The following is a 121,896-nucleotide window of genomic DNA, read 5'->3' as shown; positions in this document are numbered from 1 at the left end:
TCAGAAAGAAGGAAATAGCTGCGACAATGAAAGCATTTTCTTCGATCAGGGAAGGCTTCTCGTGTTGCCAAGGGGTGTACAACATATAGACTACAGAGTTCACTAGATTCATATATCCATACATGCACTAGCGTTCAAAATATACATTTGCATATGCGCATACGCATTTTTTAAATCCGGACCCTACTCATCACTTTCATTTCCCGCCACCCCTGCTACTATTACGACTCGGCAATATTATCCCGACCCTTTGTAATTCTGTATTACTCTAACTCTTGACACTCGTGCATTTTTAATGTTTTTGATATCGCGGTTAAGCCGCAACGCGGTTGATCCGATTACGGTAAATCGAGAGTTGAGTGTATCCTTACTATATCTCAGCTCATTCGGTCCAGTAGTTTTCGAGCCTATCAGAAACAAACGAACTCCATCTCTTTTATTAATAAGAGGGATGAATTTTACAAAGTTTGGGGAAAATATGTTAGGAAATACATAATTCTTCTTCTTCTTCTTCTTCTTCTTCTTCGCACTTATCCCTCTTTGCTGCATGGTTCGATGTTTCATGACAGTATCCTCTTCTGTGGACGAAGAGCTTCATGATGTGTCGCATGTCTTCTTTCAGCTGATCAAGCCACCGCCTTTTTAGGTCGGTCGCAGGGCAGTCTTGGCGACTGACTGCTTATCACTACGCATGACATGACCGTACCAACATAAACGAGCCTTCCGCATTTTCTCGGTTATGGGTGCAACTCCCATCATCGCTCGGACATTACTGATCTTTATACTGTCACTTCACGCCAGACCGAGCGCCGAGCGAAGCACAGAACTCTCTCTATTCTTTACAAAACCTTATTAGCAAAAGACAAGGAAACTAAATCACATCAAAATCAGGCCAATAAAATATAAAAAATATAGAAATTTAAAATTTCAAAAATTAAACAAACTATTAAAAATAAAAAATAAAAAAATAAAAATGTAAAAAAGTAAATTAAAATGATAAAAAATAAATATATAAATATTACTGTATTATTATTAATATTGGTTTACGTCCCACCAACTACTTTACGGTCTTCAGACACGCCGAAATGCCGGAATTTTGCCCCAAAGGAGGTCTTACGTTCTGACATATTTGAGCACCTTCAAATACCACCGGACTGAACCAGGATCAAACCCGCCAACTTGAGTTCAGAAGGCCAGCGCTCTACCACCTGAGCCACTCAGCCCGGCACGTCCAGAAAATCGCAAATAATTTTGTGTATGATGTTGATCTTGGTCTGAAGTTGAAAATATACCGTACTGTTTTTTATTTTATAATCGGCTCTACGACGCACCGACACAGATAGGTATTATGGCGACGATGATATATAAAAGGGGTAGGAGTGGGGAGGAAGCGGCCGTAAGCCCTAGCATTTGCTTGGTGTGAAAATGGGAAACCACGGAAAACCATCTTCAGAGCTGCCTTTAAGTGCGGCTCGAACCCACCGTCTCCCAAATGCAAGCTCACAGCTGCCCGACCGTAACCGCACACCATTTCGCTCGGTACCATTCTGTTTTTCTTCCAGTCGCTATCTATTGAGCCGAGTCGTGCTGGTCAGTTACGAGGCAAGAAGAGCACCAACTTCACGTAATAGAGATGAGTATGTTGCATTAGTTGATGAGAATCTCTCGCCCTGACCACATTACAATTCCGCGAAAGATTGGCATGGCCCCAATGAATGAGAAAATGCGTGAGACACTTCTCCAATGGTATGGCCAGGTTAGATACCTCACACCGTCGCCAATACTACCTTCCACCTTAAAGTCTGCGGAACTCGACTAATTGGAAGACCAGAACATGAGAGCTTTCCGTTTATAGTACTATTATATTTTCGATCGTAATAAATAGCGTTCCTTCATCCGTCACGCGGACGCTACACCAGTAGGATAACCGCATGGCAACATTGCTTTCAAGAGGGACGAAAATATAGATCTTGGAAAAAGGTACACTTTCCCTAGAGTCCACTATAAGACAGACAATATTATCTACAACCTTCCTTTCATAATGTTTGGGCCAGATAAACGGCGTGGTACAAAACCACAAAATATGAGTTTCTCTGGACTAAAACAGTTGTTTGTGGCAAATTGGTAGCAAACGATACTATCGGGATTTTTCGCCTCACTGATTTTGGAAACAAATCGCCAACAACTGAAGTACTAGAAACAGTTAAGCATACTGTGATTGAAAACCTGTTAGAAAATTCGATGTATATGTATTTTGTGTCTAGTTCAGGGCCTATCAAACGCCCAAAATCTCACGCGTGCAGATAGAGGCGCAAGAGCTCCGTGCACTGTGCATCGCTGTCGCTCGGCATGGCTCGGATCAACGCTTCGTCTCTGGGCTACTCGGCTAAGCTCGGCTCAACCCGCCTATACTCGGCTCAAGTCAGCCCGGATTTGGAGCGCTACGGCGCAAGTGGGGCAGAGGGAGACAGGCGGAGCGAGCGAGACAGGCGTGAGGAAAGAGAGAGTAAGCGCTATTGCTCCAAATCGAGGAGTGGGGGGTCTGCACTCTGGTCAACCAAGCCAAGTCGTCTTTTGCACCGTGCACAGTGCATGCACCACGCGCATGCACCCTGAGAGGACCTGGTCTAGTTGAACGGTAACACATTTACGAACGAAGACATGCCCTCCCTTCGTTCTGCCATGGCCAGCACAACACAGTGGTCTGTGTGCGCCTAACTTGATGTGTTTAGACCAACGAGATCGAGGGGCCGTATGCCTGACATCTGCGTCCTTGCGGAGGCAAGTTCGTAAAGATGATGATGATTATTATGCTTGTTGTTTAAAGGGGTCTAACATCGAGGTCATCGGCCCCTAATGGTACGTAATAATGAGACGAAATGGAATGACAAGTTAAAAGTCCAAAATTCTCCACTGACCAGAATTCAAAACGTTGAGGACAAAGAATGAATGGATGGAGATGAATTTAAAACAATCAGTGAATGCGACCCGCCATGCCTTACATTCACAGAAACTGACGTAAAACAATAGGATTACTGACCAAGGGACTGCTGCTATAGCATAACACTGAATTGATGATGCTTGCAGTTTAAAGGGGGTCCAAAATCCAAGTTATCGGCCCCTCATAACGGTACGCATCGCTAGGAAAGTAGAACCATGGTATTTGTCATGTTGCGGTACTAATCAAAAGTAGCAGAGACTCGCGGTATTCCACACATTATGGTACTACTCAAAGGTTATAAAAATCGACATATAATACAGACCTATGTTTTTTTTTCTCGCATTGCGGCGCCATTTAGAGGCAACGCAACCCTATGGCGTTCATCACACTAGAGTACTAACCACAGGGACCTGCACTATCCCGTGGTGTTCCTCATATAGTGGGTACTAATCATAGGCAAGGCAAACCATGGTAGCTATCATCCCATGGTCCTGCTCATATGGTGGTACTAATCACAGGTACATAATATATTGGTACTACGCGCAAGTAAAAGCGACCCATGATGTTCTTCGTATGGTGGTACTAATCACAAGTAGTTTCATGATTGCAAGACAATCATCCCTTGGTCGCCCCTCTTAGTCGCCTCTTACGACAGGCAGGGGATACCGTGGGTGTATTCTTCGTCTTCGTTCCCCACCCACAGGCATGTTTTGAGTTGTCAAAACAAAGCGAGTTGGCGTGAGGGCATATCATCAGGTGACTGGGATATTGTGAGTGGTGATTGAACATCGTAGATTTTAAGAAGTGAAAAGTTAGATTTTCGCCTTCAAGAATGCCACACTAATCGGAGGATAAGATTTTGCGTATGTATGGTGATTAATAATCCTTCCTTTTTCCGACTTACGATTATTGATTATTTCTTTGTGCCTGTTTATCTTTTGCCCTCGAGAGTTAATTTTTATAGCTGACTATTATGATGGTATGATTCATTTAAGTTTGATATTCAGGTTATTTTTTTCCTGTCCATAATAGTCCCGAAGGATATGTTTTGCCCTTTGTGTCTTGTGCTTGGGTATTGGTTTGATGTAGGACTATTTCAATGAAACGTACAGTAGTTTACCGTTTTCGAAAAAAATTGTGAAATGTTTATTGTAGATGTCAGTCGCATTAATATGTAAAATTAGGCTACACTTCGTAATGGACAACTGTAAAGATTACCTTTCTAGCTGACAATCCCAGTATGGTACTGTAATGGAAAAAGGTGGTAAATTACGTTCCCTACATCATAATAAATAAATACGTTAAAAATTATAGTGGTATTCATAGGGAAGCAATACGTTTAAAAATATGACCAGAATGAGTAAGTCCCTTTCGTTTTAACTCTGCTTGGCTGGTGCGATTAACCGTAAATTAGTTTTTATGACGGAAATGCTTAATTTTGCATCAGTGATTCTATAATGCGTATTTTCAACATTTTTCGTTATTCAAGAGCCATCCTCCCTAGCTTATGTGACCACTGAAATGAAAATGAAATGTCATATGGCTTTTAGTGCCGGGATATCCCAGGACGGGTTCTGACTCCCGTAGGCGACCTGCGCGTGATGAGGATGAAATGATGAAGACAACACATACACCCATCCCCCGTGCCATTGTAATTAACCAATTAAGGTTAAAATCCCCGACCCGACCGGGAATCGAACCCGGGACCCTGTGAACCGAAGGCCAGTACGCTGACCGTTCAGCCAACGAGTCGGACTAGGTGACCACTGAAAACAAGGCAGACATTAGATCAATTTGCTTCAGCCAGGCAGAGCTTTCGCCTCTGTTATTCTAGCTCGTTGGTTTAGAATATTTTACTTGCTCCAACTCGTCACCCCTCTGACCAGATGTCAGACTTCAGTTTACCATTACAGGTGCATTTAATAACTTTGGTTTTCTTATTATTTATATTACAGATTTGATTCATCTCCCGATTCGTGAGATCTAATACCTCTTGCAGGCCACGTTCCTGTTCTGGAATAAGAGCAATGTCATCAGCAAAGAGTATGTGGTAAACTACACTCCGATCACCTTCACACCATACCGGTTAGCTTTACCAAATTCATTATAGCTGTACCTTAGAAATAATTGGGTGTAAATACAAAACCAAACTATTAGGAACCAAAAGAAGGGGCTCAGAAAAAAGGGAAAATACACAATATTTATTATAAATATATTAAATTTAACAACAATGTCATAGCTATTGCTCTATCGTCAGAGTCTCGTCGCTGGTGAATTTCGAGCTGAACTCTATTTCATTCTCAAGCTTCATGTCGAAGTCGCCACTGAGCTCCCGGTAGAAACTGTACACCACAAGCACGAAGTACAAGGCTACACCTGCAAGTAAAACAAGAGAATATATTACAAAATAGCGATATCTAATTTACCTTCGGGAGCGTGAAATCCGAATGAATGGTTTATCACACGCGACTCTCAATCTCCGTCAGTATGTCTGGGAGTTTAATGAAAACCTAGACAGAGCTGGTAACACTGTATGGTTTGATGTTTGTAGCCTTTGTAGTAATACAACGGCGGGAAAAAATATCCAAACAACATGAAAATAATAAGGAATGTGGAATACTGTAATGTTGGCAATATACATTCATGTTCATAAAAACCAGAACACCTTGAAAGACTAGAGATAAGAAGTTCATATTCATAGAACATGTGCATTGGTGCGTTATAAAGAAATGATTAGCTTTTGAACCATGTCGGCTCTCAGGTTCAAGGTCTACATTCGTATTTAGGCGCACCACCAGCGACTGGTGGCTGCGGCTCACGTTGTCGCTAGAAAACCGAAAGTAATGGATCAGTGTGACTTGAGCAGATGTGCAGAATGCCTCGCAGACGTATACGAGAACCGTACCGTCAAATGAGTTTGAAAGAGGGCGCATTATTGGCATGAGATGCATCCATCCGCGAGACTGCTGCTCGTCTGGGACGATAGTGTGTCGGTAGTGCAACGGGTGTGTAGAAATGGTTCACAGAAGGCCGAAGAACATTAGGATATGGGTCTGGTCGCACCACCCAGACCACCCCCGCGAGAAGATAGACACCTCCTCCGAATGGCATTGCAGGACAGATCTGCGTCCTCGTCTGCTCCGGCGCAACAGTAGAACAGTGTAACACATCGTACACTATCAGGAGTGACAGCCCGTCGCCGTTCATTACGGTCTGGGTTACCGGCACGTCGTCCACTTCTCCGCCTACCTTTGACTAATCAGCATAAACATGCTAGACTGCAATGGTGTATGGAACGACGTCACTGGGGACAGGAATGGCAGCAGATAGTGTTTTCGGACGAATCCAGGTTCTTTTTGTTTGAAAACGATGGTATTATTTTGGTTCGCAGCAGACAAGGGGAGAGGCATCACATTGACTGCATTCGCACAAGACATACCTCGCCAACTCAAGGCCTTATGGTGTGAGGTGCTATTGGGTACAACCACAAATCACAGTCGGTGCATGCCCAGGGCACCGTGACCGGTTTGACCTACGTGAATGATATCCTGCGACGCGTAGCCATATCTTTGTGCACGACACTCCAGACACCATATTTCATCAGGACAATGCGCGACCACATGTTGCTGCACGATCCCTTGCCTTCTTGTTGTCACAGGATGTCAGACTGTCATCCTGGCCCACCCGATCACTGGACTTGTCGCCAATCAAGAATGTGTGGGATAAGGTGAAACGACTGGTGCGGCGCTGTGACCCAATGCCAACCACCAAAGATGAACTGTGGAACCAGGTGAATGCAGCATGGATCGCTATACCCCAGGACGCCATTCGCGCTTTATACGCGTCGATACCACGTATGGAACAAGTTATCATTGCTCATGTAGGACCCAGTGCCTACTAGACAACAGGACACGTGCTGAACCTAGGTGACAGAAATGCTAATCGCTTCTACAGAACATACTAATGAACTTGCCCTGTGAATATGTACTTCCTACCTCTAGTCTTTCAAGGTGTTCTGTTTTTTATGAACATGAGTGTATTTGTCGAGGTAACATTTCATTGATTTAAGGTACAAGACTACAGGTTAATATCCGCGCGATAAAAGCCATCGCAAATATGCCATGCTGGTCCATTAATAACCAATAATCCAAGGCTCTGGATAAACCAGCAAGAACAGCACGTTGTGATATGTGGCGAGCGAAAATGGAGCATCTTTCTGATTGGATGGTGCCTTCTGAATCTCCACCCCCTGGTCATCATTTGGAATGGACAACCTGGAAGGCACTTAATCGTTTGAGGAGTGGAGTAGGTAAATCCAAGGATAACCTTAAAAAATGGGGTTATCTGAAAGATCAGTCAGACTTCTGCGATTGTGGGGAGCAACAAACTACCCAACACCTGTATGACTGTCAGTCCTGCCCTGTTCGTTGTACACTTCAAGACTTGATTCAAGCCACTGAAGAGGGAATTTCTGTTGCCCATTTCTGGGCAGACATTGTGTGAAACATGTTTTGTGACATAAAATGTATTGTGTTTTATTTGTATATAATACCTTATTTATATTTTTAAGTTTCTCAACACTCTGACACGAAATAATAAACCTGGCAGTTGAATGTAGGGATGCAAACGTGCATGTATTCTGTCGTACAGGTGCCGGATGTCAGCTTGTGAGATGGAGTTGCATGTCTGTTTCACTTGGTCGGGGCCGATGACCTTATATGTTAGGCCCCTTTAAACAACAAGCATCACTTAGTCGGTCAATAGAGGGACAGTTAATGACGGTTGTGTAGGACGCTGGAGTTGTCGTCCAATGATGTCCCATACGTCCTCGACTGGGGACAGATCGTGGATCGATCAGGTCAAGGCAACATGTCGACACTGTTGGGTTACAACAGTGGCATGGGGACGTGCATTATCCTGTTGGAAAACACCCCTGGGAATGCTGTTCGTGAACGGCAGCACAACAGGTCGAATCATCAAACGGACGTAACAGATCTGCGGTCATAATGCGTGGGTTAACCACGAGAGTGCTCCTGCTGCAATAGGAAATTGCTCCCCGCACTATAAATCCGGGTGTAGGTCCAGTGTGTCGACGCCGCAGACAGATGGAATGCAGGCGCTCACCTGGCCACCTCCTAACAAACACACGACCATCATTGGCACCAAGGCAGAATCGGCTTTCATCGGAAAACACAACGGACCTCCACTCCATCCTCCAATGAGCTCTCGCTTGACACCACTGAAGTCGCAGTGGGCGGTGGTTTGGGGTAAGTGGAATGCACGCCGCTGGACGCCTGGCTCGGAACTGCAGACGCAGTCCGCTGCCCCACAGCTATGCGCCGAATACGGCGGTGCTCCCTCTCGGTGATGCCACTGGGACGTCCAGAGCCCGGTCTTCCTGCGAGAGTACCTTCTCGTGACCACTGCTGCCAGTACGCATGCACAGTGGTGACATTCCTGCCAAGTCGTTCTGCAATAGTGTGTAAAGAGAATCCACCTTCAGGTAGCCCTATTATACGGCCTCGTTCAAACGTAGTGAGATGTTTATACTGGCCTTTTCGTCGTCGTACAGGCATTCTTGACCCATTCATGTCACTCCGTCCAATCTCACAGGTAACTAACGCTCTCGCACAGTACAGCCCGTATTTAAAGCAGACCTGATGTGCAACGCCATGGAGTTGATACTAGCACCACGCGAATGCGATTCAATTCTTGTACAAATAAGGTTTTTTTTATTATCGAACTAATGACGTTCGACGTCGGAATACCATGCATTCAGTATTTACACAATGAGAAAATTGTGACTTGTGCTGCGAGAGTATATATATTTGGCCTAATACAAGTAAATTCTCGATCATTTAAAAAAAATGTATTAAATATAATCTTCTGAAATTGTGGGACACCCTGTACCGGGCGTGTCGATTTTTCTGGGACTTTCACAAGATACAAAATTCGAGAATTTTGCAAGGAAAAGACAACAAGCGTCAAATTTTAAAAAATACATTCGATTGGTTTAAATAAACCGAAAGGTAAGTCCTATGCGGTCATTGATAATTAATTTTGCCGTGCTGTTGCACGCGTCGTAGGGCAGATTCATTCTGTCTTCTGGATCATGTAGAGAGGACGCGTTGTCTGGGAGCCCTGTGCTCCACGGAAAACTCTGGCTTGTCTCGGGGTAAGCAAATAATTTCCTAATGTAATTTAACTTCATTCTATACTTTAATTTGTCACAGAAGTTTATCCGTCGATCTTTCTATCAGGAAACAATTATAATTTATGATGGTATAAAGAGGTTTTACATCCATTCTCAAGTTTACACGAGGCAAGCTTTTCTAACAGTTTTGTACCTTAAAAATTAAATTTCTCACTAAGCTTGACCTCAGTAAATTGTTTTGTTTTAAATTGTTTTCCTATGACCTGTATTTTATTTTTTGTATGAAGTGAACCTATATTATCTTTGAATATGCGCCCATTCTGCTTAGTGGTCCTATTTTTTATTTTATTTTTGCTAGGGGCTTTACGTCGCACCGACACAGATAGGTCTTATGGCGACGATGGGATAGGAAAGGCCTAGGAGTTGGAAGGAAGAGTCCGTGGCCTTAAGGTACAGCCCCAGCATTTTCCTGGTGTGAAAAATGGGAAAACACGGAAAACCATCTTCAGGGCTGCCGATAGTGGGATTCGAACCTACTATCTCCCGGATGCAAGCTCACAGCCGCGCGCCTCTACGCGCATGGCCAACTCGCCCGGTAGTGGTCCTATTTGCCTTCATATCTAATATTAATTCAAAATAATGAACCGCTATGCCCCTCTTTCCCATAAAATAACTTAATAACACTGGTATAAACTGAACAAGGGACTAAAGCAAAATCCTAATTGGATGACGCTTGTTGTCTAAAGGAGTCCACAATTCAGGTCACCGGGCCTTCACAATGGTACTAATAACTGGTAAAATAGAACCATCTTGTTCCTCATGTAGCAGTACTAATTTCAAGTAACAGACTCACGGTGTTCCTCACATAGTGGTACAGTACTAATCACAGCGGATGTACTACCCAAGACCTATGGTGTTCCTCACGTAGTGGTACAGTACCAATCACAGGGGATGAACTACCCAAAGGTATCTCTGACCTATGGTGTTCCTCACATAGTGGTATTGATCCCAGGCAACATAAACCCATGGTTTTCCGCGTATAGTGGTTAATTAATTTCGTGTGGCTATTTCTAGCCGAGTGCAGCCCTTGTAAGGCAGACCCTCCGATGAGGGTGGGCGGCATCTGCCATGTGTAGGTAACTGCGTGTAATTGTGGTGGAGGATAGTGTTATGTGTGGTGTGTGAGTTGCAGGGATGTTGGGGACAGCACAAACACCCAGCCCCCGGGCCATTGGAATTAACCAATGAAGGTTAAAATCCCCGACCCGGCCGGGAATCGAACCCGGGACCCTCTGAACCGAAGGCCAGTACGCTGACCATTCAGCCAACGAGTCGGACGCGTATAGTGGTACTAAGCACGGATACTGTAAACCAACAGTGATCCACCCTCAATGATACTAATCACAGACACTCACACAGTGGTATTAATCGCAAGTGAAGTCAACCCAAGGTGGTCCTCGCGTGATGGTACTAATCATAGGTAATCTCATGATTCAAGATCGATCATCCGTTGGACGCCCATTTTAGTCGCCTTTATGAGAGGCAGGAGATACCGTGGGCGTATTCATCTGCGTCCCCACCCACAGGGGATGCTGCAGAAAGCCTTGAAGATTTATCGTTCAGTAAACTCTTAATCGGTTTCTGATGCTGTAGAAGCGTCCTTCAATCAGTAACCAGAGACCTTCATTGTGGAGAGGTTCGGGGTGTACAGTTGTAAGCTTTCATTCGGGAAGATAGTGGATTCGAACACAACTGTCTGCAGCCTGGGTAATGCTTTTCCCGTGTTTTCCCCATTTTCACGCCAGGTTATACCTTAATTAAGGCGGCGGTCAATTCCTTCCCAATCCTACCCCTGCCCTATCTAATCGTCGCCATAACACCTGTCTGAGAACGCTAGCTTTTTGAGTCCAAGTTGGCAGCTTCGGTCCCGGCTCGACTCGGTAGATTTACTGGCACATAAACGAATTCCCACCGGACAAAATTCTGGTACCTCGGAGTCTCCGAAAACCGTAAAAATAGTAAGTCGGACGCAAAAACCAATAACATTATTATTCAATTAGTTATATTTTGTAGGAAAACAATTTCAGACACAGTGAGTTGGCTGCGTGGTAAGGATAATAGACCTTTCATCGCAACATTTTCGCAACACTACTCCTTCGTCGGATGTCACCCAGAAAAATTGGTGCTGCTTTCCTTTGGATCTTTTCCAGTTTTCTTATCAAGTAGTCCTGGAGTACCCTGGAGCCATACTCTAATCGGAGTCTTGCCAGAGACTTGCACGCCCCCTCCTTTACATCCTTACTACGATCCCTAAATATTCTTGTAACCATTTGCTGAGATCTGTAACCCTTCTTAAGAAGCTCGTTAACATTATTATCACAATGAAGATCATTCCTTATATTACCACGTAGGTACTTACCATGTTCTCCATGAGGTACCATCATCCCATCAACACAGTAATTAAAACAGAGGACTTTTACACTTGGCGAAACTTACAAGTTGACTTTTCATTCCATTTACCATAATACCATTGTCCGTTGTCCATCACCGTCTAGGTCCTCCTGCAGTCGCTCACAATTCTGTAAGATATACTACTCCATACAGTATAACATCATATGGCGTCAGCCATTCTAAAAAAGGAGCTTCAGCTATATTGAAATTCAGTCAAGCATGCAGGAAGCAGTCTATTTCGGTTGCATCTTCCGTCATGACAAGTACACCATGCTACAACTAATCATGGAAGATCAGACGGAACGGAAGATTCACCTATACGTAGACATTTTGACAGTCCTTCGACAACCATGATACGGCAATTCTTCTTCTTCTTCTTCTTCTTCGTTTTTCAGCAGATTCAGGGAACATCCATCGTGCCTAGAACGTGGAAAGATTCATTTGAAACGCTGGCAACATGGTATATGTGCGGCATTTCTATAAAGGTGTCAGAATGTGAAGAGCGAGCGATCTCTCAGTGTTTGGTAGAGTTTAAATTGTGGTTTTCATACACGTTGGTATCGGCCTCTCGGAAACGGTGCAGAATGTCGGCTGCTCTCCTGCCGCGGTTGTGAGCACATATCGAAAGTGGTGCAGCGATGGGCAGATAATGAAACTTCGTCCAGCCATGTGTGGACAGCGGCTCATTGATGTAAGAGGCCAGCGCAGACTATCTCTCATTGTTATAAACGACAGCAGTGCCACAGTTCGAGAAATCGCCCTAAGTTAGGCTGCAAAAGTGGTGGCCAGGACCATGTTTCACAGCACGTCTATCAACGAACTCTGTAGTGCCATCTGTCTGCGGAGTCGAAGACCCAATCATACCCTAGTGATGACTGAACTCTATCTACAGCGGGGTATGAGCTGAGCAGAAAATCAACACTAGAGCGTGGATGAGCGGAGGAAGTTCACTTGGTCCGACGAACTCTGATTTGTGGTTCAGCACATGGACGGCCGAGCGCGTGTATGCCGATTGCCATTGCAGGCAATGACACTTAGTTGCACTGTTGGACCCACATACAAGTTGGACAGAGGTGATGGTGATGGTTTGGGCGATGTGCCTGGGACGCGCTGGACTTCATTATTCTGGTACACCAATTTCTGGCAGCTGTGCAGTATCTGGAATGTACTGGGAAACCAAGTTTATACGTTAATATCAATAGAGTTCAACCACTTCCAGCAGAACAGTGTTGTGCCACACTGTCAACATTGTGAATGCCTGGTTCGAGGATTTTTTTTTTACAATTTGCTTTACGTTGCACCAAAAAAAGATAGGTCTTATGGCGGCGATGGGATAGGACAAGTCTAGGAGGGGCTACGCCCTTAAGGCACAGCCCCAGCATTTGGTGTGAACATCGGAAACTATGAAAAACCATTTTCAGGGGTGCCGGCAGTGGAGTTCGAACCCACTGTCTCCCAAATGCACGCTCACAGCTGTGCGATTCTAACCGCACGGCCAAATCGCTCGATGGTTCGAGGAACATGACAGTAAATTTGTTTTAATTCTGTGGCCCCCCACACAGTCTGGATATGAACCCAATTGAACATTTGTAGTTCAACTTGGAGAAGCTGGTTTGTACACCACCGCTACACCAACTGAAAGACCAGTTGTCGCCAGGACAACTTCTGCCACCTTGTTGAATCGAAGCATCATCGAGTGGCCACGATTCTGAGGGCTGAAGTTTGTTCTAGACCGTATTATGTAGGTGGTCACAAATGTAATGGCTTTGTGTATATTCTTGTCTATAATTTAGCCTACACGTTTTCCTGATGTGATTTCTCTGGACGATTTTATCCGAGGAGAACTGACATTCTTATTTTGAACAATATTCCACTCAAATTTTATTACGGCTGAGGGAAGTGTTCGCAACCACATCCATCAGATATCACGATCCATCCTAAATAGACACTGAGTAATATTAAAATTCGGTCAAGCATGCAGGAAAATGGCCTATTTCGGTTACTTTTTCTGTCACAACTATAGCATGATACGACTAATCATAGAAGATCAGGTAGAAGGGAGGAAGGGAGGATTAACCTAGACGTAGACATTTTGACAATGGTTTTAGATCCTTGACAAAGCTGCTTCTTCTTCTTCTTCTTCTTCTTCTTCTTCTTCTTCTTCTTCTTCTTCTTCTTCTTCTTCTTCTTCTTGCGGGAGCGGGGTCCACTCTTCGGATCGACGAACGTCATTTTAAACAATCAGACGCAACGTTCGGTGTTAGCTGAGCAACCTTCATGTCTGCAGCTAGAATGTCTTGTCATTGTTATCTTGGCCTTCCACGTGATGCAACAAGTCTCATATGGAAAATACAAAATAGGAAAAAAATACTCCATAATAATCGAAAACCTTCTGATAGGAGACTGCACAAGAAATAGAAGTAATAAACATGGTGTCAAATTTCCCTTTGGGAAAGTCAAATTATCATAAATAAATATGTCTTTGAATAAATTTCACTCTATTTAATGATTAATTTATGAGCATCTAACGAATAATTTTCGAGAGAAATCTTTATGGAATATGGATTCGACAAGTCCATCGAAAGTGGGAAATTGACAGGGACTATGAAACTACCATGAATAAAATAATGTTCTCCGGACTAACATGAAGGATGAGATAAAAACTCTTTGAAAAAAGAGCCTCCTGCATGTCTCTCAGTCATGGCCATCCATCAAAACATTACATCACAGCCTGCACGGTTGCTAGGTAATATTGCGTCACACATTATGTATCGCTAATTTCATGATGCAAATTTTCATGTGATTCCCAACCACAAGACATTTAAATCAAAGAATGGTGGCAGATTTACCTTTGGCAAAATCATATCTTGAAAATATATTTTAATAAATGAAACTATAAACTGGTAACGATTAATTTATTTGCATCTAACGAATAGTTTTTGAGAGACATGTATATAGAGTAGGGAGTGGACAAGTGGAGGATTCATTACATCAAATAGGGAAAACTGACTCCGGGCCTATGAAACTACTACGAATGAGAGTATGATGAGATGAGGCCTCTTTGATAAAATAGCCTTCTATATTATCTAGCGACCCTATGTGTCATATTATACGCCATGTGTTTTATCTTTTCTCTGGCTCATACAATTAGTGCATCTTATGGTGACCTTTTGTATGATACATGATACATTCTGCGTTTTAAGGTTGCCATTGTAGTGTCTTCTATTGTAAGGTTTAGGTGGCTGCATACAGTAGCGGCGATTAGGGGAGGGGGCGAGGGGGGGGGGCACTCTGTGGAGAAAACATGACATTTTAATTCCATTTTAGCCTGTCGAAACTAGAAATTATTCTAACAAGCAATTTGTGCAAGCTCTGTTGTCTTATCAGCTAATGCTTTCTTTTATTTTCTTTTATTATTAACAAAATAATTAGCAGAAATACGAAAAATTGTCGATCGTCGCGGCTAACCGATTTTTTTACATGTGCAACATTTGTTTACCAAGGTCATGGACACTGCAGTGTGATTCCGCCGCTTGCCGTCCGCATTCGTTAGTCTGGCAGTCTCTTTAGTGTCTGCTAGTTTCTTCGTGTGTAGTCGAATATTAAATGATTTTTAATTGTATAATCTCGCCGTACTTTTATTTAATTGTAATAGATGTGTAATATTGTTCCTTTGGTGAAAGTTTTATTGTATAGTACTAAATCGAAATCTCCGAAAACTATTATTAGGTACCGCACTTAAGTTGGTAAACTGTTCATCTTTACCTCTCTGTCGAAATTCTCTCAAAAAGCAAGGAAAACTTACCACTTTGTAGCTCTGTTTAGTTTAGCTGTATATACGATCCCCTCCCCGCTATATCCCACAAACCCGGCTACTTTTGTTGTGTACACATTTTTTTGGCTCCTACCCCCCCCCCCACCTCCTCCACTATTAATTCCCAATCGCCGCTACTGGGTGCACAGTGTAAAGGTCAAAACTTGGTATAGTCCCGGACGCATCATATATGATAGAACCAAACAAAAATAACCCTAGAAACCCTCTCCAAAATATTCCAAAAATACTGTTTTTACAGGTACATCGTAATTTACTTCTCTAGATCAAACTGAACAGAAACGAAATTAAGTCAATGAAAAAATCTACCCCCACAGATATCCCAAAGGCCCTCATGGCCAAACGTTTGCCCCCCATTTAATTTTTTTAACAGATTTGTCATATTTTGTAATCTAAGAGCCCATTAAACAAATTTTTAATGTACACTTACATTCCTCGATAACGGGTTCATGGAAAGAAAATTTTTAGGATTCTTTCAGTGTTTGGGTAGAACGCAAAATATATGCTAAATATGTGACGTCACACGCATAGTCTGTCGTCGTGAATACATCGTGGTCAGTTGTGCAGAGTAACGAATTTAATAATGGAAAAACATGATTAGGATTTCGCAACGTGCAAAAGAAAGAGTTGAAAAGAGAAAGGAGAATGGCGAAGAAATAAAAAGAATGAAACGAAAAGAGCGTAATAGGAGTTTTTATGAGGAATTGAAACAGTGAAAACAATTTATTTCTAATAAGTAAGTGTACAAAATCCTCAATATCGTGCGGCCATTGCAAAATCCACAGTTGCTCCTACACAGAAGCAACTGAATGTTGAAAACATCCTAGGGATACGAGCTACAAATTTTAGGTAAATAAAGTATGAGAATATATTCTTTATTTATTCCTAAACATCACAATCCTTTTCTTAAATCATTGTTAACCGGTCGATTAGACTATAGCTCATTCCACGTTAAGAAAACAATATTGCTCTTATGGATCTACAAGGAGTGAACACACCCCCTCAGACAACCATAATTCCTCGTGATTACGGGATATTGTACTGTACTTTGTTATGTGCTATGAAAGGCAGATTAAAAGGATCAGGTATTTTTTGCCCGTGAGTTATTAAAATAACTGCATAACATTCTCTTTGTCATAAATAAAATACATTTGTAGGGAGGAAGCACAATGGTGAGAACAGCCATCGCTTCGTTGTCTTCCTTCATTTTCATTCTTCTGTGTTGCTCTGGTACAAGCACCGTGTAATCCCTCACTCTGTGAACCGGCGGCAGCTCACTTCTGTAGTGAAGCCATCTACAGCATTTATTTGTTGCGTGTGCGTTTTTAGGCTTTAAATCAGTGCGTAATTGTCTTGTCTTGTGTGCGCGTTATGCGATAAGCCTACGTGCGTGATTTCTTTCTTTAACATTAATACTGTGATCTTTTGTAGTGTCATCTACACTATTTGTTGCGTCTGTTTTCTAGCCTTTATTGCCTGGAGAAACTTATTAAATACAATTAAATGTATCCGTCACTCTTCGAGCCCATACAAATTATTTGTCTATTTTCTCCCCAATTTGACTTACACTTCAATTCTGAGGTTTTTATGATTCTGTAGAAACCAAAAGTAGCCCCTGTAAAATCCCAGTCCCCTTAGTTTATAAAAATAATGTGTAGGTTAGTTTCTTCCGCTTTTTGTCTTGAACTTAAATATTGAATTTCACAAAGTTATGTGCCGACGTTATTCCGTGATTGTGTTGAGCAGAGCCGTTCGATATGGCAACCCTGTTGCCACAAGAGCAATACTGTTTTCTTAACATGGAATGAACTATAGCAGTTTGCCTTTTTCTACCACTGCGAACGCTAATGTGAGTCAGTGCAGAGATTCGCTTAATAAACCCTTATAACCACATTCGGTGTGCACATTTTTCAAAAAAAATAATCAAGAAACGGCTGAGGGTATTCAGCCAAAGGAGCACATTACAGAAAGAATTGCGTAAGTTAATAAAAAAGAAAACGAGTAAAGAAACAACTAATTTTAGGCTGTTTTTCCGGAACCGATTTTAGAAATTTCTTTCTTTAGTTTAATAGTGCTATCCAAGACTCACAATTTGAAACCCCTCCGGGCCCTTTATCCCTTCAACTTTCGGCGCAGTTGAGGAAATTTCTTAATTTTAAGTTTTCCGTAGTATGGGGACCCCTACTTTGGCTGCTAAGAAATGCTTTCAACATCAAGACAGCGTACCGCCAATTTTTTAAAACGTCTAATTTTAGCCTAGGGTCTTTAGTGGTTAAGTCTCTCAGTCATGGCCATCTATCTCTATTTAACATTACAGCCTGCACAGTTGCTAGGTAACATAACGTCACACATTTTGTATCGTTTATTTCCTGATGACCCACAGCCAAAAGACATGGGCCTATTTATGTCAAAATAAGAAATTCAGGTGACCAATATTCTTTTTAATAGCTTCTTTGAGATTAGCTCCAAAACTTACTACGTTAGGTACATACAAAGCATCCCAAACGTAACAACATTATACTCTTTGTCAAAATCCAAATAAATAATAGTGGTAATTGAGAAGTAAGATGGACTTACCAACACTTAGGAAGGTACTGGCTGCAATGAAGAGTCCATAGCTCCACATCCCCACCATCATCAAGGCTATAGCACCTGGTAACATTAACATGCAGTAGAGCGGCAGGACTATAGCGTATCCTAGCAGCCAGGGGAGGAGCAGCATGGGGTTATCCTGGGAACACAGGAGAACAGGCAACTGTGAGACCAAAAATGGGAAACATTTTACAAGAAACAGTGGTGGCTGCTCTTTAACGGCACAGGGTCACTTGCCCCACCCCCACCCTCTTTATAAAATATAAGCCTCCCTGCTTTACAGGTAGAAAATGAAATGAGGAAATAATGATGATGCTTTTTATTTAAAGGGGCTTAATATCTAGGTCATCGGTACGAGATGGAACGAAATGACATAATTAAAATTTTAAAATGTATCCACTGTCTAGAATTTAAAACAAATGAAGAAGAAAAATGATTATGAATTTAAAATAATAAGTAAGCCGCCTCTGCGGTGTACTGGTTAGTGTGATTACCTGCCACCCCCGGAGGTCCGGGTTAGATTCCCCGCTCTGCCACTAAATTTGAAAAGTGGTACGAGGGCTGGAGGTCAACTGAGTAGATGCTGTTTCCCACTTCTCCTCCAGGCAAATGCCTTGGTGCTACCTAACTTAAGGACAATGCCGCTTCCTTCCCTCTTCCTTGTCTATTCGTTCCAGTCTTCCCATACCTCTCACAAAGCCCCTGCTCGGCATAGCAGGAAAGGCCGCCTGGGAGAGGTACTGATCCGCCTCCCCAGCTGTATCCCCCGACCTAAAGTCTCACGCTCCAGGACACTGCCCTTGAGGCGGTAGAGGTGAGATCTCTCGCTGAGTACGAGGGAAAAACCAACCTGGATGGTAAACAATTAAGAAAGAAAGAAAGAAAGAAAGAAAGAAAGAAAGAAAGAAAGAAAGAAAGAAAGAAAGAAAGAAAGAAAATAACCAGTGGACCTTATTCGCTCTCAGCTTATTTTGGAGAGGGGTGGCCTGCCACTCCATCTCCCAGGAAATAATCGAAATTAAGGTACTTACGTCACCGTGGTGTAAAAATACAGCCAATTACTATGCTTCTACTGTGCTAGACCCAATGCTAAATGTAGCAGCCGGACATAAATAACCCTTCTGTGACTGATGGAGCAATATATAAGGAAACCTTTCCGCTACTTTGCGGCTGGGCATGTATGGACGAGGGAGAACACTGCAAACATTACAGGAGCCTCGGTCACAATCTCCATGTGTCTGGATCTCACTATTGGCACTGTGGGGGGGGCGGTGGATTGGGAGTTTCTAACGGTACTATCTTTTCGCCCTGGAGTGCTGTTCGAACGATACAAACTTGCTGTTGTAGTCAGTGTGGTGTAATTGCGAAAGCAAGTGCGAGTGCGGTGTTTATCATTTATAAATCCAACAATTTAATCGTTACAGTTAGTAGTTTCTTCGTAAGGATGAAAACGGTCTGAATGACGTTGCTCTCTTCGAGCAAATGTTCAACATATACTATACAAAATACTTAGTGTATAAAGTAAAAAATGAAATGGCATATGGCTTTTAGTGCCGGGAGTGTCCGAGGACAAGTTCGGCTCGCCAGATGCAGATCTTTTAGATCTTTTTGATTTGACTCCCGTAGGCGACACATACACCCAGCCCCCGTGCCAGCGAAATTAACCAATTAAGGTTAAAATTCCAGACCCTGCCGGGAATCGAACCCGGGATCCTTGTGACCAAAGGCCAGCACGCTAACCATTTAGACATGGAGCCCACAACCTCAAGCCACAACAATCGGGAAGTTGTGGGTTCGGATCCCACTGGTGTCCGGTTGGCCATTTTTGTTCTGTACTGTAGGGGTGAAGTACAGTGGGGACTTAGAGGACCCTGGGACCGCTACGGTAGTTGTGAAGGCCCTTCAGGAACTCTGAAAAGTGGTGGCAAAAGGGGCTCGGGTTAAGACGCAGCAGGTCGTTATGCTACTTAGGTTGCAAAATGGGTAAAAAAATATAAGTAAATAAATGCAATGTAAATTTTAATCTTATACCAGTTTCATAGTATTATTTTAAGTAATTCCACATACTGTATATGAGACGACAATGTAAGTATAGGTGATATTATAAGTATAATTTTGTAAACAATATAAATTTATTAAGGATGACCTGTTTAATAGAAAAAATTGTTAGAGTAAATTGTATATTATTGCATTCCAGAAAAATTTTCTTCTTCTCTTGTTAATTTAAAATTTAGTGCTTGACAATAATGTATTTTAGTGCACCATTTGCCACCGAGATAGACACCTCATTTGCAAATAAAGAGATTTTGATTTGATTTGATTTGATCAACACGAACTATATGTACGTAACACGACCTAATAGGTTGAAAGTCCGAATAAATCATTTCGGTTACCAATTATCCTCTCCACCTCCATAAGTTATTCTCACAAATCTCGATAAGTGAGGTTCAAGGTAACTTACGTGAATAGCGCCGTACATGAGGAAGTAACTGGTGATCATTTTGAAGAAGTTGCAGATGGCCAGGATGGTGAACACAGCCTTCACCGCTGAAACAACCGAGTCCATTATCATAGTACAAGCATATTTTTCTTGCATATACACTGCATATTGGGACACACACAGAGAGAGAGAGAGAGAGAGAGAGAGAGAGAGAGAGAGAGAGAGAGAGAGAGAGAGAGAGAGAGAGAGAGAGAGAGAGAGGAGAGAGAGAGAGAAAGACAGAGATTCCATCCTGGCTCTGTCCGGTGGTATTTTAAGGTACTAAAATACGTCAGCCTCGTGTCGGTAGATTTACTTGCATGTAAAACAATCCTGCGGGACGGACGTAGAAACAAAATCATTTTATTATTATTATTATTATTATTATTATTATTACTATTATTATTATTATTATTATTAAGATAAAAACCTCAAATAACTCAGACCTTTTAACGAAACAAAGATCTATCTATGGGCTCACAGTCGAAAGAGTGGTATGACAGCAAAGTGAGGTTGAAAGTTTCAAAAGAAGGAAAATTTTGTGATGATGATGATGCTTGTTGTTTTAAGGGGCCTAACATCGAAGGTCATCGGCCCCTAATGGTACGAAATGAAAGAACAAAAATTGCAAAGGCATCCACTGACCAAAATAAAAATAAAATATGGCATGAAGAATGAATGGATGGACAGGAACTCAACAAAACACAAAACAAACAAAAGCCAGTGGATCGGACTCAATACAGATCGAAAATAACATTATGACCGACCAAGGAACCACTTATAAAGCACAATATGCTTGGTGTCTAAAGGGGGTGCAAAATCCACGTCGAAGGCCCCACAGAATGGTACATGTCGCGAGTAAAATAGAACCATGGTATGTGCCATGTTGGGGTATTAATCAGAAGTAGCGAAGACTCACGGTGTTCCACAAAAATGGTACTACTCACAAGTATTGCAATACGTACAAGTAACGCAGACCTATGGTGTGTCTCACACAATGGCCCAACTCAGAGCCAACGCAAACCGAGAAGGTTCCCCACCTAGGTGTACTAAACACGGGCGCCGGTATTCCCGTGGTGTTCCTCACATAGTGGGTACTAATCACAGGCAACGCAGACCCACGGTGGTGCTCATATAGTGGTACAACTCACAGGCTACGCCCAGACCCGCGGTGTTGCACACATGGGTACGACGCACGGGTACTGGAATCCACCAGGCCAGGCTTTAACTGTTACTAATCACAAACCTATTTCGTACCGAATTCAGTGGTACTACTCGCAAGTACAGGCAACCTATGGTGTTCCCCGCGTGATGGTACGATTCAAAATTAGTTTCATGGTTCTAATTCAGTCAGCCCTTGGTCGCCCCTTTTAGTCGCCTCGTACGACAGGCAGGGGATACCGCGGGTGTATTCTACATGTGCGTCCCCCACCCGCAGGGGGTAGTGTGTTTGGTCCGCGAGAGGTATTTTATTTCCCTCAAGTCCGCCGACAAGCCGGTTAGGACCCCCCTATCCGCCGCCTGGGACGCGCCACGTGGGAGTATCACCTCTCCCCCTGCTACGCCTTCGTAGCAGGTTCGTGGAAGGAAAATTTTCCTGTTTTAATTATTGTGTTGCAGGAGTGGAAGTACCTCATTGGGATCACTAAGTACCTACGTGTTAATACAGGGACACATCTTTATAGGAGTAATCACATTAACTACAGGTCTCTTCATATGGTTATAAAAGTATTTAGGTGTGATAGCAAGGATGTCAGGGAGAGGGCGTATTAGTCACTGGTAAGACCTTAGTTAGAGTACTGTTTCAGTGTATGGGACCCTCATCAGGATTACTTGATTCGAGAATTGGATAATATGTTATTGGCTTTACGTCCCTCTAACTACTTTTGCGGATCCAAGGGAAAGCAGCAAGATTTGTTCTGGGTGATTTCCGACAAAAGAATGTATGCGTGTTTCTTCGATACGGTGTCGAGGATCATGCGAGATGAATGTCTATTTTTAAACTGATAGGTTCTTCAATCTCCGAAACTTATTTTGAGTAATAAAATCGTAAGAAGAAAACATATGGTAACAGAATTGAAAATCCACAGCCTGCTTCCAGTCATTTGACCAGGCCAGGAATGGAATGAATGAAGTCCCCTTCTAGCGGCGAGGATAGGAATTGTGCCGGCTGCCGAAGCCTGTCGTACTCCTCTGGGGCAATGATTAATGAATGACAGATGAAAGGAAATGATATTGGAGAGTGTTGCTGGAATGAATTATGACAGGGAAAACCGGAGTACCCGGAGAAAAACCTGCCCCGCCTCCGCTTTGTCCAGCACAAATCTCACGTGGAGTGACTGGGATTCGAACCACGGAACCCAGCGGTGAGAGACCGGCGCGCTGCCGCCTGAGCCACGGAGGCTGTAGTAACAGAATTACACTTGAAAAATAGAATGACATGTTTCGTTCTTAAAAGTACATCATTAGGTTCTTTCAAATCACATTCGAATATTCAGAAATGTATAAACATCTATGTTTATTTATGTTTAATTACAGCCTTGTTGCTGCAACCATTCTCCTCTCAATCCTGCTGTTCTTTTCACTTGTTTAGTTTTTACATCCCATCAAGTATGTATTTCTTGGTCTTCCTCTTCCTTTTTTTCCCTAGAATTTTCCCTTCAAAGACGTTTACTAGGAATTCATTATGTCTTAGGGCAGGGATGGCGAACCTATGCCACTAGGTGACACGCGAACACGATTTCGGTGGCACGCCACATGAACATATTAACGTTTTTATATACGTCTTGTGCTACAGACTATACATATCTCATGGATCGTATAGTGTTTCACGTGTAAGAAATAAATATGGAAAGCCAGGCCGTCAGTCAGTGAGTGAGTGAAGTTTGACTTGTGTGTGATAGCCAGTAGCGCGTGATTTCGGAGTGATAGAAAGAAGCAATAGAGCTGTGTGTTGCCTGTGCTTGAAAACCATCGTGTCCCACACATTTAATGTAGGCCTAAAGCGCCATTTCGAGACGAATCATTTATATGTTCGTTCCATGCCAAATTAAGAAACAAGAGAGCTCGTTTAACAGAAAATCTAACAATACGTGCGGTTGTTTCCATCTGTCTCACTGCATATTAGAGCATGGGGAACCGATTTTTTCTGATGACGAGTTCTTGAAAGAGACGTCCGATACATTAATTTGAAGATTTTACTAACAAACAATATATAATTAACAGAATTAAAGAAATACTAGCCAGGCGAAATACGATCAAGGGTAGAATAATAAGAATGAGTGAAGATATTTCGGATCAATTGAAAGCTGATTCGGATAACTCCCAGATATATTCAGCATATCTTGTTGAAAGCACGCATGTGACCTTACAAGAAAGGATTGCTGGTTTTTTCTGATTTCCTTGTAGGAATATGATGAGGGAGGGATTAATTAAATTGATGAGTTCACGAAATACGACAGTAGGTAAAGATATAATGAAGGATGTGAAGCAAGAACTTGTATTTTTTTTTTTTTTTTTTTTTTTTGCTATTTGCTTTACGTCGCACCGACACAGATAGGTCTTTTGGCGACGATGGGATAGGAAAGGCCTAGGAAGTGGAAGGAAGCGGCCGTGGCCTTAATTAAGGTACAGCCCCGGCATTTGCCTGGTGTGAAAATGGGAAACCACGGAAAACCATCTTCAGGGCTGCCGACAGTGGGGCTCGAACCCACTATCTCCCGATTACTGGATACTGGTCGCACTTAAGCGACTGCAGCTATCGAGCTCGGTAAGAACTTGTATTAAAAAGGGGTTTGACTTACAGAATATTGCCTCAAGTATGATGGGTCTTTGTAATGGGTTTGTGAAATTCCTTGAAGAAAATGTTAAACATCGTATTTTACAGTTCCATCGTATGTTACACCAGGAAGCCCTATGAGCGAACGAAGAAATGCAGTTATTTGAAAGAGTACTCTCGGTGGTAACTACAATTGTGAACTTCATACCTGCACGTGCTCTAAATGTTATTATAAGAAGTGGAATCTCACTGTGGCGTACTTGAAATGTACAATAATGTTCGCTCCTGAGTCGTGGGCAAGTTCTCCAGAGGCTTGTCGAGCTCTTGGACGATAGAAAAGCACGGATAATTTCCAGAACTCACGGACCCTATTTGGCTGTGCGAATGCATGTTTCTCCGCGATTTTACAGCAGTATACAATGATATGAATCAGGAACTACAAGGAAACGGGCATACTGCAGATAGATTGTTTGAGATCATAAAATCATTCCAGAGAAAACGTATGTTCGTCAGGGATGTTGAAACAAAGAATTTTAAGTACTTTCCTTCACTTAAAGTACAACTTGAACTGATGTGAAAGTTTGAAAATCAATTAACTTTTGAAGGCACAAGAAGTATTTGTAAGAAGTATGCGGACGTCTCACAAAATTCAAAACAAAATTTCCAAGAGATTTTCCCAATTTCGAGATTTGAAGAAAACATTTCACTTTATTGCAAAACCTCATACTGCAATTTTTTACTGACCATTTAGAAGTGGAGTTGATTGAATGTGAAGAAAGCAGTACATGGGTGAACAAATTCGTACTTGGTAAAGCATGGGTGAAAATAAACTATGCTGTTGATGGTGAATACTCTCTCCAGAAGCCAGACAACGTAATACATGAACAATGGGACAGCCTCCTGCAAAAGTTTTCGGTGATGAAGAAACTTGCTACAGCATTACTTACTTTGTTTGGGTAATCATATGCCTACAAATAGCTATTTTCTACAATGAACGTTGTGAAGTCAACAGTTAAAATCCCTCTTGGTTCACACCTCAGTGCTTCTTGTGTGTTAATGAAGACAAGAAGTTACGAACCTAATATGAATGACATAGGTACTAAATGTGAGAATGATATTTCACTTAAAGTCCATTAGGAATATTGGTGTTTTTAATTATTATCTCGTATAATATTTAATGACGAAGTGTGTTACAATGAAAGCTTATTATATATATTTTTTACAGGTAATGTTAGGTATTCTACAAACTTACATACTTAAAAATGTACTTTTGAAGTATTTGCAAAATACAACCACGAAATATGCAATCAAATGTATTTATAAGATATATATGCTGAAAATAAGTAAATAAATAAATCACTAAATGAATAAATAACATAGTCTGTCTGTTAGATCATCAGCCCAGAGGCTGGTTGGATCCTCAGATAGCACCACCAAAGGCTATGCAGTTATAGGAAAACCACAAAAACCAATGGCAGAGCCCAAATGAGGCGTACTAGGCAAGATGACGAGTGAGGTAGTTTGCCATTGCTTTCCTCACTAGACCAAAAGCTGCCACTGCAACACCTTTCATAACACTCGGACCCTATTTGTGCTCCAAATGTCATTACTCAGCACCACTCATACCCCAGCAGCTTCCATATTGTCACAGCCATGGATGAGACTGGGACTTCGGTGGAAGCTACACTTTGCTCTGGCCTGTGCTAAGAGACAGATACAAAAATACCGCATCCATCAAGAAATGGCAACAGGCACATTATGAAACATAATTGGGAATTAAGAAAGGAAGTCGAGGGGAGGGGGTTGAAGCCATTCCTTAAAAGAAAATAACAAGTGGCACAGTAAATAGTTGAGAATAATAAACCAAACTTAAAATGGCACACTAGGTGGAAAAGGTTCGCCTTAGGGTATGACCCACAAGTTTTATCTCCCTTCTTTCCACAACCTTCATGAGTGTCCGCTGTTCATTGGTTTCCTTTAGAACATCTCGATTCATCTTTTCCTCAGTCCGGCATGTCCTCGTCGTTTGCCTCCAAATCCACATTTCAGTTGCTCCAATGAATCTCTTTACTACCACTAAGAATATTTTCATTCCTTCCCTGAAGGGAGAGGCGGGCCTCAGACGGTAACGCTGTCTCTCAGGCGAGGAGATTTGTATCGGAGGAGGAGATGCTCGGAGAGGGTGAGAGGGTTGGCGGCCGTGGCCTATACTAGGAACTGTCCCAGCATTCGCCTTAGTGCAGGAGAATGGAAAACCACGGAAAACCATTCTCAGGACAGGCGACGGTTAAGGCCAGACATGAGGTCAAGCCCTGTCCCGTCTCCCGAATGCAAAGGCGTAGAGCCACGGTAGAGCCGTGGCCACCCCTCCTCTACTCGGTTGGTCGGTCAAAGTGCAGAGCTGTTGGAACACGGACCAGCTGTGACCACTTATGGGCCGAAACCCACTCTGCATCTACCGACCAAATCTCGCTCCTTTTTATCCATTAGTTCAGCTCTCACAACCGTAAAGTAGTGCACTCCACAAAACCCTTTCATGTTTTTAAACTTATATGGGCATTTGTTATAATATTCTTTTATTTTGAAATGCCTATTTAGCAAGAGCTATTATTCTTTTGATTTCTTTGGTGCATCTATTGTCTTCAGTGATTAAAAATCCACAGCCTGTTTCCAGTCATTCGAACGGGTCAGGGATGGAATGAATGAAGCCCCCATCTGGTGGCGAGGATAGGAATTGTATCGGCTGCCGAAACCTGTCGGACTCCCCTGGGGCAATGATTGAGGACTGACAGATGAAGTGAAATAATATTGGAGAGTGTTGCTGCAATGATGTATGACAGGGAAAATCAAAGTACCCGGAGAAAAACCTGTCCCCCCTCCGCTTTGTCCAGCACAAATCACACATGGAGTGACCGGGATTTGAATCACGGAACCCAACGGTGAGAGGCCGGCGCGCTGCCGCCTGAGTCACGGAGGCTTCCGTCTTCAGTGATAATGCTTCCTAAGTAACATAAATGTTGCACTTGTTCTATTTTGGAATTTCCTATTCTTACTATTGATGTCATAATGAGACTACTTAAAGGATGCAACAAAGAATTAAAAGAAAAAAGTTACTTAAGTATGGTTCGTCCATTATTGGAATATGCAAACAGTGTTTGGGATCCTCACCAAGAATACCTAATAAAAGAACTAGATGGTGTGCAGAGGAAAGCAGCTAGGTTTGTAACAGGGGATTTCAGGAGAAAGAGTAGTGTATCAGAAATGTTAAAGGAACTTGGGTGGCAAACTTTAAGTAAGAGAAGGGAGAAAACTAGACTTATAGGATTATATAGAGCCTATACAGGAGAAGAAGCATGGGGAGATATCCGTGAGAGGCTTCGGTTGGAAAATAATTATATTGGTAGAACTGACCACAAGTACAAAATTAGAAGGAATTTTAGCAGAAGCGATTGGGGTAAATTTTCATTCATTGGGAAGGGCGTGAAGGAGTGGAACAGTTTACCAGGGGTAGTGTTTGATCCTTTTCCAAAATCTGTACAGATATTCAAGAAGAGAATAAACAACAACAGAGATAATAAATTAAATGTTAGAGGGCATTCGACCAGTGCAGGATATTGTAAATAATAAATGTGTGTGATTAAATTAATTCCATCCCCTGGTCTAAGGAGTTTGGACAGCCCAAGTAGGGGACTGCCTGTAGGGGTGAAGTACAGTGGGGACTTCGAGGGCCCTGGGACCGCTACGGTAGCTGTGAAGGCCCTTCAGGAACTCTGAAAAGTGGTGGCAAAAGGGGCTCTGGTTAAGACGCAGCAGGTCGTTATGCTACTTAGGTTCCAAAATGGGTAAAATATAAATATGTAAATAAATTCAGTGTTAATTTTATCTTATACCAGTTGTATAGTATTATTAGAAGTAATTTTACATACCGTACTGTATATGAGTTGACTATGTTTGTAAGATATTATAAGTAGAATTTTGTAAACAATATAAATTTATTAAGGATGATGTGTGTGTTTAATAGAAAAAATTATAAGCGTAAACTGTATAATATTGCATTCTAGGAAAATTTTCTTCGTCTCCTGTTAATTTAAAATTTAGTGCTTGACAATAATGCATTTTAGTGTACCATTTGCCACCGAGGTAGACACCTCATTTGCAAATAAAGAGATTTTGATTAAGTTTCAGCGTGTCATACGGAACAGTCAACATTCCATTTAATTCCTTCTCAGAGTCGGTATGCAAGTTTAAATACTTAGAAACTTGAAATCTGGAACTCATCTTAACGAAGTCCTCTTTACTCTCCACTCTAAACAGATATAAACAAATATTTATCCACAGAGCTCGATAGCTGCAGTTGCTGAAGTGCGGCCAGTATCCAGTATCCGGGAGATAGTGGGTTCGAATCCCACTGTCAGCAGCCCTGAAGAGGGTTTTCCGTGGTTTCTTATTTTCACACCAGGCAAATGCTGGGGCTGTACCTTAATTACGGCCACGGCCGCTTCCTTCCGATTCCTAGGCCTTTCCTCTCCCATCTTCGCCATAAGACCTATTTATGTCGGTGCGACGTAAAGCCACTAGCAAAAAGAAAATGGTCAAGTTATATACACAAAGGGATTATTCGTTATCTTAAACAATGTTTAATAGGTTTAATTTGAATGCCTCCGTGGTTTAACGGCTGAGAACTATACTCTGTAACTGATACCGAAGATTGGGACTTTGTGCATTCCAGCACTCTGTTTCAATCTATATGAACTCATTCTACCCTGTCCTTTAATGAAATTGCATAGTAATGGGAGGTCTAGTAAAGTATTCAAGGCTTCTGTCGGCGTATTTCTCATAGCCCCAGTTATGGCTATGCGTGTCATTCTCTGTAGGCTTTCCAATCTACTGCCGACTTTTCCTTGACTTACTTCCTACCACCAGATGATTGCAGCATAGGCCATCAGCGATCTAATGATCATTGTGTATATCCACATTACCACTGATGAACTTAGGCCCCATGTCTTCCCGGCGGCTCTCTTACATGCATACTCGGGAATTTTAGTTTCCATGTGCTTGACAGGGGCGTAGCAGTAGGGCATGCAGGACCTGTATTGCAGGTGAGACCGGGTCTTTAAGGGACCCCACAAATCCTCGCTATATATATATATATTAACGTCACTCTGCACAGAAATGATCAGGGTGACTTTGTAGAATCAGTCGTTTCTTAAATTGTACGTTGAGGAATTGCCACTTGGTTGCATCTACGGTAGCAGCAGTTTATTGTACCGAGTGTAATAAAGCACAGCTATCTCTCGCAACACCGTCATGCTCCTCACAAAAGACCTGCACCAGATTATTCGACAATAATTACATAAATGAAAATTGATACCAAAATATCATATTTCAGTTAGAAAATGATACTTTGTTGATGAGTAATGCACCTGAGATTGCATTATGCACAAATTTTGCTGAACTTTTGTCCCACATTTATTTGACAACAATCAATGAGGAGTTGATGTACTAGTTCTCTGCACGAAGTTAATAATAACAGTTGTGCGATTTGATATTTTTCTAACCTTATTTGAACTATTTTTGATTGAATCTCGTTCTTTTTTCTTCCTTTTTATAATCTAGGACACTGTAAAATTACAGAGTAATAACAAAGGAAGTTCCACGCATTCCTTCTGATCATTTGATACCAAAGTTCAACTTTGAAAAACCGTCTGAGACCCAGATAATAAAAAAAAGAAGACTCGGATATCAACAAATGGAATACTGAAAAAGAAGATACAGTGTGGTGGGCTGATGGCTCAAAGACTGGGGATGGCACAGGAGGAGGGATCAATGGGGGAAGACCTGAGAGATCAATCCAGATGAGCCTGGGCAAACACACTACAGTCTTCCAAGAGGAAGTGATAGCTATCACAACATGTCTTGAAGAAAATCTGAAAATGAACTATGGGAATAAGGAACATTTTCATTTTTACGGGCAGCCAAGCGGCCATTAAGGCACTAGAAGCAGTCCGGATAATATACAGAATTGTCTGGTATTGCCATTCACTTCTCCTGAAGCTCTCACAGTACAACATTGTCAAAATAATATGGGTACCAGGGCATGCAGGTATAGAAGGAAATGAAAAAGCAGATAAACTGGCCAGGAAAGGGGCAGAAACATTTTGTAGGCCCAGAAGATGTAGGCGGGACTTTCTATGGACAAGCCCGACACTACACAGGAAAATGGACACAAAAGAAACAAATGGAAAACTGGAAAAATACTCCAGGATGCAGGCTTGCAAAGGAACTGATAAAAGGACCAAACAAGAAGCATACTAAAGAACTGTTGAAACTCAGCAGAGAAAATATAAGATTGGTAGTAGGACAGTTGACAGGACACTGTGATATGGAAAAGAGAACACCTACATAGAATTGGAGTAATAAGAGACAACATATGTAGGAAATGCAATGAAGCAGAGGAATCAGCTGAACACATACTTTTCGAATGTGAGGCTTTGGGTAGAATCAGATTCTCCACTAGAGGACTACCAGGTAAAGAGAGAAAAAAATCCAAGAAGACCCAATAAGAACAACCTGCAGCTTTGTGAAGAGAGCAGGTATATCTAGGTGGGAATGAAGAAAAAACATGGTATCAAAAGATTTGAGGTCGACACTAATTAGGAACTAATATTTAGAGGCCCCATGAAGAAAAGAAAATTCTCTAGACTCCCGCGTTTTCTCAACATGAAGATGGAAACGTACACAGCGATTCTTTAGAACGAGACTAGTGCGTTGATTGGTTAATTGATGCTTGGACTTAAGAGCTCGATAAATTGTGCCCTTTTGGTGTCGCCTTATTGGTGCAATATCGAATGTTAGTATATTACTTATTTCCACTCTGGGAAGTAAGCACTCTAGTCGCATGGAGTTGGTGTACGATACAACAAAATGCTGTCTTCTACTTAAAACCTAAATGAGCAATCCTGTAACGAAAAATACTGGATATTTTCGGTAAATTAAAAATGCCGGCCAGACATCACCAAAATGAATGTAAATGATGATGATGCTTGTTGTTTAAACGCTGCTAACATCTAGGTCATCGGCCCCTAATGGTACGAAATGTAATGACAATTTAAAAGTTCAAAATCATCCACTGACCAGATTGAAAAACGTGTTGATGAAGAATGAATGGATGGATATGAATTTAAAACAATCAGTGGATCCGACCCAGAAACTATCATGAACAATAGTATTACTGACCAAGGGACTGCTTCTAAAGCACAATCCTGCAGAATCAGGATGCTTGTTGTCTCAAGGGGTTCAAAATCCAGGTCAGCGCCCCTTCATAATGGTATTTTTCGCTAGTAAAGTAGAACCTTCTTATTTGTCATGTTGCGGTACTAATCAAAAGTAGCGTAGACTCACGGTATTCCACACATCGCACAGGTAACGCAAAACCATGTTGTTCCTCACCTAGTTGTACTAATCACGGCCGCCGGTATTCCCGTGGTGCTCCTCATATAGTGGGTACTAATCACAGGCAACGCCCAGGCCCGTGGTGTTTCTCACAATGGTACTGATCATGGCAGGGGCGTAGCCAGGGGGGGTTACTGGGGGTTAGAACCCCCCCCCCCCCCCATTGAACTTTCACAAAAAGAAAATAAATAGAAACTGGCAGTAAACAATAAACTTCTTTTATGTGATCAAGATAAACTCCCTGCAATCTACTGCTTGTTGAGAGTGTTTGCCACCCTACCTGTCACCACTGCAGCCAGTGAGAGATCATTTTCAACATTAAGACGCTTTAAAACCTACCTCAGAAATACCACAAGTGAAAGTCGACTCAACGGGTTGGCTCCCTTGAACATTCACAGAGACATAGTTGTAAAACCAACAGATGTGTTAAATTTATTTTCTAGGAAGCCTCGAAAATTAGATTTTAGATTGTAAACTGAACATACCGTTTGAGATAAAACTGCTGACCTCGATCATATTGTTCTTGTTCTGTATTTTAAAGTAAGAATTTTGTAGTGTATTGCAATCTGAATATCACATACAGTAATTCACTCTTGTATCAGTATCCTTATGACAGTCATGCATGCGCGTACCAGACAAGCACAAGCACTTTCATTATGTTATATCTTAATTTTGTAACTGTAACCCCCCCCCCCCCATTGGCCGATCCTGGCTACGCTACTGGATCATGGATACTAGAAACCCACAGTGAACCGCTCTCTGCTGCTACTAATCACAAACCTATTGTGTACCTAACATACTGGTACTACTCGCAAGTAAAGGCGACCCATGGTGTTCACCGCGTGATAGTAATAATCACAAGTAGTTTCATGGTTCTAGTACAATCACCCCTTGGTCGACCCTTTTAGTCGCCTTTTACGACAGGCAGGGGATACCGTGGGTGTATTCTTTGCGTCCCCCACCCACAGGGGGTAGACAGAGAGAAAAAAGAAGGGATCCGTCTCTTCGAAAAATGAAGTAACGGACGAAGAAAGTCAAGGGCCACGAAGGGCGTGAAAATGAAAGACTCCTTAGGCTCCGTCCGAGTCGAAAAAGAACAAGAGTTGACCAAGGGATGTCAGACAGGATAGATGAAAGTTAGAAGCCTGGCACAAGTAAGTGTAAGCAATGCCAGGACTCGTCTAAGAGTCCCGTGGTCGACAACCCACACTCCAAAGGTAATATCCCTTGGGGCCCCTTTTAGTCGCCTCTTACGACAGGCAGGGGGTACGGTGGGTGTATTCTTCGTCTGCGTCCCCCACGCACAGGGGGTAAAATGAATTTAAAAGCCGGACGGCTAGTAACCCTAATCGCAGAGGATCAACGTACCGAGTTGTTGAGCAAATTAAATTTGAATAAGTTTGCCGAGGACATCGTTTTTGTGATTCTTATCGCCTATAGTTATGCAGCTATTTCAGCATATTTGTTCCGCGGGTCAGTATCAGACTAGCGCACGAAAGTAACGAACGAATGAATCACATACTATAGACCAACGGTAAAGCATTCGTAAATTCAAAACTTCATTATTTAGATAAGTCTTGCTCATGAATAGACGAGATTACCTTCTGAAGACGCAGAGAAAACTTCTCTGCGAAACGCAAAGAATTTCACTTTGTTTTCTGACACGGCAAGAGCCCAGAAGCTTTCTATCTTGTCTATAGTACCAGAGTGGTTGAAATGTACTTCAGGTAGTGGAGAAAAGACGAGTAGCCTACAGTTTTTCGGAATAAGTTTAAATTCTTCTCCGCTCCGCTCTCTTCGTACCATTCAACGAAATGATTATTGCAGTACAGTATTTTAAAAATAAAGATACTATAATCGCAGGAAAACCTACCTTCCATGTTAGAATGTTAACATATACGGGATTGAAGCGTGGAAGCTACAATTTATAATTTATGGCATGGGAATGACAAAATTTCCACTGAGAAAATATATTCCTGTCATTCATTCAGTAAACCGTAATGTATTTACATACTTCAATAAAGAAAATGTTTGATTTTGCAGTATTTTATTGTTACGTGACTTTTCCTGTTCGTTGAGTATTTAAATTTTATCGGACGACCATTGATAATGTAGCTAGCCTATAAATAGCCAGTGAGATTTATCACTCGTAAAGAGACATATCCACTATCCAAGTTCAACAATACCGCAAATGCAATAACAAGTAGACAAACAGTAAGTCTTCAAATAACCTAACTAATGTTATTCCCTGTAAACATCCCTTTTACTTATATTGGGAGTGTTTTTAAAGTATACCCCTCTTAAAATAGTGACAATAATTGCAATTCACTGCTTAGAGTACAAAAATAAGAGGATTGGGGAATAAGTCACAGCAACTACTTTTTCCTCACATTTTCATGGTGTTACTGTACAATGGTCAAATGTTCTGGAAAGCATGACACTCACAGTAGATGGACAAAGCACGAGATGGCGGTGTGGCAGTAGTGAGTCAGGCTCCGTGAACAATGGATGTGATGAGACAGGAACAACGTGGATCCGCCATGCTTACCGGACTTTACTCTATGCGATTTTGATCTCATCCCCAAAGTGAAAGAAACGTTGCGTGGGAGAGGACACTGACAACACTGTGAAACATGAGATTGCAAAATTCACACATGGCGAGGCGACTGGTGTCCGATGTCTCCCGCATCACTGGCAACGAGTCTTGAATAATGTAGGGGACTGCTCTGAGGGTTTACTCTCTAGGAATAAACGTTATGCAGCACAAGGATTTCCTGCCTGACATTTCACTCGCTTTATATCCTACACCTAATGAAACTACTCAATATTATTCACACATTTCACAGCATCTTACACTCCCCACTCCCATCTGCATATTTCAATTTGTATGGTAGATCCTGCTTTCATGCAAATAAAAATATTAGCACTGACTTATGCCCCAACCTTCGTATGTTGAGGTAGCGGTAAACTCTTATTATATCCGGTCAATGCACGCAAACAGAACATAAATAATATTTTCGTACAATGCAATTTACATAAAAATTTGTACCGGAGGCAAACTCACCCCGCTCATTTATAATAAGCGCCTTTTAGAAGACCGTCTATAACGTAAACGTTGAAACTGCTAGTGGAAGAAGTTCGAACGTTTTTCGACAGAGTTCTCTACTGTCAAACTTTGTACTTCCTCTGATGAGAGGATGGGCAATTAGAATTCAAGATGAATTTAGTATTCATTAGTTGGTAAAAGTAAATTTTTTGTAAATTATTTTTGGAGTTCTAAAATGATCAATACTTTATTTCTACCCGCCAACTTCATATTTCAGCCATTAATAAATGTTTGATATTTATTAAATTAACCAATAGGAATTGTGGGTGTGTCAGGGTCTCGGCCCAGATAAATCTGGAACCTTTTTCTCCGCTATAAAAGCTGGAGCCGTTCGGGCCATGTCTTCGTGATCGCTCCAGTCAAGAGGTTTAGAATGTGTTCGTAGTGGAGGCAGGGGTACCTCGACCATCTTTGGAAGACCCACCAGCTCAAAGGTAATGGCAGACTGTTTGAAAGCTAGCCCGAGGAGAAGGTTTCAAATTTATTTCACAATGAAAATTCTCAACAAGTCTAAAGAACTTAACCGAACTTAGGGAATAAAGAGTGAGTTACCCTCTTGTATTCCCTCTCAACTTGATATTGAGGTGACTATGATTTTGTAATCTTTAAAATCTATCTCTTAATTTTGTAGACGTATCTCCATCTGGTCACCTCCGTAGTAGTATGGGCTTAGCCTCTGTAACTTCGGGCCATAAGTCCACAAAGGTTTTTAAGTATTTTCATGTGAATTTCAAGGAGTGCAAGAGTTCGCTTTCTAACATTTTGGTTTTTGGCCAGTAACTTTAACATTTTGTTTTTAACAAAGGACACGTAGAATGGGAACTTCTTACCCCTGTTATGTCAACTTCTATTTTTCATTGTGTGTCCAGGTAAATCAGACTGTTGAGCAAACTTATAAGTTTGGAGAATAGCCTCCTAGGAAGTAATTGTGTACAGCAAAGACGCTCTTTCTCCTGATGTAAAAATTGGGAGCTCCGTCTCCTTGAGTGTGGCTTGTTAACGTTGTTAACTAGGGAGCTTCCAGCTCAAGTTGTTAAATGGTTGTTAACTAATTATTCAAGATGTTTCTAATATTGTTACTTAAGATCTCGAGCTAGACCTTGTATCTGATTTTGTAATTTTCTTACCAAGCTGTAAAGTTTGAAAATATTAAAAAAAATTGGAAAGAAATATATTCTGAAATTTTAAAGTTTTAAATTGCTATTTAATATTTTCTCTATCCACCCATTCATGCCCGCACCTTCTATCACCTCTGCGTTCCACACAATCCCCGGAATAAAAATGATCTGGATTTTTGTCCACTGGAAATAAAAAACTCGATCCCCTTAATACTCTAATGAACGTTCACCGTTCACTGACATTAACGGTCAGTGACGTAACCACAACGTTGCTGTTGCTGAAGCGTACACACTTGTGATGTGCGCGAGTGATGCCTGGAATCGCGGTCCTGGACGCTTTCGAGTCCAGGTTCGGACTCATTTTGCTTACGAAGACTTGATGACAACTTGACGTCAGACGTTCACTCTCTCTCTCGCTCGCTCTTCGATGGATGAAGCATGCGCACAAATGGTTGCTAAGGTTTTACACCACTGCAACAGCGCGGTACAGTGCTTTCTTCCCGAGAGAAAAGACGCGGGTACTCACCATATAGATTCTATAACAGAAACTTCCTCGCTTCTAACACACACGCTGATATACCCATCCTACCTTTATAATGCATTTAAACCTATGGAGTCGGTGCATAACAGAGATAATAGGTTTACAAAAACCACCCTTCAAATTCCCCTTCATCGTACCACTAAATTTAACAAATCCTTTGTTTGCACTGCATCACGTATCTTTAACATCTTTAATCTCCACCGTTTTGCAAATAACACTAACTGTATCCAACTAAAGCAGTTCTTAACATCTATCTTTCTGGAGGAGTACGCAAGACGGTGAGATCAGGCATTCTTGTGTCTCACAATCAGAAATATGTATATTTCAAAGAAAATTGTTTCTCTGCTTTAGCTTTATATACTCTAGATCCATGTAGTCCAAAATAACAGAGGGATTAATGATTTACTTTCTTACTTATTATATAATGTATGTCTTAATCGTACTGGATTTTGGTATCTATATTTTCATTTTTTTTAAAGTTTCATATTTAGTTTAATACTTTAATATTATAAAAATGTGGTTAGTGTGTTCATAAACCTGTATTTTATTATAAGAAGACGCTGTATAAAGGGGATTTTCAGCCTCAGTGGCATGTAAACCATGATCAATAAATTCAATTTAATGTCACCATCCACTCTTCCCCCCCCCCCCCCACCCAATAAGTCTTTTTCTTTTGCCTAAATGTCCAACGTTCTGGCCAGTCATTATCAGAATCTCCTTCCCTTGAACCACTTGGACTTTCGGTATTCGTGATACTCTTCAAATGAATATTTTCAGTGCTAGTTTTGTGTTTAATAACATCAAAAGTACATTTGACAATTTCTACTACTTCAGCCTACATCATTTTACTCATTGACAATTTTAACCATTTTGAACCATGATGGCACTGGTTTAACTTACAGCAGATTAATTCAAAACTCACGTGAACGCCTGCATTTTGCAGAGCAGAAATAGAGCTGATTATCTGACACTGGAAATAATAGGGAGTGAACACAAATACCTGTCTCTGATTGTTTTACCATCCTAGTTGCTTTACGTCGCACCGACACAGATAGGTCTTATGGCGACGATGGGACAGGGAAGGGCTGGGAGTGGGAAGGAAGTGGCCGTGGCCTTAATTAAGGTACAGCCCCAGCATTTGCCTGGTGTGAAAATGGGAAACCACGGAAAACCATCTTCAGGGCTGCCGACAGTGGGGTTCGAGTTTTACCATCCTAAGAAACCTATGAAACGTGTAAGCATGGTGTAAACTTGCATTAATCAAGACTGAAAATTCATTTCGTGAACACAGTACGATCTTCTAGAATATTTATAACAAATTTCTTACCGAGCTCGATAGCTGCAGTCGCTTAAGTGCGGCCAGTATCCAGTAATCGGGAGATAGCGGGTTCGAGCCCCATTGTCGGCAGCCTTGAAGATTGTTTTCCGTGGTTTCCTATTTTCCCACCAGGCAAATGCCGGGTCTGTACCTTAATTAAGGCCACGGTTGCTTCCTTCCACTTCCTAGGCCTTTCCTATACCATCGTCGCCCTAAGACATATCTGTGTCGGTGCGACGTAAAGCAAATAGAAAAAAAAAACAAAAAAATGCTGATATATCGCAGTTCTTTTCAAAAAATGTATGGAGAAAAGTTGAGGGTACTGCGTATCGTTGCGTACCAGCAGAAAAAAGCACTGATTATGCCTAATGAATGAGCAGAATGAATAACACAAATTTGATATTATCGTCCTCAACACGATAATACTAAGATAATACAAAATATGGAAAGATCAGTCCACGACGTCTCTCGCTCACTCCACTGAATATGCCATCTATTTTAATATTGATAATAAAGCTTAGGCCCTATAATTAGCAGGCCTGAGCACCTCCGACGGTAGAGCCCTGGCTTTCTGAGTCCAACTTGGCAGGTTCGTTATTGGTTCAGTCCGATGGTATTTGACACGCCAGCCTTGTGTCGGTAGATTTACTGGCACATAGAAACCCCTGCGAGTCAAAATTCCAGCACCTCGGAGTCTCCAAAAATCATAAAAGAGTTTACTAAAAACAGCTTTCTCCAGTCCATCCGGCCGTTCTACTGGACGGATTTTACTCATTTATTCCCTCCGGAATGAGCTGCCGGTGAATCATCAGACACTGATAGGTGTGTAAGTGCCGGCTGAGTGGCTCAGATGATTGAGGCGCTGACCTCGCCTCAACTTGACAGGTTCGATGCTGGCTCAGACTGGTGATATTTGAAGGGGCTCAAAATATTCCAGCCTCGTGTCTACAGATTTACTGGCAAGTATAGGAACTCCTGCGGGGCTAAATTCCAGCACCTCGCCGTTTCCGAAAACTAAAAAAAACATTCTGTACTCAGCGGGTGGCTAAGCGATTAGCACTTTCATTATAGAGCCCGGATTTTTATGCATTAATAGGTTAAAATGCAAACTTACTGAAGCGAGTAGCAAGTATATTCTACCTTCACAACGTCTGTGCTATGGGGTTTGCATAAACTTTAGGGGTGCGGCCCATCAGAACCGCTATAATTTATGTTACTCTTGCTACATTATGGAAGGGAGGGTGGCCGACACTTCCTACTAACCAAATTAGTTTGCAGTCTAACCTGTTACTGCATAAAAATCCGGACTTTATTCATTAATATTCTGATATGTGTGATTTTCTTCGTTAGTAATGTGATTGCATGCAGGCATGCTTGATTACTACCTGTCAAGCCGGAGAGTATACACTTCCTCTGATCATGGAAGAATACTATTCTCTGCTAGATACTCTGATTCTCTGACCTTCCCCAGCTTCGAACTATACTTAACAGATGGCAGAACGTTCCTAATAACTTACAAGGTGCTAGGAGAAAATAGTCTACGTCCGAACAGACGAGAAGGTATCAAGTCGACTAGCCTTCTATATGACCATTAATACAGCGCAGGGACAAATTCTTGACAAAGTGTGAGTCTACTTACTCGAACCATTATTCAGCCACGGCCATTTTTATGTTGCACTATCTCATGCAAGACCTTTTGAAAATGTTAAAATCCGATACGCCCGAATGGTCGAAGCACAGTAAACATTGTATAGACAGAAGGATAATAAACAACATTACGAATGAATTATGTAGTGGTATTAAGTGTGCATAGAACTATTGGAAAGGGCAGACAAAATAATGACTACGACAGGCATATCAAGACCAGTTTTCTGGCTTATTTATAAAGAATGTTGGGGAGCAACACGTGTCCTCTAGTTATTAAAGCTTATGATTGGTGCGTTATGCAAAATGACATCAGAATTTAAATGTTAAACACTACAAAAGTAAATGTATTTTGCATTTTTCCTGTGTTCATTCCCTAATAGTAAAGAACGCAAGATTTATTGCTTAAGAGTGTTTACATATAGGCTTAAGTTTAGTGGCGAGGGGGTGGGAGATGAGGGGCCTCCATTTTCCCCAATCTAAATCCTGAAAACATTCAAATTTACTCGAAGTAAAAAAAAAGTCGTGTTTATATCGTATTATTATTATTATTATTATTATTATTATTATTAATAATAATAATTTCGAATTGTGTTTGTTTACTAATTATCAAGAAGTGTGGACATTCTCTCACAGATGTCTCTACCAAAAACTATGATCATGCACCCTGCTGCGAAGTGAAGGAACTTTTCTCGAAGATATTTTGTATTTATAAATTTGTTCTTTACTAAATTTTGTTCTTTCATTTGTGGGTTGGCAATATTAATCTTTCTTTCCGCCAGTTTTGAAATTAGCCAATCGTAAATTTCTGTCATTAATTTTCAGCCAATGGCGTCTTTCTTCCCCAGTGTTGATGTGTAACTGTAAGCTACCCAATAAACGACTGTGGGTGTGTCTTAATCATTCATGAAAGGTCTCGAATCTTCCCCGAGAGTATAAAAATGCTGATTTTCCTGATTCTCGGCCACTCGTACAATATCTAGCTTAGTTTATGGAAGTATAGCAGGAGGCGGGAAGCGCCTCTTTCATCCGCCTGCAGCTCTTCTACAAGGTAATGGCCTTTTAACATTTTTATTTCTTGCTAGCTCTGCAGTTTAGCCCTCGGGGAAGGTCCGAAACCTTCTCAATGTAACCTACCTTTCTAAAAATGTAACTTAATGCCGGCTTATGTAAAAGTTTCTGATTACTTTAACTGTAAATCGGGGATAGAGAGTGCTTTACCCTCTCGAGCTCCCCTTCATTTTGATTTGAGGTGACTACGTTTTCATAACCTATTTTCTACTCTTAATGTATTAAAATTTTCTTATACGCGTCACCTCCCTAGTTTGGGAATAGCCCCTGTATCATCGGCCTAGTGCCCCTTAGGTTTTATAAAGTTTCATGTAGGAGTGCAAGCAACGCCTCCATTCATCTTGGTATTTTGGGCCATTTAATTAACCTATTATTTTTCTTTTAAGGCCCTGTAGGCTGGGTACGAGATACCTCTGTTTAATTCTTGTAAGTTTTGCCTCGATGGCAAGTTTTTGTCAAGTCTGGTATTGCCTTTAATAGGCTTGAAAAATTGAGATCGGGTCAGCTCTTTCTAGTGTTTGAAAAGTGCCTCTGGGAGGCTTGAGGTTAAAAGTTGGGATCAAGTGCTCCTTGAAAGAAGGGGTTTTCTGCCCTTTGAATAAGCTAGTGTACCTTGATAATGTTGGGCTGGTGGCTCAAGGGTTGTGTAACTGAGGCTTGAGGCAGAACTTGTAAAGACCCCGAAACTTATGCTTTCGTTTATAAAGTTATCAGTGTACCTGTGTTTTTTATTGTTATTTCACCTAGTGAAAATTTGTTAAATCTTGTTGTCTATTGAAAATATAACCTTTATTGAAATTTTAATTCATCTTTCGGACTTGTAGTTAGACCCATTCCATCCCGCACCTTCTTTTACCTCTGCTTTCCATGGATAACTCCGTAACAATTATTATTATTATTATTATTATTATTATTATTATTATTATTATTATTATTTACAGCCCCGTGATGTAGGGGTAGCGTACCTGCCTCTGGCCTCGGGTTCGATTCCCGGCCAGGTCAGGGATTTTTACCTGGACCTGAGGGCTGGCTCGTGGTCCACTCATCCTACGTGATTAGAATTGAGGAGCTATCTGACGGTGAGATAGCGGCCCCGGTCTAGAACGCCAAGAATAACGGCCGAGAGGATTCGTCGTGCTGACCACACGACACCTCGTAATCTGCAGGCCTTCGGGCTGAGCAGCGGTCGCTTGAGAGGTCAAGGCCCTTCAGGACTGTAGTGCCATGGGGTTTGGTTTATTATTATTATTATTACAGAACGCTGCAGTTATGGGCATCAGCAAAGGTGAGGGTCACAGTGGGGTAATTGTCCCCATTTCACGCTCATCTTCGGTCCTACTTGTCTTTCAAATTGACAATTTATTAACAATTCACAAATTTGCCTGTTTCTCTTTAAGTATTCCTTAGTGCCTATATCCGGCTCCATGGCTATATGGTTAGCGTGCTGGCCTTTGGCCAGAGGGGTCCCGGGTTCGATTCCCGGTAGGGTCGCGAATTTTAACCATCATTGGTTAATTTCGCCGGCTCGAGGGCTGGGTGTATGTGTCGTCTTCCTCATCATTTCATCCTCATCACGACGCGCAGGACACCTACGGGTGTCAAATCAAAAGACCTGCACCTGGCGAGCCGAACATGTCCTCGGACACTCCCGGCACTAAAAGCCATACGCCATTTCATTTCAGTGCCTATATGATAATGATCATGTCAAATTGTTGCTGGCCAATGCCTCAACAAAAGCAATCATCATCAGCAACAAACATACTGCACTCCACCCCACAAAAATATATATTTTGTGGGCGACTCTGACAGTCGCACACTCCAAAACAATACATTATAATTTTAAGACATGTTGATAAATAGCGCAACTATAGTCGTAATATTGAAAGGTACGTTCTGGCATTTCATAGAGGGAAGTCCGTTTACTGCCTACCTGCGTGGGGAGAAGGGAGTAGGGAGTGTGGTTGCCATGGAGATAAGCCTGCTGGCCGGCTCGTATTGCCAGTGTTGTGCTAATCTGCATTTTGTGTCCTTACTTCTGCTATAGTTAGTTTTGCTACCACCCAACAAATAACATTCATTTACTTCCTTTAAGACTTAAGTTTCCTAATCTGATATTTCCATACCGAAAGTGAAATGGTACAGTGCATTGTAAGTATCCTATGTCATAGAGCCGGACAGAGAATTTTCTTCAGCAAGCTGCCTCCGTTGTTCAATCTAGGAGAGAGAAGTCAGACGAAAAGACACACTGTCCTTCTTGCTAAGATAATTGTTTTTGGCACTGCACTTTCACTTAACACGGGATTTCAAGAACATATTCGCATTGTTTTCTTAATGTGTGTCCTATCAGTCCCCACTTTCGTTTCTTTGTTTTTACATGAAGAGGTTTGTGGTTGGTTTCTTTTCACAGGATTTCGTTTGTGATCAATCCAGCCCTTCTTATATTAATAATACACCGCAGGCAGCGATTGATCAGCACTGAGTTGGAGTGTGATGTTTTAGTGACCTTCCATGGTTTACAGCCGTAAAGGAGAACGGACTTCACGTTGGTACTGAAAAGTCGGATCTTGGTTTTCCGTGAGAAGTTACTATTCTGGATGTTGTTGATGATGATAATGCTTGTTTTTTAAAGGGCCTAACATCTCGGTCATCGGATCCTAATGGTAGGAGATGAGACGAAATGTAATGACAATTAAAATTCCAAACTTCATCCACTGACCAGAATTCAAAACATGACGATGAAGAATCATCATCATCATCATCATCATCATCATGTGTTCTGCCATATGGCAGGTCTTCACATGGCAGCTCTCCACGCAATCCTGTCTCTTGTCACCCTCTGTTTCCTCATACTTGTATTCTATCCTGATACTGTCCAGCATCTGATATCTTCTCCGTCCTCTTTGTTTTTTTTCCATTTACCGTTCCTTCTATAGCATCTACAAGCAAGCAATCTCTCCTCATTCAATGACCAATCCAATTGTGCTTTCTCTTCTTGATTACTTTTAACATATTTGTCTCTTCCTCAACTCTTCTCAAGACTTCTTCATTCTTTACATTTTTCTATCCATTGTATACTTTCTATTCTCCTCCAAATCCACTTCTCAAATGCTTCCAGTCTTCTTTCGTCTTCTTTTCTCAAGTGCCATGCCTCAGCTCCACACAGTGCCACACTCCATACAAAGCACTTCATGAATCGCTTCCTCAAGTCTCTATCCATGCCCTCACAAAAAAATCTACTCTTCTTATTAAATGCTTCCTTCGTAATCGTAATCAGCGGATCGAACTCACACTTCTGAAATAATTCCAAAATTCATCGACTGACTTGGATTCAAACAGACGACGATGAACAACGATTATGAACTTAAAACAGTCAGAAGATCCGACGCACAATGCCCCGCCTTCCCATAAAATAACTTAAAACAATGGTATAAACTGAACAAGGGACTGCTTCCAAGGCAAAATCCTAAGTCGATGATACTTGTTGTCTAAAGGGGTCCAAAATACAAGTCACCGACCCCTCACAATGGTACTAATCGCTGGTGAAGTAGAAACATGGTGTTCCTCAGATTATGGTACTACTCACAGGTGATTTACTACTCACACGTAACGCAGACCTATGGTGTTCCTCACACCATGGTACCAATCACAGGTTTCTCTCAAACTTGTTTCGCTCCTCACACAATAGTACTAATCACAGGATTCTCGCAAACTTGTGGCGTTTCTCACAGTGTTACTAATTACAGGCTTATTGCAAACTTGTTGTGCTCCTCACATAGTGGTACTAATCACAGGTAATTTCATGGTTCAATATCCATCATTGCTTGGTCGCCTCTTACGACAAGCAGGGGATATTCATCTCCACCCTCCACCCACAGGGGGTGGTTACTGTTCTTCCAAACAAGGTAGAGTAGAACGCATACGCTATTTGCTTTCTAGATTCGAGCCTTGACATCTTTCTCTGCACCGCCAGTCTTTGTCCTTGTGTTTCCTAGGTACACAAAAGAACCAACTTCCTCTATTTGAGCGTCAGATATGGTGAGCTGGTTGTTTGCATTACCATTGATTCTCATCTCTTTTGTCTTTGCAGCATTTATTTTAGGCCCGACAGGTGCTGCTTCTCGTTCTAACAGTCTCCTCTTCATATTTTCAAAGTTCTTGGACAATAGGCAGATGTTATCAGCAAAGTCCAGGTCTTCAAAGAAGCTGTCTTTCTGCCACTGTATGTATACCTCTGCTTTTCCCCTCCACTGCCTTCCTCGTAACTCGATCTAATATGAGTGGGAGCTATGCAGGAGAGAGGACGCAACCTTGGCGAACATAATAGTGTATATTATTATTATTATTATTATTATTATTATTATTATTATTATTATTATTATTATTATTATTATTATTATATAATTCGCTGGGGCCATCAAGGACCACGTTAAGTCTTGTTGCATTTGACACTGAACTTGGCCGTCTTTAGAGCCCAAATTTCCCTCATTCTTTGTGAGTGGGCCTGCTTACGCTCCTCTGTCCAAGGAGCACCGTGTCTTCTCTTCGGTTGCTCGTCTCGGTTTAGCCCGTTCGTCAATATTTTCTTGCGGAAGAGATCTCTGTTAAGGGCGTCTTCTTTGGTATTTCTAAACCAGGGAATTGTGGTTTTGGGTTTTGAATAAAAAAAGTGAAAGATTTCTTTAGTTAACTTTCTTCCGTCCATTCTTTTCAGATGACCGTAAAATCGTGCCCGTCTTTCTGATTGTGTCGGTAATTTCTTCTATTTTGCTGTAGACTTCCTTGTTGGATCTATTTTGATGGATTCCATTTCTGTACTTTGATCCCAAGATTCCTCTCACAATTTTGCGTTCTCTTATCTCCAGTTCTTCAAGGAGTCCTTTGTTGGCATTTAGAGACAGGGTTTCGGCTGCATATAGAACTACTGGCTTCAGAAATGTTTCATAGTGACGTATCTTGGTGTATTGGGAAAGGCATTTTTTGTTGTAGATTGTGCGGGGTGTTTGGTAGGCTATTTTCAGTTTGCGTACTCGCTCCTGAAGTGCTGCTTTGTCCAGTCCATTTTTCATGATGATGTCACCCAGGTATTTGAATTTGTCTACTCGGGTGATGTCCCCATACTCTGTATGGAGTTTTGGTGGAGCCTCTTTCATGTTAGGCATTACTTCTGTTTTCTCAAACGATATCTGCAAACCAGTTTGTTCGGCAATTTCTTTTAAAATTTCAACTTTAGCTCTAGCGGTTTCTATGTCGTTTGAGAGAACAGCAATATCATCGGCAAATGCTAAGCAGTCTGTTGCGATCCCCTTGGATTTGGTTCCTATTCTCAATGGACTGTAGTTGGTTTCTTGTAATCTCACCCACCAGGTTCTGATGATCTTTTCAAGAACACAGTCGAAGAGTATCGGGGATAGCCCATCACCTTGTCGGACTCCTGTTTTGATGTCAAAGGAATGCGAGAGACATCCGTGGAACTTCACCTTGGATTTTGTTTCTGTCAGGGCGGCTCTAATTAATGCCAGCAGTTTCAAATCAACTCCAAATTCATTTAAGATGTTTAGCAGGACTTCCCGCTCAATTGAGCCGTACGCTTTCTTAAAGTCCACAAAGACAGACACATACTGCTTGGACCTTAGTGTACAATATCTGATGATCGTTTTGAGATTTTGGATCTGTTCAGCTGTTGAGCGACCTTTTCTGAACCCTCCTTGGTATTCACATATTTGATGTTCGACTTGTGCTTCCAAACGCTCCTGGATGGCAAGTGATAGAATTTTGTAAGTCACGGGTAGCAAAGATATTCCCCTGTAGTAGCTGATGTTCTTCATGCTGCCTTTTTTGTGTAATGGATGGATCAAAGCTATTTTCCAATTTTCGGGTAGGGTCTCCTTATTCCAAATTTCTTCTATTTGCTTTTGCAAGATACCAAGTGATTCCTCTGGGGCATATTTCCATAGTTCTGCTACTACTGAGTCTTCCCCCGGCGCTTTGTTTTTTTGAGACGGGCAATGTGGCGCTTGATTTCATCTCTGTCGGGTGGTCTGGAATCTGGGTACCTGAGTAAGGGTTCCTTGGTCTCAATGGCGCTTTGCGGTTTAGAACAATTAAGTAAATCCTTTAAGTAATCTGCCAGAATGCTGCAATTTTCTTCATTTGACGTCGCCAGCGTGCCGTCCTTTCGCTCAAAGCATAGAGATGGTGGTTTATAGCCAGTGAGTTTGTGTTTGAAGGCTCTGTACTACTCTCTGTTTTCATTCTTCCTAAAGTTTTGTTCTATCTTTTCAATGAGAGATTTTTCGTATTTACGTTTCTCAGTTCTGAACACCCTAGCTGCTTGGGCACGTTGGGTTTTGTAGGTTTCCCAATCACTTTCTGATTTCGTAGAGTAGTACTGTTTCCACGCATTGAGTCTTTCTTGGAGGACTGATTCGCAGGTACTATTCCACCAGGCATGCTTTTTGCTTCTCTTGATTTCTGCAACGTCTTTGGCGGCCTCAACAAGGAGACTTTTGGCGTTGTTAAAGTCACAGTCATTTGGTCTAGCCTTCTCCTGGAACTCCTCGACCCTTTGCCGAAGTTTGTCATTGTCGAAGCGTGTGATCTGTTTGGTTGTCTTCCTTGTGTTTGCGGGAATTGGTTTGAATTTTTTACCTTGACATTCATAATCTCAGGGCTGTTTCTCCTGGAGATTGCAACATGATCAATTTGGAACTCTCCGAGAGCATGGACGGGAGAACGCCAAGTCATTTGCTTTCTGGGTAGATGGCGAAAGTGGGTCGACATGACCTGCAGGTTGTGATTTTCGCAAAAGGACACCAGTCTTTTGCCGTTGGGATTGGTTCTTTTGTGAGCAGGGTAATTTCCTATAACTTTCTTGTACTTCTGTTCACGACCTAGTTGGGCATTGAAGTCACCCAAAAGAAGCTTGACATGGTGTTTGGGGATTTTGTTTAATTTTTCATCCAGTAGGTCCCAGAAATTATCAACTTCGTCTGGATCAGACTTGTTCTTATCGTTTGTAGGAGCATGTGCGTTAACTAGGGCGTAGGTTTTGTTCGCGCATTTAATTGTGAGTATAGACAATCTGTCATTCACAGGTTCGAAATTTGCAACCGATTTAAGGATCTTGGTTCTAACAGCAAACGCGGTTCCAAGCATCACAGCTCCATTGAGGATTCCTCTTTGCGCTTTGCTCTTGAAAAATCGGTAGCCTTCGGATTCAAAAATCTCTTCATCTGGGTACCTTGTTTCCTGTAGGGCCATTATGGATATCTGATTTTCGTGAAGAGCTTTGGTGAGGGTTTTCAGCTTGCCAGTTTGTGTAAGTGAATTTATGTTGAAAGTTGCTAGATAAGTTTTAGATTTTGGCCTGAGTTGTTGACTCATCGGGGTACACCGAGACGCTCCGACTTGTCTCTTGCATAATGTCGAGTCTCCCCCAGAATCCGAACGACACTCGTGCGCCGTGGCGTTCATGACGAGGGATTTATCCGAAGATTTACCCCCTGGGGTATGTTTCTTGAAATGTTGTGCCATCATGCTTTTTGACTTGACTTTGCTTTGGACGGGTACCCATCCTTTTACAACTAGGGTAGTTAGCCCTAGAGGTTGCCTCAAGATGTTTTCTGGCTTCTGGTCATTTACCAGTCTTCGCCGTAACCCTGGCAAGGGACCAGTTTTTTCACGGTGGTATTTTATTTCCCTACTACCCTCTGACTCTGCTGGCGGCAGAGCCAGCGAGCTTCCCAATTCCAATGGGACGCGCCCGATGGAGGTAACCGGTAAATCCCCACACGGGATATTATTATTATTATTATTATTATTATTATTATTATTATTATTATTATTATTATTATTATTATTATATTTGCTTTACGTAATTATTTTAAGAGTTATGGGCCTATATATTTTTAGGGGATCAACCTTTTGGTGTGCCGTGTTGAGTCACAGATATGGTCGCACACAAAGGTAGAATTGCATCCCCCCCCCCTCGAATTTTAAAAAGGTTTATATTCGACTGTTTAATGTCATACCAGGTTACTTAAGAAATTGAAGTTACTGACAGTCAACTAACAACTGTTATAACCGGTAACGATGCGTTTCTGAAAGATAAAAGCGACGCAAGTTAATAAATGAAAAGAGAAATCTAGGGGGAGAGTCTCAAATGAGTAATGAAACGGAAGGAACTGGTCTCTTCAATATAGCAAAAAAAGTTGATATGAGAAATTGTTATTGTATCCCTGCCCCCTCGAAATAATCCGGCGGAGACCATAGTCATGGATAATTTATGGTATGCAGTGAGTAGAAAGAGTTTGAGTAACACTGCAAGTAAACGGCCCTTCAAACTCCGTTGTGTGATTCTCAAGATTAGCGTGTTCATAGATGACGACAGTCACATGAATACTTCCAGTTTTACTATGTACTGGTGATTCTAGTATAATAAATAATATATGAAACTCATATGTAAGTTTATTTTCCACCCACGCAAAGAAAGATATAAACTTAAAAATGGGATTGTAAATAGCTACAGTATTTCAGCTTACCATAAACCGCATCTTGCTCTTGATTTCCCAGCGAATGTCTATGGACGATACGCTCGGGATCTGAGGCGATGGTTGAACTGGAAACCAGCATGACAGCCGCATATAACTATAGGAAGAAAAGTGGTTCAATATTACCAACAGAAAGTAAAGGAGGTTTCAAGTTTCATGATAATAATCCATTGACATTCAAATTAAATAATTTCCTACTACTTATACGAGGATTGGGTCAAAAGTCACTGCAGCTATTTACATTTTTCTTGCAGATATGTGAGCGGATCACAAACTGCTATTTGTCGCGTGGAAACGATGTAGGAATAATGTCTACATCCAGGATGCATTGAATAAGGTTCGAGAGGATTTGAATATAGGAATAAGGGTACAGGGTGAACAAATAAATATCATTAGATTTGCAGATGACATTGCCATAGCTGCAGACAGTGAACAATGTCTCAAACAAATAATAGTAAAAATGGAGGGAATCATAGGTAATGAATACAACATGAAAATAAGCAAGACAGAGACGAAAGTTATGATCTGTGATTAAAAAAAAGGCAGCCTCAAGTATGAAAATATTGGTGGACAACATAACACTGGAAAATGTTAAAGAATTTAAATACCTCGGGAGCAAAATTACCAAAAATGGAAGAAGCAAGAAGGAAATCAAAAGTAGAATTTTACAAGTCAAATTAGCATTTCAGAAAAAGAAATGTTTATTCGCTGCAAATTCCATTAATCTTAAAACAAGAAAAATATTACCGAAAGCGTATGTTTGGAGCATTGCTCTTTATAGTTGTGAAACGTGGACAATTACAAAAGAAGAAAAAAGGAGGTTAAATTCTTTTGAATAATGGTGTTATAGAAGAATGCTAAAGATTAGCTGGACAGGAAAAATAACGAATGCAGAAGTGTTTAAGAAGGTGGAGGAAAATTATACCTTATGGAAAAGCATAAATAGGAGGAGGAGGAGGGCTAGACTGATAGACATCTCGAACAAATAGTAAAAATGGAGGAAATCATAGTTATTGAATAAAACACGAAAATAAGTATAAAACAAATGCAAAGACACGATAGCCTGTTAATAACTGTATTGGAGGGAATGGTTGAAGGCAAAAGATGTCGAGGAAGACACGCCTACAATATGTACGATTATATTTGTTGTTTAGCGGGGCCTAACGTCTAGGTCATCTGTCCCTAATGGTACGAAATGAGACGAAATGTTTTGACAATTTTAAAATTCATAATCCTCCTCTGACCAAAATTCGAAAACGTGAGGACGAAGAATGAATGGATGGATATGAAGTTAAAACGATCAGTGGATCCGACCCGCAGTGTCCCACATTCCCAGAAACTAGCGTTAAAAAGTAGTACTGCTGACCAAGGGACTGTTTCTATAGCACAATACTGAGTCAATGACGCTAGTAGTCGAAACGGGTCCAAACTGCAGGTCATCAGCCCCTCAAAATGGAACTTATCGATAGTAGAACCATGCTATTTGTCATGTTGCGGTACTAATCAAAAGTAGCGTAGACTCGCGGTATTCCACACATTATGATACTATTCACAGGTAGTGTAATGCGCACATGGAACAAAGACCTATGGTGTTTCGCACATTGCGGCGCTATTTACAGGCAACGCAAACCTACGGCGTTCCTCACATAAGTGGACTAACCACAGGGACTCGCACTATCCCGTGGTATTCCTCACATAGTGAGAACTAAGAATAGGCAAGGCAGAACCATGGTGTTGCTCATATAGGGGTACGAATCACGGATACTGTAGGACCCCCATCCCGATTCATACACTGTCGCTACTAATCGCAAACCTATTGCGTACCTAACATAGTGGTACTACGCGCAAGTAAATGCGACCCATGGTGTTCCCTGCGTGATGGTACTAAGTACAAATAGTCTCATGGTTCTACTTTGATCATCCCTTGGTCGCCTCTTTTAGTCGCCTCTTACGACAGGCAGCGATACTGTGGGTGTATTCTTCGTTTGCGTCCCCCAACCACAGGGGGTACAATATGTACAACAAATCATGTCTGATGTAGGATGCAGAAGCTGTGAAGTGATGAAGAGGAAAGCTATGAATAGAGCCGATTGGAGAACTGCCGCAGACCAATGCATGGATCGAATAGTTAAGAAGACAACAACAGATGGCTGTAAAATAAATTGTGTGGCGAGCGTCGTGCGAGATGGAAATAACCCGTGTTGAGTAGCGCGCCTACAACAAAATAGCCGTTCTCCGGGTGGAGCATGTGAGAGAATGTCACAGTGAATTGCTGGAAGCCCGTAGGAATAATTCCCTCCTATACCGTATAGTAACATGGTGGGTAGGAAAGTTTCAATAAGGGCGTGTGGCAACCGGTGATCAGGAACGCTCGGGACGACCTGTCATTGTATGACGTGGCGGTCGGGAGAAACGTCGAGATCTTCTGGATATTGCAATCATACTGCATGACAACGCAAATCTACATAAAGCAGAGTGTGTACAGCGGCAACTGCGACGCTGGGGATGGGAAGAATTGGAGCATCCGCCGCACTCTCCTGACCTTTCGCCCTGTGACTCATCTCATAAGTTAAGAACCACTACGTGGTGGGCGGTTTGCGACACAAGAGGACATTACCAATGCTACGCGACAACAGATGACCCTATTCACACATGGTGAGGCAAATTGTGACGCAGATTGTATTCGGTGCCTCCCACAACGTTGGCAGCGTGTGGTGAACGTTCAGGGAACTGTATACGTACTTTGAGGGCCTTTATACCCAGTTTTATCATGCCAAGCTGTGCTGTAATGTAGGAGCTGTGCTTGGCTGTAATTATTTTGCACCATGAAACCAATATTGACCTGTACACTACCGTAGTAAATATGTAATCTTCAATGTGCACACATGTAGTTCACACCTCGTCCTTTCATCTGTATATGTCACATTTTGGCAACCACGCTGGTATCTGCAAGAAAGAAAAGGGTTGAAATGATTTTTGCCCCCACTCTCGTATATTGCATAAGAGAATTCTACATAAAGATTAATATTTTATATATGAATAATTCAAGAAAGGGGCATATTTCAAGAATGTCTCTTTTTAAGGTCTTGGCAGGAAATAAGACAAAGGAATTACATCTGCACACAATTCGATTTCTGATTATGTTTTCAAGCTATCTTGGAACTTATAATAAAATGCAAGGGTAGAATTAACTTGAAAACGAGTTAAGAAATTCAGCCATTGCCATTGACGGCCTTCATAGCCAGGGGCGATGCGTGGTATTATTTCAGTGTTGCATAACTCCCAATAATGTTACACTGTATTTGTCGTCTTTAATTCTATCTTTCTAGTTTTTTATGAAAGTAACGAGGAGAGATCAAATATAAAGGAGTTTTTATTTAAATTCATTTATTGAAAAACACAAGGCAATTATAATTTATTTTTCCATGCAGTTTCCTGCTTTGGAAATGCATTTGTCCCAGCGTATGGGCAGCTTTTTGATGCCCTCATCGTAAAAAGAACAGGGTCGTGTCACCAGCCAGTTGCGCACTCTCTCGTCATCTTCAAATCGTTGCCCTCCTAGAGCTTCTTTAAGCGGTCCGAACAAATGGAAATAGCAGGGCGATAAGTCGGGACTGTAAGGAGGATGATCAAGTGTAGTCCAGTGCATTTCCTGTAGCTTGGAGACAGAGCTGCAAGTGGGGCCGCGCATTGTTGAATCAACTGGTCTCGTCTTTTGCGGCGATATGCAACCCTCGACTTGTTCAACAGCTCGCAGTGGTAAGCAGCATTGATTATGCGAAGCTCATGCAAAAAATCAGCAAAATGCCTTGCCGATCGGGAAAAACAGTTGCAAGAATCTTGCCAACAGACAGTCGAGTATTGGCTTTCACTGGTGCTGTCTCCCTTTTCCTCCTCCACTCCTTACACACACGCGTCCTTGACAATGTTTGATCACCGACCTGTGCAGTCAATCTCTGGCAAATTTCCACCGCTGTAACTCCTTCACAAGCAAGAAATTTTATAAGTATGCATTGCGCAGTGGAGGGATGCACCTGTTACTCCGACATCGTGAGCGCTACTGATGAAACAGCGGGAAATATCTAACAGCAAGCTCTCCCCGCTCCTAACGGTCCCACAAAAGCATAGCAGAAGCGTGGGACCAGTCCTACCAACTGTTGATGTTCAGCAACCAAAATCCCGTTTATATTTGATCGACCTTCGTATATTCTAAAATATGTTAAAATCAACCATCTTTGGCCGTTCGATGTACAGTACTAAGGCTGCGTAATGGAACAATAAACGCTGGCAGCTTCGAATCAAACTCAGGGGTTTGTTTTCCCCCGAAATGCTGACGAAACTGTTCAACGATGGTTTGGGGAATGTTATCCCTGTAATGGAGAACGTTCAGTGACCCCGGATGGACAACAATGGCGTCCGACGCCCCCACATGATGCCACCCCAGAACATCACTGACCCGCCACCTTGCTGAACTGGACGGGATATCTCCGGCGCGGCGTGTAGCGTTACCAGGTCTCCTCCGCTCACGTTGTCTCTATCACTGCACATCAATAGGAAAGCCACCCACAAAGTACTCAGTGAAATCAGATTACGGAACAAAGAAGTTACTTGCGATAAATCCATGAGGAACAAAACATTTTATAAATTAGTAGAGATGGTTAAACTGAAAGAAAAATTGTTTAAAATTGTCTATCATTTGCAATCCTTGGAACATTCAGTGGTCCGCCTTCCCCCTTTCCTGTGTGAGCTGAGTGCCATCGAACTAGCCTGGGCATCAGTGAAGTTTGTGGTGCACGAAAGAAACGGGGTTTTTTCTTTTGCTTTACGTCGCACCGACACACATAGGTCTTATGGCGACCGTAGCCTTAATGTACAGCCCCAGCATTTGCCTGGCGGAAAATGGGAAACAACGGAAAACCATCTTCAGGGCTGCCGACAGTGGAGTTCGAACACACTATCTCACAGCTGCGCGCAACTAACCGCACGGCCAACTCGCCCGGTGGAAAGAAACGTGACGGGGGATTTATCCCTTCAGAAGCTATGAGATAACAGCTGTAACCAAGACTGACTGGAAAGCGTAGTGTAGTCGTGTTAAAAAAATTAGAGAATGAATATGTAATTGATAGTATAGTAATTGTCAGAATGATAGTATTGATTATTTCAGTGGATGTGAAGAGTCGATTTCCGAAAGTGAGGCAGAATAAGGATTCTCCATTAACAACCCCATTACTCTAAGGTGAGTATATACTTTTGTATAGTATAGTATAGTCCTACGTCATCATCGGCTTACATACTCCACTCCACATTCCTGTCAGATCCTCAGAGCTGATGCGGAGGAGACGGAACTTCTTGTCAAGTACACATACTATAATTAATTCAATGTTAAGAAAACAGTATTATTCTTATGACAACGGGGTTGCCATATCGAACGGTTCTGCTCAACACCATCACAGGTAAACGGCGGAGCATAAATTTGTGAAAATCAGTATTTAAGTTGAAGATAAAAAAGTGGAAGAAACTAAGCTGCAAATTACTTTTATGAACTGATGATGATGCTTGTTGTTTAGAGGGGCCTAACATCTAGGTCGTCGGCCCCTATGATACGAAATGAGACGAAATGCGATTACAATTTAAAAATAATAAAACATTCATCCACTGACCAGAATTCAAAACGTGAAGACGAGGAATGAACTGATGAATATGAATTTAAAACAATCAGTGGATAAGACGCGCAATGCCTCACATTCCCAGAAACAATATCACTGACTAAGGGACTGCTTCCAAATCCAATCACGAATCGATGATGCGTGTCTAAATGGGCCAATATCTATGTCAACGATCCCGCATAATGGCACTTATCGCTAGTAAACGAGAACCATGATATTTTTCAAGCTGCGGTACTAATCAAAGGTAGCGTAAACTCACGGTGTTCCAAACATTATGGTACTACTCACAGGTATTGTACCTCGTACAGGTAACGCAGACCTATGGTGTTTCTCACACAATGGCGCCACTCACAGCCAACGCAAACCGATGAGGTTTCTCACCTAGGTGTACTAGTCACGGGCGCCGGTATTCCCGTGGTGTTCCTCACATAGTGGGTACCAATCACAGGCAACGCAGACCCACGATGTCGCTCATATAGTGGTACAACTCACAGGCTACGTCCAGATCCGTGGTGTTGCTCACATGGGTACGACTCACGGGTACTGGAAACCCATAGTCCACACGCACTGTTGCTACGAATCACAAACCTATAGTGTACCTAATATAGTGGCACTACTCAAGTAAAGGCGACCCATGGTGTTCCCCGCGTGATGGTACTAATCAAAAGTAGTTTCATGGTCCTAAGAGAATCAATCATCCCTTGGTCGCCCCTTTTAATCGCCTTTCACGACAAGCAGGGGATACCGTGAGTGTATTTTTCGTCTGCGTCCCCCACCCACAGAGGTTAGAGAGAGAGACAAAAAACAAGAAAGAAGGGATCCGTCACTTCGAAAATGAAGTAACGGACGAAGAAAGGCAAGGGCCACGAAGGGCGTGAAAATGAAAGACTCCCTAGGCCTCGAATGCTCTAACACCGTCGGAGTCGGAAAAGAACAAGATTTGACCAAGGGAGGTCGGACAGGATAGACGAAGGTTAGGAGCCTGGCATAAGTAAATGGAAGCAATGTCGAGACTCGGCTAAGGGCTCCGTGGTCGCCAACCCACGCTCCCAAGTTGAGAGCCCCTTGGGCCCCTTTTAGTCGCCTCTTACGACAGGCAGGGGATACCGCGGGTGTATTCTACATGTGCGTCCCCCACCCGCAGGGGGTACTATTATAGACTAAAGGTGGCGGGGTTTACAGGGGATATTTTTGGTTTGTACAGAATCAGAGGTCCGCCTCTGTGGTGTAGTGGTTAGTGTGATTAGCTACCTCCCCCAGAGGCCCGGGTTCGATTCGCGGCTCTGGCAGAAATTTGAAAAAGTGGTACGAGGGTTTGAACGGGGTCCACTCAGCCTCGGGAGGTCAACTGAGTAGAAGGGGTTCGATTCCCTCCTCAGCCATCCTGGAAGTGGTTTTCCGTGGTTTCCCACTTCTCCTCCAGGCAAATGCCGGGATGGTATCTAACTTAAGGCACGGCCGCTTCCTTCCCTCTTCCTCTTCTATCCCTTCCAATCTCCCCCCCCCCCGCAAGGCCCCTGTTCAGCAGAGCAGGCGAGGCCGCCTGGGTGAGGTACTGGTCACCCTCCCTAGGTTCATCCGCTGACCCAGAGTCTGAATCTCCAGGACACTGCCCTTGAGGTGGTAGAGGTGAGACCCCTCGCTAAATCCGAGGGAAAAACCGACCCTGGAGGGTAAACAGATTACGAACGAACGAACGAACGAACGAACGAACAGAATCAGAGGTAAACTACGGCACAAAAACTCTCAGCATTGAAGTGTAAGGCTAATTGGGGGAGAAAACGGAAAAAATAACATTTTTATGGGCTCCAGGGGTGAGGGATGCATTAATTGCATTTAGTAAATTTCCCCAGGCAACGCGGGGTACTACCGTGCTGTCTATCGCTCACAAAAACAATAGTAAAAATCAAATGCGGTCGTGAAAAAGGTGATAAAATTAAAATGCGCTTAAGAAAGAACAGCAAAACAACAAAACCAAGCACAAATAAAACACACGCGCAACAAATAAATACTGTAGATGACTTCACTACAGAAGTGAGGTGCCGGCGGTTTTCAGAATGAGGGACTACACGATGCTTGTACCAGACCAGCGCAGATGGAAAATGAAGGAGGCAACGAAGCGATGGCTGTTCCACCGATTGTACTTCCTCCCTACGAATATATTCATGAAAAATAAAATATTATGTAGTTATTTTAACAACTCACGAGCAAAAATGCCTCATCCCTTTTTATCTGCCTTTCATAATAGTTTACAACGTACAGTATAATATCCCTTAACCAGGAGGTATTATGGGTGTATTCGCTCCTTGTTAGGTCCATATGAACAATACTGCTTTCTTAACGTGGAATGAGCAATAGAAGCATAACATTATTACACCCATAGTGGATATTGGTAGATGGGAATATTCCGGCGTAGTGTGAAATATACAAATTATCCTATCACGGCGTAAATTGGTGCTGTATGACTATTTGCTTGCACTTCCAATTTTTTTTACTGTCCTTGGAGTAAATTGATAGGTAAGACCATTGTACCTAGCGCCGATATTTTAAAAATTGCTGTTAGTTCTTTATTTTTCAAGAAAATGGAATGGTTCTTTAGCGGCACCGTAGTGATGGAATAATCAAATAACCTCCATCCGTTTATTTAAATAATCGAATGGGTTTCAAATATCATTCAGATGTACCACGTAGAATAATCGGATGTCATGAATACAGTTTTCGGTTTAAGTGCGTCGGATGGATTGAAATAAGCGAATAGATGAACTCTCTCGGAAAATAAAAAAATACACCATTTCTTCAAATGAATCTCCGAATGTTGAAACCAAGTTAAATGAGTGAATGGATTGTCTTAATTTTTAATATCTGTAAAATAAACTTCCTTATTTCAGTAAATACCGTCTTCCGATAACATAATGGAAATAAGCCCAAGCACTATAAATTGACTGTTTTTTAACCAGCAGAGCCTCCGTGGCTAGGGTGGCAGCGCGCCGGCCTCTTACCGCTGGGTTCCGTGGTTCAAATCCCGGTCACTCCATGTGAGATTTGTGCTGGACAAAGCGGAGGAGGGACAGGTTTTTCTCCGGGTACTCCGGTTTTCCCTGTCATATTCCAGCAACACTCTCCAATATAATTTCATTTCATCTGTCATTCATTAATCATTGCCCCAGAGGAGTGTGACAGGCTTCGGCAGCTGGCACATTTCCTGTCCTCACCGTTAGATGGGGGATTCACTCATTCCATTCCTGATCCGGTCGAATGACTGGAAACAGGCTGTGGAGTTTCATTTTCATTTTAACCAGCAGAAGGCAATATACCTACCTTAATGTTATGTCAAAAGGAAGAAGTAAATGATACGGTATAAGCTTTAAAAAGATAACAGCAAAATATTTTTTATAATAACATGCAGCTCCGTCTCTTATTCCTCAACCATTATTATTTTTCCCCTCCGATTTCGGGTGGTAGAATAACATCCATAGTATCTGCCTGTCATAAGAGGCGAATAAAAGGGGCCCCAGGGGCTCTTAAATTATTTAAGAAAAGACTAGGCAATCTGCCATCTGGGCGACTGCCCTAAGTGCATATCAGTCGATTGATTGATTGATTGATTCATTGATTGATTGATTGATTCATTCATTCATTCATTCATTCATTCAGCGTGGATTTGTGACTACGGGGTCTTTAGGTGAGTCAAGGCATTGTTTCTTCTCACTTGTGCCAGGCTCCTCACTTTCATCTATCCTGTCCGACCTCCCTTGGTCAACTCTTGTTCTTTTAGACTCCGACGGTATTAGGTTTCCGAGACTCCCTTTATGCCCTCGTCTTTCTTTGGCTCGTATCTTCATTTTTCGAAGTGTCGGACACCTTCCATTTTTTGCCCTCTGACCACTGTTAATAGAGGATGGTTGCGGGGAATATCTCCTGTACTTTTACGCTTTGGTGTATTACTGATACTGAAGGTGGTCGGGATCATATACCGAGAACGAAGAATTATCTACAAGCTATATAAAAATCAGTCTGCAGTGATAAGAATCGACGGCTTTGAAAAAGAAACAGCAATCCAAAAGGCAAGGCTGCAGTTTGTCCACTCCCCCCCCCCCCCCCCCCTTTCCTCCATTTTGAACGGGCGGTAAAGGAAATCAAAGAGGAATTTGTAAAGGAGATCACAATCCAAGGAGAGGAAGTCAAAACCCTGAGATTTATTTGTGTCTGCAGAAGATCTGGAGGAATTGCTGACTGGTATGGACAGAGTCTTGGGGAAGGAGTACAAGATTGAAATAAGTCCTAAACAAAAATAAGTAGATGATGACTTGTTTAAAGGGGCCTAACAGCTAGGTCATCGGCCCCTAATCGTACGAGATGCAACGAAATGAAAACTCAAAACTTCAAAAGGCATCCGCCAACCAGAATCCAAAACAAATTACAATGAAAAATTAATAGTGAAACAAAAACAATCAGTGGATACAATTCATAAAGCCTGAATCACCGGGACGACGCTTATTATCCAAAAGGGTCCAAAATCCAAGTCGCCGGCCCGTCACAACGGCACCGGGAAAGCAGAACCATGGTGCTCCTCCCACAGCAGCAGCAATCACAGGTAATGTAGACCCATGGTTTGTCAAACAACGGTACCACTCACAGGTAATGTAGACCCATGGTATGTCAAACAACGGTACCACTCACAGGTAATGTAGACCCATGGTTTGTCAAACAACGGTACCACTCACAGTAATGTCGACCCATGGTACGTCACACAACGGTACCACTCACAGTAATGTAGACCCATGGTACGTCACACAACGGTACCACTCACAGTAATGTAGACCCATGGTTTGTCAAACAACGGTACCACTCACAGGTAATGTAGACCCATGGTATGTCAAACAACGGTACCACTCACAGGTAATGTAGACCCATGGTACGTCACACAACGGTACCACTCACAGTAATGTAGACCCATGGTACGTCACACAACGGTACCACTCACAGTAATGTAGACCCATGGTTTGTCAAACAACGGTACCACTCACAGGTAATGTAGACCCATGGTATGTCAAACAACGGTACCACTCACAGGTAATGTAGACCCATGGTTTGTCAAACAACGGTACCACTCACAGTAATGTCGACCCATGGTACGTCACACAACGGTACCACTCACAGTAATGTAGACCCATGGTACGTCACACAACGGTACCACTCACAGTAATGTAGACCCATGGTATGTCAAACAACGGTACCACTCACAGGTAATGTAGACCCATGGTACGTCACACAACGGTACCACTCACAGGTAATGTAGACCCATGGTATGTCACACAACGGTACCACTCACAGGTAATGTAGACCCATGGTATGTCAAACAACGGTACCACTCACAGTAATGTAGACCCATGGTTTGTCAAACAACGGTACCACTCACAGTAATGTAGACACATGGTATGTCAAACAACGGTACCACACTCACAGTAATGTAGACCCATAGTTTGTCAAACAACGGTACCACTCACAGTAATGTAGACCCATGGTATGTCAAACAACGGTACCACTCACAGTAATGTAGACCCATGGTACGTCACACAACGGTACCACTCACAGTAATGTAGACCCATGGTATGTCAAACAACGGTACCACACTCACAGTAATGTAGACCCATAGTTTGTCAAACAACGGTACCACTCACAGGTAATGTAGACCCATGGTATGTCAAACAACGGTACCACACTCACAGTAATGTAGACCCATAGTTTGTCAAACAACGGTACCACTCACAGGTAATGTAGACCCATGGTATGTCAAACAACGGTACCACACTCACAGTAATGTAGACCCATGGTATGTCAAACAACGGTACAACACTCACAGTAATGTAGACCCATGGTATGTCAAACAACGGTACCACACTCACAGTAATGTAGACCCATGGTATGTCAAACAACGGTACCACTCACAATAATGTAGACCCATGGTGTGTCAAACACAAAGGCACCATTTGCAGGCAACAAAAACCCATGGTGTTCTTCGCATAATGGCACTACTCTCAGGTAACACAGATCGATAGTTTTCCACACATAGGGGTACTTACCAGGGGCGCCAGCCAAATACGTGGTGTTTCTCACATAGTTGTACTAATCACAGGCAACGTAGACCCATGGTGCTTCTCATAAAATGGTACTACTCATAGGTAGCACAGATCCATTCTGAACACAGGGAAACCGACACATTTCCAGCGCAACGTTACGGCACACGGCCTAATGCTTGCCGCCCTCCCTCCCCACTCCACCACCCCGCTTCGGTGGAATACACACGATGGTACTAACTACAGATCCGTGGAGTTTCTCACATAAGGGTACTACTCCTAGGTAACGTTAATCAATGGTGTTCCTCACATAGTGGTACTAATCGCAAGTAACGTCGACTTATGGTGTTCCCCACGTAATGGTACAAAATTCAAAAAATTAGGGGAACATGTTTTGTAACGTCTGGTACGTGAACGTTAATTTGGTAGATGGGGTTCCAATGAGACCTTAGCTACTCAGGGTGTGTCAAATCGAAGTTATACTCCATCTGAAGGCGTAGCCATGCATTAAACTGTCAGGTGACCCCTCAAAACAAATTGAATTGCGTCCGTGTGCCGTTGTGAAGTACACTCGAGCACAGAAATGGTGTCCCGGTATAAACAAAGCATGGTATACCCCCACCTCTACGCTTAACGCATTGTTGCAGGTAGACAGCCCGCTACAAGACTGTTGTGATTGAAATGGGCACAGTGGTGGATGTATAGCAATACACACACTGTGCCTTGAGCCTTCAACATTCCCTCGCCTTCATTTTTGTACTGGAGTGGGGCAGTGTTGATTGTTTACGTCGAGACACCATTTCTGTGCTTGCATGTACATAGACTACTGCGGTCATATGAGCACGTTGTATGTAAACCAGCACATCCCATGAGCATTCTTAACGAGGTTGAAGTCACAAGGGCCGACACTTTGATCCAGGAAGGATGGACTTTTTGTCCTGTTTTGGATCTCAATGTCTCTCCGTCAGTTATTCACCGCTTGTGGAATCGCTACAGTGAGACAGGCCAGTTCACAGGCAGGGTTGGACAAGGTCGTGGACGCATGACAACCCCTCAGGATGACCGATACCTGACCATCCGTGCGTTGCGGCGTTGTTCAGCAACTGCCAGAGAACTGCAAGGAGACCTCAGGAGGGCCAGACAGTCAGTAAGGAACAGGTTAAAAGAAGTTTTCTTACGACCCAGACGTCCTGTTCGAGTGTCCCGTTTAACGCAGCAACATCGCGCAGCTCGCCTTCTGTTTGCCCGTGCCCACGTCAACTGGCAACTTCGTCAATGGAGACCTGTGTTGTTCACAGACGAGTCCAGATTTCCCATGACACAGCGTGATGGACGTCAACGTGTATGGAGATGCCGTGGTGAGCAGTACATGCCAAATGTTGTCCAGGAAGGTGACCGATTCATACAAGGTTCTGTGGTGGTGTGGGGTGGCATCAGTTTTGATGGCCGTACGGATCTCGTCGTCGTCGTCGTCGTCGTCCGTGGTAAACTTACCGCTGCGGGGTACATCGAGCAGATACTGCTACAGCATGAGCTGGTTGCTGCATACAGTGTGAATTAGTACCCATGCCAAGGGACATGTAGCGCGCATCACCAGAGCTGTCTTCCGAGAACTGGACATTAAAGAGATGAAATGGCCAGCAGTGAGTCCCGATCATAATCCCATCGAGCATGTGTTCGAAGGCGTCCTGTTCCACCACAGACTCTCCAAGACCTCGAACAGGCTCTCATTGAAGAATGGGACCTGATACCTCAACGTGAGCTCCGTCGACTTATAATGGAACATGCCACGTAGGTGCCAAGCGCTGTGATAAATGCTCGTGGAAGACATTCACCATACTGAAGTTCTCCAACTGTGATAACAATCCACCCTGGAGGACTGTTATCACTTTGTTTTCGCCCCAGTTTGGACATTTCCGTTTGTGTTCTGAAAATGAACTCGAATCCATCGATATTTTTTGTATACTTCAACGGTAAATGATAAGGGTTTCGTTGGTAATATACAGTACCTGGATGTGAGGTATTGCTTTATGGAGCATGGCATACGTTCAAACACATTTTCGCCTAATTGTTTTGAACTGTGAATAAATCACAAGTAGTCTCATGGTTCTAAAATCTTCATACCCTGGTCGCCCCTTTTAGTCGCCTCTTACGACAGGCAGGGGATACCGTGGGTGTATTCTTCATCTGTGTACCCCACCCATAGGGGGTAAACAAAAGTAATGGAATACAGTCGAAGTCAGGTGATGCAGGTAATATTAGATTAGGAGAGGAAGTCTTAAAGAAAGTAGATTAATATTGTTACTTGATTGGTAGAATAACTAACAATGTCAGAAGCAAGGAGGACATAAAATGCAGACTAGCACAAGCAAGGAAGGCCGTCTTTCAGAAAAGAAATTTACTCACTTCGAACATTGGCATAGGAATTAGAAGATGTTTTTTGAAGACTTTCGTATAAAGCGTAGCATTGTATGGAAGTGAAACATGGACGATAACTAGTCTAGACAAAGAGAACAGAAGCTTTTGAAATGTGGTGTTACAGAAGAGTGCTGAAGGTGAGATGAGTAGATAGATTCACGAATGAAAAGATGCTGAATCGAATTAGTGAGAGGAGATCGATTTGGCTAAATTTTACTAGAAGAAGGGATAGAATGAATGGTAAGACTCTTCCTTTGACACCCAGAAGTTGTTCAGTTGGTTTTTGAGGAAAGTGTAGGCGGTAAGAACGGTAAGGGTAAACCAAGGTATGGTTATGACACGCAGATTAGAACAGATGTTGTATACAGTAGATACGTAGAAATGAAAACATTAGCACACGATAGGGTGGCACGGAAAGGTGCACTAAACCAATCTATGGACTGATGACACAAACAACACCAACATCACATCCTTTCTGCTGATCTGCCCAGGCGGTAATTAACCCATTGTTTTGCTCATTAACACGATAATCCCACCGTCCCTCTATCTACATTACCCTGTAATTGCGTTAGTACATTAGTTTGAATGTTACACTATCCTTCTTTCTAGCTTCAATTAGACTGTATAATTATGTGAATATACTTAATGACTCATCATAGCGCTCCATAAACATTAATAATAATAATAATAATAATAATAATAATAATAATAATAATAATAATAATAATAATAATATTCTAATAAACTAGGTTAAGAATACGCACAGCACAAAATACTCCGAGTAGCATAGAGCCCACTTTGAGGGAACAACCGCAGCAACATTTTTCCAGCATAGGCAGACGCATTCTGAAACAAACGATATGAAACATCTATTTAAAATACCAATCATACCAATATTACAAAGAATTTAATTCACATCAGTCCACCTCTGTGGTGTAGTGTGGTTAGTGTGATTAGCTGCCATCCCTCCCCGGAGGCCCAGGTTCGATTCCAGGCTCTGCCACGGAATTTGAAAAATGGTACGAGGGCTGGAACGGGGTCCACTCAACCTTGGGAGGTCAATTGAGTATAGGAGTGTTCGATTCTCACCTCAGTCATCTTCGAAGTGGTTTTCCATGGTTTCCCAATTTTCCTCCAGGCAAATGGCGGGATGGTACCTAACTGAAGGCCACGGCCGCTTCCTTCCCTCCTCTTTGTCTATTCCTTCCAATCGCCCCATTCCCACACAAGGCCCCTGTTCAGCATAGCAGGTGAGGGCGCCTGGGCGAGGTACTGGTCCTCATCCACAGTTGTATCCTCCAAACCAAAGTCTTTATTTCCAGGACACTATCCTTGACGGTGCGGATAGACAGCGCGCTACAAGACTGTTGTGACTGAAATGGTTACAGTGGTGGATGTATAAGAATACACACACTGTGCTTTCAGCACTACCCGTTCACTCTCTTCCCCTTTTTTTGGGTTCTGGAGCGGCCTTTAACACTACCCCTTCACTCTCCCTCCCCCCCCCCCTTTTCAGTACTGGTGTGGGACAGTGTTGTTGCTTTGTTTAATCGGGACACCATTTCTGTGCCTGCGTGTACCACTCCATGGGCTAAAGCAGTGAAGGAGGATCTGGCCGATGTGTCAGACACTGGTTCAAGAAATAAATCAGGATCTGGATATGAAGTATAAATGATATTCCTGAAAAAGTGAGACTACGACCTGGCGCAAAATGGTACGAAAAGCGAAGAACTGGATTTTCATTTCAGACTAATCTGCGTTTAGGGCTGTTACCCACGTGGCAGATTCCCTCGAAATCGAGGACCGTTTTTGCAAAACTTGCTTTGTGAAAAAATTATTTTTTTCAGGAGACAAAAAAATGTTTTCCAAGAAGGGCTTAGCAATGATAAACTTGTCTTTGTTGATTAACTTTATAATTAGGGCTTATTAAAGTAAACTCGTGCCCTCAATCCCGAGGGGTGCAGCATTTTTCAGACCCCCCCCACTGGAGCTGAGGTGGATGGCAGCTAATAACACTAACCGTTACGCTACGGAGGCGGACAATTAAAGGGGGATCTTCGGACTTTATTTAATTTGAGAATTGGACACTGTAAGAGGGGTTCAAAAGTCAACAGTTTCTTCCAAAACTTGCTTTCTACACAAAATATTAGTAAATACATTGTTAGTATTTTTAGTGAAACAGGAGTTTTATTGGTTTTTCCATCTATTACATGTATTTATTCACAATGCAAGTATTGCGGTACACCATTTCTGCAAGTTCTGTAATGTACACACTTACGAATATGAATTATTTTTTTAAAAAAATGTTATTCTTGTTCTATGAAATTTATTTACATGAACATTTTACCCACTTTTCTCTCAAAATTCTTCTACATCAGTCTTCTAAACAATTTCAGCCAGTATCCAGTATTCGGGAGATAGTAGGTTCGAACCCCACTGTCGGCAGCCCTGAAAATGGTTTTCCGTGGTTTCCCATTTTCACACCAGGCAAATGCTGCGGCTGTACCTTAATTAAGGCCACGGCCGCTTCCTTCCCACTCCTAGCCCTTTCCTGTCCCATCGTCGCCATGTGTCGGTGCGACGTAAAGCAAACAGCAAAAAAATAAAAATCAGCGTTGTCTTCGGCATATGCTTTATGAATATAAAAGAAACAAAAAAAAGCATTATTTTTGCTCTTTAAAATATTTATCAACACCAACACTTAGTCCACTTTTTATTCAACTTCTACGTTAGAATATTCCTCAGACATGTTCAATTTAATTAATGACTGCACAACTTCTATAGCACAAGAATCACAAAGCTTCTTTTACTGACCTAACTACAAGACTACTGCGCTCGCAAGCTGCTGTGCTGCACCCGTAATATTACGAGTGAGACATTGTTTGAGTCATCAGTCCATAGACTGGTTTGATGCAGCCCTCCATGTCACCCTATCCTGTGCTAACCTTTTCATTTCTACGTAAGTATTGCATCCTACATCTGCTCTAATCTGCCTGGTCTACCCCTACCGTTTTTACCACCTACACTTCCTTCAAAAACCAACTGAACATGTCCTGGGTGTCTTAAGATGTGTCCTATTATTCTATCTCTTCTTGTCGTCAAATTTAGCCAAATCGATCTCTTCTCACCAATTCAATTCAGTATCTCTTCGTTCGTGATCCCATCTCTCCATCTCACCTTCAGCATTCTTCTGTAACCCCACATTTCAAAAGCTTCTATTCTCTTTCTTTCTGAGCTAGTTATCGTCCATGTTTCACTTCCATACAATGCCACGCTCCACACGAAAGTCTTCAAAAACATATTTCTAATTCCTATATCAATGTTTGAAGTGAGAGCAAATTTCTTTTCTTAAGAAAGCTCTTCCTTGCTTGTGCTAATCTGCATTTTATGTCCTCCTTACTTCTGCCATCGTTAGTTATTTTACTACCCAAGTAAGAATAGTAATTTACTTCCTTTAAGACTTCACTTCCTAATTTAATATTACCTGCATCACCTGCCTTCGTTAGACTGCACTCCATTACTTTTGTTTTGGACTTATTTATTTTCATCTTGTACTTCTTACCCAAGACTTTGTCCATACCATTCAGCAGCTTCTCAAGATCTTCTGCAGTCTCAGATAAAATAATATCATCGGCAAATTTCAAGGTTTTGATTTCCTCTCCTTGGATTGTGATTCCCTTTCCAAATTCCTCTTTGATTTCCTTTACTGCCTGTTCTATGTAAACATTGAAAAGAAGGTGGGGACAAACTGCAGCCTTGCCTCACTCCTTTCTGGATTGCTGCTCCTTTTTATACAGATTGTAGATAATTCTTCGTTCACGGTATCTGATCCCTATCATCTTCAGAATCATAAATAGCTTGGTCCAATCAACATTATCGAATGCCTTTTCTAGATCTACGAATGCCATGTACGTGGGCTTGTCCTTGATTCGATCCTCTAAGATCAGACGTAAAGTCAGGATTGCTTCACTTGTTCCTACATTTCTTCTAAAGCCAAATTGATCTTCCCCCAACTCAGCTTCAACTTGTTTTTACATTCTTCTGTAAACAATACGTGTTAAAATTTTGCAGGCATGAGATACTAAACTGATGGTGCGGTAGTTTTACACACCTGTCAGCACCGGCTTTCTTGGGAATAGGTATAACAACATTCTGCCGAAAATCGGATGGGACTTCTCCTGTCTCATACATCTTACACACTAAATGGAATAACCTTGTCATGCTGGTTTCTCCTAAGGCAGTCAGTAATTCAGAGGGAATGTCATCAATTCCAGGTGCCTTGTTTCTATTTAGATCGCTCACAGCTCTGTCAAATTCTGACCTCAAAATTGGTGAGTGAGACATAGTGCGATTATAAGTAGGCAATGTTGACATAAGAAATCATTCAAACGTGGAGTATAGTAAGTACAGCCGTCTCTCTGCAGTACGTAGAAAGTTTTATAACTATCCTTTGATTCATTCATGAGTTATTACTACAAATATGACAGACTGCTTTATCAGTTGTGGGATGTCCAGCGCGCAAGCTTAAACAGAGAGGCCGTGTCAGGGATGAATAAATTATATCCTCCGCTAGCAAAGAGCGCTATCTTACTGAATCCGAGGTTATAAGTGTGTTATCCACATTACAATCAGAAGACGAATATTCCGATTTTAGTGATTTCGATAATAATATGATATTAATGACTGATAATAATTAAAGTGCAGATGTTGATCAACGAAAAGAAAGCATGGGGCTTTTACAAAAGAAACTTCATCTCAGCAATGAAAAGGATAATGAACAGAAGCAAGCGGGAAGTAACAACCAAATATTATTGCATACTCAATAGTGAAATGAAATGGTGTATGGCTTTTAGTGCCGGGAGTGTCCGAGGACATGTTCGGCTCGCCAGGTGCAGGCCTTTCCATTCGACGCCCGTAGGCGACCTGTGCGTCGTGATGAGGACAACACATACACCCAGCCTCAGTGCCAGCGAAATTAAACAATGATGATTAAAATTTCCGACCCAACCGGGAATCGAACCCGGGACCCCTGTGACCAAAGGCCAGCACGCTAACCATTTGGCCATGGAGCCGGACCTATTCAATAGTACCACTGTCATAATAATTTTAAACCAAATCCATGCAGATATAAAGGGTAATACTTTCAATTACTTCAAAATAAAAATCATTTCTGTAGAGAGCAAGTTTTGCTGTAACTCGAGTAGTAGAAAATTAGTTTGGGAATAACCTTCTTTTACCGATGTTTACTGCAGCAAAAAGCAAGTTCTACAAAAACATGTCGCTCCATCCTAAAGAGGGCTTCAATGTGAATGTGAATCAAAAATAAATTTCCCTTTTTTTCTTCTTCAGAAAGCAAGTTTTAAAAAAACGGTTCTTAATTGATGATGATGCTTGTTGTTCAAAGGACCTAATACTAGGTCATCGGCCCCTAATGGTACGAAATGAGACGAAAAGTAATGACAATTTAAAATTCCAAAATACACCCACTGACCAGAATTCAAAACTTGATAACGAATGAATGAATTAATATGAATGTAAAATAATCAGCGGATCCAACTTACAATAGTTAAAAAAATCCAGAATCAAAATCAATCCACTGATTAGAATTTTAAAAATACGACGATGAACAATGATTATGAACTTACAACAATCAGTGGATCCGACCCGCAATAACCCAGAAATTAACTTAAAACAATGTTATATACTGACCAAGGGACTGCTTCCAAAGCACAATCCTGAACTGATGATGCTCGTTGTCTGAAGGGGTCCAAAATCCAGATCAACGGCCCTTCATTATGGTATTTATCGCTAGGAAAGTAGAACTAGGGTGTTCCTCATGTAGCGGTACTAATCACAAGTAACGTAGACTCACTGTGTTCCATACATTGTGATACTCCTCACAGGTAATGTACTATGCGCAGGTAACACAGACGTATGGTGTTTCTCACATAATGGCGCCATTCATAGGCAACGCAAACCCATGATGTTCCTGACATAGTGTTACTAGTCCGACTCGTTGGCTGAACGGTCAGCGTACTGGCCTTCGGTTCAGAGGGTCCCGGGTTCGATTCCCGGCTGGGTCGGGGATTTTAACCGTAATTGGTTAATTCCAATGGCACGGGGGCTGGGTGTATGTGTTGTCTTCATCATCATTTCATCCTCATCACGACGCGCAGGTCACCTACGGGTGTCAAATAGAAAGACCTGCACCTGGCGAGCCGAACCCGTCCTGGGACATCCCGGCACTAAAAGCCATACGACATTTCATTTCAGTGTTACTATAATCACAGGAACCCGTACTATCCCGTGGCATTCCTCACATAGCGGGCCCCAATCACAGGCAACGCAAACCCACGGCTTCGCTCGTATAGTGGTACCAATCACAGGCTACGCAAACCCACGGCTTCGCTCGTATAGTGGTACCAATCACAGGCAACGCAAACCCACGGCTTCGCTCGTATAGCGATACTAATCACAGGCAACGCAAACCCACGCCCTCGGTCGTATAGTGGTACTAATCACAGGCAACGCAAACCCACGGCTTCGCTCGTATAGTGATACTAATCACAGGCAACGCAAACCCACGGCTTCGCTCGTATAGTGATACTAATCACAGGCAACGCAAACCCACGTCCTCGGTCGTATAGTGATACTAATCACAGGCAACGCAAACCCACGCCCTCGGTCGTATAGTGGTACTAATAACAGGCAACGCAAACCCACGGCTTCGCTCGTATAGTGATACTAATCACAGGCAACGCAAACCCACGGCTTCGCTCGTATAGTGATACTAATCACAGGCAACGCAAACCCACGGCTTCGCTCGTATAGTGATACTAATCACAGGCAACGCAAACCGACGCCCTCGGTCGTATAGTGGTACTAATCACAGGCAACGCAAACCCACGGCTTCGCTCGTATAGTGATACTAATCACAGGCAACGCAAACCCACGCCCTAATCACAGGCAACGCCCAGACCCGTGTGTTCCTCGAAACGCAGACCCATGATGTCCACAACCAGATACTGAAACATCCTAACAAGGATAGCCTCTTTATCTCCTCGGGGTGTTCAACTGAATCTGGGCAGAGGGGAGCCTCCGTCATAGTGGCGGATATTATACACGGGTACTGTAAACCCATGTTGAGCCACCCACAGACCCATGATGTTCCTTACATAGTGGTACTAATCGCAAGAAAAGTAGACTCATGGTATTCCTCGCGTGATGGTACCGATCACAGGTAATCTAATTGTTCAAAATTCATCATCTTCTGGTCGCTCCTTTTAGTCGCCTCTTATGACAGGCAGGGGATACTGTGGGTGTATTCTTCGGGGTCTCTACCAAATGTTTACCTAGTCTTTTCTTAAATGATTTCAAAGAAGTTATCGAACATCTCCCTTGGTTAATTATTCCAGTCCCTAATTCCTCTTCTTATAAACAAATATTTGCCCGAAATATTTCCTCTTGAAATCTATCTTCATGTTATGACCTTTCCCACTTTTAAAACCTCCACTCAAGCTTATTTTTCAACTAACATCTTCCCCATGCCATCGTCGGTGGTTGCAGAGTAGGCTTGACAGTTCTGCACTCCGACCGACCAACCGAGCAGAGGAGAGGTGGCCACGGCTCTACCGTGGCTCTACACCTCTGTATTCGGGAGACGGTGAGGGACTGGTCGGCTGTCCTGTTAATCGTTTCCCGTGGTTTTTCATTCTCCTGTACTAAGGTGAATACCGGCACAGTTCCTAGCATACGTCACGGCCGCCAACCCTCTCACCATCACCACAAATCTTCTCGTCCAATACAAATATCGTGGATTGAGAGACGGCGTCACCGTCTAAGATGCCCGTCTCCCCCTTCAGGGGAGGAATGAAAACGTTTAGTAGTAGTCAGAGATGGCTGAAAAATAGCGTAGCAGTTACTTTGTCACAGTTACATGCCTGTCACAGTTACAAATGTAACAAGGACCAAAAATAACAGGTTACCGAGTAACGGCAACGGAATAACGTACTAGTGAAAACAGTAACCTGGAAGTGGGAACTGTCACTAGTAGCAGTTTACAGACACAATATGACATTCAGAATTCAGATAGTTCGCATTTCTTCCAAGTGAGAGCGCTTTCGCGGGAGATTGCTTTAAGTAAAATACACTATAGTGTATAATATAGTGTATTTAAGTTGCTGTTGTCATCTGGTAACTAAAGTGTAAATTGTTATGACATATTCAACTGCTCAGGGGTAATGCTTGACTGACATCGCACAAGCGTACCTTCATTATATTATTATAAGTTTCACCCGCATAATTTTTCTTGTACCATAAATAAATTAGCATGCAGTTTCCATATTGATATTATAGATAACATAACATTAATTCATTTTACTTAATCGATCCTCTTGTACCGGTTTGTGTCGAAGTTTGGCAGACAGATCATGTTTTCTCGTCTTCCATCCTTGATCGGAGCATTGTCAAACTCAGTCCTCTAGATTTCATAAAAGATGCTATGTTGTCTTCTCATTTCACACGTTGTCTGCCTCTCGTTAACTTTATAGCAAATAGGAATGCGTGTTTTGCTGCACCGACTTTCAACAGTGTAGTGATGCGTGCGCGCATGTGCGAGTGAATGAATGGGACTTCGCAACACACCTGTAAGGTGACAAGCTTGAAGCCGTGACCAATAAATGGTTATTAACGTTGGACATTATTTCTAACTGTTACTTTTCACAGTTACTTTATTATATCAGTGACAGATGTAGCAGTTACAAAAAAATAACCGCTTGTCATACCTGTAACAGTAGTAGTAGTAGTAGTAGTAGTAGTAGTAGCCGCCTATGCTATCCCTCCCGCTTAGTCGAGCAGTTCGTCTCTTTACTCCCAAATTTTCACAGCCCAAAGTTTTCGTAACGCTATTCTTTTGTCGGAAATCACTCAGAACAAAGCGTGTTGTTTTTATGTGGATCTTTTCCAATCCTCGAATCAAGTAATCCTGGTGAAATAATAATAATAATAATAATAATAATAATAATAATAATAATAATAATAATAATAATAATAATAGGGTAAGTATCTCCCGCATCAAGGCTCCTTGAAAACAACTTTAAATGGTCTAAAACAGGGATATTCAAAGTGTAGTATGGGTACCGCTAGGAGTACAAGGGGTCATCTCAAGGGGTACACAAATTCTGTTTTTAGTGAGCAGTTAAAAGAAAAGAGTTGAGCCTGCTCATTTTCAATAAAATCTTGTTTTGATTTAGAGCAGAGGTGCTCAGCTGGGTGCCCGTTGAGACTAGCCCAGTGCGGTCGGGCTGGCGTGACGTCAATGCGGTCAGCTTACGTAGCAAGCACACGTCACAGTGAAGCGAGAAAGCATTGACGATCGATTGTGATTACGAAGCTCTCCTCCATTACTCAGGGAAGTACTGATTGGGATACATTATTTAAAATAAAGCTATATAATCGCAACCAAAAAAAACTGACCTTTTCAAGATATTCCGGTTTGATTTATACTGCATTCGATACAAAAAGTCAGTCATTTTCTTTTATTTATTCATTCATTCAAAGAAAACTGACAGGTTATAAATTTTATGTTACATCTACAAAGGTACAGGGTTTGAGCGTACAAGCTACGATTCGATAGGAATGACAGTATTTTAATTTAAAAAAGTAAAATTCCTGTTATTCATTAAGCAAAAAGTAATGTAATTACATAATGCAACACTGATTTTGCACAGTGTTGTAGTGTTGAGTGACTTTCCCTGTTCACTGAATTTCTTAAAATGAAACAAAATCCACAGCCTGTTTCCAGTCATTCGACTGGATCAGGAATGAATGAAGCCCCAATGTAGCGGCGAGGATAGGAATTGTGCCGGCTGCCGAAGCCTGTCACACTCCTCTGAGGCAATGGTTAATGACTGACAGATGAAATGAAATTATATTGGAGAGTGTTGCTGGAATGAAGTATGACAGGGAAAACCTGAGTACCCGGCGAAAAAACTGTCCCGCCTCCGTTTTGTCCACCACAAATCTCACATGGTGTCACCAAGATTTGAACCACGGAACCCAGCGGTGAGAGGCCGACGCGCTGCCGCCTGAGCCACGGAGGCTCTTGAATTTCTTAAAATCGTATTTAAAATTTAACAGGCGTTCAGTGATAATAGCTAGCATCTAAATGGCGAGAGGGATTTTCATCACGAGTGATGACATCGATATTTGCTATCCGAAATTAATTAATAAATAAATACTCTCATTGATTTTATTCCCGGTAAGCATGATTGGATTGTTGGTGAATTTAAATCCAAACAACCACAAGCCACAACTTATTCACCTTAACTCCGCATTATATTAGAACTGTTTGCAAAGCACCTCTTTAAATACAATAGTGAAAACTGTAATTCATTACGTACATCATAAAAATATTTGAGGCTGTAGGTCTAACTGTTTATTGTAACCGGTCAAAATACAGAAATTACACTGAATATATAAAATAAAATAAAACTTATTTCTTAGAACGTAAATTGAAAATGATGTGGATTTCTGCATTCTTTTCTTTCATTATTTTTGCCTCCATTTCAAACTCTGGTATCGCAGCAGTGATCGAGAATGGGTGGGAGAACTTCGCCCAACCTTCACGGCCTGTGACGTAGTCACTGTGTTTGAATAGCATACGCTGCGCTCATTGCCTGCCAGTCCGCCCACTTACAGTGCTAGGCGCCCGCGGGGCGGAATGCCCAGCGTGAGCGCCTCTGATTTAGTGTTTCTGTTTACCACTACACAGAGCCCCCTTTCCGAATTCACTCTTCACTTTCATCTATCCTATCCTTGGTCAACTCTTGTTCTTTTTCGACTCCGATGGTATTAGAGCACTCGAGGCCTAGGGAGTCCTCATTTTCTTCGTGACCCTTGCATTTCTTTGGCCGGCACCATTTTCTAAGTGTCGGATCCCTTCCATTTTTTCTCTCTGATTAGTGTTATATAAAGGATGGTTGCCTACTGTAGTTGTAGTTCCTCTTAAAACAATAATCACCGCCACCGCTTTCCGAATTCATTCTAAAATATGTCTCAGTTGGTACCTCCCATTGACTATACCTATAATATCTAAAGTTGAATTCTGACAGTTCTTAGAGGGATACTGCCTGCCGGTGCAGGATAAAGAGAGTGGGTGTTATGGTTGGCATGGAAACAAGGATGGGGCGACTGCGGTTGCCATGGAGATAAATCTTCTGACCAGCTCGTCTTGCTTGGAGTTGCCAAACCTCTCACTTCTGAGTTAGATCTTGTCGCAAGCAGTTCAGATAACGGAACACGAGACCAAGTCAGTCACAGTCTGGCCAGGTGGACTACAACAGATCACAGCCGTCCGAATGAACCAGTGAGCAAGTGAGGTGGAAGCGAGGGGTAAGAGAAAGGAATGCTGAAATGTGGCAACATCGTGAAATGGCACGTGCAATGCTCCTCCCTCCAGCCATAGCTGTCAGAACTCATCTTTAGTTATTAGAGGTATAGATACGTAAATATGCTTATTTATCCTCCATTGCTCTTGTTAAATTTTTGTTTCGAAACCCACTCATTCACCTCAGTTTTCTTGAATAGCAGTGTGTATAATAGAACAGTAACTGTTGCATTAAGAAATAATAATAATAATAATAATAATAATAATAATAATAATACAATCGCTGTTATACAATGGAACCTCGCAATTCCACTCGCGAGAAAATCACTTTTCTCCATCTCTCTTGTGAAGGCTTAATGCGTTGCCTGAAAAGGGAACAGAACACGCCATTGGTCGAATAATTGGACTATCGTTAAGAAATTGAAATGTCAGGAACAGTTCATCGGCCATTACTGACCGCTCAGTTTTGGGCTGCTTCTGTAAACTTCAGTACGAAGGAGTTACGAGGTTTCCTTTGTATTACTCGCTCAACTTTCAGTGATATTTGGCGTTACGTGTTTGAGGAGTAAGGAGAGAGCTCTCCCGGCTCCGGTAATACTGCCAACTGAATGGAAATGAAATCTGAATTCAAACAATAATATGATCGATCGATATGAATATTCTAAACCTTTATTTTCTTAAGCCAACAACTGTGTCACGCACACTTTATATAACAATATTTCTCGATGCGAATCTTGTTCCTGGTATGAATTCTATAGTTTGGCTTTGCTCTGTAAACAACAGTACTAGTACGTAAAGTGTACGCCAGATGTCTCACAGCGATGCATAAGCGATTCATAGTTTGTGTTTCAAAGGTTGCCAATACGAATCTCGAAGATAACCGAGGTCTACCGATTCACCACTAGGGAGCCCATGTATGACTAAAAGTTGCGCGAGTAATACTTCCTCTTAAAACAATCACCACCATCATCTTTGCCCAGCGACGATATACAGTCGAACCTCGATATATCGAATCTCCATTACTCGAATATTCAATATCTCGAAGTAACTTAAATTTCTCGGCCGTTTGTCCTATTTTTCACGTGTATTTATTTCTCGAAGCAAACGTTTCCTCCCTTGAAGCAAAAAATACTCTAACTCGAATTTTGTGCAATACGGCATTTGTGGTTTATGACGAACAGTTAACACATAAAGAAAGGTTCACAGTGATGTTGGGAACTAATATGACGGGAACCGAAAAACTAAATGATTGGAAAATCGGCAAAGCCTCGCTGTTTCTCGAGTGTGAATTCATTACCGGTCACGTAAGGAAGCAACCTCTGAAGTCGCGGATGACAGCTCCATTTACGACTCGGCTGCGTGGTATGACGAGAAATTTCAGGTTAACAGTAAAAAACAGAAGAGACAAAAGGATTTTTTCGAAAGGTGTTAACCGAGGTATGTTTCTGCTTTCTCTACTGTGTGTACTTGTATCCTGTCTTCTAAATGAAATGTCGTATGGCTTTTAATGCCGGAATATCCCAGGACGGGTTCGGCTCGCCAAGGTGCAGGTCTTTCTATCTGACTCCCATAGGCGACATGCGCGTCGTGATGAGGATGAAATGATGAAGACAACACATACATCCAGCCCCCATGCCACTGGAATTAACCAATTAAGGTTTAAAATCCCCGACCCGGCTGGGAATCTAACCCGGGACCCTCTGAACCGAAGGCCAGTACGCTGACCGTTCAGCCAACGAGTCGGACATGACTTCTAAAAAGTTACTGTAATAAGGGTTATAATTAAAATGATGCCATAAAATAGAGTTTTTATATTTTTAAATACTATTAAAAATAATGTATTCAGTACATTCTTTTTTGCTAGTTGCTTTACGTCGCACCGACACAGATAGGTCTTATGGCGACGATGGGATAGGGAAGGCCTAGGAGTTGGAAGGAAGAGGCCGTGGCCTTAAGGTACAACCCCAGCATTTGCCTGGTGTGAAAATGGGAAACCACGGAAACCCATCTTCAAGGCTGCCGTCAGTGGGGTTCGAACCCACTATCTCCCGGATGCAAGCTCACAGCTGCGTGCTCCTAACCGCACAGCCAACTTGCCCGGTGATTATTGTTTTAAGAGGAAGTACAACTAGGCAACCATCCTCTACATAACACTAATCAGAGGGAAAAAATGGAAGGGATCCGACACTTCGAAAAATGATGATGATGATGCTTGTTGTTTAAAGGGGCCTAACATCGAAGGTCATCGGCCCTTCGAAAAATGAAGGTATCGGACAAAGAAAGACTAGGGCTACGAATGGCGTGAAAATTAAAGACTCCCTATCCCTCGCAAACCTAATAACGTCAGGGCCGGGAAAGAACAGGCGTTGACAAAGAGAGGTCGGATAGGATAGATTACTATTGGGGAACAGCCTGGTGTAGCGGCTTAGCTGTTTGCCTGTCACCCCGACAACCCTAGTTTGATTCGTGGTGTTGCTGGGGTGGGATTTTCAGTTGAAAATCTCGTTGTGTCAGGAAGGGCATGCGACCTTAACTCCCCGGCCACAACTCTTTCATGCTTCAGTGCATACCAGAAATAACAAATGATTGTTGCTGGAACCGAGATAATATATGTTCTACACTAGAGTCCAAAAGTTAAGCATAAGTTATGAGTCAGCAGGTCAACAGGAAATAGACCGCTAATCGCACGACGTATGCACCTACCAACCTTACGTGTTCCCTCTGTATAGGAAAGGTGTATTCCCTACTTTGACTAGCGGCTTAACCGCAGAGTAAACACAACCAGTGCCTGCGCCCCATAATCCCTCAGTTGTGTTTGCCCTGTAATAGTGTGTGGAGTGTAGCCTCGTGGTGAACGTGACAACATAATGGCACAACGATGCCATTTGGATCCCGTTTTGCAGGGTAGAATACTCGGCCGCCTGGAAGCAGGTCAGACACAGACCGAAGTCGCCGTATCCTTGAATGTGCCACAAAGTGTCATTTCCAGGCTTTGGAGACGATTTCGAGACACAGGAGATGTTAGTAGTAGGCCAGTGCCAGGTCGACCAAGGGTAACCACCCCACAGCAGGGCCGATATCTGGCCTTAACCGCCCGACGAAATCTGAGTGCACCTGCAAGACAATTGTCGGCGGAGCTTGCAGCCGTCTCAGGGGTTGCAGTTTCCCGGCAAACTGTGTACCGGAGGCTCAGAACAGCAGGGCTGTTTGCCTGACGTCCAGCAGAGTGCATTCCGCTCACTCCAGCACAGAGACGGGCCCGTTTACTGTGGAGCCGTCAACATCGAAACTGGACCATGAATGAATGGAGGCATGTGGTCTTCACAGATGAATCCCGCTTCAGTTTACAGAACGATTCCCATCGCACATTAATTTGAGAGAACCGGGTAGCCGATACAACCACAGGAACATCGTGGAACGGGACCAGTATGTTGGTGGTGACGTGATGATGTAGGGCGGCATCATGTTGAATGGCTGTACGGACCTGTACATCTTCATGGGTGGTCCGAGGAACACTCTTAACGCTCAGAGATACAGGGATGAGCTACTGAGACCACATGTTCGACTCTTCAGAGTGCGGTTGGTCCAGACTTCCTCTTAATGGACGATAATGCCCGACCGCACCGCGCTGCTCTGCTGGATGAATTTCTGACTGGGGAAGATATTCATCGCATGGACTGTCCAGCGACGTCTGCGGATCTGAATCCTATAGAACATGCCTGGGATGCATTGGGGAGGCGAATCGCATCCAGTCAGCCTCCACCAAGGGCTCTCCACGACCTTCGCATTGCCCTTTCTGAGGAATGGGATCGACTGCCACAAGAGCTCTTGGACTATCTGATAGAGAGAATGCCACGTCGCTGCGAAGCATGTGTGGCCGTTAGGGGTAAACATACACCCTATCAACAGCGTATTTTATTGTGGAAGATATTGCCAAGTTTTGTTAGTTGTTAAAGGTGTAGCTTAGCTATCGGAACCTTTCCGACACTGTTTTTTGGACAAGTTGTGTGACATATGGTGTGTGATTCAGCTTCCGTTTGTTCAGCAATCCGTCTGACATTCCTATCAGGAGGTACGGCCTCGTTTAGTGATTATGCATAACTTTTGGACACTAGTGTACAATCATCATCATCCGCAGCTTATTTCGCTTGCTCGGGATCCCTTGACGCACTGAGGCATGAAACAGTTGTGGACGGGGTTTTAATGTCGCATGTCCTTCCCGATACCAGGGAATTTTCAACTGAAAATCCCACCCCACCAACACCAGGAATCAAAGCACGGTCGGCGGTATGACAGGCAAGCAGTTAAGCCGCTACACCAGCCTGTTCCCCAATAATAACAATAATGTAATACATATCGCCGCTGGGTTAAAGAATCCCCCGTAACTCCTTCGGATAAAGTTTACAGAAGAAGCCAAAAAGTGAGCGGTGAGCGATGGCCGGAGAACGTTCCTGGCATTTTCATTGCTTAATGATAGCCCAATTATTTGACCATTGGAGTCTTCTGTTTCCTTCTCAGGCAACGCGGTAAGCCTTCACAACAACAACAACAACAACAACAACAACAACAACAACAACAAAACAACAACAACAACAACAATAATAATAATAATAATAATAATAATAATAATAGAAGCCTCCGTAGCTCAGACGGCAGCGCGTCAGCCTCTCACCGCTGGATGCTGTGGTTCAAATCCCGGTCAATCCATGTGAGATTTGTGCTGGACAAAGCTGAGACGGGACAGGTTTTTCTCCGTGTACTCCTGTTTTCCCAGTCATCTTTCATTCCAGCAACACTCTCCATTCTCATTTCATAGCATCTATCAGTCATTAATAAAATCACTTTGGGAGTGGCAACCCCATCGTACTAATAGCCTATATCTGCTTCATTCATTACATCCCTGACCCGAGCAATTACTGGAAAACAGGTTGTAGGTTTTCATTTTCAATAATAATAATAATAATAATAATAATAATAGATTTACGTCCACTAACTACTTTTATGGTTTTCGGAGACCCCGAGGTGCGGGAATTTAGTCCCACAGGAGTTCTTTTACGTGTCAGTAAATCTACCAACACGAGGCTAATGTATTTGAATACCTTCAAATACCACCTGACTGAGCCAAGATCAAACTTGCCAAGTAGAGGTCAGAAGACCAGCGCCTCAACGGTCTGAGCAACGCAACCCGCCCTTCACAAGACTGATGGAGAGACGTGGCTTTCTCGTGAGTGGAATTTCGAGGTATACACTGCCTAGCAACGACACACACACACACACACACACACACACACACACACACACACACGCGCGCGCGCGCGCGCGCGTATAATTATTAATGCAATAATTGCTAATGAAAAAATTTAAGTGAATAAGTGGATTTCGAAACACACAATTTAAAAAGGGCAAACCAACATAAGTAAGCATTTTTACATACCTAGTCAGTAGGAAGTACAAACTGACACATACTAAATGAATTGTTCAGAAAGGAGACTACGCAGTGGTAGAAAAAATGTATTAAATCAGAACAAGATTTTATTGAAAACGATCACGCTCAACTCTTTCCTGAGTGGCTCACTAAGAACAGAAACTACGATAAATTTGCGTACCCCTTGAGACAACCCCGCGTACCACACTTTGAATACCACGTGTCTAGGATTTCATTTGGTTTGAGACACCAGTGGACATATTGGATATACGAGTAGTTTTCCTTCGTTTTCTCAAAGCGGATTGGGTTATTCAATCCACTGCTGATCCCTGCTCCTTTTTCTACCGCTTTTTCCACACATGTGGGGTCACGGGTACGATCCGTGTCGCACATGTTGATTTGGCCTTGTTTTACGACCGAATGCCCTTCCTGACGCCAACCCTATATGGAGGGATGTAATCACTATTGTATGTTTTTGTGGCGGTGGTAGTGTAGTGTGTTGTCTGAATATGAAGAAGAAAGTGTTAGGACAAACACAAACACCCAGTCTCCGGGCCAGAAGAATTAAAGGCGATTAAAATCTCCAATCGAACTCGGGACCCTCTGGACCGAAGGCCTCAACGCTGACCATTCACTGCTGATCCTTACTGAAAATGAAAACCTACAACCTGTTTTCCAGTCATTGACCGGGTCAGGGATGTAATGAATGAAGCAGATATAGGCTATTAGTACGATTGGGTCGCCACTCCCAAAGTGATTTATTAATGATAGATGCTATGAAATGATAATGGAGAGAGTTGCTGGAATGAAAGATGACGGGGAAAACCGGAGTACCCGGAGAAAAACCTGTCCCGCCTCCGCTTTGTCCAGCACACATTTCACATGGAGTGACCGGGATTTGAACCACGGTATCCAGCGGTGAGAGGCCGACGCGCTGCCATCTGAGCCACGGAGGCTCCGCTGATCCTTACTACATCTTCATAATTAAAAGCTTGCTAGACATGTATGTCAATATTTGTAGTGTGTGCCAAATGGGAAACGGTTTCTGTCACTGTAGTTATTATGAAAAATCAAAAAATAATCTCGAGTAGGCCAACATTTTCTCCACTACACGAGAAAGCACAGAATAACGGATATGTTTCTGGACTTAGAAGACGAGAGACAGAGTACAGATTCTTTGCTTGTTCCCCTCTTAGTGGTCTCTTACGACACGCAGGGAGTTCAGTTAATGCATCCTTTGACTGCACCCTCATGGGAGATAAAAGAGTTCCGCTATATACAGTATAAGGAAAAAGGGAGTGTGTCCACAAAAGAAGGCAAGACTCATGTATTGTGAGAAAGTGAAAAATGTTCCAAACCTCGTAAATACATTATTATTATTATTATTATTATTATTATTATTATTATTATTATTATTATTATTATTATTATTATTCATCACTTTGGGAGTGGCGACCCCATCGTACTAACAGCCTATATCTGCTTCATTCATTACATCCCTGACCCGGTCAATGACTGGAAAACAGGTTGTAGGTTTTCATTTCATTATTATTATTATTATTATTATTATTATTATTATTATTATTATTAGCCAGTCCTCTTGTGTAGAGGTAGCGTGTCTGTTTCTTATTCCAAGGCCCTGGGTTCATTTTCCGCCTAATTCAAGGATTTTAATTCTGGACTGAGGAGTAGAACAGGGTTCTTGACAAGAGATTTTCTCTCAAGCTCTTAGCGTCATATTCAAGAACAAGACTTTGAGGCTAAGTCAATTTCGTACCCACCACAATCACTATTTTCTTGTTCATAGTCGAGACTTTGCGATAAGTCGCCAATGGCCAGTACTTTACTTCAAAGTCGCCAATGGCCAGTACTTTGACTTTGCAAAGTCGACTGTACATTATAATAGAATGGCGGACATTTTAAACATATAAAGTTTGTGGAAGATTTTGAATATGTCCAGGAGATTATCAAAGTCACACATACTCCTCGTCGAGTTATACGAGGTGCGCAAAACCCGATTGGGTTCTACACGGATAGCGAATTCAAAGTTAGGTAATAATAATAATAATGTTGTTTTACGTCCCACTAACTACTCTTTTAAGGTCTTCGGAGACGCCGAGGTGCCGGAATTTAGTCCCGCAGGAGTTCTTTTACGTGCCAGTAAATCTACCGACACGGGGCTGTCGTATTTGAGCACCTTCAAATACCACCGGACTGAGCCAGGATCGAACCTGCCAATTTGGGGTTAGAAGGCCAGCGCCTTAACCGCCTGAGCCACTCAGCCCGGCTCAAAGTTAGGTAAGATTCGATAAACGAACTATATTAGACATCTTCGCAATGTTCGAAGATGCATTAATGAGGGAATATCAAGGAGGACTACCTATTCCTCCAATACAACTGATAATTGCTCCATGATATTATGACACGGATAATTGTGAATTACTAGACTTATGAATGTATTATTTATAGGAATGCTCTTACACGTAACTGATTGAGGTTATGGTAAATAAATATTTTTTGTATAGGCGATTTCCCACTACTGGAATTTCTTCTGACTTACGAAGTGTAAGCCAGCCAACTGTTAGCACAATAATTGATGATGATGATGCTTGTTGTTTAAAGGGGCCTAACATCGAGGTCATCGGTCCCTAATGAGACGAAATGTTATGACAAATTAAAAGTTCAAAATCCTCCATTGACCAGAATTCAAAGCGTGAGGGCAAGAATGGATGGATGGATGGATGGATGGATGTGAATTTAAAACGATCAGTGGAATCGACCCACAGTGCCTCACATGCACAGAAGCTGGCACAGAACAATAGTATTACTAACCAAGGGACTGCTTCTATAGCACGATGCTGAATCGATTATGCTTGTAGTCGAAACGGATCCAAAATCCAGGTCATCGGCCCCTCATAATGGTATTTATCGCTAGGAAAGTAGAACCATGATATTTGTCATTTGGCGATACTAATCAAAAGTAGCGCAGACTCGCGGTATTCCACACAATATGGTACTATTCACAGGTAGTGTAATGCGCACATGGAACACAGACCTATGGTGTTTCGCACATTGCGGCGCTGTTTACAGGCAACGCAAACCTATAAAGGCAACGCAAACCTATGGCGCTCCTCACATAAGTCGACTAACCACAGGAACCCGAACTATTCCGTGGTATTCCTCACATAGTGGGAACTAAGCATAGGCAAGGCAGAACCATGGTGTCGTTCATCCCATGGTGTTCCTCATATAGGGGTACGAATCACAGGTATCCTGATTGACACACTGTCGCTACTAATAACAAACCTATTGCGTACCTAACATAGTGGTATTACGCGCAAGTAAATGCGACCCATGGTGTTACCTGCGTGATGGTACTAATTACAAGTAGTCTCATGGTTCTAATTTGATCACGCCTTGGTCACCCCTTTTAGTCGTCTCTTACGACAGGCAGGGGATACCGCGGGTGTGTTCTACATGTGCCGTAGGGGTAGTGTGTTTGGTCGGCGAGAGGTATTTAATTTCCCTCAAGTCCGCCGGCAAGCCGGTTAGGACCCCCTCTACCCGCCACCTGAGACGCGCCACGTGGGAGTATCACCTCTCCCCCTGCTGCGCCAGCGTAGTAGGTTCGTGGAACACAATACTTAGAAGGGTACCTGTACTGATTGCCAAGAAAAGACCTCAGTTCTTTCACGCTGAAAATCGTTTTATTTTCTTCTATGGTTGAGAAAAAAAACACGCAAAATTACGATACACTAGGCCCGATCAGTAATAGTAATCAATAATAGCGTCTATGAAACAGAGTTAGATCAAAGTTATACTTTCCTATCAAAGACTTTGTAAAGTATCCGCTCAAAGTCGATCCTTAGTTACATGAAGAAAGCGAACAGTGAGAAGATGACGCTCCTGACCTTGTATTTAGAAAACACTGGTTGCCATGGTTACAATAGTGCCGGGAAACGTTTTACGCTAATTCCAGATATACATCCAGTCCGAAAAAATGTCCCTGTTAAAATATTATGACCTGGCTCAAGTGATTTTTAAACGCAGTGACATTTTCCTTGCAGTGCATTGAGGGGATGGGATGACGCGAACACACACCAGCCGCTTGATTGGAATAGCTTCTAGAAGCAATATGTTTCCCATTTAACACGGGCTGCACAGTATTCTGTTTCAGAGACATTCACTGAGGCAAGGTGACTTCGTTTTCAGGAAGCTGTATATGCCCAGAGATCCATTGCAAAGTACTCATTACAAACTGTTTAAATTTAATTAATACACACGATTTTTTGACATGTTGGGGTCTAATTTTGTCGTCTATAATAAACATACGAATCTTAAGTCATTCTAATCCTTCACTAAATAATGTTGAGTAATTTCTATCACTGAAATGTCACATCGTATTCTGAGGTTGAATGCGATGACAGTAGGGGAGGCTGGGACGTATTCAAGCTATTAGGTAGGCCTATTGTGTTTTACTTCTGTATGCACCCCTGAAAACCGTAAAAGTAGTTAGTGGGACGTAAAGCAAATAACATTATTTATTACTGTGTATACAGTAACTGTCGATCAAATGGCTAATAGAAATTCCCAAATAACCTCAATCATAATGTTAGGAGATTTGAGTTTAAACAAAAATATTTTCGGATTAAATAGATATTGTTCAACAATAGGATGCATATACTTAAGTAAAATCAAGCTATGTTTGAAATGAACTACTATAATAAGAAAAAGAGTGCTTACCTGTGTGGAGACAGTGCAGCACCCCCAAGCCGTCAAACTGGCTGAACGTGGACTGAACAACAGTTTCAGAAGGCCATGCTTTCCCCCTCCACGCAAACACCTGCTTATTCCATGGAGAATGATGTCTGAGTAGCCATCTATCGGTGCAACTTCTATTAAACAGCATTACACTTACATGAAACAACTCCTTCAAAGAAATAGAATGACATTCAGTAGATCCTCTCACATCCGTCACTTCGAATGTCTAGGACCTAAAAATCGCCCAATTTTATTTATTATAGGAAGAGAGTTAGGAACTGGAATAATTTACCAAGGGAGATGTTCAATAAATTTCCAAATTCTTTGCAATCGTTTAAGAAAAGAAAAGACTAGGTAAACAACACATAGGGAATCTGCCACCTGGGCGACTGCCCTAAATGCAGATCAGTGGCGATTGATTGATTGATTGATTGATTGATTGATTGAAATGTCGTTAAACTACAAGAGTTATAGCATGTAGCAATTTTTGAGCAATGGAATAGAGCCTCCTAAAACTAACAAAGAAATAGTTAACAGTTCCGGAACGTGTAAATTAAACTGCTTCCAAAAGTTGACAATGAATCGAGGAATAGTCCCTCAAGCTTCTACCATTAATCCTATCAATTGTATGCCCTTCAGTCCAAATGTATGCTTTGTAATAAGTTATGGTCTGTTCATGCATCAGCTTCCTTTCCCTGTCAACGTCTTCTGGCGGGAAGTACAGATACCTTTTCGGTGACCCTGTAACTTTTCTTTCTGATGGACTTTGCTATTAAGAACCAAATCTTGTTATGCCTGGCGTTCAGCAGCATCTCCCCATGACGGCAAGATCTCAAATCATGAGGAAATGTTTCTATGCTAATACATTCTTCTTCTTCTTCTTCTTCTTCTTTTGCACTCCAGGGTTGGTTTTTTCCTCGGACTCAGCGAGGAGTCCCACCTCTACCACCTCAAGGGCAGTATCCTGGAGCTTCAGACTCTGGGTCGGGGGATACAACTGGGAAGGATGACCAGTATCTCGCCCAGGAGGCCTCACGTGCTATACTGAGCAGGGGCCTTGCGGGGGGAAGGGAAGAATGGAAGGAATAGAGAAGAAAGAGGGAAGGAAGCGGCCGTGGCCTTAAGTTAGGTACCATCCCGGCATTTTCCTGGAGGAGAAGTGGTAAACCACGGAAAACCACTTCCAGGATGGCTGAGGTGGAAATCGAACCCACCTCTACTCAGTTGACCTCCCGAGGCTGAGTGGACCCCGTTCCAGCCTTCGTACCACTTTTCAAATTTCGTAGCAGAGGCGGGAATCGAACCCGGGCCCCCGGGGGTGACAGCTAATCACCCTAACGACCACACCTCAGAGGCGGACTAATATGCTATTAAAACAGCTAACTATGACCCAAAAATTGGAAAATATGACCAATCATACGTACTTCCAATGATTTAATTTTTTGCCACTACTTCTTGTATACACAAGTCACAGATAGGTGTTATGGCGACGATGGGATACGAAAGGTTGCTTGGTAGATGCAGAGTGGGTCTCGGCCCACAAGTTACCACGGCTGGTCCGTGGTCCAACAGCTCTGCACTCTGACCGGCCAACCGAGACGAGAAGGGGTGGCCACGACTCTACCGTGGCTCTACGTCTCTGTATTCGGGAGACGGGAAAGGGCTGAATCTCACAGTTAGTCCCCACCGTCAGCTGTCCTGAGAATGGTTTTCCGTGGCTTTCTATTCTCCTGCACTAAGGCGAGTGCCGGGACAGTTCCTAGTAAAGGCCACGGCCGCCAATCCCCTCACCTTCTCCGAGCATCTCCTTAGACGGCATTACAGACTAAGAGGCCCGCTTCCCCCTTCAGGGGAGGAATGAAAACGTTTTAGTAGTAGTACGAAAGGGCTAGGAGTGTGAGGGATGCGGCTGTGGCACTTGCCTGGTGTGAAAATGGGAAACCACGGAAAGCCATCTTCAGGGCTGCTGACAGTGGGGTTCGAACCCACTATCTCCCGAAAGTAAGGTCACAGCTGCGCGCCCCTAACCGCACGGCCAACTCGCTCGGCTCATCCGTAAGTGCCACATTAATACTTCACACTGATAACTTACGATTTTTTTAATTTTTTTTTTTTTTGCTATTTGTTTTACGTCGCACCGACACAGATAAGTCTTATGGCGACAATGGGAGAGGAAAGGTCTAGGAGTGGGAAGGAAACGGCCGTGGCCTTAATTAAGGTACAGCCCCAGCATTTGCCTGGTGTGAAAATGGGAAACCACGGAAAACCATCTTCAGGGTTGCCGACAGTGGGGTTCGAACCTACTATCTCCCGAATACTGAATACTGGCCGCACTTAAGCGACTGCAGCTATCGAGCTCGGTCTTACGATTTTAAGGGGCTGTTGTTAATCTTATGGAACTCCGGTACCTGCAAATTTGACGGTCCAAGAATGGAAGCACTCCACATCGTTCGCTTCGCGAAACATTTGTTGCTACAATTACAGAATACCTCACCACATTGCTGCTTCTGCTTGTCCAAAAATTGAGAATTATGCTTGGAAGATATTCAATCATTCACCATATATCCCAGACCTTGCACCCTTGAGTTCTACCTCTTCGAACCACTGAAAGAATCCTTAAGATGTGAAAGCTGATAAAGAAGTGAAATGCGTTGTTCGCAGGTGACTATACAGTGCAGTCTTGGTATTTCGAGTCTCGATAGTTCCATAAATACGGGGTGAAAATTTTGAATTTCTTCTTCTTCTTCTTTATCTGTTTACCCTCCAGGGTCGGTTTTTCCCACGGACTCAGCGAGGGATCCCACCTCTACCGCCACAAGTGTAGTGTCCTGGAGTTTCAGACTCTGGGTCGGGGGATACAACTGGGGAGGATGACCAGTACCTCGCCCGGCGGCCTCACCTGCGATGCTAAACAGGGGCCTGCGAGGGAGGGGGAGATTGGAAGGGATAGACAAGGAAGAGGGAAGGAAGCAGCCGTGGCTTTAAGTTAGGTACCATCCCGGCATTTGCCTGGAGGGGAAGTGGGAAATCATGGAAAACCACTTCCAGGATGGCTGAGGCGTGAATCGAACACACCTCTACTCAGTTGACCTCCCGAGGCTGAGTGGACCCCGTTCCAGCCCTCGTACCACTTTTCAAATTTCGTGGCAGAATCGGGAATCGAACCCGGGCCTCCGGGGGTGGCAGCTAATCACACTAACCACTACACCACAGACGCGGACAAATTTTGAATTAACAAATATAATAAATCGTCACTTTTCATTGCGCGACTGCCTTATACGAGTCGAAAGTTGAACACAAAGCCCAGGAGACTGACCTCGAGTGCAGTTCTGCAGTTCCCCGACACCTACCCTTCTCCACCCCTACCTCCTTCTCACCCACATATCACCACATTCTAAAAATAAATGTTTGACCGTATTGTTTGTGCACCTGGTTGTGGTTCATTACTTTCATTCGATCAGCTCAGCTGTTGGTTTGATTTTATTCACTACGAGAGCTGACAAAAGTACAAAACACACAAGCAAATTTGTTACCTTGAAAGTGAAGTCGGAGGCATTAAGAAGACTTGACAAGGGTAAGACTATTTATTACGAAACTTGACATGGAATGCAGTGTCTGACATAACCAAACCTGTTTGCAGTATAAACATATGAGTGTTTTTTGTTACTCCAGACTCTGCATCTCGAAACTTATTGATTATATAATAACTGTCATAGCCAGTCTACAGTATATATCATCTTAATTTAGCGAAGTAACTAGGCGGCTTGCTAAGAGTGTGTTATTGCTAAAAACAGTTTTACTTCATATAAAAGGACACAAAATTCACTCATGTTTTCATGTATTAAAAATATGCCTACGACAAGTCCCAGAACACAATGTTATTAAAATCGCACGTCCAGAAAACTGTCAAAACTGATAACATTTAACATTTCAATGTTATTTTGAGTGAGGTTGCATCTCAGGTCACTAAGTCAATACTTAGAAAATAAATGTTCAACGCGAACGGACACCATTGGTGCATATTTTCTTTGCAGGCGATATTAAATACCTGTGTGTTGCAACATTCTTAACCTCAGGGTTTTTGGCTAAACTCTGTTCTAGAATCTTCTTTGCAATACCCTCCAGTGATTCCTTCACAAGCATCACAACGGCCCATTTTAAAAATGCCATATACCCTTAAAATAGTTACAGATAAACACTGCAGCCTTGTCTGGCTCCATGGCTAAATGGTTAGCATGCTGGCCTTTGATCCAAGCAATGGCGGTTCGTGCGTGAAGAGCTTTTGGGCACCGCCCCACACCTTTCCAAAAACACTTAACATCGTTTCACTCTGTAACAGATTGCAAAAAGTGATGGACAAATGTAGTGAAGTCGAAATTATGGTGGTGTTCTATTCGGTTATACAATGTTATTTTTATTATTTTGGCTGTAAACTTTTCGCTTAATTGTTTTCAAGGATATGGCAAAGGCTGTCAGACCGTGGTAGCCGTTCAGCAAGCACGATGTTTTCTCTTTAGTTTTAAAACACTCGGGCTGTGGCAAGAGAGCCCTCAGTACACTCAGTAGGTTCCTAGAGTTTAGCAAGTGTGCGGGGTCCAGGAGGAGCCTGGAAATACGATATGGGCTTGTCAGGGGAAGGAAGAGTGCAGGCGGTTGTATGGTCTGTCCTGCAGAGCCCCAGCAACATTGCCAACCACTTTACGATGCAACTAGGCTTTTTTCTTCACATCTTACATTAAATTGATTTAGATATTAATTCCAAAACATTTTACAAAACATTATACTATTCAAACAATTCGTATTTATAAAGAAGCTAAAATAAAGATTCAAAATGTAACCATATGGTGACGGCGTTATTTGTAGGTTGGTCAAATTGTTAAATACCTCTTTATGCTTTGAGGTTTGGGCAAGACGAGAGAAATTCGGGCGTGCACTATTCATTTGTTTTCGTGAATGTCGTTAATGTCGTTTCTGATCAGTGAAACAGTGCAATACCATCAATACCATAGTAGTGATTGCAGTGCCTGTTCGCTTATTAATACGTGTGTGACTGTATAAATGCCATTGTAGTGTAGTTAATTGATTATATTTAGTGTTGTAGTGCAACAAGCAGATTTCTATTCAGCCAGTGTCATCGGGTTATTATTATTATTATTATTATTATTATTATTATTATTATTATTATTATTATTAGCATATTTCACCTAAAAATATCATGATGCTGGTCAGTGAAACGTGGACCGATTGGGAGGGGGAAACGATGGGGACACAGCACTGCCAGAGTAAAATGTCACGAACCGGCACTGGGTCCAAGGGGTGTGGGGTTTGATTCGCGATCGGACCGGGGATTTTAACTTTCATTAGTTAATTCCTATAGCTCTGGGCTGGGTGTTTGTGACGTCTTAAGCATTAGATTTCATCTTAGGTAGGGTACCATCCTCACAAATACACAGGTCGCCTATACGACGTCAACTCGAAAGACGAAACGTTCGGTTTTTCTTGTTTAATTTCTTTAGGAATAAAATATGGGGAAAGGATACAAAAAAGTATTAAACAAGTGGGAAAAGGTGCTAACACTTATAAAATGTGCTTGCATTGGGGAAAGGTGCAAAGAAAGTGTAACTAAAACACAGTTAGGGGTGTTCATTTCATGTTTCAATCAATCAATATTGATCTGCATTTAGGACAGTCGCTCAGGTGGCAGATTCCCTATCTGTTGCTTTCCTAGCCTTTTCCTAAATAGTTTCAAAGAAATTGGAAATTTATTGAACGTCTCCCTTGGTAAGTTATTCCAATCCCTAACTCCCCTTCCTATAAATGAATATTTCCCCCAGTTTGTCCTCTTGAATTCCAACTTTATCTTCATATTGTGATCTTTCCTACTTTTATAAACAACACTCAAACTTATTCGTCTGCTAATGTCATTCCACGCCATCTCCCCGCTGACAGCTCGGAACATACCACTTACTCGAACAGCTTTTCTTCTTTCTCTCAATTCTTCCCAACCCAAACTTTGCAACATTTTTGTAACGCTACTCTTTTGTCGGAAATCACCCAGAACAAATCGAGCTGCTTTTCTTTGGATTTTTTCCAGTTCTTGAATCAGGTAATCCTGGTGAGGGTCCCATACACTGGAACCATACTCTAGTTGGGGTCTTACCAGAGACTTATATGCCCTCTCCTTTACATCCTTACTACAACCCCTAAACACCCTCATAACCATGTGCAGAGATCTGTACCCTTTGTTTACAATCATATTTATGTGATTACCCCAATGAAGATCTTTCCTTATATTAACACCTAGATACTTACAATGATCCCCAAAAGGAACTTTCACCCCATCAACACAGTAATTAAAACTGAGAGGACTTTTCCTATTTGTGAAACTCACAACCTGACTTTTAACCCCGTTTATCAACATACCATTGCCTGCTGTCCATCTCACAACATTTTCGAGGTCACGTTGCAGTTGCTCACAATCTTGTAACTTATTTATCACTCTAAGAGAATAACATCATCCGCAAAAAGCCTTACCTCCGATTCCACTCCTTTACTCATATCATTTATATTTATAAGAAAACATGAAGGTCCGATAATACTGCCTTGAGGAACTTAATTATTACAGGGTCAGATAAAGCTTCGCCTACTCTAATTCTCTGATATCTATTTTCTAGAAATTGTTTTGGCATTTTAACAACAGAAAAGAATTAAAGTGCAACACCAAAATCTCCTAGCTCTAGTCATGTAATCAGCATACAGGCCATTTGAATGGCATGGCTTTGCAGAACCAGGTGACTTGATGTACCGGACCCAAATATTGAATTGTAAAATGATTCTCAATGTCAGCATACCGCAACATTTTGTTACTTGTTAACGTACTATACTGGAGGACTTCACTTCAAAACTCTGAATAAAATCTAACTTTTTGCTATTTCAAAAATACGACGACTTCTTAAATGTTATCAGAGTACCATAAGAACTTTGAGTACGGATGGTACCATAGCAAAGTACTTACTTGGAACGACTTGTAATGTAACGTCTTCTTCGGACTCGAGTTGAAACTCAGGTCCGAATCCACGTAGCAATCTTCGGAATATCATAAAAATTGAGAACGTGTCACGTCTGGCTACGTGACAAGTGTTGGTGTGGTCACAGTCGGCAATTCGCGACGAAATAGAAATAAATTTGAATCACTTTCGAATAACAAGTGCTCTGATGGATCTTTCAACTCAAAGTCATTGAACAAGTTCGCGTACAGGTGATTTATAGAACAAAGGTGAAAGGGAAGCTCACTTTCAAGACAAATCCTTTAATAAAGGGTTTGGTGTTTAGAAACCTTTTGAAGGAAGGGGATGCTAATTTTACTGCGAGAGTAGGCTGGTTGGACAACTGAAAAAAAGAAAAGCTATGATGCATGGCAACTAGATGTGTGTGGCGAGAAGCTCTCAGCTGATTCTGAGGTCGTTGTTTTTTTTATTCTCAAAAGGCACTTGACAATTTTTATATGTTTGTTTTCTAAACTTCTGTGTAGTGTAGCTTTTATACCCGGGCAAATGCCCAGGGGAGCACGAGATTTGGGAGCGAAAGAAAGGGAAACATGTTAATTTAAATCCAACAGAGAGTTTTATGATCAAGTTTGTTTTTCTTTTAATGACCTGGCAATCAAATACAGCAATCCCGACTTTTTGCAAAACTGTTGTGAATACAGCCTAATTTAACTTTCAATGGTAGCTGAAACATTAAAATGCACGCATTTATATACGTATTAAATATTATAGAATTAACGGAATTAACAGACAAACAAAGTATTCGCGAGTGGAGATTATTTATTTATTTATTTATTTATTTATTTATTTATTTATTTATTTATTTATTTATTTATTTATTTTACAAGTTGCTTTACGTAGCGGAACCATGGTCGCCAATCCACGCTCCCAAGTTGAGAGTCCTTGATTTCCCTTCTAGTCCCTCTAACGATACACAGGGGATAACAGAGATGTTATTCTACCGCACCCACCTACAGGGGTTAAGTGGTCAAGAATGGATCCGGAATAAACGTGTGACGGTGAAGCGGTTAAAGCATTTTCATTCTCCTTTTGAATAAATATTTTGAATTTGTTATCCTGAAAATAATGCAAACACGAAAGTGACATGCGGGTCGCACTTAGTGACCAATATAGCATTTTCATTTTGGCAACGTGCAGTTTCTGATTATGCTTGGCCAACCTGGCCCACGTCTTTGCACTGTATACCATTGCTGGTCTGATCACAGTGCTATAAACCATGCATTTGATTTTCGCAGGCATTTTGTTATCACACATCACACCGCCCACTGATCACCGCTTTAGCCAATCGACACTGATTTGGAGACTTTTACCATTACTTACTGAACCCTTGGGAGGTCCATAAACGCATAAAGGGTACCTACCCTCCTTACTTATCAGCAATTAGCATGAGATCTGTCTCTTGGTTCGTTAAGGGGTTCTTCTTATTATTATTATTATTCATCGTTATACCCAACTAAGGAGCGCGGTTGAACTCATGTATTAGATGTTTTTTCTTTCTTCTCTCAAAATCTCTCCATCCTCTCACTCAGTTTTGTTTCTCCGTTCTTCTGTTCAGGTGTTAGTGGTTCTGGTGTTGGTTTCGTCTGCAAATTAGTGATTATCGATTAGTGTTCGGAATTTACATCTGTCACATATTATTATTATTATTATTATTATTATTATTATTATTATTATTATTATTATTATTATTATTATTATTATTATTATTATTATTTGCTTTACGACGCACCGACACGGATAGGTCTTATGGCGACGATGGGATAGGAAAGGCCTAGGAGTGGGAAGGAAGCGGCCGTGGCCTTAATTAAGGTATAGCCCCAGCATTTGCCTGGTGTGAAAATGGGGAAACTACGGGAAACCATCTTCAGGGCTGTCGACAGTGGGGTTCGAGGCCACACTCTCCCGGATGCAGGCTCACAGCTGCGCTACCCTATCCGCACGTCCAACTCGCCCGGTGATGTATAATTTCCTCAGTGACGTTGATTTCCAGGAAGTTTGTTTCAAATTTACTAAGCCAGTTGTTCTTGTTTCTTAATGAAAGGGCAAGGTTGAAAATTATTTTAGTACTTCTGTCCACGCTCATTATGAAAATATGCCCATTGAATTTCAATCGCCTTTTTCTGAAGGTGTGTGAGATTTTTTCGGCATGACAGTATGTTTCCTGAGAATTCCTTTTCATTCAGATTCCATCTCTACAAACTGGGCCGACTACTTTTCATAGAATTTTCTTTTGTTGCTTTTCGATGTTTTTGATTAGTGGTCTACCAGCCATGATCAAGGTTTCCTGCTTTGGGTTTGATTACTGTATTATAATGCCTTCGTTTTGCTTTCCTAAGCATTCATTTTTTGTTATATGAATTCCAGGTGATTCGGTATTAGATTTGCAATTTAGAGATTATTATTTTCTCCTTCGCTTCAGCCGGCTATGGACCACGTTTGACAATACAGTATTTTTAGCCTTCCCTGCCTTTACTCTGTGCCAGTATCTTGTCATCCTTTCTCCTACTTCCTTCTTATGTTCTTCTTTATAGGACCTTCCTTTTCTCACTAAAATTTCCCCAGTTTCCTGGAAACCGCGGAACGTTTTGAAGAGCTCTCTAAATTGATTTCTGTCCATATAAAATCTCCCGGACCTCCATCTTCGTCAAGTCCAGCCTCACTTCTCGAAACAATTTGAGCTGTCTTTCTCTTCCTGAAGAATCCAAAGATTCTCTTCGTTAGTCTGTTATTGTCCATCATCATCAAGTGCCCATAGAACTATAACCTTCTCTTCCTCATTGGTTCAACCACTCCTGCTCTTTGATACAATATTTTGTTAGAGTTGAGTCTCCTCTCAACAATTTTTACATTTGGGCCCACATTTTTTCTTAGCATTTTTCCTTTTGTCTTCCGGATATCTTTAAATCTAACTTTTTCCAAACATATCCAATGTTTCCACTGCATACAGGCACTCAGGTTTACCAACTGTGTATAGATGCCTCAATGTAGCCCCATAATATAAAACTTTTTTTTTCTTGTACTTGTTTCTTGTCAGTTGAAATGCAGTTTCCATTTTTCTCGCCCGCTCCTTAATAATATTCTTTTCTGACCCATTCTCTTGTAATGTTTCTTCCAAATACTTAAAGTTCTTAACTCTCCTTATTTTTCCTTTCAACTACTACTACTACTACTACTACTACTACTACTACTACTACTACTGAAATGTTTTCATTCCTCCCCTAAAGGGGTAGGCGGGCCCCTTAGACGGTGACGCCGTCTCTCAGGCCGGGAGATTTGTTACCGTGAAGGAGATGCTCGGTGAAGGTAGGGGGTTGGCGGCCGTGGCCAATACTAGGAACTATCCCGGCATTCGCCTAGTGCAGGAGATCGGAAGACCATGCAAAACCATTCTCAGGACAGCCGACGGCTGGGGCCAGCCGTTAAGACCAGCCCTGTCCCGTCTTCCGAATGGAGAGGCGTAGAGCCACGGTAGAGCCGTGGCCACCCCTCCTCTGCTCGGTTGGCCGGTCAGAGTGCAGAGCTGCTGGACCACGGACCAGCCATGGTCACTTATTGGCCGAGACCCACTCTGCATCTACCGACCCTTCAACAGCTGAGGGGCCTCTGTAATGTTGGTTATGAACGCAGTCTTCTCAAAAGAAATTTGAAGCTCAGTCTTCTTTGCTATCATCTGGAGTTCTTCAATCCTTTTCTTAGTTTTTTATATCGTTATTATTATTATTATTATTATTATTATTATTATTATTATTATTATTATTATTATTATTAGTATTATCTCCACTTCTGTTGTACAGTAGCTTGCTCTGCATACTGATTCTGCAGGCTTAAATGTAACCCCCAGCCCTCTCTTTGTTCCCGAGAGAGGAGTTCTACCCACACAGGTGTTAATGTCATGTATGGGACTACCTCACTTTTCGAAAGGGGTAGCGGGAATCCACAGCCATTGATCAATAACAAGCTCTGCTTGTATTGGTTCAGCTCTAACCAAATTTACGGCTCCATGACTAAATGATTAGCGTGCTGGCCTTTGGTCAGAGGGGTCCCGGGTTCGATTCCCGGCAGGGTCGGGAATTTTAACCATCACTGGTAATTTCGCTGGCAGGGGGACGGGAGGTGTGTGTCGGCTTCAGCATCATTTCATCCTCATCACGACGCTCAGGTCGCCTACGGGAGTCCAATCAAAAGACCTGCACCTGGCGAGCCAAACATGTCCTCGGACACTCCCAGCACTAAAAGCCATACGCCATTTCAATCATTTCATTTCATTTCATTTCATTTCATTTCATTTTTAAATAAATAGTTTTCCTCCTTCCGATCAACACGCTCACTCTTCTTTGTCGATATACTATATCAATCAATCAATCAATCAATCAATCAATCAATCAATCAATCAATCAATGATCTGCTTTTAGGGCTATCCATGAAGTGGCAGCTTGTTCTTAAACATTTACAAAGAACTTGAAAATTTGTCGAACATTCCCCTTGATAATTTATTCCAGTTCCTTAATCTCAAATAAATGCATATTTGCCCCAATTTGTTCTCTTAGCGACCTCGATAGCTGCAGTCGCTTAAGTGCGGCCAGTATCCAGTATTCGGGAGATAGCGGGTTCGAACCCCATTGTCGGCAGCCCTGAAGATGGTTTTCCGTAGTTTCCCATTTTCACACCAGGCAAATGCTGGGGCTGTACCTTAATTAAGGCCACGGACGCTTCCTTCCCACTCCTAGCCCTTTCCTCTTCCATCGTCGCCATAAGACCTATCTGTGTCGGTGCGACGTAAAGCAACTTGAAAAAAAAAAATGCTATTTGTTCTCTTGAATTCCAACGCACGTAAATAACTCTTCACGACTTCACTTTTCTTTGGCGCCAGTGTTCCTTACAGCTTCTTTCTTTTCAGCCGCCCAATACTGTTTCTTGTTGGTCACTGTTTCTGGCTCTAGGAACCCCTCAAACGTGTGCTTCTAAAAGTGGTTCTGTTATGGATGTCTTGAATCATAATGTTCATTTCTCGCAGATCCTTCTGCGTGTTAACAAACCATTTGTCATAAGAGTTGCCTTTCCTACTGGGCTTGCTGGAATGGCTTAAATAAATCTTAGTGAGTCTGCGTCAGGCTTTCTTGAAATATGTCCAAAGAATTTAACCCTTCGTTTGCGTATTGTATCTGAAATTCTGCTGCATTTTATATAGTGATACTGCGTAATAGGTATGTGTTTTTTAAATGCTATTTGTTCGGGGCGTCGACCCATGTGGATCTTTTGCCCCTACTGGCACCATATTGTATGAACCTGCGTGTAAATGGCGGTAGTGTGGAATGTTGTGTGTGAGGAAAGGAAGATTAAGGACGTCACAAACATCAATTCCCCAGGTCGGGGATATTAATCATTACAATTAAAAACCCTGACCCGGCCGGGGATCAAATCCGGGGTCGGACATAGGTATGTGTTAGCACATTCTTTTTTGGTCCGAGAATTTTTCTTAAAACCTTTCTTTCCTTCTTTTCGATTTCTGTAATGTTCTTCTTCTTCTTAATCTATCTACCCTCTAGGGTTGACTCAGCAAGGGATCCCACCTCTACCGCCTAAAGGCAGTGTCCTGGAGCGTTGAGACATTGGGTTGGGGGATAAAACTGGAGAGGATGACCAGTACCTCGCCCAGGCGGTCTCACCTGCTATGCTGAACAGGGGCCTTGCGGGGGAATGGGAAGATTGGAAGGGATAGACAAGGAAGAGGGAAAGAAGCTGCCGTGGCCTTAAGTTAGGTACCATCCCGGCATTTGCCCGGAGGAGAAGTGGGAAACCACGGAAAACCACTTCCAATATGGCAGAGGTGGGAATCGAACCCACCTCTACTCAGATGACCTCCCGAGGCTGAGTGGGCCCCGTTTCAGCCCTCGTACCACTTTTCAAATTTCGTGGCAGAGCCGGGAATCGAACCCGGGCCTCCGGGGGTGGCAGCTAATCACACTAACCACTACACCACAGAGGCGTACTTCTTTAATGTTTCTGGTTGTTAATCCTGGGCATTCTGAAGCATACAGGCACTCCGGATGGATTGCTGTCTGATAGTGTTGTAGCTTAATTGTAATAGAAATCGCGTTCTTGTTGTACGGTATGTGTTTATCGTACGGTGGAATGCAACCTCCACTTTCTGGTTTTCTTGAATTTAACAGCATTATTTATGTTATTCTCGTTTGTTGTCTTTATGTATCTCGGGGCTTCTTTAATGTTGGTCATGAAATGGGTCTTTTCAAACGATATCTGCAGGCCGGTTTCCACTGCAATCTCTACCAGAGTGTAAACTTGCATTATAGCTGATAGGATGTGTTATGTGTGTCCTCCGCGCTCACGTTCCGCGCCTAAAAGCTCCGCAACCCGCCGCATCACCGATGTTTCCAGAGCCTACGAGATGACTGCACTGCGCCTGGTATGCTCGTCTGTGACGTCAGCCAGCGCTATATAAGGAGCGACGTTCCTCGCCTTACCGAGGACTACCCCAGTGTCCAACCGCCAGCCCACACCGCAAGTCAAACACGGAGACATTCCTCTTAGAAACGTGTCTTGAACAGGTGGACAGATTGCTGGTTGTGAGGTCTCACCTCAGAACACTGCCTCATCTTCCCCGATTCCCGTAGCCACGTCGAGCCCCGAGTTAAGCATTCTGCTACACTCCCAAGTCCTCACCAGTGCTCCGACGACTATCTTAGCATTCTGCGAATTAAGATATTGATGCAAGTTCCTTACAAGTCTAAGTCCAATACTAGCATTATACTAACGCTACTCTCTCTACAAGTTACACTTGTTATCCCACAGCAGATAGTTTTCGACTATCCAAGGACATTTCCCAGTGGAATAGACTATCTCCTCAAGATAGGTTTGAATGTGTATATAGGACTCTCTCTTTGTAAATATATATTTGTGCCACAGACTTTCAGTCTATCACTTAATAACTGCATGCAATCAATCAAGCTTCAAGAAAAGTTTCATTATATTTCTTGTAAATACTGTATAAAACTATTGAAACAATAAACTTTATGTTGTGTTACTGTATACCAAGTTCCTTGTATACAACAGGATGTACTACTACTACTAGAATGTTTTCATTCCTCCCCTGAAGGGGGAGGCGGGCCTCTTAGACGGTGCCGCCATCTCTCAGGCCGGGAGATTTTTTTTTTTGCTAGGGCTTCACGTCGCCCCGACACAGATAGGTCTTATGGCGACAATGGGATAGGAAAGGCCTAGGAGATGGAAGGAAGCGGCCGTGGCCTTAATTAAGGTACAGCCCCAGCATTTGCCTGGTGTGAAAATGGGATACCACGGAAAACCATTTTCAGGGATGCCGATAGTGGGATTCGAACCTACTAAATCCCGGATGCAAGCTCACAGCCGCGCGCCTCTACGCGCACGGCCAACTCGCCCGGTCCGGGAGATTTGTTACGGTGAAGGAGATTTTCGGAGAAGGTGAGTAGGTTGGTGGCCGTGGCCTATACTAGGAACTGTCCTGAAATTCGCCTTAGTGAGTAGAATGGAAAACCACGGAAAACCATTCTCAGGACAGCCGACGGTTGGGGCAAGCCGTGAGGTCCAGCCCTGTCCCGTCTCCCAAATTCAGAGGCGTAGAGCCACGGTAAAGCCGTGGCCACCCCTCCTCTGCTCGGTTGGCCGGTCAGAGTGCTGAGCTGTTGGACCACGGACCAGCCTCACTCTGCATCTACTGACCTACGATGTTCTCTGACAGCAGCAAAAGATCATCAGCGCATGCTAAGCAGTTAATAGCGATGTTTTCGTTCTTGTACCCTATCCTTACCTAGTCCTCTCTCTGCACATTGTTATGAGGGTATTTAGAATTGTAGTAAGGATGTAAAGGACACAGCATATACGCTTCTGGTAAGATCCCAACTAGAGTATGGTGCCAGTGTATGGGACCCCCACCAGGAAAACCATTTTCAGGGCAGCCGACAGTGGGGTTCGAACCTACTATCTCCCGAATACTGGATACTGACCGCACTTAAGCGACTGCAGCTATCGAGCTCGGTACTTCAAGAAAATAACACACAAAATGTTTAATAATATGTAATAAAATAATGAATCACATTTTAAAAATTGAATCTGCAGCGCCGTTGTCTTGCCAACAAGTATGATAAATATGAATGCCGAGAAAGGATAGCGTTATTAGAAAAACTTAAAAAATACCACTTTTGAGGATGTACGTTCATTTCATATTACCCTACTAAACTCAATTTATATTATAATGTTTCAGAGATTATTTATTTATGTTCCGATATGTATTCCATTGCTGTTGTTCGTTGTGTTCATTTTCCTGTGCGTGTGTGTGTGTGTAAAGGAAAATTTACCTGAAATGCATTTTACTGCAGGAGTGCGTAATTGTTTAATGAAAATGTACATTCCTACAGTACGATACAAAAAGGTTCATTCACACTCCTCTGAGGCAATGATTAATCACTGACAGAGGAAATGGAATGATATTAGAGAGTGTTGCTGGAATGAAAGATGACAGGGAAAACCGGAGTACCCGAAGGAAAACACTGTCCCGCTTCCGCTTTGTCCAGCACAAATCGCACGCGAAATGACCTGGGATTTAAACCACGGAACCCAGTGGTGAGAGGCTGGCGCGCTGTCGCCTGAGCCACGGAGGCTCCTTTATTGTATGTTATACATTTTTATTATTACTTCTATGCAAATACGAGTTTGATTTCACACTAATCTTATCAAATGACATAACATATTTATAGTAACTTAAATTCTGTATTTTCTTCCAAACGTTATAAAACGCTAGATTATGTATGATTAAACGCCACAAAGTTCTAAATATACAGCCAGGCTGAGTGGCTTCATCGTAGGGTCATTTTTTCCTGGGGATGTTCTTTCTGAAAATTCGCATTTTAATAATAATAATAATAATAATAATAATAATAATAATAATAATAATAATAATGGCGTATGGCCTCCGGAAAGGCCTGGTGCAGGTATTTCTATTTGACACCCATAGGTGACCTGTGCGTCGTGATGACGATGAAATGATGATGAAGACGACACAAACACCCAGTCCCCGTGCCATGGGAATTAACCAATTATGGTTAAAATTCCGGACCCTGCCGGGACCCCTGTGACCAAAGTTAGCCAGTACGCTAACCGTTTAGCCATGGAGCCGGACATTTAAAGAATAAAAACTATCAACGTACTGTATTTAGAAATTCTTGAAATTTCTTTGGAATGAGCTACCGACACCGAACTTGCACTCCTTATGAGCCACGGCTCTATTCGACAGATATTTAGAAATATGAAGTAGCCGTAATACTTGCTGTAGTTCAGTGAAAAGGGTGGTATTTACATTTAATAAGATGGTACTTTTATATTTTCTCGAAATGTTTAAAAAATTGTAACTCATAAACTCCATTCGATATCTCAAGTTGTATATCAACACAAATAAGCCAAAAATATTTTCAGACCAATTCTTAGCCTAACTGTAGGACCAGGAGTTCATTAACTGATTTTCGCCGGTGCTCTTAAACATTTGTTAGGTCATCATCATCATCATCATCATCATCATCATCTGTTTACCCTCCAGGTTCGGTTTTTCCCTCGGACTCAGCGAGGGATCCCACCTCTACCGCCTCAAGGGCAGTGTCCTGGAGCTTCAGACTCTTGGTCGGGGGATACAACTGGGGAGAATGACCAGTACCTCGCCCAGGCGGCCTCACCTGCTATACTGAACAGGGGCCTTGTTGAGGGATGGGAAGATCGGATGGGATAGGCAAGGAAGCGGGAAGGAAGCGGCCGTGGACTTAAGTTAGGTACCATCCCGGCATTCGCCTGGAGGAGAAGTAGGAAACCACGAAAAACCACTTCGAGGATGGCTGAGGTGGGAATCGAACCCACCTCTACTCAGTTGACCTCCCGAGGCTGAGTGGACCCCGTTCCAGCCCTCGTACCACTTTTCAAATTTCGTGGCAGAGCCGGGAATCGAACCCGGACCTCCAGGGGTGGCAGTTAATCACGCTAACCACTACACCACAGAGGCGGCATTTGTTATGTACTGTATCTAAATTTACAGATCAGACTACGAAATCTCTAACTTTAAACCGCTAAAACTTACTACCCCCGTATTAATTACCGTCACTTCTTCGTATTGGGCCATAAAGGACGGAATATGTATTGACTGGTGCTAGCAGTGGGGTAGTCCACATAGCATAGCAACAGGTAAGAGCTAACAGACTCTTAAAGAGACGCGCCGTGCTCCCGGCCGTTACCTTGGTAACGCGGGCCGTCCGTCACGTGATCCCTCACTGGCACTCGTGTCGTCCTGTGAATGAGAGCAGTTGCATCCCCATCGCCAATGAAGCCTCGAAGCATCGGTATGTAGCTATCAACAACTTTACTGTATGTGTTTAGACCATCAGAGTGGTGTCTCTTTTGTTGTAACTCTCAATGTCAAGCGCATTCTGCGCTAGAAATGTCGTCCATTGAATGATTACTTCAGTCGAAACCTGCTCTTGATCTTAAAGCCATAAATTGTCCAACTATTCTTAACCCCCATACCGTACACATCCTTTCAAAACTGAACAGTTACAGCATGTGTAAAGATGTATTTTCTTCTATTAATCTGCCCCTCCTTTACGTCAAATTTCAGCAATCACTTTCATCAACTCAGCATCACCTTATCTAGGAAGAAACATTGTCTCCAGAATTATTCAGTAGCACCATATCTCAAAGGCTTCATGCATTAATTTATTCTTTCTTTTTCATTATTCATTTCTGCATGCTAAACTATGCATTTATTTAGACAGTAAATCCTTGCTCTATTTGAAGTAGTTTATATTTTCACCTTCATTAATCCTGACATCACTAGCTACTTTTCACTACCCATCTAGATAAAGCCATCTCTGTTTCCTCTGTGTTTGTCATAGATAGTACGCGGTTGATTTTTTTTCAACTGACGCTGATGACTATTATTCTTTAAGGGAGAGTACAACTAGGCAACCATCCCTTCTTAAAACTAATCCGAGGAAAAGAAGAAAGAGGTTCGATCCTTCAAAAAATGTTGGAGGCAAATAAGCGGAAGTAATGCCAGGCTTAGCTATGCGCTGCATAGTTGCGAACTCACGCTGCTAAATTGAGATCCCTCGTGGATTTTCAACTAAATATAATAATAATAATAATAATAATAATAATAATAATAATAATAATAATAATAATAATAATAATAATAATAATAATGTCTATGTTCCGCTAACTACTTTTAACGGTTATCGGAGACGTTGAGTTGGCGGAAATTTTGCTCCATAGCATTTTCACACGAAAAAATCGAATACGCATCTTCATGTGTGAACAGAGTTTGCCTAAGCGCTTCAATTAGAAATTAAGCGAACTTGAGCAACTTCAAAAACCACAGGACTGAGACGGGTTCGAACCCGCCAACTTTGGATCATAAAGCCTATCTGTCGTCAAGAGCCCCCGGGCCAACAAATTATTATTATTATTATTATTATTATTATTATTATTATTATTATTATTATTATTATTATTATTATTATTATTATTATTATTATTATTATTATTATTATATGAGACTGGAACTAGTACATCATGTCACGTATTTATATGTTTTCTCCAAGGATGCTCGTTAAGAAAGTTATAGATATCTAATCAAGGTGTAGCAATGCTAATGAATTAAGCTCACAGTTGCGATCAATGACGTTCTGTAAAAATAGAAGTCAGCTCTTGAACGAAATTATCCTTACAGAGGTATATTTTTAGACCTACTTTGCTGTACAGAAGTGAAAGCTAGGTGAACTCAGGGTATCTTTACCCATTCAGACCCAGAGTACTTTTCTTTAAACCGAGCTAGATGGCCGTGCGGTTAGGGGCGCGCTGCTGTGAGCTTGCATTCGGGAGATAGTGGGTTCGAACCCCACTGTCGACAGCCGTGAAGATGGTTCTCTGAGGTTTCCCATTTTCACACCAGGCAAATGCTGGGGATGTACCTTAATTAACGCCACGGCCGCTTCCTTTTCACTCCTAGCACCTTCCTCTCCTATTGTCGCTGTAAGACCTATCTGTGTCGATGCGACGTAAAAAACAACTTGTTAAAAAATTCTATATATTTACTTTTTAGTGGAAGTACATCGCTTTTGACATTTAAAAAATATAAAAACAATTTTTTGAAGATATGAAGGCTAGTTAGTTCGGGCGATATGAGCTGTCCTCAAATCGGATGCTAATCCTTACAAGAAGCAGTATTAACTTTAATACGGAGATATTCATCAGCTTTTTTCTTTTTTTGCTAGTGGTTTTACGTCGCACCGACACAGATAGGTCTTATGGCGACGATGGGATAGGCCTAGGAGTTGGAAGGAAGCGGCCGTGGCCTTAATTTTCAAATAAGGGATTCAACTACTACGTGCCAAATCTATATAATATAAAGCCACATGGTTAATTGACTTTACATTAAGGTTTACCTACTTCAAGACGAGCTAGAAATTTGAAATTTGGCAAACGTGTAGTTTTTATCCTGTAACCAATGGAAAAATTCCAAAAAGTCTAATTTTTCAATTTTTGCCCCCGAAAAGATCAAAATGGGGAGCGTAAACTTCTAGATGAGCTAGAAACTTGAAATTCGGCAAACGCATATATTTTAGCCAGTCACAGCTGGAAAAAAATCCATTAAGTTCAAATGTTTCAATTTTTACCCCTGAAAAATCAAAATGGTGGACGCAACATTAGAAGTCGGTGCAGACTTTCTTAGAGCTTTACTGAGGCTAAACGGTAAGACGTATCCAAATACGGATTGCATAGTCGGGACTCGATTTGGAGAGATACAAGTTTTGTCCTATAATTTTTTCTTGTATCTTCATGGATTATACCTTATATTGAGCCGCATTTTTCGATTTTACGTAAATTTTGTACATTTCCCGCCCATTAATTTTTGACACACTTATACAATCATATAATTATCAAATTTGGCAGGCATTTTGGCACGCACAACTACCATATGTGTGCCTGCTGCCACAAAATTATGAAATAAGTAAAAGAATATGTGTTTTTTTTTTTTGCTAGATGTTTTACGTTGCACCGACACAGATAGGTCTTATGGCGACGATGGGACAGGGAAGAGCTAGGAGTGGGAAGGAAGCGGCCGTGGCCTTAATTAAGGTACAGCCCCAACATTTGCCTGGTGTGAAAATGGGAAACCACGGAAAACCATTTTCAGGGCTGCCGACAGTGGGGTTCGAACCTACTATCTCCCGAATACTGGATACTGCCCGCACTTAAGCGACTGCAGCTATCGAGCTCGGTAAAGAATATGTGAAAAGTGTACTAAATTTACACGAGACATATATTTCTTGCTCAAACCAAGGTGTGTCCGATGGAGATACGTCAAAATGTCACAGGACCAAAATTGTAGATCGTTCTGTCATCGGTAGGTCTGCCAAGTATGAAGACCGTAACTGTCCATTAGGTGAGGAAAATAAATTAAGACCTTGTGAAAAAGTACAAAATGTACCCTAGATCTAGGAATCTAGCTCTGTTTAAGATATAATGAGTGTAGTTACGACAAAAAGTCATAGGATCAATGTGACGTATGATGGCGTATTCCGTTTGTTGATACGCCTTGCCGTCTAGCCACAATAAACCTACGAACAAAGGTCTGCACGTGATAAACGTGTACATCCATCCGTATATCTCTATACTATAAAACCACATGCTTAACTCACTGGCATAATGTTAACCAACTTCCAGATGAGCTCGAAACTTGAAATTTGGCAAACTTATGGGTTTTAGCCTGTAATCGATGGAAACATTCCAAAAAGTTCAAATGTTTAACTTTTTGTCCCCGAAAAACATAAAAATGTCGGACGCAACATAAAGACGGTGCAGACTTACTTTTGGAAGTTTATTGAGGCTAAACGGCAAGTCGCGTCACAAAACGGATTGCACCACCAGTAACGGATTTGGAGTAGGGGAAGACCGGGCAAAGCGAAGAGCCCGGGCAAAGCGAATAAGTAAAATTTACGGAAAATTACGCTAGGTGTCGCTGAGTTGCTTCTGCAGGAAGTTCTACAATCTGCTGGAGACATGAGAATCAGTGGCACAAAGACTGCAGTGGTGAACAGAGTGAGACTGGAAGTGTTAGAAGATTTTTGCAACATTTCTTAAAATTTTATCAAGGTAAGAAAAACACTGTTATTCATGGATATTTATAACTATTTTAAAAGTGATTACATTGTATTTTAGTGTTATTCCTAGCCACTTATGGACACACTTTGCTTGCTTTTTGCTACATTACATATGAACGTTTAGTCACGATTTCCTTAATGGAGCACAGCTGGGCAAAGTGAATAGGGCAAAGCGGATATTTATTCACTTTGCCCGGGCAGGTTAATGTTGTTGAATACTTTGTCCATAATTACTTTAGAGTGAGTAATAGTTTATCTTTATAGACATATCAAACTATTAATTAATGAATTAATTAATTTATTTATTTTTATTTTTTATTTATTTTTTATTTATTTTACCACACAGACTAGTGTAAACTGGTAGGTCCAGGAGGATTGTAGCCTGTCAAAACAGATTAATTTTAACCATTACTAAGTAACATGAAAAAAGTAACAAATCAAGGATATCAATAATAAACTAAATATTGTAATTTTTGTTTGCAGATGGTTTACAATTACAAACGAACCAGTGATCAGGGCAGCTGATCCTAAGAGACAATGAAGAAAGCTCTGGAGGAATGTAGTACAAATCCTATTAACTCCGTTGCTACAAAATACAGTCTGCCCTTTTCTACGCTGTACCGGCACTGAAAATCCGGCCCTAGCAAGAAGCAGTTAGGCAGATTTAGGATAGTTTCCAGTGAGGAACAAGAACTCGAACTGCTTGACTGTTTGAGAGAAATGGACAGTATTTTCTACGGACTTACAAGAAGGGAATTTATGAAATTGGCATATGATTTTTCCAATAGAAATAAAGTCCCTTGTCCTTCAAGATAGAAAAAATGTTAGTACTGGAGCTGACTGGCTGAAGGGGTTTCAAAGTCGACATCGCGATATTGTATTGCGGACTCCAGAACCAACATTAGTTGGAAGGGTTTGGTGGTTTAATCGTCCTCAAGTAAATCGATTCTACAGTATTCTATCGGAACAAATAAACAAAATCAATATAACGGCAAGTACTCTGTTCAGTATGGACATTGTGATATAAAGTTTGGATTTCACTTAAAGGAACGGAATAAGAATTATTAATTTTCAGTGTATTGAATGTGTCCTTATTTTCTCCCTTTTTATCCTTAAATTAGCTATAACATGTAAACTGTGAACGCTATAAGAACTATTGAAAACAAATTTCTGAATTCCTTTTGTATGCAAATATCAAACATATCGTTTCTTAGTAATAACATTCTCACTTTTAAACAATTCATTTCGTTATCCACTTTGCCCGCATGTGAATATTCACTTTGCCCGGCTATGTGGGCAAAGTGAATAATTTGATATAATTACTTAATACCGAATTTTAACTATGAATAGTTTAACAATTGATTCTGATTTTTATATCAATTAAATGGAAAGATAACAAGGAACAATTACAGTGAAGATCATGTCATTGCCGTTCGTAATTACAGAAATAAACTGTTATAAAATTAGTTTATTCACTTTGCCCGGACTTCCCCTACGCAAGTGGCCGTGTAGTTAAAGTCACGCAGCTGTGAGTTTGCATTCGGAAGATAGTGGGTTCGAGCCCGACTGTCGGCAGACGTGAAGATGGTTTTCCGTGGTTTCCCATTTTCACACCAGTCAAATGCTGGGGCTATGCCTTAATTAAGGCCACGGCCGCTTCCTTTCCATTCCTAGCCCTTTCCTGTCCCATCGTCGCCATAAAACCTATCTGTTTCAGTGAGATGTAGAGCAAATTAAAAAAGATTTAGAGAGATCTGTAGGTTTTTCCTATGATCTTTTTGTCATATCTCCATGGGTTTTAGTAAAATGGAGTTTCATGTTTTGAATTGAACTCAACTTTGTACATTTTCCATAACATATAATTTAATTTTTTTACATAAGTCCGGGACAGATAGAATAATCAGATTTGTCAGGCACGTTGGTCCATCTGTCTGCCATAAGTGTGTCAAATTGATGATTCTGGCTGCCACATAAGCAGAGAAAAACTAAACGAATGTGTGAAAAATGTACTAAAATTGCACTAAATATGATTTTCTAGCTCAGTGTATAAGGAATGAAGATAAGACAACATGTCATATGACCAAAAGTGTAGATGTTTTCATCTTCGATAGATGTGCCCAGTCCGAAAAATGCAGCTGCCCATTAGATGTAATAAAGAATTTACAAACACGTGGAAAAAATGTAAAATGAACTCGGCAAGGATATTATTTTTCACCCAATTACAATGAAGCTTTAGCCCTCAACGAGCAAAACGAGTAATACTATATCAAGTCTTTGTCCAAGTTTTTGTTGTCTTGACCAGGCATCGTCAATCGAGAGCGAAATGCCTTCGGAGCCAGTTTGCTCCCCGCTCTTGAGGAACGAGAGCAGCTTAGCGAGCAAGTAGGGGAAGTGCATGACGTAGTACGCACTGAAAGTCAATGGCGCAAAGGTATAGCACATCTTTCTGGACAGGCTAAATTGCGACAGGATACGCGTGAACTCACGTGAGGTGACAGTAGTGTGTTCCCACCTGACGTACAAGCCTAGTCGGTAAATGTTGCATTTACTATGGAAGAGAGTTCAGCACAGCGTAGGCCAACGACGCCAACAAGTTTCAAACCTTCTTGGGAAGAAGAGAATTTGATACTTCAAGAAAATAACATACAAAATGTTTAATATGTAATGAAATATTGAATCACATTAAAAAAATTAATCTGCAGCGCCGTTGTCATGCCAACAAGTGTGATAAATATGAACGCCGAGAGAGGATAGCGTTACTAGAAAAACCTAAAAATACCACTTTTGAGGATGTACGTACATTTCATATTACCCCAATAAACTCTATTTATATTATGTTTCATAATTCTCAGAGATGATTTATTTATGTTCCGATATGTATTCCATTGCTGTTCTCCAGATGGTATCATTTCCGAGCGGCAAGTGCAGTACCGCCACGGTATGCAACCCACCTGTCCGCTGCTCTCTTGTCACGTGACTGACAGCCGTTCCGAGCGGAGCAAGTAACACCGGCTCCCTAGAGCAACTACGTCATGACGTCTGGTGTTGACAACGATAGTTTACAATGATGGTTCGCTGCCGCGGAGAGTAGACACGACTTGCGCCCACGGGTAGGCAACCAATACAACTTCCTTGTCAAGCAAGACAGGTCGCCCTAGGAGATAGCTGTACAATATGGGAATTTCAAAATTTTAAAAGTACAGCACGTAAGCTCATTTTATTAAAAGATAAATAGTGTACAGAAAGAATTCAAAGTAGGCAGGAACAAGAGAATTAATCATGCAAACACTAACAAGGACCACTTCAAATGTTAAATTCTTAGGGGAATTATTTGAACCAAGGGCATAAAGTTAGGGCTCTTTAGAAAAAACCTTCACGAAATTGTATAAACATAACTAGAGCTATGAATAATTGATACCAAAATATCATATTCTGGTTAGGAAATATACTTCCTTGATATAGTATTATACACAAATTTTGCAGAATATTTAGCTTTGTCACACATTTATTCGACAACAGTGTATAATGACAATAAGAAGTTGCAGTAACAAGGAGTCAACTCACTTTCGAACGAGCTCTATTTGCGTGAAGTTAATAATAAGTTTATCAATTGTGCGGTTTAATATTTTTAAAACTTCATTTGAATAGTTTTTAATTTAATTTTGTTCGATATGTTTCTGTGTTGTAATCGAATAAATTATTGTAACCGAGACTTCGATATCAGTTACAGTGTATAGTTCTGTAGTTACTGAAAAAATTAAACCATTGAAAGTTAATTATGAACATCTAAGTGGTTAAACATGTTAAACATTAATTTTAATAATCTTACAATAACAACTAATCCCCTTGTTCATACAACTTGAGTCGATTGCATAAATTCTATCGGCTAAAATTAAATTTATATCAAGTTATTCATAAGTTTTAAATTGTATTTAAAGGGGTCCGAATTCTTACTTTTGGCAGGCGGGTCCGTGTCATTTTCGTTACCCCCTGGTCCGAACCATCTATATATTAAAAGAGTTTATTAAAACAGCTTTAGAAAATCCATCCGTCCGTTCTACTGGATCGAATTGCTTCATTTTTGTTGTATTCTCTTCGAAACTACCTGCCTGTGAATCAGGATGCATTGATAGGTCTCTAAGTTTCAGCCAACTTTGAGTGATCATAAAATCAAATCATTAAGTGAACACTCCAATAATTGCAGGCGAAGGCTTACCCTAACCCGCAATACATTCTGTACTTCGCAGCCATGCTTGATTACTATCTGTCAAGCCAGAGAGTATACACTTTCTCTGATCACGGAAGAATACTCTTCCTTGCTACATACTCTTTGATTCTCTAAGCTTTATCAGCTTCCAAATATGCATTATTCAACATGCTGCTAAGAGAAAAAAAAAGTCTACGTACAAACAGACCCCATCATGACATACGCCTTATACATTAATTGGGAACACCTATCGAAGGATAACCTAGCCACACTAGAAAGAGTGTAGGCCATGTATCTTAAAAGAGTTCTCAGTCTGGAATAAAAACCCTCCTTCGAGACTAACCTATGTGCTCACAAGACATCCGTTCTACATAGAAGAACTGTAATTCAAAGTAGCATTGCCTTCTACGACATAATACCAAGCTCTACATCAAGAACTTCAGGATAAAAAAGTAAATATATGCTTAGATTTTTATCAAACAGACGTCATGATCACGTGATTACAAACTGCGGCACACCATAACGCTCTTCTCATCAAATGTTCATAAAACCATTGAAAAGGGCAGGCAAAACAATGACTACGAGATGCATATCAAGATGAGTTATCTGACCTAGTTATAATGAATGCTGCGGTGCACCACGGATCCTCTAGTTTGATGTTAAAACAGGAGTCCGGCACGGAGATGGTTTGTCCCCTTTATTGTTTAATCTTGTTTCGAGAAAGTGTTTAGAACTTGGGGAAAAATAAACTAAAGGAATAACCTCTGGCGGATTACGTGAAACAGTGTTGTCCAATGACAGGAAGTTGAAAAACTCCAAGAAATAGCATCCAGAACAGGACTCCAGATCTCATACCAGAAAACCCACTATATGGAAGGATATCTTCGGTACATAGATGGACAACCAATGAAAACTCAATATGGCAAAATATCCCAAGTGTCTAATTCATTCACGTGGGAGAAGCAAACAAAGAAAGATTTCTTAACTACAAAGAGGATAGAGACTCACTTGGAACAGGTATAATAAAGAAATCCATATCCCTAAATGAAAAATGAAGGCATTAAAACACTACATCCAAGACTTATCCACTAAATACATCTGAAAGAGTAATCATTGGGGGCAGATCACTGATTAAAGATGTATAAAAACTAAAAAATAAAACTCTGAAGAAACATTTGTGGACCAGTCTGTACGGCGGGAATCAGGGTGATAAGGAAATCTAATGAACATTCAGAGAAAAATCTCAGACACATTCAGGAAAAGACGTTTGAATTCTGAACTTTTCCCTATCAATGAAAGTAAAAAAACAATTGGCTGCTCGAAGTCTCGAAGTTGGAAAAGATATTCTGGAAATAGGCATCACAGACAACATTTTGTTAGACAGATCTAAGTTCAGAAAATTTGTCGACAGTCACCGCTTTACACACCATCCAAGCACTAACACCAACTAAACCTGGTCAGAAAATCGTAAGAAAAGCCACAGTGAGAAGATGAAGAGATTATGGGAGAAGAAAGTGGCAACGAGATCAGCTAAATAAGTTGGACATAACGAAGAAAGAAAGAAGACTTTGATTAAGTACATTACCATCCCTTTGATGCTGTTACCGAGTTCTAGGGCAGCTATCCCTAGTGGATTTTCTCTCTAGTAACAAGACTCGGTTGTTTGTAGAATTATTGCCCAGCTTCCTTTATTTTCTTCTTCTTTATGGTGATTTTCTCAGTTTATCAGGGACGGCACGTATAGTAGGTTTAGCATTGTTTTACGACCGGATATCCTTCCTGAATCCAACCCTATGTGGAGATGTGTATTCACTATGACGTGTCTCTGCGGTAGTGGTGGTGGTGATTGTTGTTTTAATAGGAAGTGCAACTAGGCAGCCATCCTCTATATAACGCTTATCACAGGGGAAAAATGGAAGGCACCCGAGACTTCGAAAAATGAAGGTATCGGCCAAACGAAGACAAGGGCCACGAAGGGCGTGTAAATGAAAGACTCCTTAGGCATCGAATGCTCTAATACCGTTGGGGTCGGAAAAGAACAAGATATAGATGAAAGTGAGGATCCTGGTACAAGTAAGTGGAAGCAATGCCAAGACTCAGGTAAGTGCCCCGTGGTCGCCAACCCACGTTCCCTAGTTCAGAGCCCCTGGGACCCTTTTTAGTCGCCTCTTACGACAGGTAGGGGATACCGTGGGTGTTATTCTACCGCCCCCACCCACTCCACAGTGGATGTGTCTGTGGTAGAAGTGTGATGTGTTGTTATATGTAGATGAAGAGAAGTGTATTAAGATGAGCACAAACACCCAGTACCCGAGCCAGAGGAGTTAGCCGTGCACAGTTACAACAATCCCGGGGCCCCCTTAACGGAAGGACAGTATGCTGACCATTCAACAAAAGAACCAGATGATGAGGAGAAGAAGAAGAAGAAAGAGGAGGAGGAGGAGAATGTCGGCTCTGTGGCGTAGTGGTTAGTGTGATTAGCTGCCACTCCCGGACGGCTCGGGTTCGATTCTTGGCTCAGACACGAAATTTGAACAGTGGAACGAGGGCTGGAACGGGGTTCACTCAGCCTCGCGCGGTCAACTGAGTAGAGGAGGGTTCGATTCCCACCTCAGTCATCTTCGAAGTGATTTTCCATGGTTTTCGACTTCTCCTTCAGGCAAATGCCGGCCACGGTCGCTTCCTTCCCTCTCCCTTGTCTATCCCTTGCGATCGCCCCCATAAAGTCCCTGCTCAGCATAGCAAGTGAGGCCGCCTGGGTGAGGTACGATCCAAAGTCTCACGCTCCACGCTTGAGGTGGTAGAGGTGGGATCCCTCGCTGAGTCCGAGGGAAAAACCAACCGTGGAGGAAAAACGTACCGGGCGGTACACCCCTACGCCGCACCTTTAAATCTTGCGCCAATATCCTCCTCTACAGGAGAAACTCTGAACTTAAAACTGGACTTACTTAAACCTTTCCTCTGAAGATGTCACTGTGTGAATTTCGACGTGTTTTTGTTTACTATTTATCAAGAGGTTTGGACATTCTCTCATAGATGCCTCTGCAAAAAAACTGTGATCATGCACCCTGGTGCGAACTTTATTTGAAGAAATTTTGTATTCGCAAGTTTGTTCTTTACTAAATTTAGTGCATTCATTTTTGGGTTGGCAATATTTATCCTGTCTTTCCGCCTGTTTTGATTTTAACCAATCAAGAATTTATGTAATTCATTTTCTACCAATCACAGGTTTCTTCTTCGATTTTGGTGTGTAACTTTAAACGACCCAATAAAATTAAGTGGGTGTGGCTGTTTTATTCATGAAAGGTCTCGAACTTTCCCCGAGGGTATAAAACTGCTGATTTTCACGTCATCTGGCCACTTCATCAACATCTAACCTAGTGTATGGACGTGTAGCAGAAGGCGAGAAGCGCCTCTTTCATCAGGCAGCAGCTCTTCAATAAGGTAATGGCCGTTTAACATCTTTATTTTCTTGCTATCTCAGCAGTTTAACCCGCTGGAAAGGTCCGAAACTTTTACCGTGTAACCTACTTTTCTTTAATGTAATTTTTGCTGGCTTATGTAAATATCTTTAACTATAAATCGTGGACAGAGAGCGCCTTACCCTCTCGAGCTCCCCTTCATTTTGATTGAGGTGACAACGTTTTGGTAACTGATTTTCTTCTCTCCCTTAATGTTTAAATTTCTTCCTTATACGGGTCACTTCCATAGTTTGGGAATAGCACCTGTTTCATCGGCCTAGTGCCTTTTAGGTTTTAAGAAGTTTCATGTAGGAGTGAAAGTACACGCCTCCATTCAACTTGGTGTTGCGGGCCAATTACTTAACCTGTCATTTTCTGCTATGGCCCAGTAGGTTGCGTACGAGATACCCCTGTTTCATTTGTTGTAAGTTGTGCCTTGATGGCAATTTATTGTAAAGTCTGACATTGCCTTAAATAGGCTTGAAAAACTGAGAGCGCGTCTGCTCTTTCCTGGTGTTGTAAGAAGTCTTCTGGGAGGCTTGAGGTTAAAAGTTGGGAGCAAGTGCTCCATGTGGGAGGGGTTTTCTGCCCATTTGAACAAATTGTGCTTTTGTAAAACTAGGGGCATGTAGCCCGAGAGAGTTAAAGTTCTGGAATCTTGGATCTTTCTAGTCTTGTTTACAAATTTTTATTCCCAAAGTAAATGTTGTTAAGATTTTGTCGTTGATTGATTGTTAAAATTCAAAAATATAACCTTTATTTGAAATTTTAAAATTAACTTTGATTCTGTAGTTAGACCCATTCATCCCGGCACCTTCTTTCACCTCTACTAATCCACCAAACCACGGTGATAATAATAATAATAATAATAATAATAATAATAATAATAATAATAATAATAATGCAATTGACAGGTTTACGCTCCTGGAAGAATGGCTGGAACCCAGTCTCTCCGAAGGAGTAACATTATCAACTCCAGTTAACAAGCTAGAACTGGCATACCAAATGACCAAAATCACTTACAATAAAAAGTGTCTCTCCCGTAACACTACAATGAAGAACAACTAAACAGTCATCCGCTCTTATATGCTTTAGAATATCTAATGTTCAACAGGAAGGGACTCGCGAACAAGCTCGAAATCCAGGAGAGAGAAATACTGAGGAAAATATTAGGACCAGATAAGGAAAGGAACGAATACAAAAGGCGACCCAACCAAGAGCTCTAAAACTACTGTGAAAAAATTACGGATGTGGCCAGGAAGAGTTCCCTAGTATTTAATGGACACGTCTGCAGGATGCATCGTGCCAGGTTGACCAACCAGCTTCTCATTTACTGGCAAAAGAGGAAGACCAGCTCACCCTGGTTGATGGAAGTAACCAAAGATCTGTAGGAACTGGGAGGAGCAGAAAGAGACTTGAAATACCGAACATCTCTCAGGAGGATGCTTAAACAAATAAGGCTCCAGGACAAACCGCCAAGAAAGAAGACAGATGTACTCTGGACCAAGGAGAGGAAGCAACAACACAGCTATAGGATGCGCAAATACTGGGCAAACATCAAAACTCACCACAAACGCAGTAGTTGAATATCGTGGTCCGTGGTCGGCCTATACGAAGCAAGAAGAAGAAGCCAATGACATAGCAAATTAATTGTTTCAGATGATCATGAGCTGTGACCAACGACATACCCAGAGAGTTGACAACCTCCTCAGAGCTTTCCACACTAAACTCATCTCCATACAGGTCATAAAAGCACTTGAAGGGGGGCGGGGGTTTAAAGGCTTCCACTACATATAACCTCGTTACCTTGTGGAGTAGAGTGGTTAGCTCTACGTCCGGCCTCCTTTGCCCCCAGGAATTAACATGGTACTCATTTTTTGATGTAGGCTGAATGAACCTTAGGGCTATGTGCACCTTCGGAAATGGAAATCCGTTTCGTAAATGTTTCGACTTCCAGACAGGGAATGTAACTCACATCTTTTCGGGCGAAATAAGCCCACTAAGGACTATGTTTGCCCTTCTTTATCGCCCTCAATGCCTGAGGTTTCATAGACAGATATTAGGAAAGTTTCATTAGCCAATATGAAACTTAGATCAGTTCCTATAAATCAACAAATCTTTGTTGAAGCTTTTGAAAGATGTACCTTGTATATCGATTATTGTAACTTAAACCTCTGTTCATTTTCCTAATTTCATAATTAGTAATATTATCAGCACAGTTTGTATCTCTGTTGACGGAGAATCTTCATATCTTTCAGTCGTATTACTATAGCAGTTTCTTTCTCTATTTCATAGAGTAGTTATGAACATGACCGTTTCCCTCTTCTGTGATTAGCTCACCGGACAAAAAAATAGTCACTCCTGGAGAAATCATTACAAGCATCATTTAATTATGTGTAACTCCGCCTCTGGACTTGATAACCAGCTGGATTCGGTTAGTAAGTGACTCCAAAAGGTTGCGGAGATACGTCGCATGCAGGTTAAGCCCCTCGCTGAGGATTTGATCGCGCAGTTCCACCAAATTGCGGGGATGCAAATGTCGGCGTTTTACCCGCTGTTCCAACATGTCCCGCAGATTTTCAATGGGGTTCAAGTCCGGTGATTTTGTAGGCCAATTGAGATGTAATAGGGTGGAGGAGTGTTCATGAAACCAGTTACATATACGTCCAGCCCGATGAACTTTGCTGTTGTCATCTTGAAAAATCAGGGTATCAACAGCAATCTCATCATGTAGATGTTGACCGAAAGGCAACAACTAATCATCCAGAATGTTTAAACAAACATGCTGGTTCGTGTTAGTGGTCACCTCAGTGAGAAGGACCAATGCATGATACGAAAAACACTCTAAAACATCACAGACCTACCTGGCCTTGCACACATCCAGGATGAAATGCTTCATTTCGCCTTCTGTGTACTAGATGATGTGCGTCATTGGAATACAGGCAAAAACGTGATTCATCAGACCACATTCATTCTGCCAGTCAGCTACTGTCCACGTTTGATGATTTCTAGCCCATTGAAGATGCGCAACTTATGTGCCTGTGTGAGCAATGGCTTCTTGCGAGGTCACCGACTCCAAATGTTCATTGCATGCAGTTCCCGTCGCAATTTTCACTCGCTAACAGGTTGGGATGGATCTTCATTCACTGACTGCAGCAATCCCTGTCGGGTTTGGAAGTGATTTTGATTCACAAGCCGTGAAACGCGTCTTCGGTCCATCTCAGTCAGGATATTCTTTCCGATCACAATTCTGACGTCGTGTTTGGTGGCCACGTGTAGTACGCCACTGATTGTAGACACGTTGAACAGTGTTATTGAACACCAAACAATCGAGCAACTTCACGCACCGTGTGGCCATGGGCACGGCCAAACACGATTGCCCCTTTTTGTCACTCTGTCACATCCTTACCTCCACCCACATTGACGTACACTCTCCTCTTGAAACATCAATGTCTCACTGATCGCTCAAGTAGAAGCAATGCGCGTGCGGTTGAGCAAGGAACTCGTTCGCTTTTACATCTGTAAAGGCTTAAAGATACATCTGTGCGTGCGCACTGGGATGACTAATTTTTGGACCGGTGAGCTATATTCATTATTGTCACAGCTTTTGCCCCTCTGTCATGTATCTACCACTAATATTACTAGTGTTTACAGTTCCTTTCTTTGTAAAGTTGCAGGCATGCGAGTATTTAAGACTTTTATCAATATCATCTATCTGAAGGCTTGGAACTGGCTAGAAGCGAATGTTGCCGAATGCTGGATACTCGTCAACGCGGTGGTAAGTCATGGTGTAATTCATTATACCTTTTCATACAGCCTGTTACTATTCATCCTGCCAATCTGAATACTAAGTTAAAGAAGACGAATGTTTTCCTCATTGTAGCAAGTGCCCTAATTGTCAATTAGTACAGTAAGATAGCGCGTAGTAGCATCCTCGGATGTACGCACCACAAAAAGTACAATTATAATATTTTGATCAATTTAAGTTAAAATGTATCTTCTAGGCAACGCCAGATCGTTGACAATTTCCGAGGAACTTCCTGTTTCTAAAAGAATTTCAGAAAATGTGAAATTGGATAGAAAGATCTGAATTTTCTTCGTCTCCATACATGCATCTTCATTATAGACTGTTATGCCTTCCAGCGTTCAGTCTACAAGCCTCTGTGAATTTACTAACCGCTACCACAAACCTCTAATTGTAACTAGTTCTGTGGCCTTGCTTAGTACTTACCTCTTACCCTTAAATCGTTAGAAACTGAGTCTAATCATCGTCGTCTTGGTCTCCCTCTACATCTCTTACCCTTCATATTAGAATCCATTAGATTTCTAGGCAATCTATCCTCCATTAGCCTCGCATGACCCCATCAGTTAAGCCATTTTATGGGTACAACTTCGTTCGTCGAGTTCATTCCTAACTTAGCTTTTACCTCCTCATTCCCAGTACCCTCCTGCCGTTGTTCCCACGCTACTTTCATGTCTGTTGCTTCTAACTTATGATTAAGATATCCTGAGTCCTTCCAGCTTTCACTCTCGTAATGCAAAGTTGGTCTGAAAACAGACGATGTAAAGATAGGAACTGACGTCCTTCTTACAGAATACTGTTGATCGCAACTGCGAGCTCACTGCATTATCTTTGCTTCAGCTTGATTCTTACTACACTATCATCATGGGAGAATACGCTTCCTAAATACTTGAAATTATATATCTGTTCCAACTTTGTATTCTCAACCTGACATTCACTTCTCTTAGATTTCTTACCTACTAACCGCAATTTAGTCCTGAAAAAAATAATTTTCATATCGTACTCATTAAACATATTTTCAAGTTCCAAGACTGCAGGCTTTCGGAACAATCTGCCATTAAGACCAAGTCTGATAGATAGATAGATAGATAGATAGATAGATAGATAGATAGATAGATAGATAGATAGATAGAGAGATAGATAGATAGATAGATAGATTTATCATCAACAGGTTTTCCCAGTTAAAGATGATTCAATAAAACATAATATACAAAAAATACACCTTAAATAAATAACACTAATTTCCTAAAATAATAACCAAGTTCAAACTAAATCTAGAGACCTTTATATATGCATATTTCACAATCACAATCACAATCAACCAGTTCTATCAATAAATGATGTGGCCTCTTGAAGTCTGAAACTTAGGTAAGTATTTAGGAGTAGCCTCCACTTCCAGCGATCTTGAGCGATGTTTTGCCAATTAACTCCGGCGATTTTACGGATGACTTTGTCCCAGCGGTCTGGTGGCCTTCCTCGCGGTCTCAATTTATCTCTTGGGCTCCATTCGAGAACAATCTTGGTCCATCTGTCATCCCTTCTTCGGGCCACATGTCCTACCCATTGCCACTTGCTCTTATGTCATTGGCCTTCTTTCTATCTCTTCTGGTAAATAAATAGATAAATAAATAAATAAATAAATAAATAAATAAATAAATAAATAAATAAATAAATAAATAAATAAATAAAATCTCCTTATATTATTGACATTATTTTGACATTATTAAACTGCATCTAGTAACATTTACATATTTACAAGTACATATTTTACAGATAGGGCCTTACATTCATGAGGTCATTAGGGCACGCCTGATTGGGCAGGAAAGGGCTAGGAGTGGGAAGGAAGCGGCCGTGGCCTTAATTAAGGTACAGCCTGGTGTGAAAATGGGAAACCACGGAAAACCATCTTCAGGGCTGCCGACAGTGGTGGTGGTGATTATTGTTTTAAGAGGAAGTACAACTAGGCAACCATCCTCTATATAACACTAATCAGAGGGAAAAATGGAAGGGGTCCGACACTTCGAAAAATGAAGATATCGGCCAAAGAAAGACAAGGGCCACGAAGGGCGTGAAAATGAAAGACTCCCTAGCCCTCGCAAACCTAATAGCGTCGGGGTCGGAAAAGAACAAGAGTTGACCAAGAGAGGTCAGACAGGATAGATGAAAGTGAGGAGCCTGGCACAAGTAAGTGGAAGCAATGCCAGGACTCAGCTAAGGGCCCCGTGGTCGCCAACCCACGCTCCAAAGTTCAGAGCCCTTGGGGCCCCTTTTAGTCGCCTCTTACGACAGGCAGGGGATACCGTGGGTGCTGCCGACAGTGGGGTTCGAACCTACTATCTCCCGAATACTGGATACTGGCCGCACTTAAGCGACTGCAGCTATCGAGCTCGGTGAGCACGTCTGATTTTAGACGGGGGTGAGTGAAAAAGGTTCACTGATTCACCCACACTAGAAAAATTCACTATATACCACCATCACAGACAACCATACGCGCTTAACTCTGTTCATGCTGGGCAACCTAAATATTTTTCTGCGGCTATCGGAACACATACTCTCTACACGTGCCATCATTGAATTGCTCGAAAAACTGTATACATGCCGAAACCTAAGACTAAAATATATTCTTCTATATTACAATTGATTTCATATACTGGCTCTATTTGTATTAGCAAGACGATGTGCAAGTGGCTGTACTGTTAAGATGTTGATACTTTTTCTTGCAATCTCCAGTGTGTGTCGCTGAAGACTTCGAGTGTCAAGTATTAAAACTAACACCCCTTACCTAAGCTAGCTGGCCTGTCGCCATAAATTGCTGTCGGGGGAGGGGGCACAGCTCCGCCTCGAGGCAGCTTCAAGTGCATGCGTCACCCAAGCGACTTTAAATTTCGCTCTCTGTCTTGCCGGCAAGGAAACCCAGCTCGCTGGAGATGCTGAACTGAGGTCGTGCGAGCGGATTGTCGAGACAGCTGTACTTGACTTGGCTTAGATGTTCGCAATTTTTTAAACATTATAAAAAGCGTTCTAAGGAATAATTAGAAAATGTTAATACAACGTTTTTTACCCCAGCAGCGCTGGGGTAGATGGGGTTCAGTACACGCCACTGGATCCGACCTAATTTTCTGTTAACCTGATTATTCCCCTTTGTCTCAGAATGTTTTCAAATTATACTCTCAAGTACTTGCAGGCACACTCGCTTCGTTGATATCGTCTCTCAGAGATTACAGGAGTGGAAAATAATAAACAAAATATTTAGTGCACATATTCGTAATAGAGTCGGCCCCGCAGTTTAGGGGTAGCGTGCCTGCCACTTACCCAGAGGCCCCGGGTTTGATTCTAGGCCAGGTTAAGAATTTCTACCTGGATCTGAGGGCTGGTTCGAGGTCCACTCAGCCTACGTGATTACAATTATTTAGGAGCTGTCTGACAGTGAGATGGAGGCTCCAGTCTAGAAAGCCAAGAATAACGACAGAGAGAATTCGTCGTGCTGACTGCACGACATCTCGTAATTTGCAGGCTTTCGGGCTGAGAAGCGGTCTGTTGGTAGGCCATGGCCTTTCGTGGTTGTTGAACCATGGGGTTTGGTTTGGTTCATAACATAATGGGTTATAAAGAGTATTACATTGATAAACAGTTATTGAAACATGGACGATAATTAGCTCACAAAGAAAGAGATTAGAAGCTTTTGAAATGTGGTGTTACAGACGAATGCTGACGGTGAAATAGAGAGATCGAATTACGAATGAAGAGCTAGTGACTCGAACTGGTGAGAGGAGATCGATTTTTTTTTCGTCGCACCGACACAGATAGGTCTTACGGCAACGATGGGACAGGAAAGAGCTAGGAGTGGGAAGGAAGCGGCCGTGGCCTTAATTAAGGTACAGCCTGGTGTGGAAATGGGAAACCACGGAAAACCATTTTGAGGGCTGCCGACAGTGGGGTTCGAACCTACTATCTCCCGAATACTGGATACTGGCCGCACTTAAGCGACTGCGGCTATCGAGCTCGGTTTGGTTAAATTTGACCAGAAGAAGAGATGTATTGATTTACTCGAGTCAGAAGCATACAATAGAATTTTGTTTTGTTTTGGTTTTTACATTACAATTTAGTAACAATAAAACAGAAGGAATTTTTACACATATATGCCAAAATGGTATTAAATAGTCTTTGCCCAGAAGCGAGCAACTGTGGCTGCATTTCCTTGTGCCTTGAGCAAATCCTCCTCACTGCAAGAATCAGGGCAAGACGAGCGCTGACACAGACACTTGGTAGGACAGCCAAGACTTGTTCAGTTGGTTTTGTGGGAAGTGTAGGCGGTAACAATGGTATGAATATGACAAGCAGATGTAGGATGTACTAGTTACGTATAAGTGAAAAGGTTAGCACAGAATTGGGTGGGATGCAGAGC

At 42.1% G+C, this 121,896-nt stretch overlaps 1 protein-coding gene across 1 annotated transcript; it reads right to left on the bottom strand.

Annotated features, from left to right (window-relative positions):
• Positions 1 to 5,122: 5,122 nt before the first annotated feature.
• Positions 5,123 to 84,776, bottom strand: LOC136883339 (uncharacterized). The gene is made up of 5 exons (XM_067155578.2): positions 84,742 to 84,776; positions 49,018 to 49,123; positions 20,432 to 20,517; positions 17,956 to 18,109; positions 5,123 to 5,317 (listed from the first exon to the last, which is right to left on the bottom strand). The coding sequence occupies exons 2-5, from the start codon at positions 49,106 to 49,108 to the stop codon at positions 5,181 to 5,183; spliced, it is 468 nt and encodes a 155-aa protein (XP_067011679.1). The 5' UTR covers positions 49,109 to 49,123; positions 84,742 to 84,776; the 3' UTR covers positions 5,123 to 5,180.
• Between the last annotated feature and the right edge of the window lie 37,120 nt (positions 84,777 to 121,896).

The sequence above is a fragment of the Anabrus simplex genome, chromosome 11 (genome assembly GCF_040414725.1).
Source record: "Anabrus simplex isolate iqAnaSimp1 chromosome 11, ASM4041472v1, whole genome shotgun sequence".
NCBI classification, from domain to species: domain Eukaryota; kingdom Metazoa; phylum Arthropoda; class Insecta; order Orthoptera; family Tettigoniidae; genus Anabrus; species Anabrus simplex.
This window is presented reverse-complemented; position numbering and strand designations above follow the sequence as displayed.

Bases quoted from the DNA above. Each gene is read 5' to 3' on its own strand.
- LOC136883339 (XM_067155578.2), bottom strand. From the start codon at position 49,108: ATGCTGGTTTCCAGTTCAACCATCGCCTCAGATCCCGAGCGTATCGTC. The intron at 20,518-49,017 runs GTAAGCTGAAAT...CGGTTGTTTCAG, and splicing joins AGAGCAAGATGCGGTTTATG to CGGTGAAGGCTGTGTTCACC. The intron at 5,318-17,955 runs GTAAGTCCATCT...TTTTACTTGCAG, and splicing joins CAGTACCTTCCTAAGTGTTG to GTGTAGCCTTGTACTTCGTG.